Here is a 144,179-nt window from a genome sequence, read left to right on the forward strand (position 1 = left end):
CATGAAAATATAGTTTTCAGCAATCACTTTTGTAAAACCTTATGTTCCAAATTTCCCCCTTCCCTTCCCCCCACTTCATCCCCTAGATAGCAAATAATTCACTATATGTTAAACATGTACAATTCTACTATACATATTTCCACAATTGTCATGCTGCACAAGAAAAATCAGATCAAAATCAAAAATGAGGAAAAAAAAAACCAAAAAGCAACAAACAACAACAACAAAGGTAAAAGTATTATATCGTGATCCACCTTCTGTCCATACAGTCCTGTTTCTGGATGCAGATGACTCTCTCCAACACAAAAAATTGGAATTTCTGACTGGGGATATTAGAAAGGAAAGCCCTCCTTTTGGAATGGACTTGGAAAGAATCCTGGGAGAGAATATGAGAGTTTGGAGCCCAGTTTTGCTGTCTGCTGCCCAAGGTCATGTAACCTTATCCTTTGAGGTTCCTCATCTGTAAAATTAAAGGGTGAGAGCAGTCCACTCAATTCTTGTATCAGAGACCCCCTTTGGCAACTTGCAGAAAGCCAGGGACCCTTAGAATTGTGATTTTAAGTGTACCAAATGAAATATATAGGATTTCATGAGAAGCCCAAGGCTAGTGAAAATTGAGATGTAATTTATTTCCCGTCCAAGTTTACAGATCTTCTAAAATCTCTCCATGGACTCCCAAGAGACCTGTGGCTCCGAGATTAAGAAGTCCTGGATTTGATGATCTCTAGGAAGCCTAGGATGGAATAAGAGCCTGTGGGCTTTCTGCAGTCTGTCTGTGCTGAAGGATTCTAATTCCTTTATTCTAACATTTTATAGCTTCCTCAATTCTAGCATCATGGTGTTTTAAAATGGAAAGACACCCCAGAGGCCACCTGATCCAACCCATGCCTGGCAAAGGATCTCCCTGACAACCAGACCAAGAAAAAGTCCAGAAAGCCTCGCTGCCGTATCGACAATATTTATATTGTGGATTAATGTCGTTGAAGTGTTTTGTGTACATTATCTCATGTGAGCTTCATGGTAACCTTATGAAGAGAATGAGGGAAGCAAAGGACAGAATGTGGAATAGCATTTGACTAGATGTACAACATGTAAGGGCAGAAAGGGATGAGGGGGATGGGATGGGGAGAAGTTTGGGGACAGGTTCTGGAGAGGGCTTGAATGCTAGACTAATGAGGCTGATTGTGGGTAGGAACCCATTTTTATGTGGACATCAGCATCACCATCATCAAATGCTTTCCCCCATACCCTACAAATTAGTAAAGATTTTGGACTTTATTGGTAGGAAATGAGAGCCATTGGAGGCTTTTGAAGAGGGGAGAGACCTAATTATTGCCGTGTGTTAGAAAGATTATCCTCATGTGCATAGGAAAAATGAAAGAGATGGATGAAAGGAGGCGGGAGGAAGAGGTTACTAATCTAGAGGCTATTGTGAAAACTCAGAGTATCTAGTATAAATACCCAAATTAACTATAAAGGCCACATGAAGAAAGATATGATCTGCATTTGGAGAAAGAACTGATAAATATATATATATATATGCATATATATATGTTTATATATATGTACACATATATATGTATATATATACATATATATATTTTATATATCTATATACATATATATATATATAAATATATATAATTTCACATATGCCCATATACCTATCAATTTGTGCTGAATGGTAGCCATCTCTAGGACTAGAAGAGGAAGAAAAAAAAGAATTTACATAATAGTTTTGTCATGTATTAGAAACCAACAGCAAGTTGTGTATAGTAGATTTATAGTTTCATGTACAATCATCTTTTTTTTAAAATTGGAAATGTTTATTTTATTCCATAAATTTAAAATAAAATAAAAAAAATTGGAAGGAGGAAAAAAAAAATAAGGAGCTGTTATCAAAGCAACTCAGCATGGGGCATGGGTTTAGCAAAGCTTTCTCCTTTATCCAGATCAACAACCTAGCATAGCTTACTGTGTATTGAACTTGGAGCAGGAAGACCTGAGCCAAAGTTCCACATCAGACACTTTCTAGCTATATAAACCTTAACTTTTGAATGCTCTAGCTGCTGGGACTCTTACCTGGAAGAAAAAGGGACGACTTCCATTGGAGGAGGAAGTTTTCTTATAAAGAGTTCCTTTTACCAATAAGATAACAGGTCTGGTCCAACAAAAATGTGTAACCCTCTCTTATAGAATTATGGTCAAGACATTGTTTTTATAGAAATGCTAATCGCTATTCCAGTAATTTAAGGAGTCATGATTTTGTCTTTCTGCCGACATCTGTTGTAGCTTCTCTATTACTAGGTTGCTCCCCCATCAGACTGTGATCTACTTGAGGGTAGAGAATGTCTTGCCTCTTTTTGCATCCTCAGTGCTTACCCTTGCACATAGTAGACACTTAATACATGACTATTGTTCTGGGGTCTTGAAGAAGACCTAAATGGCACTTGGGGCAAGGTACAGTGTGTCTGACTGGCTGATCAGACCAATAGGAGCTCAGAAAGATCCACCACTGGCTTGGAGCAATAAATATGAATACTTAATAAATACATATTGGTTGGGAACATGGTCTTTAAGAGAAACTAGCAGAACAGAGCGATCTCTTTTCAAAGCCAGTATGACATAGCAGATGGAGAGTATGTCTGGAAGGCAAGAAGATTTGGGTCAACACCCCCCCCCCAAAAAAAAAATAAAACCAACAAACTAATACTGGCTTTGTGATGCTGGTCAAATGTTTAACCAATCAGTGCCTCTGGTCACTAAGACTAGATCTGGATGGATGGAGCAAATCTCCTCACTAGAAGCTCTCTATGACAATGAAATTACAAATCTTCTATTTTTAAAAATTAAAGTTTTAAAAACTGAAAACTATTTTTATTTATTCTAATCACATGCATTCTTACTCATCCATGTTTAAAAATTTTGAATTTTAATTCCCTCCTTCCCATCCCTCCTCCATTTCGTAAGAAGGCAAGCAATAGATCGACTATACATGTGAAGTCATGCAAAGCATACTTCCATATTAATCATGTTGCAAAAAAACCACCCAAAACAAAAAAAGTTACAAATTTTCTTTTAAAAATCAGACTGTCATTGCTTTTACAAACTGAATTTAGATTTGTAGACATTCACTAGGTAACTGTACTTCATCCCAAAAGAGGTTAAGTTTTGATGGTTTATTGTGATATAAGATTATTGACAGACCTCTTCACTGAATCCCTCTCTTTCTTCAAGACATCGATAAAACATTGCTTTTACATGAAGCTTTTCCTGATCCCCCAACTGCTAGTGTTCTCTCTCTCAGACTATTTTGTGTCTGGCTTCTCTCTTTGTCTATTTCTCCCTCCCTCTGTCTGTCTCTCCTTCCCTCTCTCTATTTTCCTTTCTCTCTCCCCTCCTCCTTCAGTGTCTCTCTTCCTCCTCCCTCAGAGTCTCTGTCTTTTGCTCTCTCTTGCTTTCTGGTTCTCTGTCTGTCTCTTTTTCCCTGATTCTCTCTATCTGTTTCTTTCTCTTTTTCTCTATCTTTGTCTTTCTGTTTCTGCCTTTCTCTCTTTTTCCTTTCTCTGTATCCTTCTTTTTCCCTCTCTGTTCTTTTCTTATGTATGTGTGTATATATATACATATATATACACACATACATATATACCTATATATATATGTATTTATACATATATATCCCAATACATATAATTCGAACAATTATGAATATATTTCCAATATATGATAACCATCTTAAAATTACATGTGAACATCAATTATACACACAAGCATATGTTTATGTGTTTAGTCACATTAGAATATAAGCTCTCTAAGGACAAAGATTGGTCCATTCTTTGTCTTATATTCCCAGTATATAATAGCACAAAAAATGACAAGTAACAGGTGCTTAATAAATGCTCAGTTGAAATTTGTAGTAACTCTATAGGTAACTTTTCTTCAAAAGTAAATGGTATATAAAAAACAAAAAGATTCAGTAAAAAGAAAAAAAAACACATTAAAAACAAAGGGAAAACTGAACATAGTTGAGAGGAAACCTTAGATCCTTGGGTTCCCAAAGCTGGCCTCTCACCTAAACAACAAAAGTCATACAATCCACAGTCACAATGGATCTGTTAAGCAGGTTTTGATTCATTAAAACAGTTTTCTAGGGAGAAATCATAAGTAATAGGCTCCCCTGTCCCTTCACACAGATAAGTACTTATCTGTGATATGACTGGGTTGGATGTAATCAATAATTCTTAAGAGTTTCAAGTGAGGGACAGATAGATGGTGCAGTAGGTAGAGCATCAGCCCTGAAGTCAGGAGGACCCCAGTTCAAATCTGTTTCAGACACTTAACAGTTCCTAGCTGTGTGACCTTGGGCAAGTCACTTAACCCCAACTGTCTCAGCAAAAAAAAAAAAAGTTTCAAGTGTAATTTATCTGAGAGGGCTTAAGAAAGACCATCTGGTTTAGTGAAAGTGACATCCAAATCTGTACATCAGGGATCCCTATGAGCTACATGTTGACTTAGTTTTAAAATTCTATTATATATAGATAATATATATATTATGTATGTATTATTGTATTGTAGTATTGTATGTATGTATGTATATATCATGTATGTATGTATTATGTTTTATTGTGTTTTCATTTATTTTGCCAAATATTTCTCAATTACATTTTAGTCTGGTCTGGGTCACAATACAGAGTATTAAAGACTATGATCCATATTTGACACCTCTGATCTAGTCCAATCTTTCATTTCAGAGATGTGGAAACTGAGGTCCAGAGAAGTCCCCTGCAAGTATATCATATCAATTATGATATGATTTGATTTTCTGGATGGGGAGGACATGCTCAGGAAGGGCTTCGTGTGGAAGGAGGAACTAGAATTATACCTAGAGTGAAGTTTAAATGGTGGACATAGGAAGAAGTATATCCCAAACATTATAGTCTATGAAATTATATCCTATATATTTAGTCTATGTACAGGGATAGCAAGGTAAGGTGGAATATTACCTGTGGGCAACCAAGAGCCAGGACCAGTTTGACTGGAAGATTACAGTGTGTGAAGGAAAATAATATATATTTGGCCTGGAAAATTGAGTTGGAACCCACTGCTGATGGCTTCGTGCCAGAAAGAATTGTTTATATTTCATCTTAAAGTAAGTAGGGAGCCATAGACACTTTGTTTAGCAAGGGAGGGTTATGCCCATGCTTTAGGAAAATCCCTCTAGCCCTTCATGGAGACTAGATTAGAGAGGGAAGGGACCAGTTGCAGGGATCCCAATTAGAAGGCTTTCACAATAGAAGTCTTTGGGCTTGAACTTGGATAGCTCAAGATTACGCTCTTCTCTCTAGCAGAAGCACCCTTCTCTCTACAAGAGAAGGAGAGAGACATGAGAGATGTCTTCAGTTGCTTTGATAAAATAAGACACTTTTCAGTTCTCTTGATCTTGACCACTTCCCCTCAATGGAACTATAAAGGACCTCTTCAATGCACTTTAAGATGCTGTAATGGGAAGCTAGTACCACTCTCCCCTCCCTCAGAAAAAGACAAAACCAAAATCATTTTGTAAGAGTGAGCTAGTTGTTTCCCTCTGGCTAATACCAACCACTCAGAGGCTCTGTGGAAAGCTGATTTTTTGGGAGGGGGAGAGTTACAGTGAGAGGAAAAGGCTACCGTCTGGAGACAAGTGGTCCCTTCCCTGTTGGAGGTAAAGAGAAAATCTTGTCTCATTTATAACCTCAGTCCATTTGAGCTCAGGGAGAGAGCATTTCAATAAGGATTCATGAAACAGCATTCTATGGTGGCTGGGGACAAGAACCCAGACAGAAAATGTTCTGCTCTCGGACCATTTCTCAATTTATCTTTATCCAAAGAGCTCTTACTTCTTGATGGTGGTGAATTAAACTGTAATGAATATTGAGCAAATAATTCATCTGTTTCCAGTGTCTTTTAATAAATAAAAAGTGTCCCTCAGCCTCCCTTGAAATGAGCATTGAACCATTCGGTCTCTGTATGTTTTATTTAGTTAAAATGCAAAAAAAAAATGCTTTTTTTTCTTATTTAAAAATAGCCAAATCAATTCCTTTAAAAACGTGGTTGCGTGTGGAAGCCATTCTCCGAATGAGATCCTTTGTAATGAGTTTTGTATCCTAGCAAATATTTATAGCTGAAGAATAATAATGGGGGGGGAAGCAAACCCCAGTGAAGGGAGGATTGATAATGAAAAATGTTAGTACATTGCGGATTAATCCCAAGTGAGACACACAGTGTCACACTGGACCTAAGGGAGCTAAACTCTTTGTCAATTTATGGGGCTTGCAGACATTGACCGGACTTCATTTATAAAATATCAATATAAAGAATAAATTATTGAGAAATGATTGAACTTCAACTTTGTTGATTTTGGGGTCATGATCATCTCTGGTCACTGAGTTGTATTTTCTTGACACTCACCTTCTGCTTGGTTCCAGATTGGTGGGTCCCTCCCCATGCTTATTCTCACTATTCCCACTGTAAATGTTGCCCTTTCTGGACCACTTGTACCTTTTACCTATGTTTGGGCATTTGTTTAAACTCCTTTATCCCTCATCTCTCAAATGGAATCAGTCACTATATTCCTTACCTCACCTCCTCAGAACTGTTCTCACTTACCCCTTCTTCCTTATTCTGCCTCATGACTACTTTTCTAGACAAAAGAAGTCTTATAATAGTCTTTTACATTCTATTCTCTTCCTTCTCCTTCAGTCTTACAGCTTACAATATTCTTTCTTATGTCACATTTCTTACTCAGTCCTCAGTGGTTCTACATGACCTAGTGAATAAACTGAAATCTGTACCTCCCTCAAGACAATGAATTTACACAAATCAGAGTAGAACTTGGGAGCTGACTCAATAGGATCATTTTCTCTCTTTGGCTTGCTCCTTCTACCTAGAGTAACTCGAGGAAAATCTCCAAATGGAGTTTACATTTATTGCTTTGGTAGGTCACAGGGATGCTGGGGTATACCCATTCCATGGAGCAGTACATATGGTGGATCAGCTCTTATTTCTTCCCACAAAAAAATACAGAAGATTGAAATGATCAATAGTAGCACAGAAACAAATGTATAAAGGCCTTAAATAGTCCCTAAACAGCAAGGAACTTGGGGTTTCCATCAGAGCAACCCTTTGGCAGCTTGATGAAAACTTAACCTTTCCTATGTCCTATACAGGTCTCCTTGCCTTCCCTCCTTTCCCCCCGCCCTAGGTTCTAGATTCTGCTCTATGGTTTGACTGGGCACTTAGTCCAGTGCTTGGTACATAGCACACACTTCATAAATGCTTTTTGAACAATTGGCTTCCTCCCCAAAAGGCAAAGACAATCTGAGGATGCTGAATGAGCAATTCTCTTCCCATTGAATCAGCACCCTCCAAAGAGATCAGTGGTTTTGCTCTCCAAGTAAGATGCTTTTCAGGAACCTTGTGGGAATTATTCCTGTTTTCCCAAGAGGTGTTCTTCAACAAAGAGTCAACTTCCTCATCTCTCCACAAGGTCCAGTCTCTGGACCAATATATGTTAAATATGTTAAAATATAGGTTGAATATATATGCATATTTATATAGTTATCTTGCTGCACAAGTAAGATCAGATCTAGAAAGAAGGTAAAAATAACCTGAGAAGGAAAACAAAAAGAGGATGGGAACTGTTGAATGTATAATGAACCATGAGACAGGTTTCCAAGCTGGTACTGCCCAGAAAGTAGAATACGTTATATCGGAGTATTATGTACACACACATACACCATGTACACACCCACACACGATATAGCTCATGAGCTAGAGAGGACATCAGATGCATTTAATCCAACTGTCTCATTTTCCTTGCTGAGGAAACTGAGGCTTGCTTCCAGATTATTACCCTTCCTTCACCCAGGAGATTGAACTTCACAAAATTGTTCATGAATTACCATCTGGGACCAAGTGAGTTTGCACGTGCCTGTCTTTGCCATGTGTTCCTGCAGGATATCTATCAGTACTGCCAACTCTAGATCATATTCAGTGTTTACACTGCCTTTCTCCCACAATCCCTTAGAAAAATTCCATTTTTTTTTTGTGGGAATAGAAGACTTTCCATATCTTTCCTCTTTTAGATTACTCTTTTCTGCTTATTCTATGTTCTATCCAAGGTGGAAGGAAACCTAAAAACCACTAAGCCCAATCTCCTCATTTTACAATGAAAGAAACTGTCCAATCTTTTCTTTGTTTGTGAATCCCTAACTCGTCCTTTAAGGACTGAGTTAATAATGACACTATGCTTAAATCTGAATCTTTCTCATCCACTGGCCATAGAATAGTCTATATCATGCTGATGTTTACCTTGTGTCCTATATAAAGTCTAAGTTCCAGCAGGGCGTGGACCACATTGTCTTACATAAACGGGGTTCTCCCCCAGTCCCAACCCCATGTCTGGTACATTTATTTTCCTAGTCCAAACCTACAATTGTTGATGTGGAAATGTCCTCCCGCAATGCAAAATGGCATCTTATTTATAACTTAGAGCCTTACAGCGTTGCCTGAAGGCACCGGGAAGGGAAGATTTGCCTAGGGTTACACACTGGGCATGTCTCCGAGACAGCAGAGATAGCTAGCTCTTCCCCATGGTGTGTCTTGCCCTTTATTACACTAACTCATGATGCTTCTCATCGGTTCCCTGGCAGGGCCTTATTAAATGTTTGTTGAATGAATCAATGAACAGTCTGGAATTATCGATGAATGAGATATACATGAATGATGTTTCTAGCTAATGGATGCTTGCTTTGCAGTGCCAGACCTTTAAAAACAATCAACTATTGGGGCTGAAAGTTTTTTTTTTTTTAAGGGTTACCCCTATCTTTCTTCACCTCCTAAGTTAGGGGACACAAGAACATAATTTAATTTTTTCTTGATGACTTGTCCTCATTATTAGTATTAACCAGTGTTGGTATTATTAGTATTATTAATATTAACATTATTATAATATTAGTATTAACTAATTAATTATTATTAATAATTTATAGCTGAAGAATAATATATTATATTATAAAAATATAATAATAATAATAAGTATTAACTAATTAACTAATAATAATAATATTAGTATTAACCACTGGAATCCTCTGGATACCTGTTTCGGAAGCCTTGAGGCTACCCTCCACCAAAGGATTCCAAACTGCTGTGTTTTGAGTTTTCATGTCTAATTTAGGGGCAAATAGGTGATATAGTAGATAGACCTGAGTTCAAATCTGGCTTCAGACACATACTAGTTGTTTGGTGCTGGGCAAGTTACTTCATTCTGTTTGCCTCAGTTTCCTCACCTGTAAAATGGATGTAATAACACTAGCCTCTCAGGATTGTTGTGAGGATGAAATGAGATCATATTGGGAAAGGATTTAGCACAGTGCTCAGAACATGGTAAATATTATATAAATGCTTATTCTTTCCCCCTATTCTTGCCCCTTCCCTTTGTGTTTGGCTGTTCTCTGCCCCATCCTGATGTTGCCAGTGTGTCTTTCTGGCAACTTCCTGTCCCAGCCTGAATTTGCCTACTAATGTGCTATGGTCTATGCCACCAAATAATTATGCTTGATAAGATTTTATGTAAAGTAAGAGTCAGTAGGCTTGGAATGAGGATGGCTCACTCTTAAGATGAAAATTGGAATCCATGGACACTGAGACTTGGCAGCTATTTTAATAGCTCAGAGGACTTTCAGCTTTCTTTTAGGATCTTGGCTGTGCTCCAGAGACGAGGCTGAGGATAAATAATTTGCTTATAAATAAAGCATTTGTACTATGATCTGCTAGTCTAATTGTTTCACATGGACAGGTCTTGTTTCTCCTATTAGATTGACATCATCCGAGATAAAGATCTGGCCACAAAGTAAGTATGTTTTATCTCAGACCCTTGAAACTTAGTAGCTGTGTGATCCTGTATAAATCACTTAACCCTGATTCCTTTGAGAAAAAAAAGTCCAAATCACAAAATTAAAAATTAACCCCCCCCCAAAGAGCTGGCCACAAAGTAACTGAATTCATTTCAGTTTCTTAATCTTTTACTCTTTCTTTATTTCATTATTTTAAGGATTATTCATTCTATTAGAGGAAGGAAGGTTCCTTCCCCTAATATAGGTTCCATCTTTATAGGGCAGGTGAAGGAATCTTGGCTTTAATTAGAAAGATACATAAAGTGTGTCTGAAGCATTTTATTTATGCCAGACACTAACCCTTGGGGCTGCAAATACAATCAAGCCACCGGTGAGCCCCGAGAAGCTTTTGTTCTAATAGGAGATGATGGGATTTAGAAGAGGGCTGGAAAGAAGGGACAGGAGGAAATGGCTCAGGAAATGCAAAGTCAAAGGGTTTGGTGGGAGAGAGATGACATGCTGCCCAAAGAGCAGCTGGCTTGGTAAAGAATGGCTGGGAAATGCTCTGGGGTCAGAAAATCTGGATTCAAATCCCGTCTGCCATTGCCTGGGTGATCACTGATCTCGCTGATTCTATTTCTTCATATCTGCTGTAAAATGGGGAGTCTACACCAACATGGCACGTGAGGCTCCTTTCCGCTGTAGATGTACCCTATGCTTCGGAACTTATAAGACCAACATCAAGTGACTGGAAAACTTCCCCATTTGTGGCCAAGCTGGGGATACATTTAATGAGAATGGTTTTTCAGATGTCTGCCCAATGCTGAACACCTTTTTGGTTTGGGAGTAAGCTGCAGAACTTGCACTATTGTAAGTCTCCTCTGCACCATCTGGAGCCCTTGGAGGAAGCCTTTGCAGCCGGTGATTCTCTCAAGTTGATGAAGAATTGGAGAAGGAAGAGGACTAGGTGTCCTGATGTTCACTAGCTAGATTATTTGTATTAGGAAGCTGGATGGAGTAATGGGTAGAGAGTCCTGGAGTCAGAAAGAGCTGAATTCAAAATGAACCTCAGATATTTTTCTAGCTGTGGGCAAGTCATTTAGCTGATTGCCTCAGTTTCCTCAGATGTAAAAATGGAGATAATAATAGCACTTACCTTCCAGAGTTGTTCTGAAGAGGAAGTGAGATAATAATTGTAAAGTGCTTCTCAGAGTACCTGGCACATAGTAGGTGCTATATATTGGGCACTATATAGATTATTGTTATATTAAAGTTCACAATAATTATTCCAGGATTATTATGGGTATCAAATGATATAGTAATTGTAAAGTGCTTCTCAGAGTACCTGGCGCATAGTAGGTGCTACATATTGGGCACTGTATAGATTATTGTTATATTAAAGTTCATAATCATTATTCCAGGATTATTATGGGTATCAAATGATATAATAATTGTAAAGTGCTACTCAGAGTACCTGGCACATAGTAGGTGCTATATACTGGACACTTTATAGATTACATTTATATTAAAGTTCACAATACTTATTTCAGGATTATTATGAGAATTAAATGAAATGATAATCATAAAGTGCTTTTCAGAGTATCTGGCACATAGTAGGTGCTATATAAATGCTGTTGTTGTTTCCAGGTGCACAAGATTGTTGTAATACAATGATGATTATTACCATATTAAGGTATATATTTCAAGATGCTCTTAGCTGATCCTCACATTAATGAAGTGGATAATATTTTCTGCTCAGCTATACCCATGATGAAAATGGCATCATTCAGACTGGGAAAATACCACCTCCCAATGGAGCTCAAGACATCTTAGACAGCTATTAAAGGTTGAGAAGGGAAGAGGACCCAGGTTTCCATAGTCAGTAGGTGGCCAAGTAGGACTTGAATCCAGACTTCCCAAGTCTAAGGCTAGTTTTCTATCCAAAATGTCACTATTTAGTTATTTCAGTTGGTTTTCCAGTCATCTCCTGAAAAGTCAAATGATAGGACCATAGATTTTGATCTCGAAGGGGTCCTAGAGGCCAGATGGTCAGTGCTCGCCTATCTTGAAAATAGGAAAAATTCTCCTTCCTCCAAAGTTAACTGCTACATTAGAGGCAGAATTTGAATCCATAGCTTTCCACTTCCAATCTCATGCTCTATCTACTATATTATCCTTCCTCTCACAATGATAAATGGAGATGGCATCAGAAGCCAGAATTAAATATTTCTTTTCCTGGCATTTTAAAATTTTTTTCTCTGGTTTAAGTGTTTCTTCCTCTGATTTCAAGCCCAAATAGGGAGGGGATTGGTAGCAGGAGGGGAATCTCTCTCCTGATCCAACAGTCTCATCTCCTGGATGAGCAGGTGTGGGGCCACATGCTCGGCTCACAGGTGTGTGGGGAAACTCTTGGAGACTCGAGCCTTTTAAATTCAGTGAAATCAACCCCCTGCCAAACAATAAGCTAATTTCCAAGGTTCAAGTTGAAGACTTCCTTGGGAATAATCATTCTCCTGTAATCAACCAATCCCACGTGCTACACCTAATGTGGAACCCCGGGCACAGCGGGATTCCCTCAAGCACCGTTTCTCTTCGGATGGACTCAATGGAAGGTCCCCCAGAGCTCGGCTCAGGAACTGGGTCCACTCCAGCCTAATTGCCTTCAAATTTGTGCTGAAGAGTTTGAAGAGAACAAACACTTGTGCATTAAGAAGAGTCAAAACACAGGTGGAAAGCAACAGGGGGAAAATGGGAAAGGAAACCGGGGGATACTTCACCGAGCATTCGTGATTGGGATTTGTGTTCAGGCCTGGCTGCCTCTGTTTTAGGAAGGATGTGGACCAACTCCAGTGATTAGGATGATAAAGAGGCTGGAGATCCAGACAGATAAGGGGAAGTTTAAAAAACTGCATGTAGAGCAAAAGGTCCGAGTTCCAATCCCAATTCTGCTACTTTGTAAACTGTGAATTTAGATGAGTTAACTTCACCTTTCTCAGTTTCCTGGAGACATTGGACTAAATATCCCTAAAGTTCCCATCTCTAGATGAATGAACTGGAGGTACCTTTTGGAGAAGAAAAAGATTTAGGAGTATCTCACTTGCTATCAGCAAGCATTTTAAGGATTGTCAAGTGAAAGAGAGATTACATCGATAGAGAAAGCATTTAGTGAATGCTTATTATGTTTCAGTCACTTTGCTAAGTGCTGAGGATGCAAATACATGTTTATAAGACAGTGCCTACCAGACTGTCCTGCTAAATGCTTAATAACCTTCTTTCAGGGAAAAAAGTGTAGATAAGACAAACTTTAGGTTTAATCTGCAATTTTAGCTTTTTTTTTTTCTTATAACTTTCCTAAATCTGGAAATCAAATCTTTATTTTTGTTTTATAATTTCTTCTGTGTATATACTCACACTGAAAATTTAACACCAGCTCTCCCGAGATGATTTGACAAGTTCCAGTACTCTCCTGTCACCTAGCTTTGAGGAGCTTAACTTCACGTGGGGGAAGGCAACACAAAAGGAAACTTGTAAAGGGGTAAGTAAGAGGAGGAGGTGGGGAAGAAGGAGTAGCAAAGTTAATTCTGAGGAGATGGAGAATGAAATGAACCTAGTGGGACTCCTCATGAAATGGCATTCTGGGATAGGGACCCAAGTATCCTAAAGGTGGACTTTAGGGTAGCCACGTCCTCAGAGTGGGAAGGCTGTCAGCAAGGAAACTTGGTCAGTTTGGCGCTAGAAGGCAGACTTTGGGGCATAATAATTTACCTTTCTGTAATACTCTAAGATTTGCAATTGGCTTTAAGTATATTATTTGATTCCCACAATAATCTGCTGGGTAGATGCCAGAAGTATTTCATCAGTAGTAAAAGTGAGGTCTAGAGAAGAGACTTTTCTGTGAACCTACAGCTAGTAAATGTTCAGGCAGAATGTGAATCTCAGTCTCTTCTGATCCTATGCTCAATGCTTCCCAGAGCATTTTGATGCCTTCCAATGGGTGCAACAGGTAAAAGTTGCAGAGAGGCAGATTTCCTCAGTATGAGGAAAACTTCCCAATAATTTATGCCATCCCAAAAGGAAGAGTTTATCTTTCTTTTTTTGTAAACTCTCATCAGAGGGCCATTTTGTTTTCTTGGTTTTCATTTTCTTTGGGATTATTTTTGTGGCTATCTCCTATATAATTTTGCAAACCTCTATTTATATTCTTGTAACAGTCCATCTACCAGATCTAATCCCTTAAATCTATTTATCACTTTCTCTTCATCTTCATAAAGAATATTATTAGATCACCCCTATATAGTTTTCCCTACTTTCTTCAATTTAGGTTTGAATTTTGCAATAAGAAGCCTATAATCTGAGCCACAATCAGATTCAAGTATTATTTTAACTGTCTGTATTAGGCTTCTCTACCTTTGGCTGCAAAGTATATAATCGATCTGATTTTAATATTGACTGTCTGGTGGTGTCCATGAATAGAATCATCATGTGTAAAGTTTGGGATGAAAAAGACTTATACCAGCAAGTTATCTTGACAAAACTCTAATAGTTTCTGCCCCCACTAAATTTCATATTCTTTGGCCAAATTTATCTGTTATTCCATTTATCTTTTGATTTCCTACTTTACCATTCTGATCCTCTATCAAGAACACGACATCTTTGTTGTTGTTATTTCTAGAAGATATTGTAGGGGTTCATAGAACTGATCAGCTATGACCTGGAGCTTTGACTTGTATTATTGTGTTATTAAATGGTTTGCTTTGGATTCAAACAGGTATCATTCAGTCATTTTTATATTATGCCTTATTAATGCATTTCTCCCTCTTTTATTGACTGTGAGGACCACACCATTTCTTCTAATAGATTCTTGCTCATAGTAGTACATGTATTGATGTCCTGAGTTAAATTTACCCATTCCTGCCCATTGAAGTTCACTGACATCCATGACGTTGATATTTAACCTCTCTGTCCCCTCTTCAACCAAATCTAATCTGTATTGGTTCATAGATCTTCTATTCCAGGTTCCTATGCAATACAGGTTCCTGTGCTTTATAGCCTCAGATTTTCCTTTTGTCACCAGACACATTTGCAGCAGTGCTTTCATTTGGCTTTGGTCCAAAGGCTTCATTAATACTAGAGCTACTTGTAGTTTTCCTCCATCTTTTCCCAACAGTGTATTGGACACCTTCTGACCCGAGAGACTCATCTTATTATGTCATTTCTTTGGTCATTTTAGTACTGTCCATGGGGTTTTCCTGGCAAAAGACCTCATCAACAAAAGTCTGAATAATCAAGTCTATTTTTTTTTCAGTAATAATGTATGGCTGTGAGGGTTGCACTGTAAGGAAAACCAAGAGGCGTAGAATCAACACTTTTGAATTGGTGCTGGAGAAGACTTTTGAGAGTCCCTTGGATGACAAGGAAATTAAATCAGTCAATAATTAAAGAAATTAATTCAGGCTGTTCACTGGAAGATCAAATACTGAAGCTGAAGCTAAAATACTTTGGCCGCATAATGAGAAGAATCTTAAAAAAAAATCCTGATCTTAGGAAAGATTGAAGACTAAAGGAAAAGAAATTGGCAGAAGATGAGATGGATAGATGACAAACATGTTTGCTAGTCAGATAGACTTTGGGAGATAGTGGAAGCTAGAAAGCTGAGGGATGCGTCCATGAAGTCATGAAGAGTTGGACACGACAGAATGACTGAGCGATTATAAAGTAGAGGGGAGATAGTTGGTTCCCTTTTGCTGAAGTTCTTCCACTTGGATCAGCATTTGTTAGGGGGGATGGAGAGGCAATGTCTTTAGACTAGATAGCCTCTCAGTCATCCTTCAAGTCTGGAATTCCATTATTCAGTGATATTTTCCAGTGAAGTAATGTGGACCACAATATCATTAGATTAACATTGAAGAGTTCTTTTGAAGCCATTTGTCCAACTCTCTTATCTTACAAATAGGGAAACTGAGACCAAAAATGGTTAATTTAGTCATACAAATAGGAGCAAAGGCAGGATTTGAATTCAGGGCCTTCATTTGGTTTTTAATGCAGCACTCTCTCTACTGTATTTGTCCTTCCCAATGAAAAAGAAAGAGAACACATTGTGAGTGAATGTAAAAATCACAGAACCTGATAGGAGGAGGAAACTTTAGAGGACATAGAGTTCAGCCATTCACATGGTAAAGAAATTGTTTTTTAGGTGGAGCAGCACAACTCGCACACCCCTGGCCTTTCATTCCCTGGTAGGTACTTCCATTGCTGGGCAGACCTATATTTATAAGAAGAGGAGAGGGGAATGAAGGCAAACATAAAAAATTAAAAAAAAAGATAAGAAATAGAATCAGCCAACTATCAGCCAGTGACTTGCCTTTGATTCCTGGGGAAATCTAGACTCTATAATTAAAGGGGTGGTTAATGAACATCTAGAAAAAGAAGCCGCTATCATAAAGAGCCAGCAAAGCTTCATCAGGTCAAGCCAGACTAACCTTATTTTTGACAGGGTTACAAACAAATGCATTAGCAGAATGTGATAGCTAAATTACCTCAATTCAACAACATTTCATAAAAAGTCTCATACAATTATTGAAGACAAGAAGTGGGCTAGATGATAGTCCAATTAAATGCATTCAGGTCTGATTGAATGGTTGGGCTCAAAGAGTAAGGAGATCTCTGGTGGAGTGCCCCAGTGATTCATGGTTATTCTTGTGTTCTTTAAAATCTTCAAAGACAGTTTCTTTGCAGTTGGCAAAAGGTAGGAGAGTAGCTAGCAACACTAGAAGATATTGGCAAAGGAGAACTTTGGGGAAATATAAGATGAAATTTGTAATTGTTTTTATAAGTACAAGATGGAGGAGCAATGTAAGCATAGATAATTTGTAGATCATTTATCTGAAAAGGATCTTGATAGGGACAGCTAGGTAGTGTAGGGGATAGATTGTGATGTGAGTCCAACTCTGGCATCAGACATTTATAATCTGTGAGACTTTGGGCAAGTTACTTAACCCCAATTGCCTTTAAAAAATAAAAAAAAAGGATCTTGGTTTTAGTGTATAGAGAGCTCCTTAGTATCAAAGATCAGCCAAATGAGCCAATGCAGATTTGTGTGGCAGTATATATGACAAACCTTTCAGAAAGAGGGAAGTGCTCAATCACGAGTGGACTATATCTGGAATATTACTTAGTTCTGGATGCTGTACTTTAGGATGGATGAAAGTAAGTTGGGGAGCGTCCAGAGGAGAGCAATTGTAATAAGGAAGGATCTTCAATCTGTCATTTGAGGATCATTTGAAGGATTGCCTTGGTTATGCTGGAGAAGGGAAAATTCCTTGGGGATGTGATGGCAGCCGTCAAGCATTTGAAGCGTTGGGATATGGCAGAGGCCTCAGCTTTGTTCCAGATGTAAGAACCAGGAATAATGGGGTTAAGTTTTCAGAAAACGTAGTTGTTTTTAGTCTTAGAGAAAGAATTTCCTTGAGTTACTAGGGAGTTCCCATCCTTGGTGCTCTTCAAACCAAAGATTGCTTGGAAATCCTGTTGAGGGAATTCTTGTTCAGGTATAGGATGGCCTAGCCAAGCCTCCTTCTACCTCAGATTTGGGGACTTGGAGAATCCTCCACAATTTTAGCCAGAAATCTGCCCCCTAAAGCTTCTATTCATCTAACATGTTCCAGTTAGGACCTCTCTCCTCCTTCCTCATGATAATCCTTCACTTGTCCAACAGCTTTCATGTCTCCTTGGATGCCTCACGCACTCTTAGTAAATATTGCTTCTCCTTTTCCTGTTTTTCATCTGTTGCTCGCCTCAGTTTCCCACTTATCCTTATCCTACTTACAGGCTCTCTATCTGGTTAACATCCTTCATAGAGCACTGGCACCCAGTTAAGTGACTTAATTGTCCTCCAATTTTAATGGAGCCACTCCAGGTTGGCCTAGTGGCTGGAAGTTGCCTTGGAACCAAGGGCGAAGTAGAGATCTCTGGGGTCCTCTACTGGCGACCTCCTTCCTAGCTGATGGGGACCACTTCTGGCTTCTTTTTCAACCCCTGTTTAAAGTGTGTTTGAATCCTTTTTCTGGAGCTCCGGGGCTGGGCTCAGGTCGCCTCGCTCCTCAAGGCCAAAGGCATCGCTAAGACTTTGTTACTTTTATTATTGATCAGTGTCGATAAAGGGGAAACAAAATAGGCTTTCAGAGGTGAGAACCTTCTTTAAAAATCAGAATCACTGTCTAAATTTGAGCCCGTGGGCTTGCTCTCCCTGCTGACGGGCAAGTTTCCTGGCCTTTTAGCTAGGGTGAACCCGAGGCCTGTTTTGTTCTGGACCAAAGTGTAAGGCTTTGATCTCCGACAGCTCCCGGGTCCCGGGGAAGGGGCTTCATCCCACTTGGCATTGCCATCAGCTCCGGAGAGCTGGCCTTGAGGAGTCGGGAGCTGACAGAACCCCTGGCATTCTGCAAACTAATTTACAGTGCAGCGCAGCGAGCGTCTGGGAGGCTGCCTGCTAACATCACCGTTCGGTAATTGTTCCATTTGCATTGTCACAGGAGTTTATCAACATTCCATCTCGCCAAGGTACCTGTTTCTTTATTCATAACTCGCTTCCTCCCTCCTCTCCTCCCTCTCCCAACGCCTTTATTTTCCCTTCAGTGCTCAGGAAGGGAGCTCACTGCAGACTCTGTGGATGAGGTGCTGAAGGTCAAAGGTGGGGGGGGTATATGATGCTTCCCTAACCTGCTGCCCGTCTTCCCTTGCCTGCAAATTGCATATGCATCTCTTAGACTGAGGTGCAAGGAGGGGAACGGCAGGCCCAAAGCACTCTGGGTAGACCTTTTAGCTCTGTGATTGCACCGGCTGCCATCATGAGCGTGGCAGGCAAATAATACATATTTAGGACCTTAGGATTGAAAGATGAAAGAAAGGGTCCCTGAAGGTCAGTTCTGGCTATAGAATAATAAATCTAGAGACTCCTAATCTAAAGCTTTTATTCTATAGAGAGAAGTTGCAAAGGAAGTAGGATAAAAGGGATCTGCTTGATTAGCTATTCTGTGGTACCATTTTATAGATGGGAAAAATGAGGCCCAGGTTAAAACCACAGGAGTTGTTAATGGCAGAGTTAATGGCACTCTGAGTGTTAGAGATTCCTTGGTGGATCAAAGGAGAAAGTGACTTATACACAGTCACACAGCTCCAGAAGTAGGACTGAGGGTGAAAAAGAATGATTCATGAATGATTCCTATAGGTGGGAAGGAGATCTCCAGTAATGGACCATGGGGATCTATACTTGGGTCCTTGGGTCTAAGTTCCCTCTAATTCGGAAATCAGCGATTAGATGATGGTTAGGGTCGTAGCTAGAAAGACATTCAAACTCATTAAGCCCATCTCATTTTATTGAGAAAGAAAATGAGGGTGGGGGAGTTTGAGTGTCTTATCTTGTTCACACCAATAAGCCGCAGAACCAGGAGCCTTAATTTTCAATTCAGTACGTTCTAGAATATCACAATGGTTCTCCCTGCCTCAGGGATGGTTGTTTCCTAAAAGGTGCTCCGGGGGAAAAAAGAAAGAAAAAAGAGGATTATATATGAGAACATAAAGTTCTGTTCCATCTAGTTCAAGTTTTCAAAGCCTTGCTATGTACTCTTCTTCCTCCTGGAAATTGGGATCAAATGACTTGCCTTGGGTCACACAGCTAATAAATGTCTGAAGTTAGATTCGAGCTAAGATCCTTCTGATTCCAGGACTGGTGCTCTATCCACTGTGTCACCTATCTGCTTCTTAGCTATATCATTCTTCAAAATGTTTATTTTCAAACAAAGATCTACCTTCTCTATTTGCCATTTTTCTCATCCTGGTCTCCAAATTGAGAATATGAAAAAAACAAACCCCCCTCACAAACCTGTCTAGTCAATCCAAGCAAAATTCCACCTTGGCCATGTCCAAAAGGATTTTTGCCTCATTCTGGATTCTGACCTTTTACCTCTCCCTCAAGAGGTGGTGAGCAGTGTTTCCTCTAGAATCTGGTTGGTCCTGATGCTCAAAAGAGTTCAGTCCAATTGTATTCAAGCACATTAACACAATCAAACTTATTCATGCATTCCTCATTATAAAAGTACCGTCCTCTTAGTTTTCTGTTCTGGGCCACCTCAGATAGAGCTATAAACACTTTCATATGTCCTTAGAACTAATTTTCCTTCTCAATCCCTTCCTCTTTCCCCCTCCTCTTTCTCTGTTAAGTGAAAAGTGTTTCTGTACACCTCTCTCTCTATGTGTATTTTTCCTTCTTTTGACTAATTCAGATTAGGATAAGTACATTTTTTTTTTTTGGAGGGAGGGACAAGACAGTCAAGGTTAAGTGACTTGCTCAGAGTCACACAACTGATAAGTCTCAAATGTTTGAGGCTGCATTTAAACTCAAATCTTCCTGACTCTACACTATATCCCCTAGCTGCCTTAGTGTTTCAGTCTTCTTAAGTCATTTTCCAGCCTTTGAAAACTCCTAGCAGTGGTGAGAGGCAGTGTTGAGGAGGAAACAGTGATCCTGCTATTTTTGATTCAGTTCAAAGTGTTAAGAAGGTTTTAGTCTCAGTAATTCCCCTTACTCCATTTTTTTGCTTTAGTTCTTGCATCTAGGTCCAGACACATCAAGCTTGAGCCTTCTTCCATCCCACAGCCTCTCAAATGCTTGGTGAGGATGATCATGTCTCCATCATTTCTTCACCTAATCTTCATAGAGTTTTCCAGTCCTCCTGCCATCCTGGGCCACATACTCTGTGGGATGCTCTCGTTTTTCAGTGTCCATCCCGAATTGTGTTGCCTTGACCTAAGCACATCCTCCAGCTATGGTCTCTCTAGAAGATCATAGAATGATCCCTTTGGATATTCTGGACAGCGCACCTCTTTTAACTGAAGCCTCAGCTCTTTCTTCCTGGAGTTCATCATATCGTTTCTTCTACTAAGTAGTCATGTGGTCTTTTTAAAGCTGAAAATCCTCTGGGATCCTCCAGTTTCCTCCTTGTATAAACTCAAGGAGTCAGATGGAGAGATTCATTTTTCTATAAGATTTCTTCCAGTTGAGATATTCTATGATAGATTCTAGATGTTGGGGAGGAAGGTTCTTGATGGTCTAGAGTCATATAAATGTACTTAAGATTGTTTAATAATGATGCTCTTACAGACTTTTAAAAGTTGGCAAAGTGTTTTATTTATGTGAGCACATTAGAACCTCCCAACTTCCCTAGCATTGGTACTCCAGATATCAACTTACCTGTGATATTTATTAGCTGGGATGTTGTGTAAGTCATTAACCATCCCGAGTCTCCATTGCCTGTAAAATGAAAGGGTTGAACTCTAATTCTTGTTAAAGAAATGAACATTATTTAAGTGATATCAAAACGCCAAGATTTGTATCATCTTCCATCTTGTCTTGGAATAAACATGGTGAATTTTGTCCAAAGGACAGAACGAGCCATCCAGAGAGGGCATTCCTCTTCCCATCCTTCCTGACCGTCGGTTCAGTCTCTGGTGTGTCTCGGAGAACAAGCTGTTTGTCTCATGGGCCGGAACAAAAGAAAACCATTTGTTCCCTGGTAAATGAGCTGTTACTCTTTCTTTCTGTCTCCTCTTGACACCTGGGGCTGTATGGTGAGAGAATGGAGTGGTGCATCTTAGTAGATTTTAACAAATATATATTTATTTACAAATATATATATGCTTTCTGAGTTGTGGCCCCAAGTGCCAGGTAGTCAGCCTCGTTCCTCCATGGCCCATTAGGTAGAACACACGTAGTTTATCATATGTGATGGAAGGGCCAGAGGTACAACCTCCAGGGGAGAGAGAGAGAGAGGACCCTGCTTTCTCTAGCAGCCCACCTCTTGCCTTTCTGCTCAGCCTGCCGAACAGGTTGCTAATTAGATCTAATTGGAATGTATCTTATTCCACTAGGGCCAGGGCTGACATGGCCGGTACAGCTGGTCTAAATCACCCGACAGCTGGCGCTTGATCAACGTCCCTATCTTTGCAGCATCCTGCATTTGAACTCATAACCTGGAAAGTTGAAGACTTTGCCTCCAGCTCCCTGCCCCTCAGGTCCATGAGCACGACCTTTCTGAGTGGGACTTGGGGAGTCCGTGGGATATATGATCCTTGGGTTGGCGTGAGAGGAGTTTTCATTTTCCAATCAATGGCTTGATGGGCACTTTGGTCACTTTGATCGTTGGTGGTGGGAATGATGAGATAGGGGAATAAGGAAAGGAAGATGCCTTCTTGGAAGGTCCTTACCCATGCCATTGTAGGGTCCAGCTACGGGGACTCTCATTCAGAACGGGGCTTCTTGGCGTGCCCCTCTGGAATGGAGAATATGCATCTGGCTCTGTCAAGAACGCAGCTCGCGCCTTCCCGTTCTTCCCAAGAGAGCAAAACTGTTTCCTGTTCCTAGTCTACATGCTTCCCTTGGCCACAGTGGGTGACACATGGGACGGCAACTGGACCGAAAATTAGAGAGACAAGCACTCTGTGATTGTGCTGTCAACCCAGGCCATGGTGAGCTGGATATTTTGTATTTTGGCTAATTGTAGACACCCAGCCTAGGGTTTATTTTTCTCATTATGTTTAAAACCCTCCAGTGGTCCAATATTGTAATTTTCTAAGTGGCTCCATTTCAGCTCAGCTAATTGAACTGATCCAAGCTCATTTTGAAGGATTTTTTTTCCCCTTTCCTTTTTCTGCTGCTTCAGTCACTGGTAAAAGTCTAGACAAGCTGTCAATCACCCACAATAGCCGACTGTACTGGAATAATTTAAGTTTACACGGCTCTTTCATTCTGGCATTCATACCCTCCTCCATGTTTTCATACTGAGCACAGAGTGATTTGTGGGGTGGAGTTGCTAGAAATTTCAATGTTGGGAGATAGAGCTCTGAGACTGTTTTGAGATTCTGAATTCTGAGGGTTCCAATCAAATGAGTTTATGTTGCATTAACCCAAATGAATAGGAGCTGACGTGTGTACGGACGTAGGATCAGAGATTCAGGGCTATCAGGGATTTCAGAGGCCAACTCTTCTCCTTCCTGTACCTCCCAAAAGAGGAAATCAAGGTCTAGGGAGGGAGAATGATCTGTGCAAGATTGCTCAGGGGTTTAGAAGGGAATGGACCCAAGCCATCATCGGTCCCAATCTTTTTATTTTACAGATGAGGAAATTAAAGGCCAAGGGCCAATATCTGTTGCCCTGAAACTGAGGCAGAATTAGAACTCAGATTTTCTTGACTTCCCATATTCTATCTGCTAAATCACCTAACTGGAAGCCCTTTAACTCTCTCTAGGATCTTAAAAGCCCATGTGAGTCTTACCATGGCATAGCATGTATGTGGCAGCTATTACTGATATAATTATGCCCATTTTACAGATTAAAGAAACTGAGACTCAATGGAATTAAATTATGTGTCCAGGACATGGCTAAGCAAGAGTCTGGCTCCGAATCCAGAGCACTATGCAATGCTTGCTTTGTCTGTACTGGCTCCATGGTCTGCTTAGAAGCCAGATACATTTGAAGGCTGGGAACCCCATTTGGGAAACTAAACTGGTGTTCTCTCTTGCCACAAAATCTGAATAGGGCTTCACCAGGACCAAGTTTCCCTCCATAGAAAGCCATTGGAACACTTCAGAATCTTCCTGGGTACATTTTCATAGAGATTGGAAAACCGTGGCCATATTTCCTGCTTCTTCCCATGTCATCTCTAAATGAATCACCCCCAGTTCCTTCAACTATTTCTACTATGGGATGCTCTACAGGGTTCTCACTGTCCTGATCGCCTTTCTTTATGGGAGACCAAGCTTGGGAGCATCCATCTCAGTGTCTGACTCGGCCTTTGGTATATTTTTTCCCTTGGGTGGGCTGGAGGAGGGGTCTGCATTGGTTTTGCAGAAATCCTCCAATTTTCTTTCCTTCCTCTCCTTCCAAATGCTCCCCATGTCCCAGTTCCATGAGAAATCATCCTCACCACCAGCTATTCCCTGATAACATTTTCTTTTAAGGATATTACTTGCCTCTTGCCCTCAGGGAGTTTATAATCTGATAATCATAGCAGACACTTCCATAGGATTTTCAAGTTTAAAGTTAAAAACCCTTTAAATACATGATATAATTTAGATCCTCTTGTATCTCTTGCATTTGCTTGCAATCTTGTGACATAATATCTATTTTTACTAATTATAGTACTGGTCCCAGTATAACACAATATTTTTTTCTTGTGAAATTTTATTAGTGAGTATATAAAAACAATTTAATTGTTCCTTTTGTTATTGTCACTTGAGTTTCCAAGGATATCTCTCCCTTCTCTCCTACTCAGAGAATATGTACATTTTTTTTATTAAAGATGCTATTCAGCCAAATTAGGCAACCCATTGACATGCAGTGTTCCAAACCCATGGTCCCCCACTCTGTCAAAATGGAAAGAGGTACATATCCCTTCTCTTCTTGAGAACCAAGCTTGGCTAGTACAGTTTCATTGTGTTCAATCTCTTTTTTGTTGTCATAACTGAAATTATAATTTTAGCAACATTTCCCCCTCAGCAAAGTTATATATGCATTGGTGGATATAGCATTTGAATAAAGCACTTAGTAGGTACTAGGTACTATGTTCAACATTGAGGATATAGTATAAAAAACAAAATGATCCTTGATTTCAGAGAGTTCACATTTTAATAAAGATAAAACCAAAAGGGGTGATGGAAAGCAGAAGGAAATGACATACCTAGGACTACATGGTAAGGAATGAGAAAACTGATATTTGAATCCATGTCAAATGTGGGGAAATATAGCACTTAAATGAATCAGGGTCCTCACTTTCAATCTGTGAAGGAAGAGAGATGTCTGGGCTAGCGAGGCTGGAAAGAAAGAGCTAAAGATGGCTCCAACTAGGGTCCTTCAGGAAACAATGGCATGGCCATCAGAAATAGGAAAAGTAGGAAGGACAGCTTGGGGAGATAACGTTGGCTAGGTCAGAGAGACCCAACTGGACCCTTCCTCGGATACTTACCATCTGTGTGAGTTTGGACAAGTCACTTCACTTTTCAGTCTCAATTTTCTCCTCTGTAAAATGAGCTTACTAGCGGCTTTCTCACAGGATTGTTTTGAAGATCAAATGAGATAATGTGAGGAGATCTTTTGCAAGCCTTAAAGTGGTTCATAAATTCTCTTGTTGTTATTAACACCAACATTATCATCATGCAAGATGATGAGCTAAATGAATTCATGTTCGTGAGGCAGAGGAAAGGACACTGAACTTGAGATCAGCAGACACCTCAGCCCTTCTTGCTACTGCTGAATGGCTTTGGACAGCTCATCATGTCTCTCTGAGGTTGTTGCCTCTACTGTTAAGCCTGAGATTGGATTAGATGAGCTTTCTGGGTCTAGACCTAGGAACCTGTGAAGAAATATTGGACAGCAGCTGTGGACAGGACAGAGAGGGAGACCATCCAGAGCAAATGAAGCATCCACCCCCTCCTCACTTCCTTTCCCCCGATCCCCCCCCCAGTTACTCCCTTCATGCTGACTCCCCAGTCACTACCCTTGGAAGTAGGAGGGGTTGGCAAGGAAGTCCCTCCTTGGGCCCAACCAAGGGTCATGGTGCAGGGAGCCTCTAACCCAAAGTCCATTTCTTAATCTTCATTGAATACAAGGCTACAGAGGGCATTGAGGTTAATGCTGCAAATCAATGATTTTGTAATCTTTAAAGCAAGAGAAATATTAGAATCAATATTGCATTTACAGTGTTTATGGCACAGAAATAACTGGCATTTTGCTGTGCTTTCGCTGTCGTGCCTCTAGATTAATTTAATACACATTTATTAAGTTTTTCCTGAATGCAGAACACTACAACGGGCGAGGTTTAGGTAAAACTTAGTCCCCATTGAGTTTGGTCTAGGAGGGGGTGATAGAGCTCAAATAGAAATTCAGTCTGCAGATGTTATCAAGCACTGGTGTGCAAGTTCTGTTCTAAGAAAAGTGGGGATGACATAATCCTTGACTTCATAGTGTTATGAATATAATAAAAATTTAATTCAATAAATTTTTATTGATAAATCTTATTGTGTTCAGAATATCATGCTATTGGCTCTGGGGGAAAATCAAACAGATGATTACAATACATAACATCAATTCAATTTAATAGATTTTTATTAAATGCCTACTGGGCTAAGTGCTGAGCTAAAATATAGTTCCTGCCCTCAAAGAGCTTACAATTTAATGAAGGAGATGGCATGCAAACAGATATATACAAAGCAAGATACATGTAGGATAAATATGAGATAATTAACTGAGGGAGGCCCTTAGGTTAATCAAGGTTGGAATAGCAAGGATTGAAAACTAAATCCTAAAAATCTTACTTCTTCATTCAATGGATGGAGGAGATTCATGTCCTTTCTCATGATAATTACAAATCTTTTTTTAATAGTATCTTGAGTTTTGCAAAAAGCTTTAGATACATTTTCTGATGTGATCCGAACAACAAATCCGGGAGTTGGGTGGGTACCACTATTAGCCCTGTTTTATAGATAAGTAAGTTGAGTTTGAGGGAATGGAATTGACTTGCTCAGAGTCACTCAGCTATTAATTAAACTTAGGTTTTCTTCCAATTCAATATTGTGTGCATAATACTATTAATGTCTCTCAAGCCCTTTCCTTAGGATACTGGTACCTAAGATTTCCTTATTCTTACTGCACCTCTGTAAAATCTCAAAGGGAGTAAGCAATGTTCCCATTACCAGAGATGCAAACTAAGACTCTGATCTTTGTTGATCCAAATGACAAAGAACTCAGTCACATCTTGACCTGTAGCCCTGCTATTTCAATATCTAGTGAATAATAATATTTAACTTTTTTTACAGCATTTACTATGCGCCAGATACCGTGCTAAGTACTTTATGATTATTTTGTCATTTGATTCTCCCAGCTACCTTGGGAGGTAGGGTACTTTTACCCCCATTTTTCAGAGAGATTTTCAGATAGAAACTGGGATTTGCCCAGGGTCACACAGCCAGTAAATGTCTGAGACACATTTGAACTCAGGTCCTCTCAACTCCAGTCCCAGTGCTCTACGCATTTAAGTATAAAACACTAATTGGTTTTCTTTCTTCTGATTAATGACTATATCCAATGATGGCTTCTTAAATTTTATATTCGAAGTAAAGTCCCTGAAGTGAAGCTCTGTTATATTTCTCTCTCAGGGGCTCAGTTTCTTTTTGTTCAGTCTTTTCAATCATGTCTCTTCATGACCCCATTTGGGATTTTCTCGGCAAAGATACTGGAGTAGTTTGCCACTTCCTTCTCTAGTTAATTTTACAGATAAGGAAACTGGGGCAAGCAGGGTTAAGTTCCCCATCTAGGATCACACCCAGGATCTGAAGCCAGATTTGAACTCGGGAAAATGAGTCTTTCACTCCAGACCTTCAGTTCTATTCACTGCACCACCTAGCTACCAAAGGGTTACTAGGACCAATTTACTCACATATAAAATGAAGGCTATAGATTGGCTCAAAGATATATTATTCTATTTATGTCCTGTGACATATTATCATATCTCATATGATTTTATTTATATTCCTTGCACCTTTCTCCTTCTTTCTACTCCTAGGAACCATGCCCTTCATTCAGACTCAGATCACCTGTGGCTCTTGTAATGGCCTCCTAATTAGCTTCCTTGTCTCTAGTCCTTTTCCTTCAAGTTAAGTCAACAAGAATTTACAAAGCACCTACTATGTGCCAGAAACTTTAAGTGCTAGAGATATAAAGAGAAATAAAAATACCCCCTCACATTTCTTTTTTTTAATTTTTATTTAATGATTACTTTATATTGACAACATTATCCCTTGCACTCGTTTCTTTTCCGATTTTTTTTCCCCCTCCCTCCCTCCACCCCCTCCCCTAGATGGCAAGCAGTCCTTTATATGTTGGATATGTTGCAGTATATCCTAGATACAATATATGTTTGCAGAACCGAACAGTTCTCTTGTTGCATAGGGAGAATTGGATTCAGAAGGTATAAATAACCCGGGAAGAAAAACAAAAATGCAGATAGTTCACATTCGTTTCCCAGTGTTCGTTCTTTGGGTGTAGCTGCTTTTGTCCGTCATTTATCAATTGAAACTCAGTTAGGTCTCTTTGTCAAAGAAATCCACTTCCATCAAAATATGTCCTCATACAATATCGTTGTCGAAGTGTATAATGATCTCCTGGTTCTGCTCATTTCACTTAGCATCAGTTCATGTAAGTCTCGCCAGTCCTCTCTGTATTCATCCTGCTGGTCATTTCTTACAGAACAATAATATTCCATAACATTCAAATACCACAATTTACCCAGCCATTCTCCAATTGATGGGCATCCAAGCCCCTCACATTTCAATGGATGAATTAACATTCAAACAATTAGGTCAAAACATCATCTAGAAGATAAATTGCCAATAATAACTAAAGGGCAAGCACTGGTATTAAGGGGTATGGGGAAAATCTTCTTGGGAAAGAGTTTGGTTGAGGGGTAAAGGAATCAAGGGAAATCGGGAGCTAAAGATGAGGGGAGAAAGCATTCTGGATATGAAGAGCAGGCTGTGAAAATCCTGAATCAAGAGATGTAGTGTATATGGAAGTAAGAAAACTGTTAGAAGACAGGAAAGTCTCTTCCATACAGCTGCCAAACTGATCTTCTCATCATTGACTCCCTTTCTCAAGAAGTCTCAATGGCTCCCAGTTAGGATAAAATACATTTCCTACCCTCTTTGACATTTGAATTTCTTTCAAAGCCTGAACTATCTTTTCAAGATGATTACATGTTATTCCTTCACATCACATTTTTTGTTCTAGCCAAGGCATTCTATAAGTCCCACAAACATCTCTTTGGACACACTATTCCTCATGCTCAGAATAGTCTGTCCCCCCTCATCTCCAACTTGTAGAATCCTTAGTTTCCTTCTGGGCTCAACTCAGGGCTACCTCTTACATTTAGCTCTTCCTATTCCTATTTCTTTCTGTCTCATTTCCAAGGTCCTGTCCTTTATCCAAAATGGTCCAGTTTTTTTCACAAAGTATGGTTTCCAGACAAGGGAGTGTCCCCGCTATTGTCCCACTATTGCCAACCCCCCATTGGTCCCTTTTCACTTGAGAGAAACCCAGCTAAAACATTCCTGGCCCTCAGCTTCACAATGTGCATTTTGTGTGTCATCTCTTAACATTCTCTTTGTGTTGACCACATCCTAGCAAGAGCCAGAAATGCTAAATTGGTGAGAACTTCCCCAGAATTTTCCTTCATGCTGTTAGTAGGCCATTAGCAGTTGGATCTGAACTCAGGGAGAAAACGAACGACTTACTCCTTCTCTCAATCAGTTGGCCTTCCACCTCTTCTCCAGGGTGTTACCTCATCAGGTTAATCTCTGGACATTCACTAAGCAAGAAAACGATTTCCCTGCGGTTGTTGTGAATGTGAAACCATGGTCGCCTCATACTACAGCTCAGGTAGACATTTATGATAGACAGTCTCCATAAAGGTCTCGAGAATCGATGTCCTCAGATAACCTGTGGATCTTGTCATCAGCTTTCCTGTTGAATTTCTTAAGGATTTCCACATCATTCTATCTGATCTGCACCTGACTAATTTTTTTGTGAGATAGTTTTGTCTGAACTGCCATTGGGTGAGACGAATCTTGATTAGAATGGGAATTCTCTAAGAGCAAGGACTCTCTCGATACTTAGCACAGTGTTTTGTATAAAGTAAGTGCTTAATAAATGCTCTTATAAGTGGCTTCTATATGCCAGTCTTTGTGCTAATCTCCAGCAAAAATAGTGTTTGCTCTCAAGAAGATGGTTTGCTCGCCATCTAATGGGGAAGACAGGATGGGAAACAAACACAAACACACACACACATAAATCCATATATCATGTTCATATGTACATTGTGTGATTCTTGGAGATACCACTGAGGGACTGAGGGATGGTATAACGGCAAATTAAGGGCCACTAGGAAAGACTTCAGAGAGAAGATGGGACTTTAGTCAGGACTTGAAGAAAGTCAAGGAAGCTAAGAGATGAAATTGTAGAGGCAGAGCGTTTCAGACATGGGGAAAGCCAGTGAAAATGCCTAGAGTTGAGAAACAGAGTGTCTCATGTGAAGAACAGTTGGGAAGTCAGGGTCACTTGGATCAAGGAGTGTGTAAATGGGACTAAGGGCTGAGAAGACAGGAAAGGTTCAAATTATGAAGGATTTTAAATGCCAAATAAAGCATTTTCTATTTGATGCTGGAAATAATAGGGAGGATTCATTCAAGGGTCTGACAACATCTTAGAATGGCAGATGGAGCCTTTAGATGATCCTCATTTCATTTTTAGAGAGGAATCAGGAAAGGATTCATTTCTTTCTTTTTATGTATCATATTCCCTTTTCATAATGAAAGCTTCTTGAGGTCTGAAACTACTATCTCCTGGCACCTGTCACAGGACCTGGCAAATAACTGGTGCTTAAAATATTTTAAAAATTCATTTATTCATCCATTCTTTCATGCATTCATTCATTGCCTAAGGGGGATCTAGGTAGTAAGTGGAAGCTATGGGATTAGAATCCCAATCTGCTGACTCCAAATCCAGAATTTATACCAGTGTCATGCATTTTTTCCTTGTTTCTGCAAGATCTCCCAGCTTATGTTTGACTTTTGATGCTCATTGGCTTAGACCTCAGTAGGATAATTGTACAGGGCAAGAATTCCCAGAAGCCATGGGCTACAATCACCATCCTTGGCAAGAATTATCTGACTGGTCAAAGCAAAGTCCTGATTCTTTTTCTGTCTCTTTTTCTTTTATCTTGTTGAAACCTCATCATCCATAAACTGAGCCATCAGTATGATCTGTGGTTATGAAATGTTCCCTCATGTTGGTACCATATAGAGGTACTTTATCTTCTAAATGTTCTCATGCTTTAGAATACGCCATTCCCCCAATCCAAATGAGAGCCTCCACTTTCTACTGGTGGTGTTAGCTGATCTAGGGAGCATCCTTCCTTAGTAGATCTCATTTGCTGTTAGTTGCAGTCTCAAAATTCGACTTTCAGGGTCCAGGATGTCTGGATTATCTTGGAACAGATTAGTATCAGCATCTACCCTTCTTGTTATTGGAAAGTCTTGGAAAAGAACCAAATTCTTGTTTGTGATCTCTAGACTCACCATCATTCCAAACAACTACTAGATCACTTGGCAGATGAAAGTCTTTGAAAATTAAGTGGAAATGAGGTTTACCATTTCCATGAAATATTTACATTTTAGAAGAGCCACTTGGTAACCCATGATTAATTGGTAAAATAGGCAGAAAGATAGGAACAAGAGAGAATTCCACAAGTGGAATTTTTTTGGGATGACTTCCTCACCAGCTGGTGACTTCTATTAGGAGATTATAACGAAAGCCAACAGCACGTTTTAAGGTCTCTCTCTCTCTCTTACTGCGTGTATCTCTTTTAAAAAATTAAATGCTTGACATGAAGGAGTTTTATTCTCCTATCAACTGGCCATTATAGGAGTAAAAGAACGGGTTTTTTGGGCTTCACTTTCACAAGTTAAAGGCTATCAAACCACGGCTGAGAATGCCCTAGGATTTGGGAAACGTGGCTTCTCAACTCAGACGATGCTTCTTCAGTCATTGCCCTCAGCTGTGCCCTGCTCTTCTTTTTCTTCTGTTGTTTGATTGTAGTGTTGTCTCATGCTCCCTCTTTCCTTCCCTTCCGTTCTCCTGTCAACCTCATCTCTTATGAAGCTTGTCCAGTCAGGACATCATGCTGTCCATCCTGCTGCAGCATGAACCTCCCCCTGCTCATATTCCTCACCTCCCATTGCAGGCTGAAGAGGGCAGGATGAGGAAAGGGGCATGATTATATATGTGGTCAAGCACCTGAAGAGTTGTCATGTGGAAGAAGGACTCCTGAAGGTAGAACCAGGAACAATGGGAGAAGTTGCAAAGAAGGAGATATAGGTTTCCTGTCGATCAAAACTTTCCAAACAGATAATAAACTAATAATAGAAATACTCCCTAACAATCAGAGGTATCCCAAAGTAGCCTGAGCTGCCTTGTGAGGGAATATACATCTTCTTATTTAGGATCTTCAAGCAAAGGTTGGGAGAGCACATGTCAGATTTTGTAGAAAAGGATTGTGGGGGATGGGTTGGATAGATAGCTGCTCAAGCTCTGGGATTCAGAGACTCCTTGAGAATAAAAATGAGCCTACCAGGGAGGCAGTCTCATTTTTAGCCCACTCTTTTACTCCCATAATGGCCAGTTGATAGGAGAATAAAATTCCTTCATGTCAAGCATTTAATTTTTAAAAAGAGATACACACAGTAAGAGAGAGAGAAAGACCTTAAAAATTGCTGTTGGCTTTCGTTATAATCTCCTAATAGAAATCACCAGCTGGGGAGGAGGTCATCCCCAATACAGGCTGCTCTGCAGACACTAGGGCTCCGGGAGCAAATTGGGTGTTTGTTCCTGGTGCTCAGCAAGATTGCAAAGCTGACCCTGCCTCCCACCCAACTGCTAGTCCTGGAGAGGAGCAGAAAAGTACTGACCTTTCCAACAAAGCCCAATTCCTTTTTTTAACCATAAGATTCCTGCTAGCAAATGAACTCCGTGAATAGCTTTCTGGTCTTCCTAGTGTTTTCTAAAGAACAAAACGAATCCTTAGGATTGAGGGGTACCGAGTCAGAGGATTTCTCATTTAATTAAAAACAACGACAAGATTGTCAAATTGGGAAGGATCACCTGCCCTGGTCCTTTATTTTAGAGAGAAAGAAACTGAAATCCAGAGGGGAAGTGGCTTCTCCAGCTTCACACAGCATGCTAGGAAGAGAGTTTAGACTGTCATGTCCATTACTCTGCACACCAGAGCAGTCCTTTACAATTCAGTGTTTTTGCTAAGAGATGGTAGGTGTGGGAAGAACACTGAGGGTCAGAAGACTTAGTTTTGAATCCTATAAGAACTCTTCAAAAGCTGTACGAGTTGAGGAAAGCTCAGGCTTTAATCTCAGAGCCTTTGTTTTCTAACTCTAATAATTAGAACTACTCATAAATAACATGGCATATTTGGGAGAAGGGGTAGGTTCCCCTATCATGGAAATCTTCAAAAAGTCTGGAGACTTCTTCTTGAGTATGTCAGAGGCAGCTGGATGACACATGAGAATCCTGGCCTTAGAAAAAGGAAAATAGGAGCTTCAATCCAACTGCCAGCAGTCATTAACTACGGGATTCTGGGCAGATCATTTCAAGTCTCTGAGTCTGTAGAAGGCACTAAAGGGCAAGGCAGCCAAGTGGTGAAGTGGGTGCCAGGCCTGGAGTCAAGAAGACAAATCTAGCCTCAGACACAAGTTACATGACTCTAGATGGATCATTTCCCCTGTTTGCCTCAATTTCCTCATCTGTAAAATGAGCTGAGAAGAAAGTGGTAAACCACCTCGCTATCTTTGCCAAGAACACCTCAGATAGGGTCATGAAGAGTCTGAAATTATATATATATATATAACGTAATTATATATATAATATTTCTCTCCAGTCAGCTTCCAGCATCTACAGGGCCTTTCTTCAATCAAACAACTCCTCCCAATAATGACAAAGCTTGACTACTGGTGCTCTTTGTTTTGCTCTGAGTTTGCTGATTGGGGAGAAGACTATTGTGAACTCCAATACAGTCCTCAATGGTGGGAGATGACTGAGGAGTATGAAGGCTGCTTGTTATTAGTTTTTGTTTCCTTCCTTCTCTCACGTGGGGACCCTAGTGGACAAGTTCAGAGTCACTGTCTTTTGTATGTTTCTTATCTCATGCCATTTCTTACTCTAACTTAAGCCTTGATTCCCTGGCTGATTAATAGGCCCCATAATAGGTTACCAGAAGGTCTAAACTTGAAATTGATGTATAAGGCTCATACGCAGGGATTTCTGGGTGGACTTCTTCCAGTGATATCTTTTGATTCCCACTTCCAAAATCAGGGCTCTTGTGTCCTTTGGAATCTTATTCTACCTTTTATTTTGAATGTCCACTTGAATATTTGAACAAGAAATGGGAAAAGGGAGGGAACTGGGGTTCTCCTAGAAGGCAGAACCATGGAGAAAACAACCCAGATAATAAAGGATCATAGAATTCCCTGAAGGAAGTGTGGAGTTTTAGCTACAATAGGAGAGACTTGGATTGGCTACCCTTTCCATTCCTATGCCCGAAAGTATTCCCACTTAGAATATTTCTTTTCCTTCAAAACTCTACTACAGCATACAGTCTTTCCTCACCTCACCCTCCCTCTTCTTCCTTCCATTCTACTACTTCCTCTCAAAAATTATCTTTATTGTGCATATTCTTTTCTGAGATATTTTAAAAATACTAAACTTAAACTTCAAGTAAGAGAAATATTCCCCCATACATTGGATAGAAGAAGGGGTCCATGCATAAAATTAAAAATCTCTTGTGTCATGTATTCATTTATTGTCTTTTTGATAAAAAGCAAGCTCACTGAGGGCAAGAATTGTTTTGGTTCTGTCACTATTTTCTCTGTTCCTAGCCCAGTGCCTCACACAAAGTAGACATTTACTAAATCTTCCTACCTTAAGTTGAGGGGCCTCTGCTCTCCATTCCCCCATCTCCGAGGAGGGATGTTTAATCAGAGGAAATATTCCATCTTTGAGGAAAGCTCTAGAAGAGATCAATAAAAATAGCTTTAATTTCTATAGCTTTCATCAAAGCAACCCGTAGAAGCAGGTAATGTACATCTTATTTGTGTCCATTTTGTGAATGAGGAAAAGGTGCTTTGGTAAAGTAACATGCCCATTTCTCTTCAGCAGGCTTGTTTGACTGGCATTTTTCTACACTGCCATAGTTTCATTGAGTAGAGGGTTTGACTGGATTTATTCAGAGGTCCAATCCAGCTCTGGAATTCATTGGATTTTCCACTTATGGAAAAGGAGAGACAGAGAGTAAGAACTGGCAACAGACAAAACACAGAAAGGGTAAAAAGGAAAGAGAAACAGAAGGGAAAAGTCTAAGTCAGGGTAGAAGGCAGCAATACTTCTGATTCAACATAAAAAAGTCCCTCCACCCTTCCCACATATTATCGTTACTTCTTCTTGGATCAAACAAGACTAAACTATCTTTCACGTGGCAACCTTTTGACTATCTGAAGATCATTGGCTTGTCCCCAAATCTTTTCTGCTACAGGAAAAACACCCCCAGTTCCTTCAGCTGATCCTAATATGATGTATATAGATGTACTTTATCAATTACAGAATATTATACAAATATAAGGAGTCATTTCCATTCTTCTAGCTTCAGACACATTAACTGTGTGACTCTGGACAAATTATTTCATCTCTGACTTAGTTTCTTAAACTATAAAATGGGAATAACATTGGTACCAATATCCTAAGATTGTTGTGGGCATTGAATGAGATAATATATAAAAATGCTTATTGCAGTTCCCTGACACATAGTAGATACTTAAATTCTTATTCCTTTCCCCTCTTTTTTAATCACTTCTTCCTCTGTTCCTTCTTCTCTTTCCCCCCTTCCCCTTCTTTTCTTCTTCCTTATCAAATCCATCATTAAAAGATGGAATTTCTTCTTAGCAATTTGAAAAATGAACCCGCAAAGCTGATTGGAGATAATATTATTTTATGATTCTCAATTGGTACATTGATGTCCAAGTGCTTCCCCAAAGTGAGTCAGCCTTATTGAGATAAAAAATAACTGGAGGGTAGGGACGATGTTATTTGTATCCTTTGTAACACTAAACACCAAGAACACAGCCTGGTACTTAAGGAGCACTTAATAAGTGGTTGTCAAATGGAATCGAGAGGATTTAATAAATGAAACTTACCTGCTTAAAGCAGGAAGATCAAATAGGGGAATGTGATAATCCTAGAAAAATGAATCTTATCTTAACAAGCAACACACATGCATATATACGTGGAGGCATATATATATATACACATACATACATACATGTACACAGAGACTTACATATGCATTTGCCCCTCTCAGTCTTTATCCACATGTATATGTATCCACACTTGTATTCATTTTATACATCCAACCTAGCAAAAAATTGGTTTGCAGAAAATGTGGGTCATGACATTGTTCCAGCATCTGCTTGTTTGATATCATGTGGGTCTATTACTGGAGTAATATCGAAGAGTGTATTAGCACCAGCAGGATTTGGGATTCCCATAGGGACTGTTCTTTGCTGTCAGACTCGTAAGGCTATTTAATCTCCTTTATCAGATTGGGCCCCCTCTCCCTCCTTACCCAGACAAAGAGAGTTGCTCTGGCTTCATTTGTCAGAAAGCTTTCTTTGGTGCTTGATTGCATGGAGGGAATAAGCCAGCCACCTGAGGGAGTATCTATCTCAGTGGGTTTGTAAATCAGCAGCACAGCTCCCAGATTGGTTACAACGGACTAAAGCTATTTTCTTGGTGAACATGGCAAGGGAAAGCCAACTGACTTACACAATGTATTTCAATCAATCAATCAATCAACATTTGTTAAGGGCCTGAAAACTAATAGGTTTTAGGTACTGGAAATGGCAAAAGAGGCAATGCATATTTTCTGCCCTCAAGAAGCCCACAATCTAATGGGGGAGAAAACAAGCACACAGAAGTGTACAAACAAGCTAAACAGAGGATAAATAGGAAATCATTAAAAGAGGGAAGATCCCAGAATTAAGAAGAGCTGGGAAAGACTTCATGGAAAGGGTTAATTTTAGTTGGGATCTCTTTGTGCTCTTAAACATAATTTAGGACCCCCTCCCCCACCAAATTTTTATTCATGTGGCTTAGATCTAGCAATAAATACCATATTAAGCATCTTGATGTTATTATGACAATTGTTTTGACCCCACAAACACTCTGAAGAGGTTTTGTACACCTCCGAGAAACCCCGAACCTCCCTTTGAGGATCTCCCTCCAAACTAATAAAATGACAGGTGCAGGGAACAAACAGTAGTGACAATTTCACTTGTATTACTAACCTCACTCTGAGGAAAATGCTTTGTAAATCCTAAAGCTCCGAAGAGCTGTGAGCTGGGTTAGTTGGCACTGCCAGCAGTTGTGCAGACACACTCTCGTGTGTGAATATCCCCTCCCTTAATTTCTGACACATATGTGTGAAAATGAAATTCTGTCCTGTGAAATGCCGATGTAGCAAACCAGGCTTCTTTTGTAGTTTGTTGGGTCTGGGGTGGGGGAAGGGTAGTAGTTTCATGTTTGGGTCTCTTGGTTCTCTTGGCAAGATCAGGATTTGTTTACACTGAGAGAGGTTGTATATTAGGATGCTTGACTTTGGTAACTAGATGACCCAAGTGTTGAATTCCCATTCTGATACCATCTTATTGTTTAATTTGGGTAAGCACTTTCCCCCTCCTCCAAGAGGTTTCCCTATTTCAAAAGATGAAGGGATCAGAAGACTGGATCACCTCTAGGGAACCTTGAACAATTTGAAAGATAATGACAGTTTCCAAGATACGAAAAGGCAAAAATCCTGGTACCTAGATAATGAAGGGAAGTCCCCCCCCCTTAATCCAAACATGTTTCCAACTCTAGTAATCAATCCATTTGCCTTCTCTAACCTGGGCCTGTAGAATGTGAGAGTGCTGTAACAAGAAGGATTTGTGTATGTATGTCACTGTCTCCAGAGTTGGTGATGTGGAACAACTATTCAATTCAAATCCATATTCCTTGTATACCAGCCACGTGTAAGGTTCTGTCCAAAGTGCTGAATAACACAAATTTCCTTTATTTGTTAGATTAAGACATCATCTGTTCCAAGAATTAGTTAAGTTTCTACTCTGTGCTAGCCACTCTGCTAGGGAATGAGGATATAAAAACCAAAGACAGATTACTGTCGGTCTCGAGGTGCTTCTGTTTATCAGGAGCATTAATTTTGATCTGGGAGGCACCTCAGAGGTCATAGCATCCCATCATTTCATTTTACACATGAGAAAATTGACACCCAAATGTTTTAAGTGACGAATACAAGATCATGCTGTGGTAAAAGGAATATTCAGTCCTCAGACTCCAAATCGAGTGCTTATAAAAGATTTGAATGGACAGTTTTGCCACAAGGAATGAAAAACAGCCCTACTATGTGTCGAATGTATGTGGCTGCTGCTCTTACTTCAGTAAGAAAAGCAAATCTTTAGCATGTTTCCAGCCTTAAGCTTATGCCTCAAGAATTGAATTAAGCAATTCAATTCAGCAAATATAATTAAATCATTTATTAAAGACCTAGGCATTAGGGTTACCAAGATAAGTGGAATAGATTCTTGCTCTTCAAGAAGCTTCTCTTTTGTTTTATAACTTATCTTTATAGGCTTAAAATACATCATTCCCTTTCAAGAGCTTTTTAGCTCAGTTCTAGTCTATTTGCTATTTTCTCACATAGGACATTTCTACCTCTCTGCTTTTTCACAGACTTCTTGTCTTCTCAATGTCCTCTTCATTCTTTTCATTTAGGGATCATTTAACCCAATTTTGTGATTTTTCAGATGGCAAAAGTAGGGACTTTGGAAGCTCACATAAGAAGTAGAACAAAATGAGCTGGAATTGAAACTCAGATTTTCAGCCTCTCTATTTAATATGCTTTCCATTATTCCACTTCTTATTTCCTTATCCTACTATCATGATGATTCAGGAGAGTTACTCTGCTTTTGATTTCTTCCTCTTTAAAATAAAGGAGTTAGCTTAGATGATTAGTCAGCTTATTAGGTACTTATTATGTGCCAGGTACTAAATGTGGAAACATAAGGATAAGCAAAAACATGATTCTTGCCCATAGAAAGCATGTATTCTAATGGAGAAAATGGAATATGTATGTAAATGGTTTTTGAGCCTCCTTCCAGCCACATCTGGAATCCTAGTGCCTCTGCTAAAATTGCCTCTATCCCCTTGATAGTCTTTGTGTACTATTGGAATCAATCGATTACATGGCATAAAAGATCATTTCTTGGCATCTTATATTCTTTCCTGAAAGTGGAATCATGGGGATGGCTCTGAGAAGATCAATATATTTCATGTTGCTGTCGTTTCACTTTAAATAGCTTAATTGCTGATTCAATGCATCCAAAAGATTTGAACTATCTTCCACGAAAATGGTAGGTTCCATAAAAATCTACTTTACTTATTCATAGAATGACCTAAAGGAAAATACCGGCATAAAGGAGATGAATGAAATATCTTGGGACCAGTTGCTAAACCGCAACTTCCTTTGACAAAAAGCTTATGGAATTCAGACGTTGAGCTAGACCATCCAACAAAGCATCTGCAGCCTTCAAGTCATTTAGCATCCACATGACACATTCATGTAACTAGAAAATAGACCATATGAAGATCCAGGACTATAAACTTCATATGAGTCAGCAGTGTGATATACCCAGCCTCCAAGTTGATTTAATCTTTTATTGTAGGAATAAAAAACATAACACTTAGAATAAGGGTGATATCACCAGTTGTATTATTTCTAGAGTATTGCATCTAGTGATTGATACTGAATTTTAAATGGATAATTAAGAAGCTGAAGAGCATCTAGAGGAAGGTAACCAGGAATAATTCTGTGTGAATTCTGTGTGAATGTGGCAGAATGTGGCAGGGGAAGATTTATTAAAATAAGTAGAGTTGTTAAGCCAAGAAAAGAGAGGATTTGGGGGTGGCGGTGGTGGAGACATAATACCTGTCGTCTTCCATCTAAACTGTTGTCATGTGAAGAAGAATTTGATTTATTCTATTTGGCCTCAGAGGGTAGAACCAGTATTATTGAATAACAACTTCAGGGAGGCAGGTTTTCACTCAGTTTAATGAAAGATTCCCTAAGAATCAGTGGTACCCAAAGACAAAGGGACGTGCCTTGTCAGACTGAACCTTCTTCATCACATCTTCAAGCAGAGTATGAACTACTATGTTAGGAATGTTGCAGAGATGGAAACAAGGGAAGTGAAATTTATGCCCAGGTATAAGTTCAGTGAAATTCCCTGAAATTGTTTCCAGTGAAATCATTTTTATTTATTTATTCATTCACTCGTTTGTTTGTTTTTCTACTTATTTATCTATTCATTCATTCATTTATTTATCTACTCATCCATTTATTTATTTGTTCATTCATTTATAAATTATATATATTATAAATTATTTATGAATAAACAATTTATTGCTATTATTTATTTATTATATTCTGTACTAGATACTATGCCTGGCAAATAGTAGGTGCCCAATAAATGCTTATTGAAAGAAATTCAGAGATGACCTAATTTCTCCCATGGAAATAAGTTATTTGAGAGGGAAAGGTTGTGATAGGACAGGTAACTACATGATTCTTGTCAAAAGGAATGATACCATACTAACAAATACATTGAATAAATGTGATTGTGGGCTTTTGAAGAAACTCATGGATGTGAATCACTAAGTTACTAAGCCCCCAAGGTGTACTATATTGTGCTTCACCATATTTCCATCTATTCAATGGATTTGATTTTAATGGAAGCATTTTTAGTTTAGTGCATAGAAGAAGAGGCAGGACCTAAATTCTGGCCATGGGCTCTTTTCCCAAGGATGAGCTCAGAGAAAGCCACTTTTGCTTATTAGTTCAGCATTTCAGTCCCTGGGAACCAAAATAGAATTATAATTAAAAGGAGGGGGGGAAGGACCATTCACAGTATAGATATCACATTTAATTGGAATTGAAAGGAGTAGGGGCACGTGGAGCATTACAATCTTTAAGGAAAATGCTTGGAGATTGCACAAAGCCCAGCCTAAAATCTTTCTTCTAAAAATCACCCACAATCTAAAAGGGGAAAACGAACACCCTTGTGTTGTGGGAAGATGCTTTTATATGTGTGAAGATGCACATCTATAAAATTTACTCTCCCGGCTGTGTATCTATAGATGGATGCACAGAAACCCTTGCATAAAAAAAATGCACAGATTGTCGGAACATTTGATTTAAATATTTGGCTCTGTTGTCACCCTCCCTCTCCCTTTCTACCTCACCCCACACTCCACCAACTACACACATACACAAATACTTCCCTTCCATCTGACTGGAGTTATCAGCGAGGCTTCATGGTGGAGTAGATAGGACGATGTTTTCGGAATCAAAGCCTTGAGTTCAAGCCCTGACTCTGCCACTTACTAGCTGTGTAATCTTGGGTAAGACATTTCTTCTGGCCTGAGTCTCAGTTTGTTCCAATTTAGATTCTAAGAGCCCCTGTAGCTCCATATCTATGATCCTTTGCTTTCTAAAGTAAAAACAGAGGACTAAGTGAACTCTGAATATTCTCTTCCATTTCTCACATTTTATGATTCTGTCTCAGAACCCAACCTTTTAAGGAAGAACTAAATGATAATGTTTTAACTGCATTCTTTGAAGTACCTAGAGATCTGTTACTTTCTAGAAGCATTCTCTAGAGTATTACTTCTGGGAAGAGCAGTTAGGATTCAATGAAGTGCTTCATTCTAATTTGGAGCTGACTGTCCTCAAGATCTTTCCAAGAGTCTAAACTCTTTGGTAATGGTACCCAACTGGAAAAGGCTTTCAAATTTGGATCCAATGATAAATAGTAGACCTCTCATTTGAAGAGCAACATAGGAGAGGGTTCACACCACACTGATTTCAGGGTATCAGATTTTCAGCCACAACAACTCTCAAAGAGCTAGGATTAACTCAAAAGAATTTCAAGTTACATAATAAGGGAATACCCATCCCAATGGAAATGCAAGTACCCAGGTATTTAAATGAAGACTTTCCAGAGGACACTGGCTTGAAGGCATGCAGCTTTTGGTTACATCCTGCTGGGATAGCAAGGGTTAACCTGTACCCACTTCCCCCTCAGTAAAGTCACAAGAGGACTGCTCAGGATCAGAGAGAGGTAGGAGGCAGTTTTTCAGATTTCTTGGGATAACAAGAGAGCTGTCAGATCAGAGGATGGCAGGACCAAAGGGGGACTGGCTCTAGTTAGGGTTCACCTAAGTTACTCACTAGGACAAGAATAGAATACAAAAACCAACAGGTCAGAAGTATATGAAAGATATCAAAGGGGTTATTATAATAACTGACATTTCATTTTAAAGTTTACAAAGCACTTTACTTAAATCATCTTATTGGAACATTATAGCTCTCCAGCCTCCTTCAAGTCCCAAGTAAAATTTTACTTTTTGAAGAAACTTTTCCTGATCCCTCCTAATTCTAGTGCCTTTCCTCTTTTGATTAATTCCAATTTATCATATACATAGGTATTTATGTATCTAAATATAGTAGTCACACGTATATGTGTACATATACACCCATACATATATATATATATGCATATATATATATATATATATATAAACATTTTAGTTATTAATTGTTCCTCTGTTTTCTCCCCAGTGGATTATTAGATTCTTTTTTTTTCTGAGTCAATTGGGGTTAAGTGACTTGCCCAGGATCATACAACTAGGAAATGGTAAGTATCTGAGACCAGATTTGAACTCAGGTCCTCCTGACTTCAGGGCTGGTGCTCTATCCACTGTGCGACCTAGCTGCCCTGATTATTAGAATCTTGATATTTTCTCTTTCTTTAATTCTCTAGTTCTTAGCACAACATCTAGTACATAGTGGGTATGTGTAAATTAGTCATTATTGTTAGCAAAAGAAATATCAAATGCTTTTTGAGGAAAGATATTAGTAGCTATTGGAGAACAAAAAATGGCTTTATGTAGAAGGTGGACCATGAGTTAAGTTTTGAAGAAAACCAAAGATTCTAAGAAACATGTGAAGAGGGAGGACATTTCTGGTTTAGGAAGGAAGATGTAGAGTCATGTAAGAATAAAAAAAGGCCAGTTTGACTGGACTCTGGAGTGCAGGAAAGAAAATAAATCATGTATATCAAGCCTAGATAAGAAAAATTTGTATTTGGATTATGGATAACTTTCAGTACCAAATAGTTTACATTTGGTCTGGTGATAGGATGTCTTAGGACTTTATTGAGTAGAGAGTGACACTATCACAAATGGATAGTAGGAAAATTATTTTGGCATTTGTAGCAACCAGAGATACCAAAACACAGCACACAATCCATAGAACTCTTGAGTGTTGTCCAAATCAAATTAAAACTTAATTGGGAGATAGTTAATAAAACAAATGAAAATACAATAATACGTAATATTAATATGTAGTTTTCTAAATAAATATATAGCCATAGGGATTTTTATGTAGGGCTTAGTGACCTTTCATTTCTATCTGAGTTTGACATCAGTAGTGTAGAGAATGGATTAGAAAAGGGAGAAAATGGAAGAAGTGATAACGAATCAGAAACTACTATGGTGATACAGGAGAGGTAAGCCTTAAGGAGGATGGTAGCCATACGAGAGGAAAAAGGATATTGGAGATTTATTGATAAAAATTTAGCATCTGATTGGCTATGTTGGGTGAGCAGGAGGGAGGAGTACAGTGTGACTCTGAGGTTTCAAATCTGAAAGACTGACGGCATGGCTGACTCCAAATTCAGAATGGGGTGGAGGGAGATAGAATTAGTTTTTGGACACACCACATTTGAGATACCTCTAGGACATCCAATAGACAGTCATGTGGGACTGGAGCTCAGCAGAGATATTTATGGCTCTGGAAATTCTCTTTATGGGGAAGGTACAATCATCATAGCCTCTTATGCGGGTTAATGAATTACCCAAGTGAGAGAGTCTAGAAACTTAGGAGAACAGAGATCAGGACAGAGACTTGAGGGACATCCCTAAAAAGGAAGCATGCTAAGTCGATCATGACAATAAGGATGACAATAAGCAGAAAGCAAAAACTCATAGAAAAAAAATGTCCAATAGGAAAAGGTGTTCTCCAACAATAAATGCTACAGACAGAAGGGAAAATGATGAGGAATAGAGTGAGGAGAAGAAAGCTTTTCAGCACTGTTTTCTTTTTCTTGGTGCATGAACCCTAGAAAAGAGCATTCATGATATGGAATAAATGGTATCAGGGGAAAGAAAGCAAATGGAGAGTAAGTACTCAAATTGATCCCCAAGATGGGGTATCAGGGAGAAAGAAAGAAACACTTGGTTTCTATTATATTAGGCCTCTGAATTTTGGGAGTTTTGGCCAAGAATGTCAAGAGACTCAGGAATTCATAGTGAGGTTTAGAAATTGGGAAAATTTAGAAGAGAAAAGGAAGCAGATCTTAAACTCTCACTAATCTGAGGGAAATTGGTTTTTAGAAGAAGAAAAAATCCTGAAATGGTTAGCAAGGCTCACAAGTTGTAAAGTCATCTTTATAGAAGGGGCTGTGGAAAAACCAAAATGCATAAAGGGGAAGGAATGGAGATTGATAAGGAATATTCATGATACAAAGGAAGGAAGCCTGAGGCAAATGAGGAAAGACCATGGTGCTGGGGAGTATCAAAGACAGACATCAGGAAAGGCCAGAACTGGCATCAGAATCCCAAAGTGGGATATGGAGAATCATATTAGCACAGAACAGAAGAAAGGGCTCACAGTTACTTCTGTCCCCTCGGAAGGGATGTGTTTGGTAGCCTTTGGTTATAAGCAGCCAAGATTTAAAGAACCCTTCACAGGAGGCTACATGAGAGGGCCTGATGATCCACTTCCTATTTCCTTGAAGGGAAAAACACAGAAGTACTTGTTCTGTCTCCCCTAGGCATCCCGACTCTCCTTTCCCCATTTTAACACCCTTTCTATTCTTGGCACATCATATTTGCTTTGCCAGGGGAAAAATGATGATCTGTTGCCTTTCCTTTGGGATGGCTTGGCGGACATCCAGATCGTAAGATCTATATTTTTGGTAGATAAATCTTGGGTGTAGAGAAATCAATTCTGCTATGTCATAGACTTAAAGCCACCCCCGCAGCTGCATTGTAAATACCCTTTAATCTCTCAGGCCTGGTTCAGTTATTTAGTAAAGAGGCTGACAATTTAGAAATGTAAGTAAGTGTATGGAGTGGCCACACAATGATCATTCCAATCTAAATAAAGGACTTGAAATCGATAAATATAAAAGCTAGGAGGGACCTTGGAATCCAGAGAGGGTTGGGAATAACCTCAGAATGTAGATTGATAGAATATATAATGCAGAATGTCAGATCTGGAAGGTTCCTTAGGACGTAGAATGCCAGGACTGGGAGGATCTCTAGAACAAAGAATGTTAGACTACATGACATGAAATATCAGAGTTAGAAATAATATTAAAAGGGAAGGGAATAAGCACTTATTAAGTACCTACAATATGCAGGCAGTGTTTGGGGCACTTTACAAATATTATCACATTTGAACTACAGAACAAATATCAGACCTGGAAGAGTCTCTGGAACATAGAATATTAAATTAAAATATAGATTGTAGGATTTGAGAAGGACTTTTGTTCATCAAATGCAATCATTCTACTTCATTTTTATAGAGGAGGGAACTGAGATCAGAAAGGAGAAGCATATGTCTAAGATTATATGACAGTCAGGAGGAGAATCTAGTGTGTAGAGCTCTCTCCGTTGTACCAACCCCAATCTTAGACCCTCATCACTTTTCGTCTGGATGATTGCAATGGCCTCCTCATTAGTCTCCTTGTCTCAAATCTCCTTGGGAGTTGAAGGAAGAGGAAGTCTTTGTATTCCACCCTCCACCTTGTCACTAAACGATTTCCCTCAAAACTGACCAGGTCACTCTCCTCCTCAATAAACTCCAGGAGCTTCCTTTGCCCTGAAGATCAAATATTGACTGCTTTGTTTAGCATTTAATTTGGTCAACAATTATTCATTAAGCACTTGCTATGTGCCAGACACTGTACTAAACTCTGGACATACAAAAAATCCGAACAGACCCTGCCTTTGCAACCTCCCTTTCCAGCCTTATTAGAAACTCTATAGTCTAGCTGCATCTCTTCAAGTTGATCCTCAAACCCATGCAAGAACAGCTCTAGAATGATTAGGAAATTAAGGCTTGATCTTATCTGTTGAGGCAAAACACAAAAAGCAAGAGGAATGGCTCAACCATTTTCTGCTACGTTAAAATAAGATACGATTTCCTTCTACTTATTATTTTGCTTTGTGTGAGGTGAAAATCTAGATAGAGAAAAAACATGATTTCTGTAAGCCACATTATGGTAACTGATGATTCTGACCTCTCTGTTGGGTGTTTTTTGTATTTTTTCATTAAAAAAAAGGATTAGAAAATGTCCTTTCTTGGCCATCTTCATTGATCAGAGGAATCAAATAATGAATTAGCAGGCTGATTTATCCTCCAGGGCATAAATGGGGATTTAAAAAAAAATAAGAAAGAATATTCATATTGCTTTCAAGTAAAAGACAAAATTAAACATTTTAAATTTAATTTTTTATCTTCTTCCTTAAAAAATGTCTATTTTGGGGTATGATTTTTATAATTGAGCTGTGATTTTAATGGCATAGTACCTGCAGATGAGGGAACTCACTCCACCCATTCAGATCTGCACCCACTCTTCAACTTCCAGTGGAGGAGAGTTGCCTGGAGCATTGAGAAGCTGAGGGACCTATCCAGGATCACACAGCAACTGTGGATCAGTCTGGTCTTCCTGACTCCTAGTCTAGCTTTCTATTTATTATGCAATATTGTCTTTTTTTACATTGTTAATCTTATATTAACACAATAGTACAAGTATATTTTATATATTGTTCATTTTATATTAATATAATAGTAATAGGATATATTAACAAATATATTTTTTCATTGACAGGGAAAGATTTTTTTAAAAATAGAGACCAGTGGATTAGCTGCTTTTTATGGTCTCTTTCAGATCTAGTTTCTATGTTACCAAGAACATTAGACTATGAGAAAAAGCATGATGATTAAAAAAAAAAAAGAACTAATGTTCCTCATGGGACCGGTAGCATTTTGGGCCATTGCCCCATTTGGAGAACCCTGAGTTCTAGTTGCAAGTCGTTTGTTTTACCACCAGGTATTTATGAACAGGTGAGAGTGACCTGATTCATTTGAGAAATTCATTTTCCATTGTTCTTAGGACAACAGCCTGCCCTCTCAATATTCAGACTATAGCCTGGGACCCTTGAGTTGAATTAGTAGGAAGAAGAATGGGTGGAAGAATGTGTCTAACAGCTTCCCAAAATTCCCTTGTTCTTTCCCATTGGTTAAGAAAGTTGTCCATCAGTGTTATCCTGGCCAATGATGGTATTAAGACCAAAGAAAAGAGATGATTGACATTTTAGTCAGTCAGCCCCATTGATGTGCAAAGTGACAAGTTTTCCTTCCTCTAAATTGTTTGAACTCCCTAACAATTTCTGGGGAACCATTTATACCAAATCCTGGCCTAGGGCCCTGTTTCAGAACCCCCTCTTTCTTTCAAAGAATAAGAAACCATGTACTCAGCCCCTGCCAGAGGATAGACTCCAAGTACAGCTTTTAATTTTCATCTTTAAAAGGTTTTCTGTCTTTTCAATAATTGCTTCTGAGAAACTGCCATTTGAGGGAGCAACAAAGAGTCAATTGAGGTTGGAGTTTTTGTAACTGTGTGGGATTGAACACTGATAACCCTCCAACCCAGTGCAGACACCGGGACTTTTTGTTCTTCTGATTTAATTAAAAATTTTTGTCAACCAATTGATGTGGATCTGGGTGGAATTTGAATCTGAAGAAATGAGAAATCTTTCAATACAAAATACCATCTCTCTAAAGGAAGCAGTTTTCTGTCGAATTGTCAGGGAATGATGGGAGGGAATGAAAAGCATTAAGGTGTTGATTTTTATATTAAGTTTATATAAAGTGAGATGAGTTTCCAGTGGCTGACAGGCAGAGATATTTATCTTGATTTGGGGGATTTCTAAGCATCGAGGAGACTGTATTGCCATCATTCTGGAAATATTTCCTATTCCTATGTAAGAGGGTCAATGAATTGTTTGACAATTCCCACTTCCTCCCCTTTCCCCGCAAAAAAGAATCCTGGGTAAGTTCAGAATTAGCAAGAGACCTCACAGTACCAAGGATAGCACATCCATGATAAAAAACTTGGATTCAAATCTCAGCTTTGCTTCTTATTCCCTGACCAATCTTGGACAAATTATTTGATCTCTTTCTCCTCAGGTGCCTTACCATCCCATTTTTAATATTAGTAGGCTAAAGACCAGAAGTACTAAATAATTTGTCCAAAGTTATACAGCTTTATGAAAAACCCAATAAAACAGATAAACCGTTAGTTAATTTGATTAAAAAAGAGAAGGAAACCAAATTACCAGCAGGAAAAAAGGAAAAGGCTGAATGCATCACCAATGAAGATGAAATTAAAGCAATTATTAGGAGTTATTTTGCCTAATTATGTGCCAATAAAACCGACAATCTCAGTGAAATGGATGAATATTTTCAAAGTTACACAGCTATTAAGTATATGAGATGGGTAAATCCAGGGCTTCCTGACTCCAGGTCTAGCTAGCTTGATAAAGCATTTATTAAGTACTTTCTAAGTACCAGGCACTGGGAATACAAATATAGGCAAATATTCAGATTTTCTTGACTCCAAGCCCAATTCTCTATTTACTTTGCCCCCTAAGTGCTTCTGCTAATGCCACAGATGAAAAACACTAGAATCATAATCCACAAACTTGGATGTAAATCAAATCTCTCACCCACTCTGCTGATTTTGAAGATCCTTCTTTTGGTCTGGTTATAAGGTTTGTTCTTTTCCTTGCTCTGGTCTTCCTGAGTTTATGCGCTAGGCCAGATTAAAGGTCTGCCCTTTGGGTGGCCTCTGGGATCCTTAAGTCAGCTTGCAGCTTGGGAGAAGGGGTTTGAGCTTGTTTGAGTCCCTGACTATTTGCATTGGAAAACAGCTACTTAGCACATTTGCTGATGACTTTTCATAAGGTACTGTTTTCCCCTCTTTCTTCTTAGCCCTCAGGTTCTCAGCATATGATACGCCAATGTTGTTGCTACAAATTCGCAAGTGCTGTTTGGGACTTCTCAAGTGAGCCTAGCACATGAAGAATGTTCCACAACAAATGATATTAATTGTCTTACTTGTCTTAAATGCTTTAAAGGGAGGGGATACCAACCTGCTTAGTATCATCATTGAAAGCTTAGAAGGGCATCCATAGGGATGCCCAGGATTAGCGGGAGGATTTTATGAGATGAAATGACAGTATGGGTCAGGGAGGGAGAGAGATGAATTCACCAGATTTGGGAAGTAAATGGGAGCTCATTGACTGACCTAGTCTCATTCCTGCACAAAAGAATACAATATTCTACTCTGCCAGTCTCCATTTGAAGGCCTCCATTGAGTGGGAACCCACCACCTCTCAAGGCACTTTGAAAAAACTCTCACTGCTAAGAAGTTTGTTTATTGTTTTTCTCTTGACTTACAGCCAAAATTGGTCTCTCAGCAATACCTACACGTTGCTACTACTTCTGCCCTCTGGTAACAAGCAGCACCAGCCAAATCCCAACTCCACATGACAAGCCATCAAATTCTTGAAGAAAGCTATTGAGTCTCTCTCTGAGTCATAGCTTCTTCAATTAACTCTGTCCAGCGCATCTATCTGGGAATGAGAAGGGGATAGTTGTACCATATTGTACCATTAGCAGATCCCCATGGGGAGCATTAAGTTCTGAGTTTAGAGTAAAATTTGTTGATAACTAAGAGCTCCTTCTCTGAATAATACTTTTTTAGATGTGCAAAATTATGTAGAAAACCTATTTAACTATAGTTATCAAAATAAAAAAAAAAACAAGTCAACAATTTAGGGTTTAAGAATCCCTAATCTAGAGAGCACATGAGGAAAGAAACCAGGATAGTAAAGGACCTAATATTTATATTGCACAAGGATTGGCTGAATGAACTGGGGATTTTTATCTTGGAGAAAAACAGTGGTTTTTGAGCATAGTTGGATCATTAAATGGCCTATCGACTCATCCTCCCACTTTTCTTTCACAAAGAGGTCAGTCTAGATGGCTGGGAATGGAAGTTCCACTTCATTCCCATCAAGTGCCAACTTAAATCTCTTCATCCCCTCTACTCAATATAGTATTCAGGTACCATGGCACTAACATCACTTAATTACAGAATTTTAATGGCAACTTCGGGAAATCTTGCCATTTGGCACAAAGCTTTAGCGAGGTGGAAAACGGCAAAAGCTACATGCCAGAAATAAAGTGAATTGCCCTTTAAGTAGATATGTTTTAGTTCAATGAGCCAAACAGCTGTATTAATTAAAACCTACTTTAGGGCCTCTCTCTACACTTAACTTGAACAAACATGAGAGGCTCGATCCATTTAAGATCTGGTCTGTAGCTAGTAAAACTCTTTGGTGCACTGTGATGGAAAGAACCCTGAGTCTGGAAACAGGAAATTTAGGTTCAAGCTCTGGGTCTCTGACTTAGCAGCTGCATGAATTTAGAGAAGTCATTTTGAGGTTTAGAAAACAATTTTCCTAAAACCTGATAATGGGAGGGGGAGATAACCGATCTTTCTTCCAGCTGCAATGTTCTGTGGCTTACCATCTTATTTTTGAAGTACCCTCCCGATACCAATATGATTTATTCTGCCTTCCAACATGGCCTCCTGGAGCCTTTAGCTTTCACATATTCCGAGATCCCTTTCTGCTCCGTGGAGAACACTCTAAATTCTTGGTTACCACATTCATTGTTAATAAGCTCATGTGATTAGAGATTGGAGATTTCCAGTTGGAAGGAAAGTAAATGTCATCTGGTCCAAGGCCCCTGATTTATAGATGAGGATACTGTGGCTTCAAGTTGTGAAATGATTTATTTAAAGTCATACAAATAGTAGAGAGGAAAGGCAGTCCTCCAACTCTGGTTCTGGGAACTGCTGCTTCTATTGTCCTGTGTCTTTAATCCTCCTCTAGCCTGATGCTCTAGATGATCTTCTGTTCTGTAATTGCTTCCAATTTGAAGGTCTCTAAGTTCTGGTATTCTCTATTCCAATATTTGTGTGTGTGTGCTAAGGTCCCTCCTGGATTCAACATATGAATTATTAGACTCGAAAGTCTATCGTATGACCGCCACAGGTAAAAACCAAAGGCAAATGAGTGAGATTGGGCGTTCATATAAATGGATTATGATGGCTTTTGAATGATGAAATTTACTCTGAAGCCTCATTTGGCATCATATCCATGTTTTTTTTTCCCAGAGTTTTCAGGTTTTGAGATCAAGAAATATTCATGTTTTTTTCCCCCTTGGAACTTGACTTGAATCTAGGGAAATGATGAGATTTAGTCTTATTGACCAGGAGAACCTGTCTCCTTTGACCTCTCAGGACAAACCATTGAATTCCTGGGAAGAACATTGAGTTAGGAAACCAAGGAAGAGTTGTCTAGAAATCTACCTACAGCAAGAACCCAAATGTTGCATCAAGCTCCATTGAGCAAGAACGTGATTTTTGTTTCCAGGAGACTTCCCTGTCTAACCATTGCTACCACTGGATCCACATAATTTTCAATAGTCTGCTCATGTGAAACTTTTGGCCCTTGAACAATCTATTTAATTCTGAAGTCACAGTTGTGAATCACAGCAAGCAAGCTGTGATAAAATGGAAAGAATTGGAATTTGGAGTCTAAGGGTCTGGCTTTAAATTTCAACTCTGCTACTTGCTGACTGTCTGACCGTAAGCGAGTAACTAAATTCTCAATTATTTGAATAGTCTTCTTTAGATGACCTCAAATGTCCCATCTCTATGACCCTCAGTTCTGCCTATTTTGGGGAGGCAGGGAAGAAGGGACAATTGGCTGATTTGTTCACTGTGGGGACTTTTATAATTTGAGCTAGTAAAGAACATAGGAAGAGCAACATTCATTGGTTGATTCATTCCACAAATAAATGCTGCATTTGTACATGGATCTGCTCTTGCCACTAATAAGAGTTAGCATTTAAATAGCACTTTAAGATTTGCATAAAGTTTTGTATATGTTATTCTTTTTAATCCTCCTGACCTTGTGACAATCCCACTTTATAGACTGGGAAAATGAGGCAGAAAGAAGTTGTCACTTGTTCAGAGTCACACAGCTGGTAAACTTTTGAAGAATAATTTAGATTCAAATATTTCTGACTTCAAGGTCAATCTTACTGTGTCACCCAATTGCCCTTAGGTATTAGACACCATGCAAGGATACAAATCAAGCTATTCATATGCATTTACTAAATACCATTTAATAGATACACAAAAAAAGAGTCATCCTGCTCAAGAATATCACATTCTACTTGGGGAAGCAGCATATAAAAAAAGTATTCATATAAGCTTTATAGAGTGTAAATGGAAGACAGTTTCAGAGGGGAAAATAATTGTTCTCTGTCTTCATCTGTCATTTTTATCTGTAAGCAATAGGGAGTCAATGAAAGTTTTAAGGAAGGGAGTGACCCGTGTAAAATGTAACTTTAGGAAGATAAATATGAACAGATAAATATGAAGCAAGAATAGCTATTGAAGAATGAATGAAAAATCAGGTAAAGCCTTGAAATTGGGACCAGCAATATTTAAGAATGGTAATGAATAAGATATAACATTTTTGAAAGGAAATGGGGACAATGGTCAATACTCACTTCTCCTCACCTTTATTTTTGCCCCCCAACACAGAATTTTTGTGTTATTTCCATGGATTTATGATGAAGGTGGGAAGCTCCTCCACCAGTGCAAATTAAGACCCATCTACTACTTCCTATCCAAAATTCTTGTTCATGTCCTCCCATGAGTCATTTATGGATTTACCAAAATATGATGGCTCTCTGATCTATTCTCCAGATACAGCATTTAACATTGAAGCTTTCTCCTATTTTCATCACTAAGAAGGGTCAGCATGGAACAGTGGAAAGAATACTGAAGAGAGACTCGTTGGTTCACATCTCATCCTCAGTGTATGTTTTCTAAGCCTCAGTTTCCCATTCTATAAAAATGGAAATAAGTTATAAAGATCAACTGAGATAACTTTGTGCTTTACAAGGCTTAAATAGTTTTACAGAAATACATGCTAATCATTATTATTGTTATGATTTGCATCAGATATGGGATTATATTCATGTAGTAAAGTCCTATTGAACAAACTCACTTCATCAAAGGAGACCAATACCTGTTTTGTAACTTTTAGTATTAAGGTTGAGAGTTTAAGTGAGTTATCCAAGGTTTCCAAACTAGTATGTATCAGAGACTCATCTCAAACCTAGATCTTATCGACTCGGTGGAAGTTATTACAAGTAAATCTTATTATTATTATCATCAATAATATTATTATGAGTGACACATTATTAATAACTATCACTAATTTTACTGATTGATATTATCTCTAATAAATACTTTACTAATATTATTATGAATTAGAATCATTACTAATTTTTAGTTGAGGTTGGATTAGCTTTGGTATTTGTTGCCACTGTGAAAAGTTGCCTAATCTAACTGGGACTGTTCATTCATTTGTAAAATGAAGGGTTCAGTCTCTATGGAGTTTGAGATTACTTCCATCTCTAAATCAGTGAAATTAAAAGCAAAGTTTCAAGTCCCCTTGAGCTTGAAGTGGGTCAGAATAGGGGAGAATGGGTCTGGGTTTAGAGAAAAAAAAAAAAAAAACAAAACTAGGCTTTACCATTTAAAGGTTACTTGACCTTGGACTGCAAATCTCTAAATATTGGTTTCTTCATATGTAAATGAGTCTCAGTTGATTTTAGAGGGCTTTAGTTTTCTGATCCTATGACTTCTTTGTCCTTGCTAAGAATACCAAAGATCTGGGTTGTGCTTGATGTCTTGTTCATGGTATCTTCAAGATTAGGGAACATGGTTCAAAATACCCTCATCTGCTTTGAGCTCCTGAACAGTCTTTCTTCTGTCCAATCATGCAAATAAATCAACTCCCTTTTAATAGATACTCCTCAATTGACCAACAAAATGTTGGCACCAGGTGGCCAAGAATCTGGGGATGAATCTTTTTTAAACTGAACTAAGGTGATCCTTGATGCATGAATGCACCATGTCCATTCCTGCATTCAAGCCTTTCTGGCTTTGTTGGCTTTGTCAGAACTTTCACTCCACTTGAATTGCCTTAAAGTCATCTCCAAGTCCCAGTGAGTCACAAAAAGATGGATTTTCAATGGATAGATCAGTTATAGGGAAAGATAATATGCGATACTTGATATACTTTATGATTTACAAAATCATTTACTACAAAGGGAAATAGGTCAAGAATCATTCCCATTCTGAAGATGAGCAAATTGAGGTATAGACTGCTGAAGGCATTGGTCAGGGGCACACAGCCTGACACAGGAACCCACCCCAGATCCTTGGATCTCTCTAGTCCCTTTTCCCCATAATGTCCCAGGGCATTCAAAGTGAACATTGCTTCTAAAATACTTTGAAGTCCTTAAGTTAGAGACATTACATAGGTAGAAAGTGATATTGTACTGGCTTTTCTCTTTGTCAGCGCTTAATTTCAGTTTAATTTGAAAAAAGCAAATACTTTAAAAAAATTCCCTACTTTGTCCTAGGAGCTTTGCTAGGTGGTAGGGATATAAGAACAAAACACAAAGAGTAACTTCTCTTATGGAGTTTTCATTGTATTTCAGAGATATAGTACAGTTATTATACTATACACTATATTATATAATGTGTAAAGAAAAATTTCCTTACACATTATGGGGAGTTGGGGACACGGTGCCCCTTGTGATCTAGAAAATGCGTATAAAATTTTGTGGCCTTCCTTTGGTACCAGAGAAGAAGTTTGAATTATTATGGTATTAAAATATAAATTATGTTGATATCATACACATATTTTTATGCATTTCTGGGTTTCTAAACTTTTCCTGTGTTGTCTGCTGGCATTTACGTGTCATCTGTGGTTTTGGCAGAGCTTCCCCAAATTTTCCATTGAATTTCTTAAGCCGACCCATGATATATCAAAACTGTGATAGGAAAAGTTGCAATATGAAAGGAATAACTGTATACACACATTTGTGGAAATATAGAAGGGAAAGTGTGATCACTGGGATGTCACTTCATTGGCCTAAGATGGATTTCCTCACCTGAAAATAAGAGATGGCTTTAGAAGTCCCTTCCAGCTCCCAAACTATAATTGTCTGATTTTAACTTCAGACCAGGGCACAGTTACAACTGGGATATCCAGGGAAGGCCTGTCATAGGAACTGGCTCCTGTGCTGAGCCTTGAAGGGAAGTAAGGTTTCCCAGAATCAGAGACAAGGAAGGAGAACATTTCAGGCTTTGGAGCCAGTCTGTTAGTTTTTGCCTCTTGAAGAATAAAAATGGCTGCCCTTGCTCCCTGTTTCTTGGTCCCATCCCACCCTTAGTTGTCCCCTACTTGACTTAATAGGGGCCAGAATGCACTTTGCCTCATCTTCCTGGCTCTCTGGCTGGTCCCTCCTGGTCCCAGAATTCAGCAGCTGTGATGGGAAATTGTGTGAACTGTCTTTACTTGTAAGTCTCCCTCTGACTTGTGATGTTTAAAATAGATTTACATTTATTGCTTTCAAGTACAAAGCAGAGTTTATGCTTTCATGTCGAACTGATATAATGCCTGAGGTTTAATTTCCAAGTGGGATTTGGGGACAATTATTTCTTCAGATGCTGTTAAATAGGTTCTCAGGCTGAGTTTGCAATTTTGGGAAACTTCAAGTATATTTCTTGTTCTTCTCCTGGTCTCTTCTGCTAAAACGCTTCATTGGCCATTGGGAATGGCTAAAGACTCTTTACAGGAGTTTCCCTAAAGGTGGGGTAGTGGCTCTTAGAAAACTGCAGAAGTCACTGTCACAGAACAAGAAACTTGTTCACTTTTATGTTTTTGAGGATGAAACACACACACATGTACATGAACCCCCCCTCCATGTACCCACTCCCACACCTGTTAGTTTTGTCTTTCGAAAAGCAGCCAGTTAGAAGGAAGTTTCCCGAGTCTTAGGATGTAATCCCTAACCTAATGCCAATTGTGTGATGCTTAGTTGCTTCATTTTTCTGAATAATAGTTTTCCTATTGACAAAATGGAGTTAAAATTAAGCCTGAAGGACTTAGCAGGCAAAGTGGTTATGAGGAGCAATGGAGGTATTGGGTACCAAATGTTTTGAGCCACAGAGAGGCTGGCAGTGATTAATATTTGTTTCTTCTACTCCTTGACCCTTGCTTTCCCTTTGGGTTTTCTCAGTCTTTTCTCAGTCAGCAGAATTTGCTCAGCTCCTTCCCCTACCTGTTCTGGTTTGTACCCAGTGCCTGAAGGAAATGTTTACCAGCTGTCAGATGTGCAGACATCAATAAGTACACCTCCATAGAGAGTCACATAGTGGTCTTTCACCAGAGGAAGGGCTAGCAAACAGGTTCACTCACAGCTTTTCCTCTTCTGTGAAGAATGGCTTAATGCCCAAGAGTTTGGGAAGGTCAGGGCTGAAAGGGTCTTAGAACAGGGAATGTCAGAGCTGGGAGGAACCTCAGAACATGAAATGACAGAGTTGGGAAAAGCCTTAGAACAAGAAACGTCAAAACCTTAGAATTAAGAATGGCAGAGCTGGGAGGTCTGGGATTGTTTGTTCTTCTGTTTTTTGAAGGTTAGCCCCCATCCTGGTACCCTGCTCCTAGGAAGTGCTTTATAAATGTTCACTGACATCAATGTAGCCAACTGACTTCTCTACCTCCGATTTTGTGGATGAGGAAAATGACATTTTGGAAGGTAAAATTTATATCCAGAACTCCCCAGGTGATAGATTAAAGGGACAGGATCCCAGGTCTGGTTCTGGGGCTACATGTATGTGAGTTAAACTCCACGAGCTAGATTTGGGTTAGCTCTGAGGAAGGATTTCTTGATAGAAAAAGTTGCCTCCTGCCAACTTCCTTTGGGAGCTGGATGGTCGCTTTTCTCTGCAAGACTTAAAAATAGTACAAATGCCAAATTGCCTACATGATTTGGACATAGCTATGCCCAGAGGAGGAGGATGGATGAGAAAGAACTTATGAATTAGAACAAGGACTTTTTCCCCCTCTTCAGATCCCACTTTTTTTATCATCAAAGCAGGCCACTGTTCCTCTGGGAAGTAGAAGAAGCAAAAATAACACTATCCCTGATGGGCCCTAGTAAAGTATTGAAAATGATGTTTCCATGGCCCATTAAGAATATGCTTCAAACTCCACCAACAGATACTAATTAGCCATCAAATAGCAGTTGTGATTATTGTAATAATTCACCTTTATATACCTTCTTCTGTTTTTGTTCAGATTCATGATTTAATGGAGTTGAGGAATTCCCTGTGAGAAAAAGCCCTTTATCAGTGCAGGTCCATACCTGCTATGTCTCCTATTTTGTTTATGGTCTCACAACCCATATCATCTCTTTTCCCCCTGAGTCAGAGGGCAGCTCTCTGTCTACTCATGATGTTATTCATATAATGCTTTGTGATTTGCTAAATGCTTTTCCTTCACTGTATTACTTATCACAATTGCCTTGAGAGATAGGTTGTGTCAAATGATACTATCACACTCTCATAAATGAAGGAACTTGTAAAATGTCATACATAGAGGTGAATTGTGAATTGTAGACCATAAATATTAGTACTAAATCCCAAATTCCTTTTCACTGGATTTAATTTCTCTCCTCCTCCCACCCACACTTCCATTACTGTTTGTAAGACTTTAGCAATTCCACCTGACTCTGCCCCTGGGAGCCATGTTCTCTCCCCTTGATTCTCCTCCTCACTACCCACCCCCACTCTGACCCTGACCCTCACATGTCAGAAAAGCTATATTTTCTTGATCCTAGCTTTCCTTTGATATTTTATTCATAATATTGAGTCTGAAGGCACCTTTGAGATTTTTCTAGCCCACACCTTCATCTTATAGATATGGAAACTTCAACTCAAAAATGGGAACTTGCAGAATTTTTGAGCTGGGGTGGGCTTAGCACAAATGAACTCATACATAAATAGGAATCCTTTCTATATAACTCTCACCATTTACTTGTACACCTTTAGTGATGAGAATATTCTTTCACACTTCCTCTTTCCTTTCCTCTCCTTCCCCTCCTTCCCTCCCTTTTCTCTGTCTCTGTCACTGAACAGTGCATTCATGTCTGATAGGTGTGAGATAGTATCTGAGTTATTTGATTTTCATTTCTCTAATCAAAAGTGATTTAAAACACTTCTTCATATGCCTAGAGATAACTTTGATTTCCTCAGCTGAAAACTGCCTGTTCATATGTTTTGACCATTTATCAATTGAGGAATGGTTTGTATTCTTATAAATTTGACTCAGTTCTCTATGTATTTGAGTAATGATTTTTTTTTTATCAGAAACACTAGTTGTAAAGTGTGTTTCCCAGCTTTCTACTTTCTTTTTAATCTTGGTTGGATTGATTTTGTTTGTACAAAAGTTTTTTAACTTAATATAATCAAAATTATCTATTTTGAATTTTGTAATAGTCTCAATCTCTTGTTTAATTATGAATTCTTTCCTCTCCATGGAATTTTGACAGGTAGACTATTCCTTGCTCTTCTAATTTGATTTTGTTGTCACCTTTTATGTCTAAATATTGCATTCATTTTGACCTTATTTGGTCAAACATGTGTGACATTGGTTTATACCTACTTTGTATTCTATTTTCCCCTCAGATTCCAGAGTAGTTTTTGCCAAATAGTGAGTTCTTATCACAAAAATTGTGGTCTTTGGATTTATCAAGTGTTAAGCTGCTATGGTCATTGATTATTGTGTCTTATGTACTTAATCGATACCACTAATCCATCATTCCCTTTCTTAGCTAGTATTAGCCAGTTTTGGTGATCACTGCTTTATAATACAGTTTGAGTTCTGGTATCGCTAAGCCACCTTCTTTTGTATTTTTCCATTAATTCTCTTGATATTCTTGACGTTTTTGTCTTCTAGATGAATTTTATTGTTATATTTTTCTAGTTCTATCAGATAATTTTTGGTAATTTGATTGTTGTGACACTGAATAAGTAAATAAGTTTAGGGAGAATTGTCATTTTTATTATATTGGCTCAACCTACTCTTGAGCAAATTGATATTGTTTTCAAATTGTTTAGATATCTTTATTTTCATGAAAAGTTTCATAATTGTGTTCATATGGTTCCTGGGTCATCTTGACAGGTAGACTACCAAGAATCTTATATTGATTACAGTTATTTTAAATGGAATTTCTCTCTGTATCTCTTGCTGCTGAGCTTGTTGGTTATATAAAGACATATTGCTGATTTATACAGGTTTGTTTTATATCCTGCAAATTTGCTAAAGTTGTTAATTATTTAAAGTAATTTTTAAATTTATTTTTTATTTTTAATAGCTTTTTATTTACAAGTTATATGCATGAGTAATTCTACAGCATTGACAATTGCCAAACCTTTTGTTCCAATTTTTCCCCTCCTTCCCTCCACCCCCTCCTCTAGATGGCAGGATGACCAATACATGTTAAATATGTTAAAGTATAAATTAAATACAAAATAAGTATACATATCCAAACCATTACTTTGTTGTACACAAAGAATCAGACTCTGAAATAGTGTACAATTAGCCTGTGAAGGAAATCAAAAATGCAGGCCAATAAAAATAGGGGGATTGGGAATTCTATGTAATGCTTCTTAGTCATCTCCCAGAGTTCTTTCACTGGGTGTAGCTGGTTCAGTTTGTTACTGCTCCATTGGAACTGATTTGGTTCATCTCATGGCTGAAGATGGCCAGGTCCATCAGAATTGATCATCATATAGTATTGTTGTTGAAGTATATAATGATCCTGGTCCTGCTCATTTCACTCAGCATCAGTTCATGTAAGTCTCTCCAGGCCTCTCTGAAATCATCCTGTTGGTCATTTCTTACAGAACAATCATATTCCATAATATTCATATACCACAATTTATTCAGCCATTCTCCAACTGATGGGCATGCATTCAGTTTCCAGTTTCTGGCCACTACAAAGAGGGCTGCCACAAACATTCTTGCACATACAGGTCCCTTTCCCTTCTTTAAGATCTCTTTAGGATATAAGCCCAGTAATAACACTGGTGGATCAAAGAGTATGCACAGTTTGATATCTTTTTGAGCATAGTTCCAAATTGCTCTCCAAAATGGTTGGATGTATTCACAATTCCACCAACAATGTATTAGTGTTCCTGTTTTCCCAATCCCCTCCAACATTCCATGTTATCTTTCCATGTCATTCTAGCCAATCTGACAGGTGTGTAGTGGTATCTCAGAGTTGTTCAAGTAATTTTTTTTTAAGTGATGATTAGGGTTTTCTAAGTATACCACCATATTATCTACAAGGAATAATAGTTTTACTTTATCATTGCCTATTCTAATCACTTTGATTTCTTTTTTACTGTATAGAAATTATTCAGTATTGTATTGAATAATAGTGGTGATATTAGGTATCCTTGCTTCATTCCTGAACTTATTGGAAAGTCTTCTAGTTAATTCCTATTACATATAATATTTGCTGATGTTTTTAGATGGATACTACTTGCCATTTTAAGGAATACTTCCTTTATTCTTATGCTTGCTAGTTTTTTTTCATAGGAATGGGTGGTATAATTTGTCAAAAGCTTTTTTTTAGCATCTCTGGAGATCCTCATATAATTTCTGTTGGTTTTGTTATTGATATAGTCAATTATGTAGATAGTTTTCCTAGTATTGAAGTAGTTCTGAATTCCTTGCATAAATCCCACCTGGTCATAGTGTATAATTCTTGTGATATAATTCTGTAATCTATTTGCTAATATTTAGTTCAAAAATTTTGCATCAATTTTCATTAGGGGACGTGATCTATAATTTCTTTTTTTTAATTTTAGATCTTCTTGATTTAGATATCAGCATCATATTTATTTATAAAAATTCAGTAGGACTCCTTTTTTGGCCTATTTTCCCAAAAAGTTTATATAGTATTGGAATTAATTGTTCTTTAAGTGTTTGGTAGGATTCACTTGTGAACCTATCTGGCCCTAAAGATTTTTTCCTATTGTCTTTATTAATGATTTATTTAATTTCTTTTTCTAAGAAAGGATTACTCAGGGTTTCTATTTCTTGATCTATTGAAGTAATTCATATTTTGATTATTTATTGATTTGATTTATTTCTATTATTGATCATTTCTATGATTTGTCCTTTGACTCACTTGTTCTTTAGGGTTAGGTTATTTAGTTTCCAATTTATTTTAATTGATCTTTCTACCTCCATTGCCCTTTGTTTAATGTAATTTTATTAATTGTGATCCTAAAAGAATACATTTAATATTTTTGTCTTTTTACATTTGGTTTTGAGTTTTTATACTCTATTACATCATCTATTTTTGTATAGATTCCATGCACTGTTAAAAAAGTGCATATTCTTTTATGTTTCCATTCAGTTTTCTCCAAATATCTGTCATAATTAAACTTGCTAATAGTCTATTTACCTTCTTAGTTTCTTATTTATTTTTTGGTTTGATTTATTGAGTTCTGAGAGGGAACAGTTGAGGTTTTCCAGTAGTTTTGCTATTTATTTTTTGCTGTAACTCACTTAGCTTCTGTAAAAATTTGAATGCTATATGTCTGTCCCCAACCTCCCAAATCCCCTAGCCCCTTTCACAAACTTAGTGCTTTGCTCAGGTATCCAGAAAAAGAGGTAACCGAGTTGGCCCCTCTACATCAGCCTTCCTCCAAAAGTCTAAGATTAATAAAATTTATGGGATTTCCTTTGTGACTGGGGAAAAAGAATCTGGATGCTATACCAAGTGGCACATATATTTTTAGTTATCATTGTCTATGATAATTTTTAGCAAGATTTGGCTTCCTTGTTTATCTCTTTTAATAAGGTTTATTTTTGCTTTTAATTTCTCTGAGATTAGGCTTGCTATTTCTTTTTTAAAAATTTATCTATCTACCTATCTTCTGTCTATCTACATATCAGCTGAAACATAAAATTGCCTTTACTATGTATATCTCTTTCTGCTTCAAGTGTATTTCTTGTAAACAAAATATTGTAGGATTCTGATTTTTTGATCCACTCTGTTATTAATTTTTGTTTTATGGGATAGTTCATCCCATTCACATTTACACTTATGATTACTATCTCTGTATTTCTTTCCATCCTATTCTTCCTCTTTTTTGCCCTCTCTTTCCTTTTACAACTCATTCTCTCAAGGCATTCACCTCCATTTTGGATAACTCTTAGAGGATTTTTTTTCCTTTATGATGAGTTCAGGTCTTTCTTGCTACCACTTCTGTCTATGAAAAGGGGCCAAGAAGACTCAATCTATTTATTTCCTCTTCATGGGTACTTCTAATACTTAAAAAATAACTATATATCTCCAGATTAATTCCATCCACTGAGTTACAGATGATATGGCTTCCAGTTTCATCACCATTTCATTTTCCCTTTTCTGGTTAAGATTTGGCTTGTCGATGTACTACCTAAAATGTGAAATCAAGGACTGATACTCCACATCATGTGGCAAGAAGGTTGTTTCAATCATATCTGACTCTAGAGTTTTCTTGGCAAGGATACTAAAGTAGTTTCCAATATCATACTGCAGCTTATTTTACAAGTGAGGAAACTGAGGCAAACACAGCTAAATGGCTTTCCTACAGTAAGGCTATCATCTTTTGTTCAGAACACTGTAGCTCTGTTTGAGTTTATAAGTGTAAGATTGCATTGTTAGTTTTGTATAACCCCGTTTGAACCATATCATATTTATCATCTATTACAATTCTTAAATTTTTTAAAACACAAACAATTGTCTCTAGAAATAGCTCCCCCATTTACTCATGGAATTGATTTATTTTTATTCTCAAGTCTAAGACTTTTCATCTTCTTAGGGTTCATCTCCAGAAACTTACCCCAGGATAGTTTGAGTCATTCTAAATTCTAAAATTGTGAGCTTTCCATACCCGCTTTATATTATCTGGAAACTTGATAAGCATGTTGTCTGTGTCTTCATAGTGATGCATTAAGCTGAAGATCCATCCTTGAGAAATTCCACTAGAGACTTTCCATGACATTGGACCATTAATTAACTATTTCTGAGTCTGGTCATTTAACTAGTTTTATTTTCACCTCACTGATCTATCACCTAACTCATATAACTATACAATTTTCAAGGATAGTGTTAGAGATTTTGGAGAAATCTTGATTTAAATACCCTGTAAACAATGTCTGCATTATTTCCTTTATCAGTCAGTCTGCTCTACCCCATCCAAAAAGAAATGAAGTTAGGATGCTAGGACTTGTTTATTTGTTTGTTTGAAGTCTAGCTGTCTCTTTGTGATCACGGTTTCCTTTTCTAGATGTTTAATAACAATCTCTTTGATACTATGCTCTAGAATTTCATGAGTAATTGACATCAAGTCCATTCACCTAGACTTTTGAAACTACCTTTTTTCCTTTATTGAAAATGAGGACACTTTTTAACCAGGTTATCCTCCTATGCCATCTTTTCTACTTCACAATTTGTTACAGAATCAAAAATACCACCTATTATTTGGGATAAGTCCATCAGACTTATTTTGAACTCATTGAGAGTGATTAGTGCCTATGTAGCCACCTCATTTATTTTGACTGGGAAATTCCAGTTAATTATGTGTATGTGTTTCCATATAATTAATTATTTTTGTTCTTCACATAATTGAAGACAACTATGACTCTCCTTGAGACTTTGCTTCTCAAGTCTATCCCTAGTTCCTTCAATTAATTATTGTAGGACATGGTTTCAAGGCTCTTCACCATCTGATCTTACTTCTCTGTATTTGAGATGCCAAAGTGACTCTTCCAAAGCCATGAATCTGGTATTTGGCAGGACCAGGCCTTGAATCCAATCCACTTACCTCTCAGTCTTGTGCTTTTACTCCATTTCTCCTCTACTTCTCCCTCTATAATCTGCTGTGGCCAGGGTGAAACCTGAGCTGCCCTGGAGGCTTCTCCAGTGTCTTCTTTTCTAAGTACTATTTTTTTTAACCATCTACTCTATCCTTCAAATCTGGACTCTTTCAGCTGGAACATGGAGTCTAGTTCCAGAATAGTAAATTCTCTCCATCAGTGAACTAATTACATGAACTGTGCGGTGCTTTTGTTCTCTGATCTTGCTATTTGCTATTTATAGCATCTCCAAAGATGTTTGCTCTCTGTGTCCTTTTTAATCTCACTGTAAAGCTCTGACATGGAGGGCAAAAGCAGTTATAATGAAACACTGGGGGCCTGTGCATGCCCGTCACTTTCTGGGCAGTGAATATGATGCATTATTTATTTTTTACCATGGTATTTTTCCAACAAGGCTATAATACATTGTAATCAGGCTCCTTAGAGCTGTTGATGGTTGTTAGAAAAAATTATGGCTGTAGATGAGATCCAGTAAGCATGTCTGACCAACTGTGACCAGGGGTACCAGACGAGAACACTTTGCACAGCCTTTTGGGCAGCACAGATCAATGTGATGGTGACAAGTTGGGCTGGCTACCTCTCTCCTAGTCTGCCTGTGCTCACTGCTGCATAAAACAGATGGTAATTAAGGATGGTCTAAAAGATCTGAGACAAGAGCCTGTCTGGGGAAAAAGAGGGGAAAAAAGAAGATGGAAGAAAAAGAGACTATAATCCAAGAGAGTGCACCAAGATCTGATGGATCATAGGGAGATCATTTCAGCTCAAGTCAAGGAACATTTATCAAACACCGGTGGCAGCTGGGTGGTACAGTGTGAATGGGATCAAGAATACCTGACTCTGCATCCAGTCTTAGATACTTACCAGTTGAGTGACCCTGAACAAATCACTTAACCCCTCTCTGCTTGCCTCGGTTTTATTTAATTGTAAAGTGGGGATCATAATAGCACTGACTTCCCAGGGTTATTGTGATGATCAACACTTATAAAGCACTTAAAGCAGTGCCTGGCACATAGTAGGTGCTTAATAAAAATGTATTCCATGTCATTTCACCTATTATGTTTAAAGCATTGCTGGACACCAGGGATACATAAACAAAAATGAGAATCCCTGGCTTCAGAGAGGTTAGTTTTACTGGATGAAAGTAATAGATACAGAGATGAGTAAATACAAAGTATAATATAATATAAACTAGTTCAAAATTATTTTGAGGAGAGCAGTATTGATTGGGAGGGTCAAAAAGAGCCTCCTTGTAGGGAAGGAGAGTGCTAAGCTGTGCTGGACATCAAATAAATTGGGGGTTCTAAGAAGCAGAGCCAAGGAGAGAGGATTCCAGAAATGAGAACCACCTGGGCAAAAACACACAAGTGGGAGATGAAATTTATTCTGCAGGGAAGAGTAAGGCTCACCAGCTTGCTGAAGGGGACAGTTTTCAAAGGGGAGTCATGTGGAATGAAGGTAATAAAATGTAGAGCTAGAGGGGAACTCAAAGATTGTCCAGAGTCTCTTACATTTGATAATGAGGAAAATGAGATCCAGAGGCATGTGACCCCAAAGTAGCTGGCTGATAAAATCCAGGACTAGAATTAGAACTTGGGACATTGGACTCCAAATTCAATGCTTTTGGCTACTAACCCATATCTGTGTCAAGCCAAAGGTATCTGAAGTACCCAGACTAGAGAGATGAGGTCCTGGTGGGGAGGACGGCCAAGGAAGGGAGTTTGCGGCAGTGTTTCCAAAGCTAGAGAAATCAGCACCTGGTATAGTGGAAAGAGAAGGTGGACATTTGCATGATAATAGTTTCTTCTTCTTTCCTGTCCTTTCCTCTTTTTTTTTTTCCCTCTGTCAACTTTTTTCCCTTTTTGTCTCTTTCCCTGTCTTGTTTCTTCTCTAAAAAAATTGTTTTACATATTCCCAATATTTGCCAGCTAATATCTCACTGGATCAACTCAGGGGTAGTTGATAATAAAGAAGGCCTATTGCTTCTGTCAGGAAAACCAGTGGAGTTATTTAGGAGTTTGGGATGGCGGTCTTTAGTATGTGTATTATGGCTCAGGTCTATAATGAGAAAGAATAATTAGCGAATGGGGAATACTGTTTACACTTTTAATTACATGGCAAATAGTCCCATAAGAAAGGCTTTGGCTTTGATTGGAAGTGCTCAGCCAGAAGCAAGTTTGCTGAGCCTGGTTGCCTGATGTGAAACACATGGCCCCTGCTATCCAGACTAAAACGTGGAATGAAAACATACTTTGACACAATATTAGCTTTGGGAACAAGAGTGTAAGCAATCAAAGGCAAAGAATGAATTCTTTGATTGCTTAGTCTCAATAACACGTATGTGTGATTGGAGACTGGTTCAAGATTTTAAATCTTTGCTAATAAATGTGCTTGAATACAACTCATTTTAAAAAATGTAATTGTGTTTTCAGTAATTACAATTTTTCTTTTGGGAGTGTGAGGAGTCTTTATCTTGAATAACTCCTCTCTTTCTCTCCTCTTCTTTTTCCTGTCCCTCTTCATCTTCTTCTCCTCTCCTCTTCTTCCCCCCTCTATTTTTCTCTTCTTCTCCCTTTCTTCCTCCTTCTTAGTGTGTATCCTTTCCTGATTAGGTGTCTACAAGATCATCCAGAGGCATCAAAGTTTAGAGAGACCAGGGTCCTTACTGGTTATTCATCCATTCTAAAGGCAGCGTGATATAGTAGAAAGAATACTGGATATAGAATCAAAGATCTTTTCTCTAGACTCAGTTTTCTCATCTGTAAAATGAGGGTATAAACTAGGTAATTTCTAAGAGCCTCCTATTCCTAAATGTATGATTCTATGTGCCTCTTTCTCAAAGTAGAAATTTCCTCTCTAGATCCCTGGGCAGTTTTCATCAAGTCTAACCTTGAGCTCATTCATTGATGAAGAACTACTTAATTTATGATGAAGCACTTTACAATCAACCAATCAACAAACATTTATTAAGCACTTACTGTGCCCTAGACACTAGGCATATAAAAAAAGAATGAAAACAGGCTTTACCTTCAGAGAGCTCATGTTCTGTTAGGATACATGTTTATAGGAAATAAATGCACAATTTCTAAAACAAAACAAAACATTAGATGGCTTTGGTTGAGGGAACTATCCAGTCGGGGAAGCAGGAAAGATTTCTTGAAGGAGAGGAATACTTCAGCTGAAACAGGAAGGGGTTGGAAGGCCTTAGATTCCAGTTCAAGGAGTTTGTGTTCTATATTGGAGGCAAAAGGCAGCCACTGGAGCTTCAGGAAAATGGGGTAACAGAGTCAGATCCAGACTTTAGGAGCTATTTTGTTATATACTATTTAGGAGCCCATTGTAGTGACCCAGGTACAAACTGATTTCAAGTTGAGGTGGGATACATATAATATAATAAATCAGATACTTGAGAGATGTCGAGGAAGTATATCTAAGATTTGCGAAGTCCTTCTCTATGTTAAACTAAGGTGTGACTGTCACTCATTGATTCTATTTCATCCCTACTCATCCCATAAAACAAATCCAACTTTTCTTTCAAGCAAAGATCATTTAACAATTTAAACTACCTCTGTTCCTCCCTTATCTGTCTCCTCTCTCTCCCAGGATAAACTGCCCCCATCACCTTAACTGTTCTTCACATGGAAATCATTTACCAGGCAGCCAGGTGGCATCATAAATAGAACGCTGGACTTGGGGTCAGGAGGACCTGACTTAAAATCCTGCTTCATATTTATTCGCTGGGTGAGCCTGGGCAATTCACGTAAACTTTGTGAACCCCACTTTTCTCAACTTTGAGTCAAGGAGATCAGACTTGATGCTTCAAAGTCCCTCCCAGCTGGAAATCTATGATCCTGCCATGTTAGTAATAATAGTTAACACTGATACAGCACTTGGAAGGTTTGCAAAGAACTACTGTACTCCATTAGATGGCACCTGATAAACAGTGAGCAGGGCTTTAATTTGATTAACAATAGAAGATAGTGCTGGAAAATCTAATCATTCCTCTCCACTAGTCTGGCTCAGATAAAGCCTATTGCACAGTCCTTGTTTATTCAAGGGGAGTTCAGACCATGGACTTTTAAATGGGTCTCACCCTCAAGGGGAGATGGAGAAGACAAAGGAAAAAGTGGAGATGGTTTAGAGTTGGGGGCAATGCTGGAGATGGAAGTACAAGGCCATTAGACAGATGAAGGTTTGGAGATGGAGACCCAGTGACCCAGTTGTGATTTGAATCCTCTTAGAACAATGGCTGATTTAAGTAGGATTTCTATTGTCCTTCAGTCTTTCCCATGGGAATGCATTTTCCCCTGCTTTCTTCATGCTTGCTCCGGCTTGTCCTTCTGGTGATCTCAAGCCCTTTAGACACCCAGAATATAATATAATATAATATAATATAATATAATATAATATAATATAATATAATATATAATATAATATAATATAATATAATATAATATAATATAATATAATATAATATAATATAATATAATAAATATAATATAATATAATATAATATAATATAATATAATATAATATAATATAATATAATATAATATAATATGAAAGAGCCAGGGGCTTAATAACTTAGAAGTCGTGGACTTCCATTTCTTGTAGAACTGAGAGAAAAGCCCTTTGCCAACCTTTAAACGCTCTAAAAATGTGAGTTATCATTATTAGTTGTAGATGTCTGGGCTTCCTGCTTCCCCCACGTGAACTCCCCTTCAGTTCCTGTCTCTCATCTGTGCCAGGCTCATTAGCCTTGCAAGGTAGCGTCTCCTCAAAGCTGCTGGCCTGCAAAGTAAAACAGCTGACTTGATCTGAGTTTCCAGACACCTGTGGTGTCAACAGCATTTAGCCACGTTGCCCAAGGCTTTGGCAGAGAGAAACAATTCACCGCAGACCTCAACTTCTAATAGGGGGCTTGGTCTTGGCCCCAAGAACCATCCTGAGAGAACACCTTCTGGCAGGAGCACTGCAGACAATTGTGAACATATTGAAGGTTCTCTGATGCAGGGGCCCAGGCTGAGGACTGGAAGGCTTTTTGAAGGCCGGGAGCTCTCCAGGAGGCTCTGCAATGATTACTGCATCCCTATAGTTTGGGCAATAATAAATAGGGAAGATGACCCCAGCTCCAGCATCTCTGCTGGAAACCCAAACCCAAAGGGCTGCAGCACAGGAGGCCAGAAACAAAGATCGTCGTGTCCTCTTGCTGGTTCTCACTTTGTGATTTCAACAGAGAACCATGAGTTTGTTTGGGTCCATCAGTACTGGTCATTATGGTCACTTGGAACAATAGAAATGGATAAGGGGAAGTTGCTTTGTTTTTCCCCTGTGCACTTTGTTAAGATTCAAGAAAACTTGCAGTGTAGCACCTAATATAATGCTTGATATCCATTAGATAATTTAAAAATGCTCATTGAGTGAATGAATGAATGAATTAATGAAGAAACAAAGATCAATTAAAACCAATGTTCTACCTATCTAAGAAACAGTGGAAAGAGTTCTGGATTTTGAACTAGAAAAACTAGATCCAATCCATGTACTTTGGAAACGTGAACAAATCACTGCCTTTACGAGCCTCAGTTTCCTTATGTATACAAAGAGGGGGTTGGATGAGGTGACTTCAAAGGTCCAGCTCTATGATTCCTCCTAGATGTATCAATGTGCCCAGTTCTGTAGGGGCTTCAGGCATATATGTAATACTGGTCTCTCTTTGGGCACATCTTCTAGCCATTAAGAAGCTAATAACTTGTAGTTGGGGGAAGAATGGGCACAGACACGTTGGGGAGAAATATAGTTTGATAAAGGAAATATATGTCTCTAGGTCTAGAATGCAAATAAAACAAGCCATGGAAACCTGGAATGATTTACTCTAGTAGAAAGACCAGTGATTTAACTTGGCCATCCAATTAAATGGATAGATTCAGTTCTTTTAAATTTATTTTTTTAATTTAAAAAGAACAGAATAGAAAAAAAGAAAAACAGAAAAAGAAAGTAAAACAAAATAGAACATTGTCATGTTCTTGGCAGAACATCAGGGAGTATTCAAAATATATAACAAAAAGTTACCAGTTCAAGAAAGGATATACAATAGCAGAATAAACTATATTAATGAGTGTTCATTTTTTCTTTGCTTCCATGTAGGCTGTTCTTTTGTTTTCTGCTGTGCAATTTTTTTTTTACTTTATTCTTTTCCTCCCTTTTCACCTTCCCCAAGCAGGCTAGAGTTAAGCACAGATAGATTTATAAATACATATGTAGATATATACACATACTCCCACACATCCCCAACTCACATACATACACATATTGACATACACATTCACACTACTCACAAACCCACATACATATGCCTCTATATGTACATACATATCTACATGTACTCATTTATATGCACATGCATTTACCCATATGTAAACATGCCTCTAAAACAATATTAGTATGGCTGAACATCTAATCTCTTGATTGAATCTTTAAGTTTGACTTTGTCAAAGATCAATCATTACCAGTCATGCTTTTTTTCCCTAATAAATTCTGCCCCTGGTTCTTGTAATGTTTGTGTATATCTCATTCTTTACCATCCCTGATAACTCTTTTGCTTTAATTCTATTCCTTAACTTGCCTTGATATTACTTAACTTATCTCTCTTTCCCCCAATGGATCCCTCCCTTGTTTTATTCCCTTACTCTTTGCTTCCCTCTCCCACCTAATTTTTTTTTTAATAAATTTTGGGGAGGGCCATATCTTTCATGGTATATGTGTAGTATTGCATATTTAACTCATTTCTGATGTGAGTAGGTTTTCAAAACTATGAGCCCCCTTACCCTCTTTAATACCTCTGTGTATATTCTTTCACTGCACTTCATTTGTATTTCACAATGACTATTTTTCTTTTTCCTAGACAGTTTTGCTTTTTAGAGTCATATTCTACTCAATTATGCCCCAATCTTTCATTTGAGCTACTCAATTGCTGATGTCAATCTTAAACATATAATGTACATTTCCATGTAAAAAACAATTTGTCCACATTTAGTTCCTTAAAAATGATCTTTGATATTGGCTCCTATGTATTAACTTTCTTTCTTATATGTTAAATATTATGGATAATTTTACTGCATATGATATTTTTGGCAACAGGCCTAGTTTTGATTACTAGTATATATGATTCTAGGACCTCTGGTCTTTTATTGTGACTGTACAATTCTAATTATAACTACAGCATACTTGAATTGTTTTTTCTTATTTTTCGCAAAATTTTCTCTTTGATCTGGGATTTTTGAAATTTGGCAATAATATTCCTATGTGTTTTCCACAAAGGATCTCTTTGACATGGTGAATGGTGGATTTTTGCTATTTCTAATTTCCCCTCATGCTCTATTATTTTAGGACAATTTTCTTGGATTATTGTGTCATGGTTCTTTTTTTGATTACAGCTTTCAGATAGACCAATTATTTTTATATTCTCTTTTCTTGATCTAGTCTCAGATCTGTTGTTTTTCTTATAAGATGTTACCCATTCTCTTCAACTTTTTCATTCTTTATGTATTACTTTTTTATTTCTTGGTCTCTTTTAGCTTCATTGTCTTCCCCTTATCCAATTCTAATTTTCAAATCACTATTTTCTATTTTTAAAGAACTATTTTTTTCTTTAAGATTCTGTATCTTCTCTTCTAGTTGTTTAATTTTTCCCATGATCTTTTTGGATTCTTAAAAATGTTTTTCCTCAATATCTCTCATTTGATTTTTAAAGTCTTTTTTTAGTTGTTCTATAAATTCTCTCTGAACAGAGAGCTATTTAACATTATTCTTTGGGGAAGAAGAAGCTTTTTTACTTCATTGTCCTCCTTTGAAGAGGAGCCCCAGTCTTCTCTTTTCCCATAGTAAGTTTCTATGTTTGGGTTTTTTCTTCTTTGCTGGTTCATTTTATTATTAGAAATGTTAGTATAAGCACTTTTGAATATGAGATGGGGGGGTAGTGCCTCAAGCTTCACTTCAGCTCTCCCCTCTGACCTGGGTATGCTCTCACTGGGTATGCCAGTAACTTTTCATCCAGGACTGTCTCTGTCCAGGACCCCAGCCAAACCCAGTTAGCCCCAGGACTCCTTACTTGGTGTTTCTGATGTAGTCTGGAGATATTTTCACTTTACACCAGTTAATTTCCAGTCTTGGGGGGGGTCTTTCTTGGAAACTCCTTGGGTTATATGAGGAGGATCCTGTTCTTCTCCAAGTCATCTAGATTTTTTTTTTTTTACCAGTGAATGTTCATCCTGAGGTACAAATTTGTTCTGTTTGTGGGCGGGATCTGTAGAGCTTGAAATTTATTGACTTACTCCACCATCTTCCTGAAATCCTCCCCAAGGTTCAGTTCTTCAAGGTTACTCTTTGCCCATCATCTCTGATGGACATTTCTCCTGCCTCATCTTTCTCAAATCACAGCCACCATATGTGAGATTTCAAATTCAAATACCAGAGAGGATACTTGCTTCTGAAGATGCACTCAGTCAGATGGAAAGGCATGCACTTGTTTTATGAGACAAGTTACCCATAATAACAAAGGACAACTTTGACTTATTTCCAAATGTCAGTGAACAAAGCCTGACCAGCCTGAGAAAACATGGCCTTTTATAAAAGCTCCTGAACATTCAGTTCACCTGATCACCTGCTGTGAAAACTACTGGTTTCTTGGGATTCATCCTCTAACCACTTAGAGAGAATATTGAATAGGCTAGCAGGATGGAGGATTGCCTTCTCAGATTTTCTGAAGCTGCTTGTTATCCTTTTTTGGAAAAGGGGCATATTAGTAGGCGTATTTGCATTTTATTTTTTAGCTAAGTTGGCCAGCTTGCTATTTCCCACATAAGACATTGCATTTCCCATCTTCATGCCTTTATACACAATGTCAGTCATGTCTGAAACTCCCTTCTCATTTCTATTACATAGGCCTTGAAGTCTCAGCTCACATGCTACCTCCTATGTGAGCCAAATCCCACCTTCCACTAGAAGCCGTTGCCCTTTAATGGCAGTCCTTCCTCTCAAGGAGCGTTTCCAGTTTGTGCGAACTTTGTACAGTTTGCAGATCATCTTTCTCATTTGAGGGATATTTGAAGGAATTGATTGTTTTTTGGTCTTTGGACTCTAGCACTTAACCTAGTGCCTAGCACATAGTAATTATTAATACTTAATGTATTGTAAGTGCTTATTAGCTTGTTCTTATTATGATTTTTTTATATTCCAACCAACTTGCTATTGCCCTCCTCCCAGAATTTTTTTTTACATATTTTGTGCATATTTTGTTGTGACTTATTTATACATCTCCTTTTCCTTCCTTTTAATATATAATCTCTTTGAAAGGGGGGAAGGTTTCATTTTTCATAATATAGCTAACATTCATATAGCATTTTAAGGTTTATAAAATGCTTTAATTTGTTCATTTATTTAAACCTTATAATACCCCTGCAAGGTAGGTATTATTATTCCCATTTTATATACTATGAAACCAAAGTTGAATCCTGTAATATGACTTGGGTTCTTTCTTCTTCGCTGGTTCATTTTATTATTAGAAATATTAGTGTAAGCACTTCTAAACATGGGGTATGGGGGGGTAGTGTCTCAAGGACTTTTATAAGACTTTCCCAGGATCAAACCGCTAGGATTCTAACCAGTTTTTCCCGACTTCAAGATCAGCTCACTATCCACAAAGCCACTAAGCTGCCTTTTTTGCATCTGTATGCTTAATTCCTGTGAAGCAGGGAGAGTTCCAGGTGATATAAAAACAAAGATATCAATAAAAGACTATTTAAAATGCTTGTCAAATCAATGGATGAATAAATATTTAAAATCTTCTCTCCATGACTCAATAGCAGGAATTCTTAACCTTTTTTTGTGTAGTGGGCCCCTTTGGCAGGTTTGTGAAGCCTTTTGGTCCCTTCTCAAAAGAATGTTTTAAAATACATAATATAATGAAGGTTAATTATATAGAAATGCAGTTATCAAAATATTTAAAACCCAAGGTTAAGAACCCATGCATAATAGTCTGAAGCATGACAGCCTCTCCATTATTGTCTTTGTATATTGAAGAATCTCAATTTTTATAGTCAGTTTTCATATGGCAGCCTGTTCTCCCCCATCAACCTCTTCCCCAGGTCATTTTAGTTCTTCATATTCATGGCTTCTATAACTCCATTTAATCTTTAATGAGAGGCAGCATGAAGTATTTGATCTAACCCTTGGACAAATTCATAAACTCCACCTATTTCTCCAAGCTCATTTCTTATTCATTTTAAACAGAAATTCTGCTCCAGCCAAAGTGGTCTAATTGCTGTTCTCTGGATATGATTTATATTATGCAACATCCATACCTTTATTTCCTTTTCCTGAATGATCTGTGTCTTCTTTCCTCCCAAATGATCCCAATCCTACTTATCCTTCAAGAACCAGGTCAAGTCTCCCCTTCTGTCATGGTTCACAACTTCTGTTGCAGGGACAGCTAAAAGAATAAGGAAGGACTAAAATGATGTTGTCAAAGATGGAGGTGTAATTTACTTTGTGACATGGAGTTGTTAATAACAGACCTTTTGCTGCTTTCTAAACAAGACCTCTGGCTGGCTACAACATAGTCTGACAGACACGTATTTCTCAGGAACAAACAGAAGGGGGAAATGTTCAAAATTTTGAAAAGTGAAATGAATTATTAATGAAAGGACCTTGATCCAAATTCCAGCCCTACAACTTCCCATGTGTGTAATCATGGAAACATTTCTTCCTGGGGAATCTCTGAATCTTAGTTTTCTCATTTATAAAATGAAGTAGTTGAATTAAGCAGCCTCTAATTTTCCTTTCAGTTCTAAATTTAAGATCTTAGAGTCTCACTACTTGTATGATCCTGTACCAGTCACATATTTGTCTAGTCTTTAGTTTCTTCATCTGTAAAAATGAGGAGGTTGTACTAGATGAACCCCAAGATCCTTTCAAAGTCTAAACTTAAGAGTTTATACTTAGAATAACTGTGGTCTTGGACAAATTACTCCATATCCCTCAGAGTCAGTTTTTTCATTTGTAGAATGAAGGAGTTGGAATAGATGACATCCAAAGACTCAATAAGTTCTGATGTTGTGATTTTACAATTCTATTTTTGACATATCAAAGATACAAAAATCACATAAATAGTTCTTGACATCAAGGAGATTATATTTTACTTCTGGCTCCGACATTGTGAGGAGAACGATGATCACTTTGTTACACATGTAGGATGTTCCTTTTGATGAACTCTACACATCATCGCTCTCACCTACTCATTCCTTGGGTTTGCTTTCTCAATCCAGCCCTTTTTTACATCATCTTGTCCAGATTCCCAGAATAGGACCATTATCACATGGATACATTCACACTCTATTCCTTAGGGGATAACTCCTTTGTGTGGGAATAACATTTCTTGTTCACTTTAATTCAAACTCTAACTTTCTTGGACACAAACCAGATACTCACAACGAAGTCATTCAGAATTTAAAAATAATAATTTACTTAGCACTCAGGCAAAATAACATTGCAGAGAGTCACACATTAAAGTAAATGCAGGGATAATCAATACGTACAAACCCAATACTTTCCGATAAATGCATTCAGTTTTTGTTTGGGAGAGTGGGCAGACACTTAGAGGAAACTATCAGGAAAGCATGTGAGAGAGAAACCCATAATCTTGGGGCTTGTCACAACTTTGAACTGCCAGTTTTGATGTCCTTGGTCCATTCGTGAACATTTAAGTCACTTCTCTGCTGAGTGCTATTCTCCATCCTTGCTGCTCTCTAGCTATACAAATCCTTTTCTTGAACCACCAAAACATTCACAGAAACTTTCAATTCAAACTTATAAAGCATTGGAGAAATCCGACACTATTGAATTGTCTAGAAATTCCCTTTGAGCCATGGAATTGCAAAAAAAATGATCAAACAATTTCTCTCTAGGTATATTTACTAGCCTAGTCACCATATGGTCAAATTAGAATAACCAAAGTTTACAGTAGCACAGATTAGTATAACTCTCTGGACAAAACAAACCAGACAAGTCAGCACATTATTAATCAGAACTTCACATTATCTAATTAGATCTCAGCATCTCTTCTTTTGCAGCAGCAAAGCAACTGCAAAACCTGTCTTTCTCCTTTTTGGCTTTCTCAAAACAAAAAGGTCAACAAAAATAAAATGAAATACTGAAACACTTCACCTCTTAAGCTCTAGGTGGCACTGAAGGTCATTAACTGGAGATGGAGCTATTTTCCAGTGATTATCAGAATTTTTTTTTTTTTTTCTGGGAACCAGAAACTAGCAGCCAAAATCTTCTTGTCAGCTGACTGGTTCTGCTGCTTATTTCTTCAAACTGCTCCAAAAAAGCTTCATTTCAATTCACTGATAAGTCCCTTGATTTCTTTGCTGCAGTTGCTTCAAACTGACTTGATTCAGGGCCTCCTGAATTCATTGTTTCACCTTTCACTCATGAGATAACAAATTCATCACATTTTCCCCATGAAATTAAGCCCTTATTTAGTCATTCTTTTGTCTATAGACTGCTATATGATTTTGACGTGAAAAGTTTTCCCTTTCTAAGTCTTAAAATAGTTATGTGCAAATGAGCTCTGGGGTATCATAATATCCTAAAGTTCCAACCATTAATCAGTTCTTAAAATATTCTTCCACATAATTTGATGTCTTTGCAAATGTTTATTCACACTAGAATTTTATTAGTTTTTAATAAACAAATGTTCTTTCTTAGCCCTTTAAAACTATCAGAATATTCACATATAAATGTAAGCCTTTATCTCCTTTACAAGGTCATTGAAGATTTGATAGTAATAGTACAATTCATTTTCTATACTAAACTACTCAAATTCTATCTATGTTTTTTTACACATGGATTTAAAAAAAATCAATTTTTTATTAAGCCAAGTTTCTTTTTTTTTTTTATTCCTTTTAGGCATCAAACCATTTATTTGTGGAAGAGGCAATTATCTTATATTCTTTACCAGTTGGTGTAATTTTTTTTCCCTTGATACAAAAAGATTTCATCATCAAACTATTCCATAAGAAAGGGAAATACCATAAAGAGACAATACATTACTGAATTGATCATTTTCATCATCATGTCAGCATTTCATCCTTATGTCACTAATTAAGGCATTGGTGATTTACATTTTAGATCCTGATTCTACCAAGAAATCACAAACCCGCTATGAGTCAGTAAGCAGTATTTGTGAACTGATAGATCGTTAGAATTCATTCCCTTGGGGCCACAGTGGTGATCAATCTCTCTCTATATTCTTATCTACACTAATTGCTTTGGAAGGCAACCACAAAGTCTGTTTTGGACTGACTCTTGAACCTTTCCAGAGCTAGTGACCTGCTAGTATAGTTTTCTAGCATCTACCATTCCCATGTCCTGATGGGTATTTGAGAAAGGAATATAGTCTTGGAGTGATGAAAAAAAATCTATGAAAAGCCCTTCAAATTTAAAGTAGGTGAAAACAGACAAAGATAAAAAACCACATTCCATTATTGTCCATATTTGTGTCAAAGGGCTCACTCATGGGTAATTTTATTCCTCCAGGTCTGTTTCTTTGGGAAATATTGCAGCTTCATTCTCTGTCCTATTTTTATTATTATTATTATTATTATTGCTGACACAGTTTCTTTGAAGCTTTCAATTTCATCCAAGTCCACTTTGCAGAAAGGACAAGAATTTAACTGGAAATAATTAAAGGACTTTTCACTTCTGGCTACACAGAAATATGTGTTTAACTTTTAAATTGTATCTGAGGTTCTGCTTTTAGAATATGCATTTATTTTATGAAACCATTGAATTGCAGAAGTAGAAAGGGACCTTGGAGACAGTCTAAGATCATATGTTCTAATGTTCTTTCTATCTCTGACATTTTACATCCTAACATTTTTCATTTTAAGGTTCATGCTGGAAATGGCATTCCATGTTGTAGAGTCCCTAGATGTTTGATGTTCTTTTTGAAAACAATCAATTTATTTTCAAATGAAGATTCATTTTTTCTCCTTCCCACTTCTCCTCCTACACTGAGAAAACAAGAAAAACAAAAACAAATATATAGAGTGAAGTAAAATATACACTTTCATTGGCTCTGTCCAAAATACGTCCCAGTCTGCACTCTGAAACCATCATCGCTCTGTGAGGACTCATGATACATCATTATGAGTTCACTGAAATGATGGTTATTGTAGCAGAGTTCCCAAATCTTAAAAGTTGTTTGTCTTCACTATATTTTGCTGTATAAATTGTTCTCTTAGTTTTGGCACCTTACTTTATATCAATTCATAAAATCTTCCTAGATTTTTTCTAAAACCATCACTTTATGATTCCTTATGGTACCATAAGATTCCTTCACATTCGTATATGATAACTTTTTCAGCCATTCCTTAATTGATGACTATCCTTTCAGTTTCCAGTTCTTTGTCATATTCTATAGAACTGTTAAATATTTTTGTACATATGGCTCTTTTCCTTTTTATTATTTAATGTTTTTGAATTATAGGCCTTGTAATGATATCAGCAATTCATAGGGTATGAACAATTTAATAACTTTGTGGACATAATGCTAAACTAATTTTCAGAATGGTTGGACCAACTCACAGATACACAATGCGTCAATGTACTTGTTTTCCCATACACCTCCTAGCATTTGTCATTTTCCTTTTTTGGTCACCTCTGTCAATCTGATAAGAATGATTTATAAAAAAAAAAGAATGATTTATAATGGCAGCTTTATATTAATTTGTACTTCTCTAATTATTAGTGATTTAGAGAATTTTTTGGATATGACTATTGATAACTTGGCTTTCTTCTAAAAACTGCCTATTCAAAACCTTTGACCATTTATCCTTATCAGTCTATTTCTAGATTTTCTAGTTTTTTTTTTTAATTGGAAATGGATGTATCTTATTGAAAGCTTTTCCTGAGTCTATTCATATAATCATACAGTTTTTATTGTTTTTACAAATGTGGTTAATTAAGATCATTTCTCTAATATTTAACTAGTTCTAACATTTCTCATATAAATCTTATATGTTACTATCATCTTTTTCATAAGTCTTTATTTAATTTTTTCATCAATATTCATTAGGAATGTTAATTTATAGTTTTTTCTGCTTTTTATTCTGCTTGGTTTAGGCATCAAGATCATTTTTGTAGCATAAAAGAAATCTAATACGACCACTTTTTATTTTTTCAAACATCTTATGTAATATTGGGATTAATTTAAATAATTCAGCGAGTATATTGAACATAATTTTGTGGCATTAAATATTCCTAAATATTTCTTTTTTTTTCATTTACTTGTAAGTTTTTTTTTTAACCAATGTACATGGTCAATTTTTGTGACGATGCCATGTACATCTGAGAAATATGCATGTTTCTTTCTATTCCCATTTGACAATTTCCAGAGGTATATTATATCTGGGCTTTCTAAAATTCTATTCAGATCCTTAACTTTTGCTTATTTTTATTGTGTTAGATATGTCACAATTTGAGAGATAGATTTTAGGTCCTCAGGATTGTAATTTTATTTAACTCATTCAATTTTTTCTTTAAGTATTTAAAGGTTATATCATCTAGTGCATATACATTTTATTTATTTATTTATTTAATTATAACTTTTTATTGACAGTACATATGCATGGCTAATTTTTTTTTTTTTACAACATTGTCCCTTGCACTCACTTCTGTTCCAACTTTTTCCTTCTCTCCCTCCATCCCCTCCCCTAGATGGCAGGCAATCTTATACATGTTAAATATGTTATAGTATGTCCTAGATACAATATATGTGTACAGAACTGTTCTCTTGTTTCATAGGAAGATTTGGATTTAGAAGGTAAAAATAACCCGGGAAGAAAAACAAAAATGCAAACAGTTTACATTCATTTCCCATTGCTCCTTTTCTGGGTATAGCTGATTCTGTCCATCATTGATCAATTGGAACTGAATTAGATCTTCTCTTTGTTGAAGATATCCACTTCCATCAGAATACATCCTCATAGAGTATTGTTGTTGAAGTTTATAATGATCTCCTGATTCTGCTCATTTCACTCAGCATCAGTTCCCTTTAAGTCTCTCCAGGCCTCTCTGTACTCATCCTGCTGGTCATTTCTTACAGAACAATAATATTCCATAACATTCATATACCACAATTTACCCAACCATTCTCCAATTGATGGGCTTCCATTCATTTTCCAGTTTCTAGCCACCACAAAAAAAGCTGCCAATAACATTTTGGCACATGCAGGTCCCTTTCCCTTCTTTAGTATCTCTTTGGGATATAATTCCACTAGTAACACTACTGGATCAAAGAGTATAGTGCATATATATTTAATATTGATATTTATTGTATATTATACCTTTTGGTCAAATGTAGCTTCCCTGTTTATCTTTTTTAATTGTCTATTTTTTTTCTTTTGAATTGTCTGAGATTATCATTACATCACTTTCTTTTCCCCTTCAACAGAAAGATAATAGAATTTGCTTCAGTCTCTTATTTTCACCCTCTTTCTGCTTCAAATATGTTTCTTGCAAACAACACATTGTTATTTCTATTGTATTCTGCTCTTCTCTTCCATTTTGTGGGAGAATTCATCCTATATGCATTCGCAGTTATCATGATAACTGAACACTTCTTTCCTCTTCTCTACGACTTTATCTTCTTGTTTTTTATTTTATTTAGGAATTGTTCTGCTTAAGAATAATACCTCCTTTATTCTAACTTCCTTTTCATTTAGTTTTCCCCTCCTGTTTCTGTGTTGAGTGAAATGTGTATGCATGAAAAAAATAACTTTTTTTAGTTTATGATAATTCTAGTTTATGCTTATTTTTACATTTAAAAATATTATTTAAAAATATTTCTTTTGACTTCTATATTTGCAGTTTTTATGTAACTCTCGTCTTTCAATAGGGATAGTTAAAAGTTCTCCATTTCATCAAAGAACTATATTCCTCCTACAGAATTGTTCTCAACTTTTTATGGAATATGAGCCTAGATCTTTTCTTTCCCAGAATATCTTATTTTAATCTCTTTACTTCTTTTTAGTAGGTGCTGCTAAATAATATGCAATTCTGAGTGTAGCTGCTTTGTATTTGAATTCAAATGAATTAATATTTGTAAATCACTTATCACAATACCTGACACATAGGAGTTGTTTAATAAATATTTATTCCCTTTTTCTTTCTGGATACATGTAGTATTTTTTTCCTGACTTGGAAGTTCTGGATTTTGACAATGATATTCTTGGAAGTTTTCATTTGGTTTTTCTTTTAGATGGTCATTCTTTCTAGTTCTACTTTGTTCTTGGTTCTAAGAGATTTGAGCAATTTTCATTTCCACTTCTTGAAATAAGGTTCTAGAGTTCTTTTTGTTTTGGTCATGTCCTTTAAGTAATTCAGTGATTCATATATTATTTCTCCTCAATTTGTTTTCCATATCGGTTTTTATAATGAGATATCATGCACTTCTTTTTTCAGGTTTTTTTTTTAATTAAAAAAATATTTCTTGTTGCTTCATGGCGTCATTGGCTTCTATAAGTTAATTCTAATTTTCAGGAAATAACTAGATGATGCAAATGCTGGGCCTGTGTTGGAGTCCAGCTCCAGTAGTGAATCAAGGGCATAGAATTCAGGAGGCAGGTGGAGAGAATTTGATAAGAACTCTTCAAATTTTATTGATGGAAGAGACATATATATTTCCAATGTTTATACAGTCTTTGATGTCCTTTTCTAAAAAGCAGGATCTAGTGAGATATAAATGATTAAGCACCTAAGTGTGGATTACTTAGAGATATAAATAGTTGAGATACATATCAGAGTAAATTCATCATACCAACGTCCTCAAGTACCTTTCTCCCAAATATCTTTATTCTCCATTGTGGGCTGTTTTTCCTGTCCTAAGATCAAAGGTAACCCTTTGATCCATTGCATAGTAGTTTTACATTTTACTTCAATAACTAGTTTTCTAATCACATATTAACAAATATGTCTCTATTATTTTAATCAGAAAAGGGAGTTTTGGTGAGCCAAGTTACAGTAAGATTCAAGACCTAGAATCTTGGCTCTCTACAAGCCTGGAGTCAGGAAGACTCATTTTTCCTGAGTTCAAATCTGGTCTTATACATTTACTAGTTTTGTGACCCTGGATAAACCATTTAATCCTGTTTACCTCAATTTTCTCTTCTATGAAATGAACTGTAGAGGGAAATGTCAAACCACTCTAGTATCTTTGTCAATAAAACCCCAAATGGAGAAGTGAAGGGTCAGACACAAAGTGTTAAACATGACTGAACAATTTTCAAAGATTTCCTTTCCCTTCCCTCCATAGAATAAAGATTTGTACTTCATTTTCCAAGGGGCTAATTCTCTTTATGGGTTATTCTTTTTTGTTTTCTAATTCTTCCAGCCTTATTCCTGACTTTGGATTTTATTTTAGGGATGGACTTGACGTCCTTCTGGTTGGGCTTGTCTCATTTGAACTTATTTTTTCTGCTCTTGGACCCTTCTGCTGCTTTCTTGGGGACGTTGAATGTTACATTAGAGGCATCTCGGGCTAAAGACCTGCAAACATTTAGTGTTTCCATAGTGTTATGATCTAAATGAAAGATGACTTCCCTCCTGTGTGGGAGCTCTGCAAGTTCCTGACCTAGATTTGAGTCTGTATAATACAACTACTGTCTGGTGATTTTGGACTTCACTATCATGCATTTTGAAAGGAGAGTCAAAGGTTTCTTAGATTCAAAGTGACTCTCTCAAGTCCTCTCTGGATCTGAGACCTGGGCCTGAGTAATGACAGAGCTGCCAGTCTGTATCAGTTTTTGAATCCTACACAAGACTGAAGTCTCCTGGACCCTGTTTTATTCTTGTACACAGTTTGAGTCCTCTTCCAGTCTCTGTGTTTTCTAAGTCTCCATGTAGCATACCTCCCATGAGCCCTTGAACCCAGTGTCTACAGACCTGTCTCTTTAAGTCTACCTGAGCTGGAAATATAGTTCACTGTTATGTTTGTTCTTAAATTTCTTGATAAGGGTTCAGTCTTCCTCTTTGTGCAGGCAAAAGCTCAGCATTCATTTCTGTTGATCTACCATCTTGGTTCCACCTCTCTGTTCTGTGTTCTAGGCTTACTTCTATTTCTGAAGGTTTACCATATCCTAAGTTCAGAATCTAAAGGAACCTTTCCAGGTCTTCTTTTCCAAAGCCCTCATTTTAGAGTTGAGGAAACCGAGCTTGAGAGAAGTGAAGTAACTGACCCAATATGACAATGATAGAGGTAGGTTTTGAACTAGTCTTTTGTCTTTTCATTCATTACTCTATCAACTGTTCCACAACACTTCCCTTTATTTTAAGGGAAGAAACTTGAACAAGGGTTTTAAAAAGATTTCTCCTCAAGGTCATGTAGCCAGTCAATGGTAAAACCAGGACAAGAATCTGGCTACCCCATCTGAGGCTCCATTCCCCATCCCCAGCTGTTGTTTTGCCTCAGTCTCCTATTACCTTTGTGGCTGCATTGAATGATTTAACATTTGAAGGACTTGATGATGTATTCCCCTCCTTCCTCCTCTATTGTATTGAAAGAATAGATACAGAGTTTACCTGACTTTCCTTTTAATGGCAACAGGAAGAAAAATATTTCTAAACAGCTCTTTGAAATTCTATAAAAACATCTTTAGAGAGTCCCATTTTCATTCCATAAAACAAATGACATTAATGAATCCCTAAGTCAGGGCTGCCTGTCGCTTTCAGCAACTAATAATGAACAAATAGATTCTGATGTACCTCCTCCAGGCTGCTCTGACACTTCTTATGGTGTTTCAGCAAGCAACAAGGCCCCTGTCATCAGCAGTAATGTGTTCTCACTTCGATTTGCCTGCATCCCCCGGAACCAGGCAAAGGATAGATGTGCTGTGCCTTGAGCATTTCAAATAGTCTCTTGGCCTGGCACGGGTCCCAATATTTTAGCCTCTAGTCACACATTCAAAGCATGTGAATGGCAATGACTGTAACTGGACTAGAAGTCGCCTGGCGTGGAACTCATCAGGGGATTGTGTTGAAACTTGGGGGAGAAAGTTAAGGAGGTGAGGGATGTTGCACTAAGTAATCGAGTCGCCGAGCTTTAGGGGCAGCAAAACAGCCCCTGCTGCTGAGAGCGTCAAGGATGTTCTCCTTGTCGAAGGCAGCCTGCAGGCAGTAGATAGAAAGAAGTAGAGCCAGAATGTACAAAACAGTCCATTCTGTTGTGGGTGAAAACCATTAAAAAGCCTGGAGATAGCAGGATGCTCTCTCTCTCTCTCTCTAACAGAAGGGTATGGCCATAGGTCTGTTATCTCTGAGTCATTTTCTTTTTGTGTCTTTCTGATTGACTTTCCCTCTCTGTAAAGTGAAGGGATTAAGCTAGGCGATCTCCCAGGTCTCTTTGAGTGCTAATATTCTGTGTTTTTTATTCTAACATTCTATACCCCCCAAAAAATCTTCCAGCACAAACATATATGTTTATGTTCTGCCAGTCTATGTTCTAGGTCACTTCCTAGATTATATAGAACTCACATTTTAATATATGTCCTAAAATCTCTTAAATTCCATCATTTGGTCTTCTAAATTCATTCCATATGTAACCTTCTATCTACTGACTTATGTAGTAAAACCTATCTTCTTTGAGAGAGTAGTTTTCTAGATGCTGAGAATTTATCCCCATTAGCCACCATAATTGAAGCTAGCTAGATCTAGCTAAATATTAGCAATTATTATTAATATTAGCAAATTATTAACAATATTGTTTCCAGTTATATAAATGTCTATTTATATATGTATATGGTTATAGAAATGCAAAAAATTACCAATTATTATTAATTTATTAATTATTATAATGAATAATTAAACAATGTATTATATATATTTAATAAATAATAATTATTAATAATATTATATCTGGTTATATAAATGTCAGTTGTTAATAATAACAGCAATAACGATAGCTAGTCTTGATAAAGCACTTTGAGATGTGCAGTACACTTTAGAAATATTTATCTTATTTTTTTTCTCACAATAAACCTGAAAAGTACATAGAACTATCTTCATTTAACAGTTGAAGAAACTGAGACTCAGAGAGGGAAATAACTTGCTCAGAATCATATAGCTAGGAAATGTCTGAAGCAGGACTAAAACTCAAAACCTTTAATTGTCTTCAGTACTCTCTCTTCTGTGCTATCTAGTTGCCCAAGCTGGGTTTTGAAGCTAAATCTTATTCCAAATTCAATATTAATTCCATAGTAATAGAATGAAATAGAATTACAATGAATGTCTTAACACACATATTTATGTCCATACATAGGATGATATGTTCATAGGATTTAGTGCTAGAAATGACTTTGAAGTTCTGGATCAAATCATGTTTATGGATGACACTAGTGTGAGGGCAGATAATCGTCCTCCTTTTCTGTCTCAGGCTCCATCCTTGGGATAACCAAGGGCTGCTACTAGGGCTACTGCAGTATGACTGACCAAAAAAATCTCTTAGCCCTTGGGGCCTTTATAGCCCCCAAAGGAAGCTACAGGAGCAGGGTGGAGACCCACAAGGCTGTGTATGACTGTCTGGAGCGCTGTCATTTCCTTAGTGCTGAACTTTGCATGGCCTTTAAAGGCTCAGGGTACACAACGTGATAATCTTATCCATCGAGCCTGCTCTCACAGTGCCAACAGCCATTTAGGAAGGCACAGAGTTGGGGAAGCCAGCCAAGGCCATTCCCAAGCAGAAGCCATAAGTGTTTATACGTATTTACACAATGGGATGTAGGCAAGACAGAAGCAAGAAAAATAAAGGGATGGATTTCCAGAGAAGCCTTTGTTGGGGACCTGGAAAAGTTTTTCCCCCCACTCTGGTCAATGGGACCTTTTTTTCTGTGCCTATGTATGTGAGAGAGCCCAGGGAAGGCAGAAGAGAAGTAAAAGGGCTAGAGAAGAACATGAGAGAGATTTCTATTTTCCAGGGGTGACTTTACAGTGCTTTTTCAGGGGAAGGACTATCTAAAAAACTGAATTCTCAGTTTTTAAAAGATCTCCCTTTGTGTCATGAGATTTGTTACACTGAGGCTAGAGTACGTGAAAAAGAAATCATCTACAGCATCCTAATAAGGGTTCATCTTCAATGAAAAGTCTCCCTTCCTCCTCAGCTTGTAGTGGGGAAGGGGCTCTATTAGCCTTAGCGAGTAATATAAACTCAACTTTGTATTATTATTATTATTAATTATTGTCATCTGCCAAGGTAGTCTATATTGCCTTTAGATAACTCTAATTATGAGGCAATTTATAATAACCCAAATTTATTTAGAGTATAAGTTCTTAGAAAAATGGCATTATCTTACATGTTTGTGCTTGTATGCAGTGGGTAGCATTGTTCCTGGCATATAGTAAGAGCTTAATAAAAAATTATTACAATATTATGTATCTATATATCAGTATGTATTACATATGGATTCTTAGTTTGTTCTTCATTCTCAAAGAGGACCAAAAGGACATCCCTATGTTAGAGTCAAGTTAGTGTGTCCAAGTGTGGCTGATCAGACCTAGATGAGCTCAGAAGGCTCCGCTATGGGTGAGGCACAAATGGACCCTATGAACATTTGGGATGGATTCTCTAACGTTGGGCATCCCATGTTTCTTCTGAGTTAATTCAATTCTATTTTGCTCATAGAGCACAGAACCTTTTCTGATGAGGGCACGCCAGGCTGGGTGGTCCTGTGCCAGCATCTTCCATGTCATACAATCAATTCCAAAGTTCTTAAGAGAGATTTTGAGAGTGTCTTTGTATCGCTTCTTCTCCCCACCATGTGAGGGCTTGCTCTGTGTGAGTTCTCCATAAAATAATCTTTTTGTCAAGCATACATTTGGCATTTGAACGATCTGGCCAGTCCAATTGTATTTATACATTTATGTAGATAAACAGGTGACATTATTTATAATATTTTATATATTATGTTAACATGGAATCCATTGTTTATCGTGATATTACTTTGTTCTTTTTTCTCCTTGTATCTGATATTCTTTGTTCTAACATTCTACATTGCAAGGTTGCTTCCAACTACACAAGTCTAGAAACCTTTTTGAGGCATTTTTTAAAAGCAAACTCACAGAGCTTTGAATCCCAGATCTGTGCTCTTTCTAGGACTTCAGAGACGGGGAGTTTCTCAGTTTTACAAAAGCATCCTGGGCCATTTAGGAAAAAGGAAAGGATGTAGCAACGTTCCTGAAAAGAAGGGTTAATGCCAAGTGCAAGGCACTCACAATTATGACAGCTCTATTCTATTTGAAAAGGGGAATCTTTTTTTAATGTAGGAACATGAATACCCTAGACTATAGACAATGGAGTTAAAGTCGACAAGAAAAGGCAAATGAATGAGAGTGTAATCATTTGCCCACATTGCTGCTCCAGGTTGAATGTATTGTATTTTTTTTCCTTCTAATTAGCCCAGAGAATTTGAGATTTTAATCTTTCATGGGATATGATGGCTAATAACCCAATGGTGACAATCTCTGTACTTTAAGCAAGTGAAGGGCCATTGTTCCAATATTTGACATCCACGTGCTCCAGCTAGGCTTGTCTGTTATATGGAGATCTTAGCCATCTCTTCTCTTTTTTTCCCCATTGCTTTAAGGTTTTGTTCCTGAGGATTTTTGATCCTTATGAGTGTTGATCTCATCAACCGACGGAGAAAGCCTGGCTTCTCCCTGCCATTATGTGGTGGCAGCCCTAGGAGTGGAGGATACTGTAGCCCTGCCTTAGGATGGCTGCTGTTCTGTCTCCCCAGCTCAGTTATCCTGCATTCCTTGCTGTGCTAACATTCACAGTCTGGACACTGGGTTTATCCTGAGCAGATAAGAAAAAAGTCAAATGGACATGGAACGACTTATTCCTTTGCAGTTTTATCCACATAGTGTTGAAATGTGGGGAAACACAGGTATTGTTTTTTGCAGTATGATAAAATGTAAATGTTGGCTCTGGAAGCAAATGATCTGGGTTCAAATCCTATCTTTTATTGAGTAGGTACTCAATAAATGAGTACCTAAAACAAGCCAGGTACTATGCTATTCATGCATTCTAAAATTCTACTATTCAAGTCTTCTAGGAAGTTAGCTGAAGTGTTTGTAACTGATGCCTTTGGGGAGAATCTTGTTTTGTCCCACAAACTTTATTGGGAACATTTGAGACCCTGGGATTTGTTGGGAAGAGATATTTCACAAATCTAATGGGATAGTCCCTTACAAAAGATCTAGTTCTATCTCATGATGAGCCATATTTTATCACTGGTTCCCCAGTTTTGCATTCTTACCTCTGTATTTTGTAAGAATGAAATTCCTTGCTCTAGAGAAAGAGGCTCATGGGAAAACCCCTTTTGGGTCTCCGCTGCCATTTATCTCAGCTCTCTCTCTCTGATGGAAGCTCATCACTACATTGTTTTTGGTAAAGTACTGAACCTCAGGGAGAAAGTTGATTGTGAAGTAGGGAATGGGAAAGCGCTCCCCAGATTCCCAGTGTGGATGTAGGGAACACTTACTTAATGGTTATGTTCTTCTCATTTGGATGTAGCTTTTGGATGTGTGATTGGGAGCCAGCTGCTTGAGCATGCTCTGGAATTTCTTCCCTCTGAATCTTCAGCCCATCAGGTAGATGAGTCAACTATGTGAGCTGAACTGACTTTCCTGCCTCTCTGCCCACATGACTAGTCATGGAATGATCCTCCCATTGAGAATTTGGCCTTTTTCCTGGGTTAGTCAATAAGCATTTGCTAAGCACCTACTGTGTGCCATGCATTGTTAGCACTGAGAATATGAAGAAAGATAACAATCCTTATTCTTGAGGAGCTTACAATCTAATTACAAATGATATCTGTGAACAGGTTATTTTGTGTCTACTATTGGGAAATCACTTCTTTTACTTGTATTGCTTCAGTTGGTTTTTCACCTCCTAAAATAAATGCATCTTTTTTTTTTTAAGAATGAAGGCATAATTATGGATCAAAGCTTGAGAAAACAATGATAAAGGAAGAAATTTGGATTGAAAAGCTTTATGAGAATCCACAGATTTACAGAATTGGCATAGAAGATTTTATATATATAATATCCAAAAAGTGATTATCCAGCCTGCTTAAAGACTTCCAAGAAGGGGGAAATCAATTCTTAAGGCAGCTCATTCTACTTTTGAATAACTCTAATCATTAGGAATTTTTGTGATATCAAATCTAAATTTGCTTGTTAACAATTTTCTCCTTTGCTTGTATTTCTGCTTTTTGGGATCAAACCAGATAAATCATTCTGTCTCTCCCATATCAATCATTCAATCACATGATTTTTTTTTTCATCAAATCCCCTTACTTTCTCTCATCTTGGTTAAACATGCCCAGTTCCTTTATTCCATCCTCATATGTGATAAACTCAAGGCTCTTCACTATCTTAGTTGCTTTCCTTTGGGCACTCTCTAGATTGCCAATGTCCTTAATTCATGGCATATAGAACTGAACACCACACCTCTGATCAAGTCACATGAGGATAAGATGCAAGGTGAGACCCTTACCTTCCTATTATCAGAAGCAATCTCTCTCTCTCTGTCTCTCTCTCTCTCTAGGCAATTGGGGTTAAGTGACTTGCCCAGAGTCACACTGTTATAAAATGTCTGAAGTAAGATTTGAACTCAGGTCCTCCTGACTTCAGGGCTGGTACTCTATCCACTGCACCCCCTAGCTGTCCTAACAAAATCTCTCTTAATTTAGTCTAAGCTTGTATTAACTTTTTTTTATTTTTTGCCTACGACATAATATCACTGACTCACATTGCCCTTAAAGTCATCTGAACCCCCAATTTTTCAGAACACCAGTTATTTGTCTCTTTCTTCCCCATCTTGTACTTGCAGAGCTGAATTTTTGCTCCCAAGTAGAAGCCTTGATCTTTATTGTTTTTGAAATGTATTTGGTTAAATTCATCCCAAATTTTGGCAAACTACAATCAGTGGGCCAATCTGATTCCTCACTTGGTTTTGCATGTTCCGTGATCTAAGAATATTTTCTAAATTCAATAGTTTGCCAACCTCCATCCTGAGTCCAGCCATTCAATCAATTCCAAATCTGAGTATATTATTGTCCAAGCCATATCCTTTCATCTGCTCTGCAAGAATAAGTTGAGATACTTTATCAAAAGCTTTACTATCTAGATGCTATATCCACAGCATCAATCTTGTCTACTAGTTTGGTCAGAAAAGAGTTGATGTGATTGGTCTGGCACGGCCTCTTCCCAATGAAGCCATCTGGCTCTTTGTAATCTCTTTCTAAATGTGTCTCACCATCTCTTTAATGATCGGTTCTAGAATTCACCCAAGAATTGAATCAAGCTCACTGTCCCACAGTCTGCAGATGGTGTTCTTTCCTTTTTTGAAAACTGAAACAGGCTTCACTCATTTTCAATCTTTTCAGACCTTTCCTGTTTCCTAAGATCTTTTAAGTGTCACTGACAGTGGCTTGGCCATGAGATCTACTAGGTCTTTCCATATTCAGTTATTGTGTGTCTTGGCTAGATGAGTTGAATTCATCCAGGGCAGGTAGATGTTCTCTTACTCTTCGTTATTCTGGGATTAACTCAAGAATTGAATTCAACTCAAGTCAAGAAATATTGATTAAGCCAGCTACTGTGTGCCAGGAACTATGCTGTCTGCAAAAGTATATGAAGGCAAAAAGAAGCAATCCTTCTTTCCTTCCTTTCCTTCCTTCCTTCTTTCCTTCCTTCCTTCCTTCCTTCTTTCCTTCCTTTCCTTCCTTCCTTCCTTTCCTTCCTTCCTTCCTTCCTTCCTTCCTTCCTTCCTTCCTTCCTTCCTTCCTTCCTTCCTTCCTTCCTTCCTTCCTTCCTTCCTTCCTTCCTTCCTTCTTCTTCCTTCCTTCCTTCCTTCCTTCCTTCCTTCCTTCCTTCCTTCCTTCCTTCCTTCTTCCTTCCTTCCTTCCTTCCTTCCTTCCTTCCTTCCTTCCTTCCTTCCTTCCTTCCTTCTTCCTTCCTTCCTCCTTCCTTCCTTCCTTCCTTCCTTCCTTCTTCCTTCCTTCTTCCTTCCTTCTTCCTTCCTTCCTTCCTTCCTTCCTTCCTTCCTTCCTTCCTTCCTTCCTTCCTTCTTCTTTCCCTCCCTCTCTCCTTCCTTCCCTCCCTCCTTCCCTCCCTCCCTCCTTCCTTCCTCCCTCCCTTCCTTCCTCCCTCCCTTCCTTCCTTCCTTCTTTCCTTTCTTAAATTCTATTAAGAGTAACCACATGTGTATGGGAAAAAAAATCCTAAGCATCTACAAAACATTTCATTGTAATTTTGTGGAGATCGAGGGCATTAATTACTGGTGGGAGTGGGTGAGGGAAGACCTTTTGGAGGAGACATCAGTGGAGTTGTTCTTTGAAGAAAGTTAGGGATTCTCTGACATGGAGATGGGAGGGCATTCTGGGTAAGGGAGTCACTGGTCCACAGATTCAGAGATGGGCCACAAAATGTCATGGAGAAGGAAAAGCAAATACATCATTTTAGGTGTAATGTCAGAGGTATGAGGGACAATGATATATACCAGACGTTCTGAAAACTTTTTCCACTTGGGACCCCTTTTTGCTTAAGAAATTTTTATAGGATCCTAGGTATATAGGCATATAGAATAGATATAAAATTAAACATTTACTAATAATCAAACCTCCAATTCAATGACAAGACTCCACATTGGTAGCGATTTACAGTTAAAAAAGCTGGGATATATCCTAAGTCTGGCACAGTAGCCTGAAAACAGTGTAAGGACTTTAAATAAGAAATAGGAGACCTTAGGGAAGTTAGGCATTCCACAAGAGGAAGGACCATGAGGGAGGAGCGTTGTGTATGTTAACTCCAAGTTGTGGTCTTCAGAGTATAAGACTTTGGGGATGATAATAATAATAATAATGATAATAACATCAATAGTCAACATCTCCCTGGCACTTTTAGATTTGCAAAGTACATATTTTGCCTCATTTCATCCTCACTATGAGGAAAATGCTATCGTTAATTGCCTTTTTACTAATAAGGTAACTGAAGGCTAGAGAGGTCAAGGTCACAGAGCTAGTAATTGTCTAAGGTAGAAGTTGAGCTCTGGTCTGCTTGATTCCAGATCCAGCCCTCTTTCCAATCTGGTTCTTAGTGATCTCCATAATAGAAGTTGTCACAGCTCACACTTCTGGACTACTTTATAGTTGAGAAAGCATTGAGAAACAACTACCCTTTGGGGTAGGTAGTTCAGTATTAGTGTTCCTGGTTAACACTTGAGGATGCTGGGAAATGATGGCTAAGGTGACTCCATTATTAAATGTCACACCTAGATCCACTATTCTTTCCAGTTTTCCACCTCCTGGTCCAGATCCCATATGGTTGTGTGCGTTTGCATGTGTGAAAGAGCCCGCACGTGGGAGTGTGTGTCCCACGGTTTCAGCACCATATGTTCCTGCCTTGATGCTCTACCTAGCCTGGGAGCCCTCAGGGAATTGTCCGTGTTCCATAAAGCAGAAGGACGAGGGGCTGAATATGAATCCCACTGACTACGGGAGGCGAGGACCTGAATGGATCCAGTTTAGTATTCAGGGAGTGTTAGCCACAGCAGCTACATCCAGGGCAGCAAAATCCAAGCATAGACATTCGATGACCTCCTTCTGCCAGTGTCTCTCTTCCCAACCTCCACGTCTCAGCTAAATGTTCCATAGGCAGATCAGAAAATGTGCCTCTCCAGCCCTCCTCCTAACTGGAAAATCCAGCCTTTATTAACAAGCAGAGTGCTGGCTCCTGGAATCTGTGCGAAGAGAAGATAAGACCAAGAATGGGGTTCTTGCATTCAAATCTCATCTCTTGATACCATCCGTATGATTTTGGAAAGTCACTGAATCTAAATCTCACTACTTTATCTATTAAATTTGGAGACTTGAATAGAATGTCTCTGAGGTCCTTTCTAGATCTAGGATGATGGAGCTTGCCTGATGGATAGATTATTGGACTTGAAATCCAAAATCCGGGGTTCAAATTCTGTCAGAATTTATGAGTTTTGTGACTCTGGACAAGGCAGTTTATATTTGAGTGTCTGTTATATCATCTGTAAAATGAACAGGTTAGATAAGATGACCTCTGAGGTTCTTCTAGATCTGTGATGATCATGAAAGACTTAGATTTAATTCCTGCTTCAGTGTGACACCATATGGCCTTAGGAAAGTAACTTAATTGCTACAGTTCTCTTATGTGTATAATGAGGGACTTTTGGATTTTCTATGTAGCTCTAGATCTTGGATCCTATTCTCATGAAGTTGACAATCCAGTACATATACACAAAAAACTATTTTCAGAAAAACATTTAAAAAGTGGAATGACCAGGGGAGCTAGGTGGCTGAAGTCAGGAGGACGTGAGTTCAAATCTGACCTCAGACACCTAACACTTCCTAGCTATGTGACCCTGGGCAAATCACTTAACCCCAATTGCTTCAGCGCAAAAAAAAAAAAAGTGGAATGACTCCATGGGAGAACAGCCAGAGTGATGAAAGGGCCTGGTGACTTTGTCACATAAGGTTTAATTAAAGGAATTGTGGTTGTTTTACTTGGAGAAGAAAAAGACTGAGGAATGCTGGGGGAGAATTTGATCCATGCTCAAGTATTTGGAAGGAAAGAAGAAAACTCCAAGAATAATGGAGAAGAATTACAAAGAAACTGATTTGGGTTCCATGTCTGAAATACACTCCCTCATAATGAGAGTCGTCCTAAATTGGAATGGTGGGCTCCCTCTCAGGAGAAATTTTTAAGCAAAAGTGTCCATTTGAATTGACTTGAAGGGCACTGAGGGAGCCTAGAGGAGGCCGAAGGAACTTAGAGCTTGGCAAAATCTAATTCCTTATTCTATTGCAAAGGAAACTGAGGCCCAGGAAGTTCAAGTGACCAGCTCAATGACATACCCAAAGTAGATGACAGAGCCAGGACTGGAACCCAAGAGATCATGTCTAGCAAGCAGCTCTCAACATTGAGATGGAGTTCAGAAGAGAGTTTAGGGCTGAATACAGAGATTGAGGCATGTAAGAACTGACTCTTAGACCCAAGGGAAAGAAGAAAATCTCACAGAGATTGGATAGAGAGAGAGAGAGAGGAGGAATGGGAGAAGGCTGGAAGAGGTGAAGGGAAAAGGAAGGAAGAGGTGAAGGAGGGAGGAAGGAAAAGGTGAAGGGGGAAGGAAGAGGTGAAGGGGAAAGGAAGGAAAGGGTGAAGGAGAAGGAAGAAAGAGGTGGAGGAGGAGGAAGGAAGAGATGAAAGGAGAAAGAAGGAAAGGGTGAAGGGAAAAGGAAGGAAAGGATGAAGGGAGAAGGAAGGAAAGGGTGAAGGGAAAAGGAAGGAAGAGGTGAAGGAGGAAGGAAGGAAAGGGTGAAGGGAGAAGGAAGGAAAAGGTGAAGGGAGAAAGAAGGAAAGGGTGAAGTGAGAAGGAAGGAAAGGGTGAAGGGAAAAGGAAGGAAAAGGGGAAGGGAGAAGGAAAAGGAAGGGAGAGACCAAGAGAGCGCATTTGTCTGTTCCATACAGGGAAATCACTGATTTCCTTCAAGATTCAGCCAATGACTGCTTCCTGTAGGAAACCTTTCCTGATTGCTTCAGCCATGAGGATCCTGCTCTCAACTATATTTGGTATTTGTTTTGTACGTATTATCTTGTCTTTCCCATCTCTTCTTAGCATGCGAGTTCTTTGAATCCAAGACTATTTCCCTTTCTCCTAGTTTCTCCTGAGCATATTATAGAGCCCTTCGTAGTTGCTTCATTAATGTTTGTTGACTGACTGATGATCCAACAAAAAGAAGAAAGTTGCGGTAACGAAAGGTGTCCGGAAAGAGGCGACGAGATGTTTTGCTCAGTAGTCCGAGAAGCACTAAAAAGGTCAAGGTGAGGAACCTGGAAAAGAAACGACGAGATTATTGGTGCATCTCAGAGGGAGCAATTGTTGGGTACTGGGATTGGAAGTCAGGCTGTAAGGGATGAGAACGGGCTGTTAGTGAGAAAACAGCAGCAGAGCCAACGTGCATAGAGAACGAATGGTCCCTGGCAATGTCCCAGCCGGGTGAGACAGGAGGGAGCAGATGAGAGCCTGGGATCATGGATCGTGAATTCGGAGAAAGTTGGGGTGGGCAGTAGAGAGAGGCAGGGCCACTGGGGGGCGCCATTGTGTTTGGAGCCCCGAGCTCAGGAAGACTCCTCTTCCTCAGTTCAAATCCCGCCTCAGACACTTATCAACTGTGAGACCCTGGGCAAGACCCTGTTTGCCTCAGTTTCCTCATCTGTAAAATGAGCTGGGGAAGGAAATAGTATCTTTGCCAAGAAAATCCCCAACGGGGTCATGAAAAGTTGAACATGACTAAAAATTGACTGTAACAAAAGAAAAAATCCAGAGAAATAGGGAGAGAGCAAAGATTCTGGAATTCTGCCACCCACACATGGTCCGGAGCTTCTGAAAATCCCAGTGGGAGGAAGAACTGGGCCTTTTCTTGGTGGCAGCAGCGGGCAGGGACCCTCCTCCTCCTCCTTCACCTCCCAGAAGCTGCCCCTATCTGAGCTGACTTCCACGGCCTTAGACATAAAAGCTGTCTGTTCCAGCAATAAACACGGAGAGGGGTGGCTGGGCCTTGCAGCCAATCAGAGCGGGGCTCCTGCTGCAGCCCAGCTTATTCTTCCTGAATTTACTGAGTGCAAAAGGTCCCCGTCTCCCATCATAATTCTTGCCTGCCACGAGGCTTTCCCCCTTCTCCTTCATTATTGTTTTTCTTCTGTTTATGGGATGTCAGGATAGCAGCATTTCTCTTGCTCTTCACAGTATTTCTTTTTTTTTTCCCCTTTTTTTTCTGGTGCTAATTATAGAAAGAAAATTAAACTAGATACTGGGAGTCATATCTGCAGAGGAGGCATGCTGGGATGGCAGAAAGCCTCTGGGGCTTCTCTGGAAGAGGGTGAGAACTCTTGTGCTCAGTGAGAATGGGCTGATGTTGCCAATAATTCAGGAAATCCTTCTCAAGGACCCACGGAGTCCTGTCCCAGATCCCGGAGGAGTTCTGAAGAGGAGCTAAGGCATCTTCCTGTCCTCATTGAGCTTATGAGTTAATTTGGGGATACGGATCAGAGCTAGGTAACTCCGATAGACAAAATTAATGGTAAGAGGTTAAAAAGAAGAAGTGAAGTCCCAAAGGGATGAGCCATCATCCACAAAGGGCAGAGAGGCAGCTTGGGTATGAGAGCTGGAGCCTGCAAGGTCTGGGCGTTACAGGATCTCTCCGTGCTGGGATTGATAGAAATTTAGAAGTAGAGAGGGGACCTTGTGGGAACATAGATTTAGAAGAGGAAAGGAGCTTACTCATGGGGAAACTGAGGCAAGAGAGGTTAAAAGAGAAAGAGAGGCTGCAAGATCTGAGTTCAGATCCTGCTTTGGAAACTTCAGAGCTAGGTCTGTGACTCTGGGAAAGTGGCTTAATCTCTCTGAATCTCAGCTGCTGCTTCTTAAAAGTAGTCAAACTGGTCATTAATAACTGGTGGGACGGTTGTTAGTGTCCTCATGTTGTCATGGATGTTAGTAATTCCCAACCTGGATGGTTGTTGGGAGCCAGGGGGAGAACGTATGTAAAGTCATTCATGAACAGCATCGTCCACATGTTAGGGATTATTCTGATCAACATGTGGACCGGTTGGAGGAATTGGGCTTCCAATCGTTAACTATAAGCAGGGTTTTCATTAGGCAGAGGGGGATGAGGGGGGCATTCCAGCCACAGGCCAGGGAGGGGAGAAGCCTGAGGGTGTTTATAGTTGTTGGGAGCAAGGTTCTGCCCGGAGGCAGGGGACTTGCCTTTTTGGTCTCGGCTCTCCGGCAGATCTCTCAATCAAGGAGCATCGATACGTGTTTATCATTTATCGATATCATGTTTATTGCATTGCACTCCATGGGCTAGCTGCAAAGAAAGGCAAGATCACAAGAATAACTGCTGCTCTCCTTGCACACTCATGAGGAAGATTAAATACGTACATGCACACACATATCCCCACGGCAGACGTGACACACGTATGTATGCAGATTCCACATGTACACATGTACGCGCGTGTGGCTCATGGGAGATACAGAGTAGATGGGAGGTCGGCTCAGCAGCAGAGGTTTAAGTGCTCGGGGAGACCTGCGAACAGCTCCCGGAAAAGGTGGCATTTGAGCTGAATCGTACAGGAAGCCAGAAGTTCCCTGAGGTGGAGGGGTAGGGGAGGGCATCCGTGGCAGGGGGAACAGCTGGTGCAAAGGCCCTGAGAGGAGAGACGCAGCTTCCTGCATGAGAAGCGGCCATCAGTGGCCAGCCCAGCTCCGGCACAGCGAATGCTTCCTGGTTCACGTGTTATCTAGCATCAGGGCAGTCACGGGCTTGGACAAGCTGGCTTCTTTTGGAGGCTCAGCCCCCACTTCCGAGGGAGATTGCGTTGGCCCCCGACGGCCTTTCTCACGGAGGGGGCAACTCGCAGCTCGCTTCTTTCCTGGTGGGACTGACGCCTTTTGTCATCAGCCTTTGGGTTCAGAAGCCAGTCAGTCACACACGGTCAGAAGCGTCCTGCGCTCCAGGGGACAGAGGCAGGATATCTGCATGCGTGTGTGTGTGTGTGTGATTCCATGACATTACTGGAAACATTGCTTTGAAACGGGTCATCAAAGAGATTCTTTTTTGGTCTTGAAAGAGGTGAAAAAGAGCTGGGACGCCCTTTCATGGTGTCCATTATTCTTGCCTCAGACAAAGTGGGTTTTTCTCTGTCTCTCCCGCTCCCCTTGTCTGCTGACTCTGGGTCAGTGGCGTTACCAGATCTCTCTGTGCTGGGATTGATAGAAATTTAGAAGTAGAGAGGGAGACTTAGAAATCGTGGGATCATGGATCTAGAAGAGGAAAGGTCATGAGTCGACTCGTGGGAAACTGAGGCACAGAGAGGTGAAGGGAATCAGCCAGGATCCCCCAGCTCCTCGTGTCTCATGAGGCAGGATCGGGTTCCAGAACCTCCTGATTTTATGCGTCATGCTTTAGTTAAATTGCCCGGCTCACTAGGCTGCTCTGACTGTTTTACAGAAACGACAGACAGCTGAGGGCCGGACAACCTAATGTACCTGCCCAGTGTTCAGAGCTCATGAGAAATTGAGCTCGGATTAAAACCCAGGACTTCTGGCTCCAACTCCAAAGCTTTCCTCCATGAAACCGTGTTTGCCTTTCAAAAATACACTGTTTCCATGAAACCCAGAATGAAAATCAATGGAAGGTTTGATTTTGAAAGGAGAACACGGGGGGAGGAGGGCATTCTGGCAAGATGTCAGTCTTCAATGTCAATGAAGACCTAGATTGTGGGAAATGCGATTGTATGGGGAAGGGCAACTGGAGTAGGAAAAGAACTGACTGAAATTTGTGTCCGCTTGATTATAAAAGGGGAAGTCTTAAGAGCCAGTAAGGAGGTGAGTGGGGGGTGGAGGGTTATTAGTGTAAAGAGACCTGAGCTAGGAATCAGCCAACCTCAGTTTTCCTGCTAACCGGGGTGATCTTGGGGAATTCAGAACTGCATTCTGGGAACCAATTATCTTCTTGACTGAATTGTGTTGGGAGTGTCAAGGTATTATTTTAATCTAGCAGTATTTTTTTGGTTCTATATTCACTGTGTCTTAGGGACATATTCTAGCAATATTCTATGGTTCTATATTCACTGTGCCTTAGGAATATAGGATACTCGCTTCCTTAGTGAGAAGAGTAAAGAAAGAGCTGAGGTCCCAGTCCGAGTCCATCCGGTCTCCTCCCTCTGTCTGATTTCCTTCCTGAACAGGAGACTGGAGTGTTAATGGCAGATCTCCCTTCTCCTAGGCTGGAGATGGAGGAATTCGGTATCCTGTAGAAACAAAAAAGCCGACTATCATTCAATCCCCCGGGAGCCGCGGAGAAATTAAAAATGGAATTAGCAGTTCATCTGGAAAACCCTCTTTTAAAAATCATATGCTTAGCTCACTGTTCCATGAAAACTGTCTCCAGAGCAGTGGTTTAATGTCTCTGCCTCCAGATGATGGTTTTTTGCTTACAAGTTTTCCTGTCGGAATCGGGGACAAAGGGACAGAAGAGGGCAGGGAGGGACAGGCGAGGGGTGATGGGAGTTTGGTAAGAATCATTCATCAAAATGGTATTTATGAAGTGTCTGCTGCAGGCAGAGCCCCGTGTGAGGGAGCGGAGGAGGGAGACGATTGGGCCAAGTCATGGTTCCTTCCTGAAAGGAAGTCGCGTTTGGGTGGAGGGGGTGGGATGGATCAGCTTTACCCAAGCTCAAGCACTAACAAGGGTTTGTTCTGTCAGTGGTTTGGGTGCCTGCACCAGACTGAACGTGGAGTCGGGGATCCAGCCTCAGACACTGGTTATGTGACCCTGAGCAAGTCACTTAACTATTTACCTCAGTTCCTCATCTGTAAAATGGACCTGGAGAAGGAAAGAGCAAATCCTTCCTATCTCTGCCAAGAAAGCCCCCCAAATAGGGTCACCGAGGGCCAAGCATGAGTAAACATAGATGGATCATAACCCCCCAACTCGGTCCTTCCCGTGGAGCTCTTGTCCAAATCTTTTCTGATCTAGCGGTTCCTCTTGGCCCTTGTCTCGCCACATCTTCTCACACTGATGGCCATCGCTAGTGGGGAGTCTGGGGCTGGGACTCAATTCTTTCTCTTCTCTCCCCCCTTACGGAAAGCGGAATTACTTCCGAGTCTTTCTGATCTTATCCTTGGGGGATCATTTATGGTATTATCTTTCCTTCTGTCACTACCCTCTCATTTTCTGTGGCTTTAGTCAATAACATCCTGTTCCAATAATTAGATCACTTTTTTAGCCTTGCGGCAATGAAATAGCCTCCAGTCCCACAGTTTCATTTTCTATTTTACAGAGTTTCCATCAGAAGAAAAGTTATTATAGTCACAATAGCTTAGAGCCCCCAGTTAGGAGAAAAATCACACCATTCATTTAGACGCTTGGCTCTCTGACCCAACTGAAACATAGACGTGACCGGCGGTCTTTGTTTTTGAAGCAAAAATCAGAAAACGGGAAACATTTAGATAAAAGAAGTGAAGACAATATATTATCGCATGGGTTACTGGACAGATTCAGAGAAGGAAAGCGTTTATTTAAAAGTTGCTGTGAAGACCAAATTTAGAAGAAATACTTTGTAAACTTTAAAATTAGCTATAATAATTATCATAATAATATAATATAATAATATAATTATCATAATATAATAATATTATAGAAAGAGCACTCCTTCTTTTGAAACTTCCCTTGGTCCTTAAAAAGGTAGATAGAGCCAATCTCTTCTTCTCATTCACTCTTTTTATTTTCTCCTGTTAGACTTTTTTTTCCCTTTCATCTGTTGCCTATTGATGATTATGATGGTTTTGGGGTCATTTCTTTAAGTCCTGGCTGGGACTTGGGATTCTATCTCATCATTTTGGCTGTTAATCAACTTTTTTCCCCGCTGAGGCAATTGGGGTTAAATAGGGTCACATAGCAAGGAAGTGTCTGAGATCAGATTTGAACTCAGGTTCTCCTGACTTCAGAGCTGCTCCATTCACTGCCCCTCTTAATTAATTCTTGAAGTCCCCAATACTGTGAAAAGAATTAGAGGTGGGAGATGAAATAATATGTATGGAAAATAGCAACTAAGACAGTTTGGAAAGCCAAGCAAATAAAGGGAAGTAAAGTAGGATCTGTTTGAAAAAAAAAATAGGCTAAAGGCAGATTATGAAGGGCCGTCAATACTAAACAGGAGGTTGTTTTCTATTTATTCCTAAAAATATAGATTCTTAACTTGGGGCTTATAAACTTGTAATTTTTTAAAAAGTTGATAACTGTATTTCAACATAACTGGTTTTCTTGATAATTTTCTGTATTTAATTTAAACATATTTATTATTATTATTTACATAATATTAAATTAATTTATTAAATTAAATTTAAAATACCATTTTGAGAAAATGTCCAGAGGCTTCACCAGATTGTCAAAGATATACTGGACACAAAAATATTGAGAATCCCTGCCCTAGAGGTAATAGGGAGCTTGTGAAGCTTTTAGAACAAGGGAGTGACATACTTAGAGCTCTGCTACCCTACATGCTGGGGACTTTCCTCACTTTCTCTTGATATCTTATAACTTCCAGTAGAGCATTAGCTCTCTCTATGTGTTCACTAGTTGTGCATTGGACAGATTTCTGAGCCTAAAGTAAGGAAAACCTGAGTTCAAATCCAAAGCTTAAGTACTTACTGGTTTGTGACTCAGGGCAAGATACTTAACCTTTATTTGCCTCAGTTTCCTTGATTCTAAAATGGGGATAATCACAACAACTCTGGAAATTGGTTGTTATTAAGTTCAAATGAAATAATATTTGTCACATCCTTAGCATAGTCCCTGGTGCATAGTAGACACTTAATAAGTATTTATTTTTTCCCATCATCCTTTGCCCTCATCACGTGACAAAAAGGTCTTGTTCATTCCCCGATGACAATTTTTATTTCTTTCATCAAAATTTATATGTAGCTCACCACGTACTTGCCTCTCTTTTGAATTCTAAATGAGATTCATTTCCATTTCTGCATGACTTATAATAATTATTACAAGACAAATAAGATATTTGTAATATAAAAGCACTATGGGAAGTCCAAAGGAGGGATATTATTCCTCATGGGAGTCTGGACAGGGGGCAATCCGTGAAGGCTTCTGGTAGGAAGTGGCCATTCAGTTGCCTTCCAAAGGACAGGTAGAAATTCCATCTGAAAAAATAGGGTTAAATTAAATTCCAGCCATAGGGAATGATGGGAGCAAAGGCTTGGAGAACGCACAGAAAATCTGGAGGGAGGTTTGCCAAAAGAATTTCTCTGGTGACACATTTAGAATTAAGACTGAGACTGTAAGGTCACACAAGGTTGAAGATGGCCTTCAATACCAGACATAGAATCTTGAACTCATTAGGCACTAGGGAGCCATAGAAGGTTTAAAGGCAGAGGAGGGTAGCAGAAGAGACTATTACTCCAATAAATCCTGACTTGGAATAATTCAAACCTGAATTTAAAACCTACTATGCGCCAGTCACTAAACTTTGTAGGTGTACGTACATGTGCATGCAGGTATGTCTATGTATGTATGTAATTCACACACACATACATGCACACTAAATACAACATACACATGTACACACATGTAATAGGTATTTAAGAAATACTTTGGGGTGTATGCATAATATGTGCTTGAGGAATGATGGTTCAAGAACCCAGAAAAAGAGAAACGAAGATCAAAGTTAAAATCGATTGTGTGAGCATTTATTAATCACCTGCTATGTACCAAGCTCTGTATTTGGTGGTAGAAATAAAAATACAAAAGTGGAATCATAAGTTCTCACATAGCAGACATGCAGATTTTTATATGCAAATGTATGCAAAATAAATACAAGGCTTTTGTGGAGTGGAAGCCAGGAAGTAACATCTGGGGAAATTGAGGAAAAAAAAGGAAAGAATTTAGTAAATGCTTATTATGTGCCAGGTAGGATGCTAAACTCTGGGGATACACAAAGGGCGAAAGATAGTTTCTGCTCTCAAAGAGCTTACAATCTAATGAGGGAGACTTATTTAACCAATTATGGAGAAAAAAGCTGTAGGCGGGATAAAGTGGACATGAGCAACAAGGGGGATGAGGAAGGCTCAGAGTGTGAGCTTTAGAATTCCAATCCCAGAAATGGCCATCTACTAATGATGGGACCTGGTCAGGTAACTTTCCCCCTGAGCCAAAAGGAGGCTCTGATGTGCTTTCCAATTCTGACATTCTCTGATTTTATGAATGAATGTGGGAATTGGTGAATGAAGCTGATCTGGATCTGTGCTCTGCATACTTATTGTGCACTCTCTCTCTCTCTCTCTCTCTGTCTCTCTCTGTCTCTCTTTCTCTGTCTCTCTGTCTTTCTCTGTTTCTATGTCTCTCTCTCTCTGTCTCTTTCTCTGTCTCTCTGTCTCTGTCTCTCTCTGTCTCTCTGTCTCTCTGTCTCTCTCTCTCTCTCTCTCTCTGTCTCTCTGTCTCTCTGTCTCTCTCTCTGTCTTTTTTTTCTCTCTCTGTCTCTCTGTTTTTCTCTCTCCGACTCTGTCTCTCTCTGTCTCTCTCTCTCTGTCTTTCTTTCTTGTCTCACTTTCTCTTTCTCTCTCTCTGTCTCTTACTTTCTCTCTCTCTCTCTCTCTCTCTCTCATTTTTCAATGAGCCCAAATTTGGTCAGGAATCTCTCCTGTAATTTCCCTCTGCCCTAGCTCAGTCAGCTGTGTGCAGACTTCCCTGAGAGGTTTGCCCTCTTCCATCCCACAATTCCTCACTCCTGTGAAATGCCCTGGTATTGATTTATGCATCTGTCATGAGCTCAGCTCCAAAAGGCCTTTTGCGGCACATTGGGCCCAAAACCAGGGAGGGCCGGGCACTCAGCGTGGAGACTTCTCTTGCCTGAAGCCATAACTCTTTTTTAGTGACACCTGGGTTAGGAACCCACCAGTGTAAGGGAAGGAGGAGTGGGTGATGGGTGGGATGTGAGTGTGTGTGTGTGTGTGTGTGTGTGTGTGTGGTGCATGCCCAGATGTCTCTACATGAAGGGTTATCTAGCAGTTGGTGTTAGGAAACTACTGAGAGGCTCACATGCTCAGAAGCCCCAGAGGGAGGCAGCTGTCACTAAAGAGTGCTGGGCTTCAGAAGACCAGGGTACCAGCCTCTCTGGTCCTTGAGTCCTTGGATAAGTCACATAACCTCTTGGTGTGCTATAGGAGAAGGAACCTTGGACTTGGGGAGGCTCATGTCTGAGACCCAGTTTGATCACTAACTCTTTGAATGATCTTGAGCACATCACTTTTCTTATCTAAAAATAAAATGAAGGCATGAAAATGATGATCTTCCTGGGACCTTCTGGCTTTAATATAAGTTATCTATTTATTAATTTATTTTATTTTATAATTATTAATACATTTATTTTTCTATTTTAAAATTATACTTTGTGTTTTTATATGGGATAATAACTTGCTTTATTTGCAATAAAGCTACCCAACCAGTCACAAGGAATTAAAAAGAGGAAGGAACAAACAATAATAATAATAACCCAGTTTGATAAACCTAACGCACTGTCTTTGTCATTATGCAGTTTCACAAATCCGTAGGCTTCCCACATCTGCAATAAGCTTTTCTTTTTTAATTTTTTAGAGAATTGAAGATGTTTTATTTTTTATGTTAAACATGTTAAAATATGTTAAATCCAATATATGTATACATATTTATACAATTATCTTGCTGCACAAGAAAAATCAGATCAAAAAGGAAAAATAAATGAGGAAAAAAAAACAAAATGCAAACAAACAGAAACAGAAAGAGTGAGAATGCCGTGTTGTGATCCACGCTCAGTCCCCACAATCCTCTCTCTCAGTGCAGATGGCTCTCTTCATCAGGAGATCATTGAAACTGGCCTGAATCACCTCATTGTTGAAAAGAGCCACGTCCATCAGAATTAATCTTCTCATAATATTCCTGTGCTGTGTATAATGATCTCCAGGTTCTGCTTACTTCCCTCAGCATCAGTTCATGTAAGTCTCTCCAAGCCTCTCCGAAACCATCCTGCTGGTCATTTCTTACCGAACAATAACATCCCATAACATTCAGATACTATAATTTATTCAGCCATTTCCCAAAGAAGGGGCAGCCACTCAAAGGTTTTTGCCACTACAGAAAGGGTTGCCGCAGACATTTCTGCACATGTGAGTCCCTTTCCTTCCTTTAAGATTTTTTGGGATATTGTCCAGTAGAAACACTGCTGGATCAAAGTATGTGCACAGTGTGATAACCCTTTGCACATAGTTTCAAGTTGCTCTTCAGAATGGTTGGATCAGTTTGCAACTCCACCGACAATGCATCAGTGTCCCAGTTTTCCCACATCCCCTCCAACATTCATCACTATCTTTTCCTGTCATCTTAGTCAATCTGAAAGGTGTTTAGTGGTACCTCAGAGTTGTCTTAATTTACATTTCTCCAATAGTGATTTAGAGCACCTTTTTATATGACTAGAAATGATTTCAATTTCTTTATCTCAAAATTGTCTGTTCGTATCCTTTGACCATTGATCAATTGGAAAATGGCTTGAATCCTTATAAATCTGAGTCAATTCTCTCTATATTTTAGAAATGAGTCTTTATCAGAACCCTTAAATGTAAAAATATTTTCCCAATTTATTGTTCCCCTTCTAATCTTATGCAATGACCTTTTCAATAGTTCAAGGAGGCACCTTTCTTCAAACTCAATTATGTTTTTTATTCTTGCACAAAATCCATTTCCTTTTGTTTATTTGTTTATTTTTATTTACATTGTTAAAATCACCAAGCATTAATTTAGTGCCTCCCATGTACCAGGCACCCTGATACGTTCTGATAGTCATACAACTGAATTGATTCCTGTTCTCAGTTCATTTACATTTGTTTGTGGCTTTAAATCTTGTCTCAGGAATTTACTATTTGAATAAATTTGGTGTGTGTGTGTGTGTGTGTGTGTGTGTGTGTGTGTGTGTGTGTGAGAGAGAGAGAGAGAGAGAGAGCGACAGAGAGACAGAAACACACACACACAGACACACTATTTGAGTGACTTTACCTAAATGGCTTTTCTAATCTGAGTTTTAGTTTCCTTATGTCTAAACTAAGACTTGTACTTGATGCTCTCAAAGCTCCCTTCCAGCTCTAAATTCATGTTTCTACATACATATCCACAGCTAGACCCAATCAATACGTGGCAATTTGCCAGGGGAGCAGCTGGGATGGATCTGGAAAGGCTTCATGAAGAAGAAGGTACATTGTGTAGATCACAATGGCTCTCTTTACTTTATTTTGCATCTGTTCACATAATGTTCCTGTGTTTCCCTTAATCTTTTATATTTACTATCTGTATTTGCATGTTACCATTTTTATGGTACAATGTGTTCTTGATAATTCTCTTTTTATTATGATGATATTAGATATTGATAAATATAAACATTTTTGAGGCAAATAATAATAATAATAATAATAATAAAAAGTTCAGCAAATGAAACCATGATTCTACTCCATATTGCTTGCCATAGTCGTTCTGCTTCTACTTCCCACCGTGCTTGTTCTCCCGGGTTCTTCTGAATCCATTTCTTGCCTAATTTCTTAGGGCACAGTGGTTGTATAGTTCTAGGGATATGCAGTTACTTTAGTTCAAGGGATATCCAGTTACTTTCCTGTGTCATGATTTCTTTACTTCTTCTCTAATCAGTAAAGGTTATTTATCAGCCCTTAGATCTGATGGGTTACGGTAGCTTTTGTGCTAACAATCCATCCCTGAGAGTCTGTAGGAACTAACACATGTGTCTAGGAATCAGCCTGATCTATAAAGTCATTTATTTACTATAACAATGTCAAAGCCTGATTTTCATGGACTTCAAAGGTCCTGAAGCCTGTTGTCTGAGAGAAGGAGGAAATGTGCAGAATGTTTTCTGCGGGATACAGTGACTTTGTCCGTGTGCTCAGTCGTTTTTCAGTTGTGTCCAACTTTCTGTGGTTCCAGTTGGGGTTTCCTTGGCAGAGATACTAGAGTGGTTCACCATTTCCTTTTCCAGTTCATTTTACAGATGAGGAAACTGGGGCAAACAGGGTTATGTGACTTCCCAGGGTCACACTGGTAGGAAATGTCTGAGGCTGGATTTGAACTCATGAAGAAGAGACTCCAGGCTAGGTGCTACATCCATTGATCCACCTAGCTGCCAAACACTGGTCTTGTAAGAGAGAGTGATTATTGTCCAGGTGTTTGTGGGTATTGTGTGCCCAGCATAGCCCAAAGGGCCAGACTTTATAATACAAGACAAGGGTGAATGTTGAAAACTATACATGTGTTTTGAAAATAAAAATAAAGAATAAAGAGAATAAAATAAAAAATAAAGAGAAAAAAGAGAATAGAAAGGAAGAAAAAGGGAAAAAAAGAAGAAAAAAGAAAATAAAAGAATAAAAAAGAAGAGATGAGGAAAAGAATTATGTATAGAAACATAAATGCACAAAGAGAAACATCCCAAAAAGGAGACTTCTTGTAACTTTGCTACTCTTGACAATGAAGTCTCATGCTCCTTTCTTGCTGGGAGCCTGTTTACAGTACGTGCTTAAGCAATGGCAGACTTAGCAAAAGAGAGAGCCCTTGACAGTTAAATTGAACTGAATTCTATTCATGGCAAACGGGCAATCTCAAAGTGTTGGCAGCTGCTGTTTCGTTCTTGCCCCACAGATCAACTCCTCTTCATGCCTGATTGTAGTGACAAACAATATATTTATAAATTTATGCAGATTAGTTTGCCCAAATTAGAAACGGCAACACCTCCTACGCGGTTTTGGAACCACTTGGATCTCGTGGTCCGGTCGTACCGCTGCACTGCTTTTAAAGTTTTATTTGTCCTGGGAGGTGGACCTCACTACACCTGTTGACCATTTGGACTTCTTGCTTCCCAAGCTATTCCAATGAAGAAGACAAAAGGATCCTGATTTACATTTCCTTTTTTCTTTCAGCTCAGATCGCTAAGTACTTATAAGGTGCCTTCTCTGGGCTAAGCACTCTTTCTATTCCTTGTTTAAAAATAAAAAAAAAAAAACATTAAAAGAAGAACATCGTATTTGGAGGTGGAAGGAATTTTAGAGTAATTAAATCTTAGCCTTAGATGAGGAATCAAAGGCCCAGAGAAGTTATGAAGCTCGCACAGGTGAAGAATCAAATCGAACTCTTCTGGATGAAATCAGAGCTCTTTACCTCATTCCTTATATTATGTGTGTGTATGAGTGTGTGTGTGTGACAGAGAGACAGAGTTAGAGAAACAGAGAAAGAGACAGGGAGAAAGAGACAGAGAGACAGAGACACACAGAGAGACAGAGACAGAGAGAAATAGAGAGAAAGGAAGTGTATCTTCTCCCTGCTTTGTAAATGGAGGATCCTGCCATATTGACTCTTTAAGTCTTTAAAAAATAATCATCCTTAAAATCATCATCATTAATGTTTGGAGAGTGCTTCGATCATGGGATTATTGACAGAGAACTGGGAAAGTCCTTCTGAGATGGGAGGAGACTTGGAGCAGACTCAGAGCTGGGGGGGCACTTGGAGTGATTTTTACATCATCACATGGATAGGAAGTGAGGGAGCCTGGATGGGGGAGCTCAGTCTGGGGTTTCCTTCATTACCATCTGATGGTAGGAGCCGTCAAATATGGCCGGCCCACCTCAGGCCTCCTGCCCTAGCTGTGACTAATGGAGCCCTGACAGCCTCATCCTCTCCAGCATCCCCCTTTTCCTGGTACCCTGGAGTGGGGCTGGCCTGGGTAGTATCAAGACAGATCTGGACAGAGGCTCCAGGACCCTGGAAACACGTGCTGGAGAAATCCTGGGTCTCACTTTAAAAAAAAAGTATTTTAGGGCAAGAGGGAAGGTAGCTGAGGAGTGACCCCAGGTTTCCCTGGGGCGGCTTTCTCACGCATGGATGGCAGTGATCGGGAAGATTATCTGAGTCTTACTGTTCTAGGCAGTCTTACCAGGCAATCTTTAGTTCCGGATGACCTGCTTCTGAATCAATTACCCCAAGAGTTGAGTAGCAGCGGGTTCTTTTTTTTGCAAAATCAAATATTCATCTTGTGTGATTTCCCCTTCCCCTCCCCCTTGGCAGTCAGGAGCCCCAAGGTTGGGCTGCTTTGCTTTGGTTCTGTCTTAGATCCTCCTGGGTCGGACATCCCCTCTCCCATGAGGGGCCAGCTCTCCCCTTCCCGGGCCAAGCCGGCCTTTCACAGGGATTCACTTTGCTCTTTGCTGTTAATTGGAACCCAGACCCCTCAGGAGCTCCCTTCTTCTTAAACCCCTCCCAGAAGAGAATCTTCCCTTCCTCTTTATAAACTCAGTCTTCTCTGGACCCCTTTTTGTTATGTCCTACTTTCTATCTCATAGTCTATAGACTGAGGGACATGTTGTACCCTTTGTACTAGACTATAAACTTCTGGAGAACAGGATCTGGGCTGTTTTTCACCTTGCCATTGGCTGCATGTATCACAGTACCTCTACAAAAGTCACCATTTAATAAACGTTCGTAGGATTTGGATAATCTTCCCATTTCCAGAAGCCAAAAACCCAGAACAAAGTGCATAACAGGCCTCTAAGCAACTACAAGATCCCAAAGTTAAAATTTTTGTACCTTCCTCCAAAAAAGAACTTTAAGTTCTTACTCAGAACCTATTCACTTTTAATTTACCCACAGTGCTAACTATGGTTAAAGAAGTAACCGCATAGTAGAAAGTCAGAACGAGGATTTTGGAGGTGCTGGAGGACTGGGGTCGCTGTTAGAAGTCTGGGAAGTTATCACAATGGCTAACGGCGGATTGCCAGAGAATAGTCATAGTTTAAAAGAAATCCCCAAAGGCCAACAGTTTGGGATTCTTTCTTTTTTTTTTAATTTTTATTTTTTTGGTGAAGTCATTGGGATTAAGTAACTTGCCCAGAGTCACACAGTTTGTAAGTGTTAAGTGTCTCAAGGCAGATATCTCCTGACTTCAGGGCTGGTATCATCTAACAGCCCCAAGTTCCATAGGGGCAAATGACCTTCTTGGGTCCTTGGTTTTGAGGACATCCTATGAGAAACCAGAGACCCTTCCCTATGTCCCCTAAAGAGTTATTGAAGAGGAAAGAGCTGGGGAGAGATGGGATGTAACAGTATAAAAAGAGGAGCCAATCACCGCTGGGAATCCCTACCTGCCGCCCTCCACGTGCTGCCCATGGAGAACTAATCAGCTGAATCCCTCTCCCCTGGTTGCTTTGATTTCCCTTTGCTTTGCTTTTGATCACTCCACATCCCTCACGGACCATTTTCCTACCTCCTCTCCGTCAATCTGTCAAGCCGTGTAACACATTAACCCATCAAAAGCACTTTTCGGTGGGCTCTCATGGCTCTCTGAATAATGATCTGCAGCTTCCTGAAATGGGGGAATCCATTTCCCAGGCTTCCTCTTTGAAAATGGCGGATCGGCTGCCTCCTTCCGCCATTCCACGCCTCCGTGAGACGGTCCAAATAGAGATGTTCGGGTTCTGGATGAGAGACGCCCCCAGTTCTCTCTACTGGCCTTGAGAGGCAGCTGGTGGGGAGGCATCATAGACTTGGCGATGTTGTTAGGACTTCTCCCAGCTCTGATTCAGACTTCTCCACTGACTGATGAATTTTAATGCAAGTGAATTCTTCATCTGGCCTGCATCACACGTCAACGCGTGTCATAGGTGGCTTATGAATTGTTACTCAGGCTTTAGAAACATCAGAAACAACTTGTTTAATGGTTAATTTGCTGAATTGGTAAAGCCCTCAGAGCCATTTCTTTCACCCAACATGGAGTAATGGAAAGGGCAAAGAGCCTTGATTTGTGTTCCAGCTCTCCTCCCTGTCTCCTGGGTAATCTTGGGCAAATCATTTTATCTTAGGTGGTGCAGGAGATAGAGTTCTGAGCCTAAAATCAGGAAGACCTGAATTCAAATTCATCCTTAGATATTGATGTGACCCTGAGCAAGTCATTTTACCTGTATTTGCCTTAGTTTCCTCATCTTTGAAATGGAAATTATTATAGCATCTCCCTCCCACGAGTATTGTGAGGATCAATTGAAAAAAGTAACTAGAGTTCTCAACAGTGTTTGGCACATAGTAAGCCCTATATAAATGTTAGAATTTCTCAGGAAACATTGCTATTGCTGTAATTGCTAATAATAATAACAGTAGTAGTAATAATATTAGTAGTAATAGTAGTAGTCATAGTATAAAATGGGGAGGAAGGAGGTGAAAGGATGTGCAGTGAAATACAATATAGTTGATAGAGAACTGACTCAAATTTATAAAAAATCAAGCCATTCTCCAATTGATAAATGGTCAAAGGATATGAACAGACAATTTTCAGATGATGAAATTGAAACTATTACCACTCATATGAAAGAGTGTTCCAAATCATTATTGATCAGAGAAATGCAAATTAAGACAACTCTGAGATACCACTACACACCTGTCAGATTGGCTAAGATGACAGGAAAAAATAATGATGAATGTTGGAGGGGATGCGGGAAAACGGGGACACTGATGCATTGTTGGTGGAGTTGTGAACGAATCCAGCCATTCTGGAGAGCAATCTGGAATTATGCCCAAAAAGTCATCAAACTGTGCATATCCTTTGATCCAGCAGTGTTTCTATTGGGCTTATATCCCAAAGAAATACTAAAGAAGGGAAAGGGACCTGTATGTGCCAAAATGTTTGTAGCAGCCCTGTATGTAGTGGCTAGAAACTGGAAAATGAATGGATGCCCATCAATTGGAGAATGGCTGGGTAAATTGTGGTATATGAATGTTATGGAATATTATTGCTCTGTAAGGAATGACCAGCAGGATGAATACAGAGAGGCTTGGAAAGACTTACAGGAACTGATGCTAAGTGAGATGAGCAGAAACAGGAGATCATTATACACTTCAACAACGATATTGTATGAGGATGTATTCTGATGGAAGTTGATTTCTATGACAAAGAGACCTAACTGAGTTTCAATGGATAAATGACGGACAAAAGCAGCTACACCCAAAGAAAGAACACTGGGAAACGAATGTGAACTATCTGCATTTTTGATTTTCTTCCTGAGTTATTTTTACCTCCTGAATCCAATTCTCCCTGTGCAACAAGAGAACTGTTCAATTCCGCAAACATATATTGTATCTAGGATATACTGCAACATATCTAACATATATAGGACTGCTTGCCATCTTGGAGAGGGGGTGGAGGGAGGGAGGGGAAAAAACGAAACATAAGCGAGTGCAAGGGATAGTGTTGTAAAAAATTACCCTGGCATGGATTCTGTCAATACAAAGTTATTATTAAATAAAATAAAATTAAAATTAAAAAAAAAAGAAATACAATATAGTTGGAATCCTTCCCAAATGCTTGTCTGGAGTAAGGAAGGAGGAGAGCCTCAGTGCAGTCGTGGCTGTGACCGATGCTGACTGCGTGACCTTAGGCAAGTCACTTACCTTGTCTCTGCCTCAGTCTCCCCTAAAGCTATAAGCTTCAAGTTGATCTGCATTTGTGAAGAGCATCCTCCGTGGAAGGTCTCAGAAGTAGCATCAGCAGGATTCTAACCCGAGTCTTCTGCCTCTAACTCCACTGATCTTGTCTACACTTGTTACGTTAAAGCCCGGCTCTGTTGTCTTCTAGTCATTAGCTCACGTGGTTCCAAACGGGAGCCGCTTTTGCCAAGTCGGCCATGTGGGAGAACATTCTCGAAAGGACTATGCTCTGAGTTTCGAATCCAACTTGTTTATTTGGAGATCTTTGCTACAGACCAATTAGCTAACTCCGTCCCTGCACGGACTGTTAAAACAGAAGGAGCAGCCTGTGGCTGAATTACATTATCTTCCCCCATCTGCCTTGGGGGAGAACAAACGCAAACCCAGGAGCTGGGAGAGGAGCGAGCCTTCTCTTCATCCTTCTCCACTGTCTCCCCGCAGAAGGGCTTCTGGGAAGTTGGAGCAAGGTTTTGTTTTGTCCCGTGCGTTCAGGGGCTGGAGCGTAAGCCCTGTGTGGGCAGGGGCTGTTTTATTTTTGCTTTACATTTAGAGCGCACGGCCCAGGGCCTGGCACACGGTGGCTAAAAGATTAGCTTCTTCAGGAAGCTTTTTCAAGGCTGCCCTGCCTCCTGGTTCTTTGCATGTACTTCCTATCTATTAATATATACACATACATATATATCTGTATACACACATATCTGTATACACACATATCTATATATGTACTTATGTATTAATACATATACATGCATCTACACACATATGTATATCATACACATATATTTACATATACAATATATGTACACATACACATATACACACATATCTATATATACATATGTGCATGCACACACATCTATGTGTACCCATATATGTATATACCCATGTATGCATATATATATGCACATACACACATCTGCATATATGTATACACGCACATGTGGACATATATCTATATATATATGCACATGTATACACACATATCTATATATACACATAAATGCACAATACACATATCTACATATACAATATATGCATACATGTACATATACCTATGTGTATACATATTGACATTCATACACAATGCACATGTATACACATATGTATACATGCATGCACACATATCTACATATACAATATATGTATAATGCACACATACACATATATCTCTATATACGCATATATGTACATATACACAATCCATATATACACAGATCTATATGTATGCATACATGTATACACACATGTGTGTCTATACATACGTGTGTGTGTGTGTGTGTGTGTGTATGTGTGTGATTTTATTGTCTTCCTGATTTGAATGAAAGCATCTCAAGGGCAGGGACTGCTTTTGCATCTCTTGTATCCCCGTGACTTAGCACTCTGCCTGACTCAGAAGAAGTACTTAGTATTTGTTGCTGGGTTACACTTCCATTTACCAGCCGTGTAATTTTGAGTAAATCATTTATCTTCTTTGATCCTCATTTTACAGATGAGAAAACCCACCCTGGAAGCAGTGAAGTGATTTTTTACAAGCTTCTCTAGCTGGGAAGTAATAAAGTGAATATTAGAAGTCACAGCCTCCTGTCTCTCAGGAAACGTGGTCTATCTGGCGTTTATGAGGGACTTGTATAAACTGATACAGGATGTGAGGACGTGAAAGGTTCTGGGTCTTAGAACTGGAAGGGAAGCCAGAGGCCATCCAGCCCAAGCCACCCTCGGCTGTGCCATTAGCAGGTGAAGAGAGGAAGGGGCCCTTGCCGAGGCTGGGGAGAAATGTGTGACCGTGCACAGTGTCCTGTGATGGGTTGAAGGTAAGCAGCCAGTTGCCAGTCTAGAGGTCAAGACTAAAATCTAGGAGGGGACCGATGCAGAAAAACCTGGTCTGATTTCATGAACAATGAAGGCTGGACTCAAGTTGGGAGGCGAGTGAAATCATGACTATTGATTCATTTTATATGAAGAATTAGCACCAGGATGGGAATGACGTTTTCCTGGCTCTGCCATTTTTTCTGACTCAGCCGAAGAGGTCCTAACTTTAAGCCAGGATGGCATCTGTCGGTGAAGCCGGGTGATGGGGCAGCCCCACTCCCAGCCAATCTTAATTCAGGATGGAGCACGGGAAGCACCCATCGTAGGGGAAGTCCCCCACTGCACCTGTCAGACTTAGGACTTCAGGGGTCGAGTCCAGCCTGATTCAGATTAGTCTCCGGCACCCTCAGCCAAGGACAATCCTGACCCAGTTTTAGATATCTTCAGGCCCCGGGATTGCAGCTTGTGAAAGGGCACGCTTGAAGTGGGAAGCCAGGAGTAGAAGCTGACACGGAGAAAAACTACCAGAGATCCTGTTTTCCTTCTTGTGTCAAGAGAAATAAATGGAGGTTGGGAAAGGAAAGGGAAAAAAGCAAGATAGAAGCCAAATTGCCTAAAAGCAGAATGTTTTTCAAAGTCCCTAATGAGGTGTCAGTGAACTTAACTAGATGGAACTCCCTACCCTGTACCTTAGCTTTTCCCACCATTCCTTTCAACCAGTCATAATTAAGTTGTGAAACCGGAATCGACACAGGGTTTGCCCAACTTTGCTCTATTCCTAGAGAAGGAGCGTTCTTTTTCTCTCTTTCTGCTGGGGCCTTTGGTCACGTGTACTTTGGGGGTGCTCGCATGTTGGAGGATATTCAGATGGAGAGGGATCATATGACACTTTCCCCTGGACTGGTTTATCGACTCTGGTTATTGCTTAGAAGCAATTTGGTTACTGAGGGTGAGAGGGAAATGTCTTAATCCCATTAGTTTAGTTCTAATAGCTTGTTAGAAGGAGATTGCTTTTTTAAAAAAATGAGAAATAAGGAAATTAAAAAGAGAGGAGCATTTTTAAAAGGGAAAGTTTTAATGAGTTCAAATTTGGACACTTTGAGTTCCAGATGCCTTTGGGACAATGACAGGGAGCTGTCCAGCAGGCAGTAGGGAAGGCGAGTCTAGTGCTCCAGAGAGGACTCGATGGCTGGATGTGCAGATTCGAGTCATCGGCGTTGAGCTGATAGTTAAAACTCCTTTTAGCTGATGAGATCATTCACCTTCATGATCTCATTTGCTCCTTAACAATCTCCCTGCGTGAGATGGTTATTCCAGTTTTACAGATAGAGAAAGTGAACCGCAGAGACGTGAAGTTATTTGCGCAAGGCCATGGAACAATTAAGCTATAGTTCCAGGACTAATATCTAAATATTGTGGCTCAAGTGGAGCATAATCATTTTAGAACCTGGTGATCTGAAAATGATGTCTCGGTTCTACTTAATAATGTAACTAGCCATGTTGATATTTTCAATTAGCTCTCTAAAACACTCTCCGAGTCTTCAAGTTCACCACTTAAGACAGATTCGGCTAAATTGAGTAGAAACCTCAGAAAAAGCTTGTTTGAGAGGAGCTAGAAAACCCCCTGGGGGAAGACCCTGGGGCTATCTGTTGCTTGGGTGAACAGGAAAGAGTTTATATATAAGTTTCCTATTTTAAGTAATTATTCTCAGTAACTAAAGGCTTGTTTTTTGTTTTGTTTTGTTTCTTTTCCTTTTTTTATATTCCTGAAAAAATGTAAATTCTGTCAGTGATGGATAGGTTTGGGCAAAGCTCATTGCCTACCCTAGTTGAAAGTCTTCATGTGACTTTGGGTAAATTACCTTCCTCACAAGGTTGATATTCACAAGGAATATCATAGGGAACACTAAAACAGTAAAAAAAAAAAAAAAAAAAGTACTTATCTTTTTTTTTTTTTTTTGAAGAAGCTGGACTTAATAAATGTCTTTTGGATGGAATGAACATCTTTGTTCTCTTATATTCAGCTCCCTCTGCATTTATTTTGTACCCTATTTTTGGCTAGTCCTGGGTTAGGCACTGTGGGGCCTGATGCTTAACATATGATTCTAGCCTTCAAGGAGTTCAGGGGAAGAATAAAAATACTGCAGTGGTGTGATGACCGTGCTAGCACCCAAGATACCTTAGAATCACCCAGAGTCAGGGTAAGCAAAAGTCCTTGGTCTTTATTCTTGGTCTTTAGGGGTAGAAGGAATTGGATGGACGCAGGATCTCCGTGATTTTTCTTCTCCTCATCTACCGCCAAAAGTGACTCTGGCTTGTCTTACTCCACTCCCAATCCTTCCCACAATTCTCTGTACACCAAAAGATCGAACCAGCACAGAATAGTGGGAAGGGTCATTTTCCAAGCATATGCTAATAGAGTATTATCCAATAGGTAATTAGCCTTAAGTGCTCAGTTGTCTGACCCCAGTATTAACTCAGAGTTTCAGACCTTTACACAGCTGTGTGGTCCTGGCTGGAGGTTCAAGAAGGGAGGTCTGAAGAAAATCCAGAGAAGTCAAGGAAGATTTCTTGGAAGATCTGGGGAATGAGATGAGTCTTAACAATAGAAGGACTTTTGGTTAAATAAATATTTGTGTTTAGTCATTTTTCATTTGCCTCTGATTCTTCACGACCTATTTGGGGTTCTGTTGGCAAAGATACTAGAATGGTTCATGGTTTTCTTCTCCAGATCACTTTACAGATGAGGAAACTGAGGCAAACAGTGTTAAGAGACTTCACCAGGGCCACACAGATAAGGAATGTCCGAGGCCAGATTTAAACACGGGTCCCTCTGCCTCTAAACCCAGAGCTCTTTGTAGTTCAGTTGGAGACCTTGATTTTCTCCATTTTAATAAGAATGCCTTAAGGATCATCATATGCTCATTCTTCAGGGATTGTTTCCACTGGGGAGGGGAGCAGGGATGGGAAGTTAATGAATAGTGAGACATATTTTTAAAAAGAACATCAAGAAAACATTATAAAAATACACAGAAGAAAACACAAGGGACAGAAGGGAATTCAAAGTAATAAAACATTTTTATTATTACCTACTTAAATTTAATATGTGCTTCTTAAAATAAATTAAGCTGGATGTAACTCAAGTTCAGAGTTTCTTCTACAAGCCCCATTCTTGTTCTTGAACATTGCGACATTTAGGGATGATTGCTAAATTCACAATACATGTTTGTCGATGCTTGATGGGGACTCATCTAGAACAACCTCCTGGAGACAAGCCCTGGAAAAGTTAAATGGCTTAGCCAATGTCGCATAGAAGCTACTGAAGATGGCATTTCAAACTAGGCTTTTTGATTCTTGAGCTAGTCTTCTCTTCCCTGTACCATGTTGTGATTGCATTTCACCTGAAGGAAATGAGTGTTTGGCAATTGATTTTTAAGTGCAAAATTCAGGAGCAATGGGTCTATTGTTAAGTCATGTCTGAGACATCATTTGACCCCATTGGGGTTTTCTTGGCAGACACTGGAGTGATTGGCCATTTCCTTCTCCATTCTCCAGCTCATTTTACAGAGGAGAAAACTGAAGCAGACAGCATAGAGTGACTTGCCCAGCATCACATAAGTGTTTGAGACTGGATTTGAACTCAAGAAGATGAGTGCTCCTTACTGCAGACCTGGCACTCTACCCACTGGGCTACCTAGAGCAATCCTTAAAAGTTATAAGAAGACAGATTTTGACAGGGGATGAAAGCTTCCTACCAGAGCAGTCTCAAATTGAACTGGGCTGCCTTGGGAGCTAGTGAGTGCCTAAAAATAACTAAAAATCTCCAAGCAGAAACTGGAAGCCTACTTGTAGGATGTGTGTGTTCTTATCTGGGTGACAATAGATGACCTCTGGGATTCAGCTCTGAGATACTGTATCTAAGACTATGATCCTGTTATTACATTTACAAAGGTGAGATAGTACCTGTTATGTTATTGGAGACACATAATTCTGTGAAATGGGTATGGCAACTGCTATTATTCCCATTTTATAGATGAGAAAAGTGAAGTTGAAAGATGCACAAGACCTTACAGAAGCAGCCTTCTAACCCAGAATGCTTGCTCCAAGTCCAACCCTCTCCCAAAGTGCCATGCTTCTTTGGCTGTTTGTTTTTGATGATGATAAATCCTGTCTTTAGTCCTGTTCCTTATTAGTACATTTTTCTTAAAGGATAGGACTGAGAGATTTCTTTACATAATTTATGAGAATCGAATTAGGGGATGATGTTTCCATTGATCCCAAACGGTGTTGGTGGGCAAAGTCCAAATGGAACGGTGACTTAGAATGCGTGAGCCAGAAGTCCATTGTTGGGGTATCCATTTGGGAATCCCTAATGTTTTATTGATAAATAAACTAAAAAAGATTTTTATAATTTCGTTCATGTTTTAAGTTGGTACATGATGAACTGTCATCCTCGCTGACATGGGAAGGACGCAAAGTTTCCCACAACTTCATGATTAGAAGAGGTCATGGGATCATAGATCTGATATTGGAAGTGACCTAAAAGGCTACGTACCAATCTCCTTAATTTTACAGATGAAGATTGTCTGGCAGCTAGGTGGAGCAATGGTTAGAATTCTGCACCTGAAGTCTAGACAGTCTAAGTTCAATCCAATTTCAGCTCTGTGATCTTGAGCAAGTCACTTAAACTCAGCCTTAGTTTTCTCATCTGTAAAAATGAGAATAATGACAATTAACAATGAATAATTAAATATTTTAAAGTTGATAAAGTTCTTCACAAATATTATCTCATTTAATCAGTACAACAAGCTTGAAAAGTAAATGCTGCTATTTATCATCCCCATTTTACAGATGAGGAAATTGAAGCACAGTGACTTGCCAAATAAGTGTGTGAATCTATATTTGAACTTTGGTCTTCCTAACTCCAAATCCAACTACCTACTTGATAAGTGGCTATAAAGCCCTTACTTGAAGATCTCTGTGGACAGTACTATGGCCCAGCCTCCATTGTGCTTTGGGACTGTTGCATTAGAAACTTTTTCTAATATGTTTTAGAAATCTTCTGCCCATTCTTTCTATTTCTTCCATCTAGACCAAGGGCAGATCTAATTCCTCCATGGGATAGTCCTTCAGGTACTTGAAAGAAGTTTTCCCAAATTTATTGCCCCAAGTCTTTTCTTCTCTAATATAAATAATCCTCGGTCCTTAAACGGTTTAATCTGGACTCCTGTTACCTCATCATCCTGTTTGTCTTTCTTTGAGTTTTTTCTATCATATCAATGACATTGTTAATGTGTCTAGGCTAGAATACAATTCAGTACTCCTAATGTTCTCTGACCAGTACAGCCATCCCTAAGATGGCTCACTGATTGATTAGACTTCTCATATATTTCTGTAATTATTTCCTTTATATTAAAGTGTTCTCTCATTTTTGTTCTGCATCAGTTCATAGAAATCTTCCCAAGTCTTTTCTTAATTCTTCGTCTCTATTGGTCCAGTTTCATTAACGTATGGCAGTTCTTTCTTCAATCTGTACTTTGGTTTTGGTCTTTTTATTTTTGTTTTAATCGAAACAGTTGCTATGTCTATTTTTGTTGCCTTAATTTTTCAGAAGAGACAATAAAGCTGGGAATTTCAGATCCTGAGGCAGGCTGGTGGGGGATGGGGAAGATATTTTAAGAAAAAAGTTTCTTTCCCAGCATCCTTCAAATCACCCCATAGAGGCAGATATCTGCCTCTTCTGCCTTTGACTGGGGCTGGCTCTGAGTCCCTGAATCATTGGTACAATAACTAACTAGCTAAATAAGAACATAATTTCCCACTCCCTCAAGAACTATTTAAATAAACTTATTGAGCAGATTTAAAAGGATGTTCCTGAACATGCAGCCTCCATGGGAAAAAATGCCTCTTCTGGGTGTTCCATTGGGCTGCCTCACTCGTGTTCTCCATCAGCAACTGTCGCATCGGTGCAGCTCCATATTTTGCACATGAAAACAAGCTTCTCTCAAAGGCTGGAGCTGCGGCTGAGAAATCCCATTCCCCAAAACAATCTGTCTTTTTTCTGCATAATCTCACAACCAATAATAGGATCTCAAGATGGGGCATCTTGGCCAATATTTTGAAGATGCTTGATCTTCAGCATCAGTATCCTTACATTTCATAGCAAGATTTAGAGCTGGAAAAGTTCTCAAGTCCTCTAGATAAACACTCTCATTTTATAGATGTACAAAGTGGGTCCCCTTCAACTTCCAAAACATCTCCCTTTGCCCTTTGTTATCTACCACCCTAGTTCAGCTTTCTAACTCTGTTCCTCTGGCTTTCCAATCCCTTTTCCCCAGTTGCCAAAGTGATTTTTCCTAAAGTTCAGGTCTAATTATATGACTGCTGCTCAAGAAGATTCTTTTGCTCACTATTACCTCCAGAATTGGCAGCTGACTTCAAGCTTAAGACTCACTTTTCTGAGTTCCAAATTGACCCGAGATGCTTATTAACAAGTCCACTAATACTGTTTGCCTCAGTTTGCTCATCTGTCAATTGAACTGGAGAAGGAATCAGCAAACCACCCCAAAGTCTTTGCCAAGAAAACTCCACGTGGCATCAGAAAGAGTAGGACGTGACCAAAAATGACTGAACAATAATAACCTCTAGGATAAATATTTTAAAAATCTTCAGTTTTGTGTTTAGAGCCCATCCGATACTTTGCTTTGGGATCTTGATCTCACATTCTTCTTCCTTCTACACTCTTTTCCCAGCCTGCTTTTATATGTCGGCTGCTCCCAGTTTCTTGTCATCTCCACAATTTCTTAGAATCTTTAGACTTCTTTAGATCACATAACAGCTTCCAAATCTGAATGAGCTGCAAAAAGGAAGAATTCTTTGTTTGGGTTTTCATCCTGATCAACAAGACAAAACTCAGGAAAAGAGAGTTAAATGTTATTTATTAAAATATGCATCAAGGTAGCAACAAGTTGATGGGCTGTTCATTCCAGAAAAGCAAAGGATTCAAGACGGAGTCAGCTTTTATTGCTAACTTCGTCTTTATGTCATTGTGAAAATGAGACAGAGACAATTTGTTTAGGTCTATGTCAGCAAAAAGGGATAGGCACTTGTACCTCATTTCCTTCCCAATGGCTGCATCATAAGAAAGTGATATTAAACATAAGGGGAATGGGCTAATGTGTGCTGGCTTATAGGTAGGGATTCCCCTTTCTGAGTTCAAATCTGGCCTCACACACTTACTAGCTGTGTGATCCTGGGTGGGTCACCTAACTCTGCCTTCTTTTCCTCATCTGTTAAATGGGCTGGAAAAGGAAATGGTAAATCACTCTAGCATCCTTGCCAAGAAAACACCAAACAAGATCATGGAGAGTTGAATATGTATGTTATACATATGGGTAATGCTAACCCCAACACTGGTTGAGCAATAGAATGGGGAACAACGGAATCACTCAGACAGGATAATTTTCCATATTGTCTTTCTTGATCTCCCTCCCTGTATCTCTCCCTCCCCATCCCACCCTCCAAACATCTCTTTATAGTTAAAAAAAAAAAAAAAAACTCAAGGAGGTTAAAAAATCCAGAAGGCTTTTTGGATGCATTATATAAAAACTAATTCGTTTTACAAAAAAGTATCTCATTTTATCTTTACAACAACTCTGGAAAATTGGTGCTATTATTATCCCTAATTTACTGATAAGAAAATTAAGGCACGAGTATGTCAAGTGACTTGATCAATGTCACACAGCTGCTGAGTTTCTGGGCACCATTTGAACTCCGGTTTTCCTAAGTCCAGTCTAGCGATCAATCCACAGTGCCATCCAGCTGCAATGCACGTATGGGTGTACTAGTCCATCTTGTCAGAGGACTTGCCTCATCTGAGTGTTCCCTAATACCAGAGAAACCACAAATCCATTCATTACCTGTATAGAGGCTGTTTTCCCTCGTTAGAAGGTGAGCTTTTAAAGTGAATGATTTTTAATTTTTTCCCTTTTTTTCTCTGTAGAACACAAGAATTGATGCTTCAGTGCTTGCTAGATTGAATTGAATTTCATAAGTCAATTTCACTCATCAGAGTTGAAATATAGACTACGGTATTGATTATAAGGTTGGTACTTCAATGATTGGTAATTTCATCGATGTAGACTTTCTTTCCATAAGTGCAGATTATGGCTTTGTTATGATAATCAATGGATGGTTCCCAAGAGCAAAAATTTTGTTGTCTTTCAGTGAGATCCCTAAACTTATCTGGACTTGCCCTGGGATGACACAGGTAGACTCTGTTGCAAGCAAAGTCTTAACTAGAAATTCTAATTTTTGAATTATTTTTCAATCATATCCAACTTACACGACCTTGTTTGGTGTTTTCTTGACAAGAACACTAGAGTGGTTTATCATTTCCTTCTCCAGCTCATTTAAAGATAAGGAAAAGGTGGCAGAGTTAGGTGACCTACCCAGGATCACACAGCTAGTAAGGGTCTAAGGCCAGATTTGAACTCAGAAAGAAGAATCTTACTTCACTCTTTCCTTTCTAGCCATTCTGCCACCCAGCTGCCTTCTTAATTCCAGTGCCAGTTTGGAGGAGGGAGGGTATCTTAAATCTTTTTTTTAATTTTTTTAAATAACTTTTTATTGACAGAACCCATGCCAGAGTAATTTTTTTTACAGCATCATCCCTTGCACTCACTTCTGTTCCGATTTTTCCCCTCTTTTTCTCCACCCCCTCCCCCAGATGGCAAGCAGTCCTTTACATGTTGAATAGGTTACAGTATATCCTAGATCCAATATATGTGTGTGCAGAACCGAACAGTTTTCTTGTTGCACAGGGAGAATTGGATTCAGAAGGTAAAAATAAACTGGGAAGAAAAACAAAAATGCAAGCAGTTTATATTCATTTCCCAGTGTTCTTTCTCTGGGTGTAGCTGCTTCTGTCCATCTTTGATCAACTGAAACTGAGTTAGATCTCTTTATCAAAGAAATCCACTTCCATCAGAATACATCCTCGAACAGTATCATTGTTGAGCTATATAATGATCTGGTTCTGCTCATTTCACTTAGCATCAGTTCATGTAAGTCTCGCCAGCCTCTCTGTAATCATCCTGCTGGTCATTTCTTACAGAACAATGATATTCCATAACGTTCATATACCACAATTTACCCAACCATTCTCCAGTTGATGTGTATCCATTCATTTTCCAGTTTTTAGCCACTACAAACAGGGCTGCCACAAACATTTTGGCACATACAGGTCCCTTTCCCTTCTTTAGTATCTCTTTGGGGTATAAGCCCAGTAGAAACAAAGGGTGTGCACAGTTTGATATTTTTTGAGCATAGTTCCAAATTGCTCTCCAGAATGGCTGGATGTGTCATGAACCCATTTTGACCTTATCTTAGTATGTAGTGTTAGGTGTGGTCGAGCCCTAATTTCTGCCATATTAGTTTCCAACCTTCCCAGCAGTTTTTGTCAAATAGTGAGTTCTTATTCCCAAAGCTAGGGTCTTTGGGTTTGTCAAACACTAGATTGACTGTTTTGTCCTGATCCTAACCTATTCCACTGATCGACTACTCTATGTCTTGGCCAGTAACAAATGGTTTTGATGACCGCTCCTTTATAATATAGTTTTAGGTCTGGCACGCATGCTGTTACATCTCAAGAGGACTAAGAAACATGAGACTAGGGGACCACAAGACTTTTATAAGGAACAATGATTCCTCGTAAGGCTCCCAGCTAGTGCCAGATTGTGTGTGCATCCTGAACAGCCTTTTCCTTAATTAACAGCCCAGAACCATCTTGACCTGCATTTATATCTTTTATTTCCATTGCATCAGTTTTTCCTCTTTCTAATCTTAATTTTTTTTTATAAATCAGCCTTTATAGGCTATTAAAACACATTGAACCTACTGTTTGAGCAATGCATTTAAGATAATGACTTGAAGCTTCATTGATCCTATTTGACAGTGGTCAAAACTGAAATGAGGCAAAAGGAGTGAGAGAATATGGGATGATCAAAAACCCTGGATTGGAGTCCCGGGTTTTCATTGGGGCCTATAGCAAATGACTGCCTTTCACTCTGCTCAATTTCATTATCTATCAAAAAAGGGCTTTGAAGCCGGTCATCTCCTCAGTCCCCAAAAGTTCCAGCTTCAGCGTTCATTAACCCAATGACTATTTGCCTGAAGTTGTTCTATACAAATCCAGCAGATCTCCCAATTCTGGCATTCTGCATCCTAATTCCCCTCCCTGTTCTCAGGTCCCTCCTACCTCTGACATCCCTCTTCTAAGCCCCACCCTCCAGTCCTGACATCCTCTGTTTTACGATCTCCCCAGCTCTGACATTCCCTGTTCTCAGGTCCCTCTCGGCTCTTACCTTCTCTGTTCTAGGATTTTCCTAGCTCTGACATCCCAAATTTATCTTTTGTTCTCAATTCTTATAGGGAGGCTGAGCGGAAATTCTTTCGCCTGTTATAAAAAGAGAAAATGGTTGGAATTAGATAACCTGCCTTTAGGCCCCGCTGCAATCCTGTGATAAGCAAAATTTAAGAGAGATGGAGATCCATCCCAATCCTGTGTGAAAATGTTCTAAGGGGTTGGGGTGACGGAGTGTTCAAATTAATGCTATATTTGGCCCCATCAGTAGAGCTATTCTGTTCAGAAAAAAGGTGACGTTTGCCCTGGGATCTTTTCCTCTGGTCAAGGACCAACTTGTGTGATGAAGTACATCAGGTGAAAGAGCAACAAAAGCAGCAGTAATAGTACTGGTAGCCACTCACACACTCACATTCACACACACACATTCAGACACATACACACTCAGACACACACACACTCACACTCATCAGACTATTCATTTCTTGTTTGTGTATCAGTCTTTTTCAAACTTTGGGACATAATAAAAGGCAAAACTTGCTGTTTAATGCAGAATTTTGCCGAGCGAGGGGGTGTTGATTCGATGAGATCTTGGACTCCCCAGACTATAGAAGAATGATGGAGGAGAAGAGTCAGACTGGCCTCAGTCAGCCAACGAGCATTTACTCGCCAATCATAGCACTCAAGAACTCCCAAGCTCCTCAGCAGAGACCCAGCCTGGCTTCCTGGGCTTGGGGGCTAAACAAAACCATGTCTATGAGGACACTTTGTCATCACGGGGCACGGCAGTAATTTAAGCAGCCATGAGCCGAAATAATGTTGATGGGACCCAGCACGACGTGGCAGTCGGAGAGAGAGCCGGGATTGGAGACAAGGGACATCTAAGATCAAGATGTCTGGAGCACTTGCTGCCTGTGTGGCCCTGGGCAGGGCATTTTACTAGAGCTTCCATCTTGAAGTCTCTAAGACTGTGTCTAGGAAATGGTGTGGCTTGCATTGATAACAGGAGATTGCTCGGTAGGAGTTCTTCACACCATCCCAGACCAGAAGGGGAGGAAAAAGAGGGAAACTGAGAGCATCCTATGTTTGCATCTCGGATAGTTTGGTCCTTTCAGTGGACTTTTTGGATTCATTAATCCACCTTACAAGTCTTTAAGTGTCCAAAGTCTGGGAATCAAGTCCTGTTCTGACACGGTGTTGCTGCATGACCCTGGACAGGACAGTTTTCAGTCCATTAGGTCAATTTTAAATTTGATATAAATTATTTCATATTTACATTATATGTCTAGATAAAAATTTAATTTATGCAAATCAATTCATGTTTCTATTGCATGTTTATAGATATACATTATTGAATTAAACTCAATATAAATTATCTCTATAAAAATTATCTATGTCACAGAGATGCCAGTTGACCTTGTCCCCATATGGAAGTTGAGCATACCAGTGACATTATAGTTCCAGTTTCTCTCTCCACTTCTAGTCACTTCAGAGCAAACATCTGAATCCAGGTCCTAATGTGGCAAAAGACCCAGTTTTTCCCTTTTAGATGCTGCTGTCTCTCTCCTAATTAATGGTGCTTGCCAGCTCGGGCCACTCTTTGGTTCCACATTCACGATGACTGTTTAGCTTAGCTGAACACCAAGAAAAATGGGATATTTCCCAAGTACCCAGAGTGAATCACACATAGCATTCCCCTCGACACAAAGCAAGCAATCGGAGGCCCCAAGACTCCGGTCCCTGGAGAGCCTTAAGCAAGAAATAGTGATGAACCTACCCTTGGTCTGAGTGTCAGGCCCATAAATTCTCACCTTAATGATTAGCCAAGGGCCATAAAGACTGAGCATGGCAGGAAATGCAGCAATCTGAGCAGCCCCACTGATGTGGGGGCCCAGATGAAATACCTATAGCCCATTCCTAAGAAAAAGGCCCTAAATAATGATGAATGAATGAGACGGAAATCAGCATTACTCCCCATCTCTGTCTCTCTGTCTGTCTCTGTTTCTCTGTCTCTGTCTCTCTCTTTGTCTATCTGTCTCCATGTCTCTCTGTTTTTGGTTTTCTGTTTCTCTTTCTCTGTCTCTCTGTCTCTCTGTCTCTCTCTCTGTCTCTTTCTCTTTCTCTCTATCTCTGTTTTTCCCTCTCTTTCTGTCTGTGGCTCTGTCTTTTTTTCTCTTTGTCTGTTTTTGTTTTTTTTTTTCTCTCTGTCTCTCTCTGTCTCCCTGTCTCTCTCTCTGTCTCTGTCTTTCCCTCTCTCTCTGGCTCTGGTTCTGTCTCTCCTTCTCTTTGTCTCCCTGTCTCTCTATTTCTGTCTCTCTGTCTCCCTGTATCTCTGTCTGTGTCTCTCTGTCTCTGTCTTTCTCTGTCTGTCAGACACACATACACACACAGAGTGAGATCCAGTCCTAGAAAAAAGTTCTTGTAGGTCCAGATATGTCCCATTTATCTGCTTCTGTGAGGGATTGAGTCACACTGCATGACAAGCTATTCTCCATATCTTCCTATTAAAACGCAGAGGCTCTCAGCCACTCCTTTAACCCGACAGTTCTTTGGTTTTTGTTTTCTGTTCTATATCGTGAGCGTGTTTGGCAATCTGGTGAAGGCCATGGCACCTTTCTCAAAAATCATATTTTTAAATGCATAAGATAAAATATATGGGAATACAGATGAGACCAATCTTATGGAAGCATAGTTATCAAAGTATTTTAAAATCAATTCACAGACTCCAGGTTAAGGAGGCCAGCAGTACGATAAAAGTAAGGTAAAAGGTAAGGTAAGGTGAAAGTAAGATAAAAGGTATTTGCTTAAGGGTATTTGATGGGTTTCTCTTCTCTGAAAAAAAATATTTTGATGCTGAGTGAAGAGTAGAACCAGGAGATATTGTAGATGGCAACAAGATTATGCAATGATCACATGTAATAGACATGGCTCTTTTCATCCAAGAGATGATTCAGACCAGTTCCAATGCTCTTGTGATGGAGAGAGCCATCTGCACCCGGAGAGAGAACTGTGGAGACTGAGCATGGATCATAACATAGTATTCTCACTCTCTCTGTTGTCATTTGCTTGCATTTTGTTTTCTTTCTACATTTTTCTCCTTTTTGATTTGATTTTTCATGTGCAGCACATTAATTGTGGAAATAGGTATAGAAGAATTGCACATATTTAATATATATTGGGTCACTTGCCATCTAGGGGAGGGAGTAGAAGGAAGAGAGGGATAATTTTTGGAACACAAAGTTTTGCAAGGGTGAATGTGGAAAATTATGTATATGCTTTGAAAATGAAAACTTTTTTTAAAAAAAAAGAAAAAAATAATTTGAGAAATACTAGGGGTTGGCCATTGTGCAAGAATCAGAGGAAACGGAGACACAGTTCAAGACTACAGGCGATCATGTCCAGAAAATGATTGGGTGGAAATCATTTGCCAAAAGAGAGATGTGATCCATGTCCTGACATAGAGTGACCTTATGGGTCTCAAGCCTATGGGCTCTAGTGTTTTTGGACCTTCAAACTCCAATTTTTTTAGAACTGTGATTGCACCAGGAACTTAGTAGTTGGTTATACAGGCAGCAGAATGGAAATTCCTTGAAGTTAGAGATTATCTTCATTTGTTAGTTTGGTATTTCCAAGCACACTGCCTGCTTTGTGGAAGTAACTTAAATAAATGCTTGTTGAATCAAACCGAGTTGTTGATGATGAATATTTACTGAGTAGATTTTTTTTTTTTGCTCATGGCTGAAATAGACCTGATTTCAAAATTCACTCAATTATTCCTATAACCCCGAGGCATTTAGAAATAATCATGGTTAATGACAAAAAGTACCGGTGTTCAAATGACCTTAAGCCCCCACCTTTTTTAGAGAGCCCATATAATTTGGGGACTTCATCTTTCACAGGAGAAGCAAAGCAGCGATTTGGTAGCCTCTCTATAGGTTTGGTGGAAGCAGATTTCAGTATTTTTATCAAAAAGGGAAGGAGGCTAAACCCTCAGGGCTGAAACCATACTTTCTCAGCTGCACCAATGGGAATACAAACGGCCAATTCAATTTCTTTGGGGGTCATGGTTTGTAGCTTTATTGAGTGTGTGGAGCTCTCTTTTTAAAGCACACAGGATGTTTTCACTTTGGAGAAAAATGTCTACATCCCATTTGACAAACCAAAAATGGGTAATTATTATATCACTGGGCTGTTATTTATCACATTTTGAATGGAAATAAATTGCTTCAGAGGGAAATCATGTTACATGGCTACCTGTCTGGCCTATTAATCTTAAGTTTAATTTTCTTTATTTAAATGTGCATAAAAATGTTTGCAACCTGCCTCATTTGTCTTTCTTCTAATTTCTACCAATTGATTTAAATATATTAAGAAGAAAATTTGAATAAATAGGTTAAAAGAAAGCTGGGAATTTGGTAAATGGTGTTTCAAGCTGAGGATGGTAATTTATTTGTAAATTGGTTCACCTTCTTTCCAGAGAAAAGAGCAAAATTGAAAACCAGCAATGGAAAACAACTAGAATGGAATAGCAAGTCTGTGGAGAGGAACTGGGGGGAAGGTAGAGGAGAGAATCCTTCATTTGAAGTTAAAACCAGATTCATTCAACAAACATTCATTTAATAAGCACTCATTAAGTGTCTGTCAAGTACATGTCACTATATTCAGTGGTACCGATATAAAAAGGGAAAATTAGAGAGAGAGGATGGTTGAGGGGGGAAGAAGAGAGGAAAAGGGGGGAGAGACAGAGACAGAGACAGAGACAGAAAAATGAATACAAGATAATTTGAGAAGGAAAAGCTCCTCTCAACCTAACTTGGAGAAGGAATAGGGGAGGTTGCAAGAAAGGTTTTATATAGGAAATAGCACCTGAGTTAAAGCCAGTTAAAAAGTTAACTGTTTTAAAGGTACAAGCTGAAAAATTCTTGATCATGTCTTCTAAAAATTCTATCACAGTGATTTTACCTAAGATGTGAGAGGTCTTTGTCTCTTTCTTGTTTCTTTGATATCTTAGGACTGCTGGTATAGCATGTGAGATGTCTATCTATTATCTTTCCATCTTTGTAGATGACTGACTTACTTTTCTGTTCATTAAATATTTTTCTTACCTCCGGCATTTAACATTCTTTATATATCAGACTTTCCCTTTTTAACATTCTAATAGGTTTGTCCCCTTCATGTGCTCTACCATCTAGGTATACTGTTATTCTTTGCACACAATACCGCATCTCCTATCTGCTTCCATTGGCACTGATGGAGCCTCATTCCTAGAATCTTCTGTTTCCTCACTTCTTCCCAATTTCTTTAATACTGAGTTAAAACTCCAAGTTCTGAAGCAGACCTTTTCTACTTCCCCCAGCTGTTAGTGATTTCTCTTCTGAGCATAGATCCCATCTATTCTTTCTCTCTTTTCTCTTTCTTCTTCTCCTCCCTCTTCATCCTTCTTTTCCTCACCTTCTCTCTCTCTCCTTTTTTCCTTCTTCTTTATCTACATATATGTACTGTGTATGTAAACATATACACATATGTGTGTTCTATGTACTTAATTATTTATGTGTTATCTTCCCATTAGAATATAAGTTCCTAGAGGGCAGGGGCTTTTGTTGCCTTCTTTGTATCTTTGCTTCCAAGTACTTAATAAGTGCTTGTTCTCTCTGATTCAGCTCCCTGACTTGGGTGATATAAATCAGGAGAGATGCCCTTCAGGAGATCACTTTCAAGTATGGTTGTGTAGATAGAACAGCCATAATTTGAGAATGTTCAAAAGAACTGGATCCTAAGTGGCTGAGGACCAAAGAGGGCTCTCTGAATGATGGTGATTAAATCGAGATTCCTTGCTGATCTCACTTTAAGATTTGGTATGACATAAAAGGAAGCCTATGCCATTATCTCATTACATGGTTTGTAAATATCCTGTGACTTGTTTAAAATTTACTTCACTGTGGTCGTTAATTAAGCACTTGTAGTTTGCAGAGCACAGAAAAATACAGAAAGTGTATAAATTGCAATCCCTACCCTTTCTATCTGGCACATTTCAAAATACCTCTGATTTATCCCTCCCACAAAATAGATCTCAATCCCTCCTTGTTAATTCTAGTCAAGTCAACAAGCATTTCTTAAGTACCTACTATGTGTCAGGTATTGTGATAAGTTATGTCTTAGTGGATGGCATTCATGAGTTATTTTAATCAAAAATTTCATCACATGGTGAGCATCCTCCTTAGAATGTCCTTCCTTGAATGTCCTGAAGTGCATTTCTACAAGACAGAGTTTCCAATAGTCCATCTTGAAGCCTGCATTCATAGCCTGCACTCAATAGTACCTTCCAAAATTAATACTGTACCATAAAACATAGCTTTAGTAGAATGCAGAATGTGAGTAAATTGTAATCTGCATTTTTGTCTTCATCATCATTTTTATTTCTGAACACATGTCCTTCCTCCTTAGTGAACCACCCCTGGTAACAAAGAATAAAAAAAGGTAGAAAAAAACAAAGTTTAGTAAAATTAACTAAAGCTTTAGTTTATTCAGATAGTGCATACAATAATTCCCTCGTCTTCAGACAAAGGACGAAGGTGCATTTCTTTTCTCTTCAAGTCATGATTTTTTTTAAAAATTGCATTATTGATGCTTATGTGGTCTTTCTGATTCCGATTACGCTGTTTTTACAACCATTCATAAGTTTTCCTGAGCTTCTCTGAATTTTTTGTATTCATTTTTTCTTATGGTACACAAATATCCCATTCCATTTATTATTTCACCAATTGATAAGCATCTACTTTGTTTTAAGTCTTTTGCTGCTACAAAAGGGCTACTTCAAATATTTTGGTGCATTTATCACTCTTGACCTTTTGGAGGTATTTGCTTAGCATTGAGATCTCGGGTCAAAAGGTAAGAATACTTTAGTACTATATTTACTTATTTCCATATTGCTTTCAAGAGTGGTTGAACCAATTCTCAGCTTTCTCACTAATATAGAAGGCCTTTTTATTTTTATTTTTTTGTAAGTCCCATATCCTAAGTCAATCGGGAGAACTCCTTGGACTTTTTCACCAAATAATATTTAAATTCATGAAACAAATTGCATAGGGCCCCAGAGGAAATCAAAATTAGGTTAAAATATGGATGCTTTTAGTACCTTCTTCAAAAGACGAATATCAGCTGAAATAACATGTAGAGATAATGTAATAGCACTATGTGAATTCTAGTTATTATTGTTGTTGTTATTATTATTATTATTATTATTATTATTATTATTATTATCTTGGCTGTTTTTGGGCTTAACTTTCCAGTTCTAAAGTTGGGGTAAATCACTTTTATTCTGAGCCTCAGTTTACTTATGTGTACAAATGGAATAACGACACACACAATACCTCTTTCACAGAGTGATTGTGACATTCCCGGGAGAGAAAACTAGATGTTCAAGTACTTGATACCTTCTTTCTATGACAGCTTTTTTTAGACCCACTTATGTTGGCATTTTAAGTGACTTGTGCTTGGTAAACCTAGTTACAGCAGGAAGCAGGAAATGTGCACTGGAACATACCATAAAAGTAATGAAGTCTCTGCAATGATTGCTACTCACTAGCTCCTTTCTGTGCTGCTGTGGTTGGGATTTCTGGCTCTTAATGAGAATGATGGAGTTGGCGGGCGTACAAAATGGGAATTAGAATCATATACATCTGGCACATGACTCTCTTAAAAAGATGGTTATAGAGGGATGTGTGCTGAGGTGATCCAGGACATTAAAAAAGCTTATAAGCTCTTGGGATCCTGAGCTGAAAGAGACCTTAGAGGTCAATCAATCAACAAACATTTATTAAGCATTTACTATGTACTGGCAATGGCAAAAAATGAGACCTCTGCCCAAAAGAAGCTTATGTTTTCATGCAGCAGGAAAACATATTCATGAATATGTAAACAGAGGCTGCAATCTATGCAAAATAAGTACTAGGTGTATGGGAGGGAGAGTGCAGGCAGGGAGGATGCAGCGGAGAGAGCACTGTTTCTGACAGTTAAGGACTCGATTTTGAATCCTGTGTGAACATATACCAGCCGATTGACCTTGTTCAAACACTTCATCTTCCTGGGTCTCAGTTTATAAAATGAGGGGGTTTGACAAGATGATCTTTAAGCTCTACAGGTTTTCTCTGGCTTTAATGACTCCATGAAAAAGAAATTTTCCAATGAGGAAGAATCATCTGAACCATCCTCCCCCTCATTTTGCAATTAAGAAAGGTAACTTACCTGCCTAAGATGGAAGAGCACTCAGATTTCAGCTCAAAATCTTTATTTTCTTTCATCCTCTATGACATAACCTGAATTCAAGAATCTTAAAATGCTTTGTATAGTCATGAGAAAGAATTCTGAGGCTATCCATATTTAGAAAGGGAATAATATGGAGCAGTAATTGGACCTGAATTCCTACTTTGACACAAAATAGCTGTGTTACTCCAGCCAAGTCACTTAGCCTCTCATTTCCCCAGGAGACACTCTTGAGATGGTAAAAGTTATGGAGCAGGTACGGAGATGAATTGGTATGGAGAGTTTCATCATCTCGGAGCTCCCATACTAATTAAATCTTAGATCTGGACAGATTTTTGTTTTAAAAAGTTAAAATTTTTCTACTTAATAAGCATTTATTTTTTCTCTCTCCAGTTTTTATTTCCTGTTCCTCCAAACTGAGCAATTAAAAAAAAAAGCAAAATAAAACTCTCATAACACATTTAATAGTCAAGTAAAACAAATTCCAATATTGATCATTGAATATGTCATTCTATTTTTATTTCTAATTTCTCTGTCCCAGGAGGTGCATACTACATTTCTTTTTTTGGGGTGGGGGGATAATTTGTAGTTGCTCAGTGTATTGCTAATTAGAGTTCTAATGTCTTTCAAAGATGTTTTATTTTTATTTATTACAATGTTGTGATATGTGTATAAATCATTCTTCCGTTTCTGCCCGTTTCTCTCCATATCAGTTCCTAAGATCTTTCCACTTTCCTCTGAAACTGCCCATTTCATCATTTCTTATGACACAATAATATTCTATTACATTCATATGCTCTGATTCATTTATCAGTTCCCCAATAGGTGGATACTCCTTCACTTTAAAGGATTTTTTTCTACTTAAAAACCCCCAGAAGCACATACATTTTAAAGGTAACATTTGAGTGATTCATATTATAGAGATTATTTTATCTGCGAGAAGTAATTATAAGATTATAGGATTTAATGTTAGAAAGGATCTTAAAGCATAGGATGTCAGCCCTGGAAAGTGGCTTAGAACAAAGAATGCCAGAGCAGAAAGCTGTCATAGGTTAGAGGGCTAGAGGATGTCAGAATTATATGGAGATGGATATAAGATATGTAATATATTATGTAATGTATATATATACATACACACACATATATATATCATATATATGTGTATATATATATATATGTGTGTGTGTGTGTGTATATATATATATGATATAAGATGGGTATAGTCCAGACCTCTCGATTTACAGAAGAGAAAACTGAGGTGTCAGCAAAGCATGGCATTTGTCCAAGACCAATCTAATTACATAATCTTATTTACCAGTCCATTTCTTATATAATCTTTCAGTTTCTCAATCAATATTTCTTTCATGCACATCTTCATCACTGTCGCTTAAGGAGTTTTTGTAAGTCATACCACCAATTTTTCAGCCTTCTCGATCAATCTAGGATTTTAATATTAGTAATACTAATTAGACCGATATTATTCCTTATTCAATCCTGTTTTTTAAGTCCTTCTTTTTCCTTCTTTTTCTATTCCTGTCTCTTTTCTATTGGACATCCTCTTCATCCACCAAGATCTAATTAAAGCCTTCATTCAAATCTTCCATGGAGAATTCCTTGGCCAGGGCATCCTTCCTCTCAATAATGCATTTCTGAAGCTTCAGTTATAATCTGCCACACATAATTTAACTCACGACAATATGGTGTTTCTAATGACTTACTATGGCTAACCATATCTCTTCAATTTGATTATAAACCACCTTTGGTTATGAGCCATTTTCCTAGTGCTGAGTGCATAGTAGGTATTCAGCAGGCACTTTCTATATTCCCTAGATTTTCTATTTATGAAAAGATATGGGGAGATATTAACCTTTATTGAAAAATTTCTTGCCCATTCTCTAGATACTTGTCAGATTGTTCCCCTTTGCTTATTAATAAACCATGCTCCCTTTCTCCACATATGATTTTAATAGGTTCCCTATCAGTTTCTTCATCAGAAAAAAAAAAAAAACTCTTTATAAACACTCCGAGTATCTACCTGAGGTTTAGATGAGATTACAGTTGTGAAAGCACTAGAAGAACTAAAATACATAATGTCAGGGTTGAATCCCCCTCCTGTATACTTCTATAGTGTCTGGTACAACTTGGGAATTTTTGATGGATCTGTTATTTGATCATTATGTATATTAGATAAAATAAAACAAAATGAACTTGGGCACCAAATCCCAGGGTTAAGGAGGGGACTGTTCTGCTCTCTTTTGCCTTGGTCCAACTACGTTGGGAGTATTATGTTCTCCCAATGTGGTTCAGTTGTATGAATTGCAATTCAAAAAGAACAATGACAAATGGATAAGTATCCAAAGAAAGGAATTGAGAATGGAGAGAACTTTAAGTCCATGAAAACTGGTTAAAGGAATAGGGAAGAAAACTACTCTGTGTGAGTCTCTCTCTCTCTCTCTCTCTCTCTCTCTGTGTGTGTGTGTGTGTGTAGGAGACAGGATATGCTAACTATCTTCAAGTAGTTGAAAGGCTGTTGTGAGCAAATGAGCAGATTGGTTGTGTTGGGCTCCAGAGAGTAGAACCAGATAAAATGTACAGAAGTCACAAAAGAACTGATTTAGACTGAATGTCAGGGGAAAATTTCCAACAATTCCACTTGTCAAAAAGTGGGATGGTCTTCATTAAGAAGCAATATATTCCTTTCCTTGAATTTCTGTGAGCAGAAGCTAAGTGACCATTTCTCTGGCATGTTGCCATGAAGATTCCTTTGGGGATTCTTGTAATGACCGCGTATTTAAAGTCAGCCGGAGTCAGGAATTCAGGTTAAGGGGAAAATCTTCAATATTTATTGAAGCGAAGAGGTGAATAAAGATTGCTATAGCAAATATAGGCAAGAAAGATTGCGATAGCAAATATAGGCAGTTGCGACAGGAAGCCAGCTAAGAGAGAGCGACGCGAGCCGAGGCAACCATGGAGGCAACTGTGTCGGCAACTCTGCCAATGGCTGTCCCAAAGGTCTCTCTTCCCCTTCCTTCTCCACTCCCCTGCCTCCACCCACCAAAATCGTCATTTCCTATACAACACATCAGGACTTGCACAAAGAGTGGGTGGGGGCCATTCTCTCTCCAAGCTTATCTATTAATAGAGTATGGTCCAATTACTATTTAGCCTCATGTGCTTGGGACCTCAGTGCATCAACTCAAGCCTCAGCCCATTACATCTCCCGCTTTCTTTTGTTTTAGAACACAGGTGATCATGCCATCCCTGACTCTTCAGGGAGGTCAGAGCCCCCAAGGGGAGGTGATCACACCCTCCCTGATTTCTCAGGAAAGGAGGTGAAAGCACCGAAAAGGAAGTGATCACGACCCCCCTGACTTCTCAGGAAGGGAGGTGAAAGCACTAAAAAGGAGATAATCACGCCCTCCCTGACATCTCAGGAAGGGAGATGAAAAGCACCAAAGGGAAGTGGGGGTTGCTAGCAGGTTTCTGGGCTCAAGGGTCTTATTATGCACAAACCCATCAGCATGGGAACACATAGCACGTAGCACATAGCAACAACGCAGAGGCTATTAATGATGACTCTCCCCACAGTCAGTGCAGGCTTGATGTGGTGTAACAAACATGAATTATACACCCAAGTAACGGTATAACAAACAATATAAATCAACAGTATGATGTAAAAGATTGCCAGAAGTCCTAGAAGGAGAGTATATAAACAGCAGTCACACATACACCTCTTCAGCAGCCAAGAGATAGTCCAAAACCAGTCTATTGTCCATTGCTTCACATATCAGGGAATCCAATGATCCCCCCAAGTTTTTGAAGTCCAGCAAAAGTCTTTTTATGTCTTAGGGAATCCAATGATTCCAGCAGATTTTGAAGTCCTGTAACAGTCTTATCATTTCTCAGAAAATCCAATGATTCCTGAGGGCTTTAAAGTCCTACAACAATCTTATGTCTCAGAGAATCCAATGATTTCTGAGGGTTTTGAAGTCCAATGATTTTCTATGTCCATGAGTCAAACGCCATAACTGCCACACTCTTTCAGTGGTGGGCACAATCAGCAACAGAACCACCCGATGTTTTTTGGGTCTTCTCCTTCGTTTCAAGGGTCTGCTCCGTCTCTCTGCGATGGACAAGGCGAATACGGCTCGTTGGCACCCATCTGATTCCTTCTCCACCTGTAGAGATACAAGCAAACCCTCTCCCCAAGCAGTTAGCCTATCTGGTCCCTTCCATTCACCACTTTCTGGGTCTCTCCACATCACCTGGCGATTATCTAAAGATAGTGGAGCTGCTCGCCCTGGACATTGCCCTTCCGGTGGGTTATAAAACCTGTCTGCCGGAGCCAGTGCATCTTTGTCAAAAATCAAGAAGTTAATAGTATAAAGTGCTAGATTTAGAAGCTCTCTAGGGTTACCTGTGGCTCCCCCTTTCTTTTGTTTTTGGAGCAGCGTCTTAATATCTCTGTTTCTCCTCTCTACTATTGCCTGTCCTTGAGGATTAAAGGGTATGCCAGTGGTGTGTAAAATCTTATACTGTGCACAAAAGTGTGCAAAATGTTTGGAGGTGTATGCAGGACCATTGTCTGTTTTTATTGCTTGTGGCACACCCATAATGGCAAATGCTTGCAGGAGGAATTCAGTGACCACTCGGGCTGTCTCTTTTGCTGCTGGTATGGCAAAAGTGAATCCTGAAAAGGTGTCTACCACAACATGGATAAAAGACAGACGACCGAAAGATTTATAATGGGTCACATCCATTTGCCAGATTTCATTGGGTCTCAAACCACGAGGGTTCTTCCCTGGAGGCAGTGTAGGAGCATGGAAAGGAAGGCAAGCTGTACAGCTTTTTACTATGCTCCTAGCTTCCTCTTTTGTAATCCCAAATTGTAAACGCAAAGCTCGAGCAGCCTGATGGTACTTAGAATGGGATTCCTGGGCCTCCTGAAATAAAGGTGTACTGGCTAACATAGTTAAAAGGCTATCTGCCTTTGAATTCCCATCAAAAATAGGGCCTGGGAGTCCACTATGTGAGTGGACATGCAAGATATAAATCTTACCTGGATGTTTTCTCACTTGCTCCTGAAGTTCCTTAAAGAGCTGATATATATTAGAAGCTGCAAATTTTATTTGGGCTGTGGCAATTCTTTGTACCACACCTACTGAATAAGCTGAATCAGATATTATATTTATGTCTCCTGGGTAATAAGTGAGAGCTAACATGATTGCATACAATTCGTTCTGCTGAGTGGACTGAAAAGGAGTTCTGACTACTCTCTTTATGGTTAAATCATGAGAGTATACAGCACAAATATTGTGTTTGGATGCATCTGTAAAGATAGTTGGTCCTTTAAGAGGAACTTTAGAAACTTTTTCTTCAAGAATCCATCGCCAATTATGTAAAAGTCTGGTTATCTTTAATGGAGACCCATGTATAAAATTAGGAGCCATGGCTAATAAAATTTGCCACTCTGGGATGGTCTCACAACACACATTAATTTGTGTATTGGTATAAAAGGTGTATATCTTATCAGGTCTTGCCCCAGATAATTGTACTGCTCGCTTAATGGCCTTTAACAAAATTCTAGCCACAAGCACTGGGTAAGGAGTAAGGCTTTGTTCTGGTTGTGCCGGGAGGTTCACCCACTCTATCACACTGTCTCCTTGATGAAGGACTGCTGTGGGTGCCTCTTGTGTGGCAAAAACTGTTATTTCCAAAGGTTTTTGAGTGACTCTCTCAACCACATTGGATAAAGCCAGTTCAACTTCTCTCAAAGCCTCTTGAGCTTCCTTTGTAAGCTGGCGTGGTGAATTTAAAGCACTGTCTCCCCTTAAAATATCATATAATGGTTGTAACTGATAGGTAGTCAAGCCTAACACTGGTCGCATCCATTGGATATCTCCTATCAATTTCTGAAAATCATTTAAGGTGTTTAGCTTCTCTGTTCTTAAGGACAGTTTTTGTACTGTAAGCACCTTAGGGTATACTTCATATCCTAAATATTGAAAAGGAGCATGTCTTTGAATTTTCTCTTCAGCTATGTATAATTTGTAGTATCTTAGTGTTTCTATGGTCTTTTGCAGACATGCTTCTAGCATTTGTTCCTCAGGTGCACATCCCAATATATCATCCATATAATGTAATAGCATAACTTTTGGAAATGCTTTTCTTATTGGAGCAAGAGCAGCAGCAACATACATTTGACACATAGTGGGGCTGTTTTTCATTCCCTGTGGCAAAACTGTCCATTCATATCTTTTATAAGGCTCAGCTAAGTTAACGCTGGGCACTGAAAAGGCAAATCTTTTCATATCCTCCTTATCCAGAGGGATAGAATAGAAACAATCCTTAATATCGATGACCCAAAGAGGCCACTCTCTAGGCAATTGAGTAGGAGATGGAAGTCCAGGCTGAAGAGTTCCCATAGTTTCCATCTGTTCATTTACTTTTCTTAAATCAGTGAGCATCCTCCATTTTCCTGATTTCTTTTTTACAACGAACACTGGGGAATTCCAAGGACTTAGAGAAGGTTGTAAATGTCCTTGTTCAAGCTGTTCCTGTACTATATCTAATAAGGCCTGAATTTTATCGCTACCCAAGGGCCACTGTTCTATCCACACTGGTGTATCAGTTTTCCATTGGATAGGAACAGGTGAAAGTGTTGGCAGGCCTTCAACAGCAGCCCTGCTTAAAAAACCGAAGTACTCATTTTTAACCCTAATTGTTGTAAAACATCTCTTCCCCACAGATTGATGGGGAGTTTTTCAACTATAAAAGGAGTAAAAACTCCTGTTTTGCCTTCAAAAGTCCATCTCATAGGGGCAGCACTAACTTCAGCTGCTATTGATCCTCCTACTCCAGACATATAGGTGTCTGCTTTAATCTTTGGCCAGTGACTGGGCCAATTGGCACCTCTAATAACTGTACGATCTGCACCTGTGTCTACCAATCCTTCCAATGGTAGGCCATTTATATAGATCGTGAGCATAGGTCGGTCAGCTGTTACAGCTGCTGTCCAGTAAATTCCTGGATTTTGTGGTCTGGAGTCAGAACCTGGGTGACTATCACCAAGTTGCTTATTAGGATTCTGTATGAGTAAACCTGATGCTACTACTTCTCCTGGGTGATAAGTCACACATTGACTACCTGTATTAGTGACTGGGATATTATCTACACATTCCCCAGTTTCCCACATCAGTGTGTGGATGGACACTGTTTTGTACGTACAAAAAGGAGGTGAGATGGTCAAGCCTACTGTGCCTGGAGGTAAGGGATCCATAGGCTGGAGAGGAACAGATTTCACCTCTCCAGGGGGTATCTCAGTTGTCCCAGCTGCATACAGCTCTATTCTCCCCAATTGTAATTCCCTTCTGCCATCAGGTTGCTTCCTGGCTGGTTGACTGTGTAATCCCCGTCTCCCATCATATGGCTTTCTGGCTGATTGGTCATGTCTGGATACTGGACTTCTAGGCCCTCCCTGGGTGCACCATTGGCTGCCATCATGCCCCAAGTGTTTTTTGCCTTGGGCCCTGGGGCTGGGCCCCTCATCCCGTTTCCCTGAATCTGTCTGCATTCTGAGGCCCAATGGAAGCCTCTGTTGCATTTTGGACATGGGGTTTGGGGTCTTGTTCTCCCACCTTGTTTTCCCATTCTATCTCTATACCAACATTGAGCTTTCAGATGTCCTACTTTTCCACACTGAAAGCATCTACGAGTCTCTCTGGAAGTCCCTTGCCAAGAGGGATTCTGTCTTCCCATGTTTGGATTTTGGGAAGTCTGCACCATAGCCTGGGTATAAAAGGCACCTGTGTCCACTGTGGCACAGCGTCTTATGATCTCCTCTAAAGGAGCATCCCTGCGCAGTCCTAGTATAATTCTTCTGCAAACCTCATTAGCATTTTCCTTAGCAAGTTGCCTTATCAAAACGTCTGTTATTGGATTTTCTCCATTTGTTCTTGTGATAGCTGTCTGCAAGCGTCCCACAAAGTCAGCGAAGGGTTCATTTGGCCCTTGTGTTATTTTTGTGAAGGCCCCCCTCTTGTCGTCTTTATTGTGGAGGGAAGCCCACGCTTTGATAGCATTAACAGCAATTTGCTCATATGCTGCTACAGAATAATTAATTTGTGCTGCGACATTTGCATAAGGACCTGTACCTGTAAGCAGGTCATAGGTGATTGCAGCATGAACTCCACTTTGACTATTTTGTTGGGCTTGTATCCTACAGAGCTCACTATATTCAGAAAGCCACAAGTAGTTCTGTCCAGGTTCTAGGCATATCTTTGCTATAGATTTCCAGTCATCAGGGGTCAAGATTTCAAAAGACAAATTTTGTAATAGCATCTTAACATAAGCTGATGTAGCCCCATAAAGAGTGCAAGCTTTTTTCAGGTCTTTGAGGATATCTATATCAAAAGGAGAGTATCTTCTACTTTCTTGACCTGAAGAATCAAACTGTTGAATAACTGGAAAAATGTGGTGTTGGATTTCCAATACATTTCTCCCTTCTTCTTTGGCCTTAATTAGTGCCTTTTGCAATCTACTCAAAGGAGCAGCTGGACGCTGTGGGGGAGGGGCTGGATGCTGGAGGGGAGGTGCTGGTGCTGTCACTGCCCCCCCCACTACCCCTCCTCCCTCCATCCCGGAGGGTGGAGTTGATGGAGGAGAGTCAATTACCTGCTCCTCAGGTGGGGCTAAAGCTGCCTCAGATTCACCCCGCCCTTGAGCCTCACTTAAGTCTTCATGCCCTGTGGGGATATGGCCATTAATCTGTTCTTTGTCTTCCTCCTTTACCTCAGGCTTCCGCATTTGGCCATTCTTAGAGTTTTTTCCTTTTCTCCTAAAACTAGTACGGTATTTTAAGGCCATCTGTATCGTATTGTATAAATAGAATGCCTCGAAGGGAACCGACTGAGGGTTGTCAATGTTATAATCAGAGATCTGTTGACCAACCAATGCCCAGTTACCCAGAGAGATTTGCTCTTCCTCTAAGAACCCAGGGGAGGTGCGTTTTAATGTACCCAGAAGTTTAGCTGCGTGTTCCCAAGATACAACTAGCCCTTCCTCTTCTATCAGGTCACGCAGGCTTTTTATAACACCACTCCTGGGTGGGGCAGGGGTTGGGGGTTTGGGGTGGGGGATGGAGAATCTTTACCTAGGATCTGTCCCATTTCAGCCAAAAAGTTACTGCTTTCGTCTTTAAGAAAATAAGTTCCCTGTTTGTCTTATACTCACCTAAGTTCCTGGTCACTGGAGACTTCTTCAATGAAAGTAGGGTCCTTGGTTCCCACGCTTGGGCGCCAAATGTAATGACCGCGTATTTAAAGTCAGCCGGAGTCAGGAATTCAGGTTAAGGGGAAAATCTTCAATATTTATTGAAGCGAAGAGGTGAATAAAGATTGCTATAGCAAATATAGGCAAGAAAGATTGCGATAGCAAATATAGGCAGTTGCGACAGGAAGCCAGCTAAGAGAGAGCGACGCGAGCCGAGGCAACCATGGAGGCAACTGTGTCGGCAACTCTGCCAATGGCTGTCCCAAAGGTCTCTCTTCCCCTTCCTTCTCCACTCCCCTGCCTCCACCCACCAAAATCGTCATTTCCTATACAACACATCAGGACTTGCACAAAGAGTGGGTGGGGGCCATTCTCTCTCCAAGCTTATCTATTAATAGAGTATGGTCCAATTACTATTTAGCCTCATGTGCTTGGGACCTCAGTGCATCAACTCAAGCCTCAGCCCATTACAGATTCTGGATTGGTTAACATGACTACTGAGTTTCCTTCCAAATCTTAAATTTGGTGATGTAATAACCCCATCTGCTCAGATTGTTTTTTTTTTTTGCATCCATGAATATTCCAAATTCAAGCATTTTGATTTTAACTGTATTTTCCCATAAGCCCTCCATAGTCTACTGAAAGAAATTCTTTTTTCTTCAGTAAAACTATCCACTATGTGTTAGGCAACTGGCACATGGGATAAGTAGTTAGAGATATAGTTATAAAAGTGAGACAGATCCTACTCTCAAGGAGCATACCTTTTGTCTGGCTCACTGCAGCACTAGTGATTATAGGAAGGACCCAATTCTTATTGATTTTTTCAGATGTTCTAAGGGCTTTCCCCACATGACTCTGGGGTGGAGGTGAGGGTAGGCAGTGCATGTATTTTCTTCATTGCACAGATAAGGAATCTAAGCCTGAGTGAGGTTAAAGGTCATCTGGAGAGTTGGTGCCTTAGTTTGTATTTGAACCAAATTTCTTCTTTTTATAGGTCAAGTACCCTTTTCATCAAATTATACAGTACTTCAGCTTGATCCATTTTACAAAAGATATTGATGTTGGAAAGATCTTTGGTCTCAATGGTCTAAATATTGCCCTCCCCTGGGTATACTATGTCTCTTTGCTCTTTAGAAGGCAGTCTTTGTGAGTTGTTACGAGTGAACAGAAAACCCTACATTTATTGGACCCTCTGTGCTTAGTTGTATGAAATGTACCCTTGGAGTTTATATAGTTCAGTGATAATGACATCTGTGATGGTGATAGTGGTACTACATCATCTCAGATTTGCAAATGAGAAAATTGAGGTTCAGAAAAAGAAAATTAAATTTCCAAGGTCACACTGTGTTTTCTTATCCTAAGATAACTGTTCTTTATATATCAGTCAATTTCACTCATATTTTGTTTTATTCCCTTCTCTCCTTTCCCTTTATGTCTTTCTCCTTCATCTTTCTTCTTTCTGTATCTTCTTTCCCCTTTACCATTTTTCTTTTCTCTTTCCCCCTTCCAAACTCCCTCTTTTCCTTTTCCCTTTCTCCTTCTCCTTCTCTCCATATTTCTCCAGGTAGTAAAAAAAAAAAAAAGGCTAGATTTAGAGACCAGATAATTCCAACTATTCATGCCCTCTGAGACAAAGCCCTTCCCATATCTAGAATTCAGTTTCCTTATCTATAAAATAAAGCTATTGAAGTGCAGCATCCCAAAGTCCCCTTTCACATCTGAATCCCAAAGAGTTCTCCAAGGAGCGATGGGGGACGCTGAACAATGCAGAGAACGAGTGGGACAGTCTCTGCATGACTGGGAAGACGTTAGAACGACAGACTCCTGGTTCGGGCTCTGTCTGCCTCAAAACTGGCTTCAAACACTTGTTGACTGGTTAATTACATACTGAGGATTTGGTCTTTGTAAGATGCTTCCCCATTACAGCCACTAGGTGAAATGATCTTCCATTTGCCAGCCTGGGATTTCCAGCCAATTAAAATAAGTGTGGTTTTTGTCCTTACATACACACCCAGGAGTCTCTTCTTCCCTCCCTCCTCCCACAAACACCCTCCTTCCTCCACACTGGTTCACAGCATCCAAGATCAAAGGAAATATTGTTAAAACTGGAGATAAAAAAGCAGCTGGGCTGCCTTTGATGTCAGCCAGCACTGGGCAATCTGGGCCCCTTCCTACCTTTGCTTCTGGTGCAATTTTCAGGCATACGATCGTGTGTGGGTAATTGTTTCTCCCTCCCAAATGCCACTATTATTTTTTTGTGAAGCTATAAATTTTCATTTGACTAAATAAACCTTTTCTCGATGCCCCCAGCTGATGTCAGGGCTGGAACTGAAGGCGGTTTTCTGCCGTGGCTCTATGTTTGCAGGGAAACAGAGCCCAAGGAGGCAGGGGGTCCTCCCAATGGGCCATTATATGTGAGAGACCCCCTCCTCTGGAACCCCTGCCTTTTATCGAGACAGCGTCATTTCAACTTCATAAATACTGAAAGGGCGACTGCTGGGCAATGAGAATATCCATCTCGTTCACCTTGGAAATGAAGGCAG

The sequence above is a fragment of the Antechinus flavipes genome, chromosome 4 (assembly GCF_016432865.1).
Source record: "Antechinus flavipes isolate AdamAnt ecotype Samford, QLD, Australia chromosome 4, AdamAnt_v2, whole genome shotgun sequence".
Classification (NCBI taxonomy): domain Eukaryota; kingdom Metazoa; phylum Chordata; class Mammalia; order Dasyuromorphia; family Dasyuridae; genus Antechinus; species Antechinus flavipes.